Below are 114,438 nucleotides of genomic sequence, written 5' to 3' on the forward strand. Positions count from 1 at the left end.
GACCCACGCGCGCCCTGAGCCCGCGCGCGCTGGTTGGCTGGCGCGCCAACGGCCCGCGGAGGGGTGGGGTGGGGTGTCGGGTCAGCCGGGGCCCGCCGCGGGAGAGGCCGGGGGAGCAGGCAGACGCTGGCCTTGGCGAGTGGGCTGGGAGGTCGCGGGCGGGACGGGTCGCTCCACTCCGCGTCGGCGGGAGCAGGCGACGGTCCCTCCGCGGTACGCCCCGCTGGACCTGAGCGTCTGGGTGATGCTGGGGTGGGAGCACAAAACTGAGGTACCCACGTTGGCGATTGTTGTCTTAAAGCCCATGTGCTTGTTTGGCACCTTACACGCTGTCCCTCCAGTTTAATCGCAGAGCAAGGAAGGGGGACCCAGTACTTTTGATGGTCCTTGTGTCATAATTACAAGTTTCTGAAAGCTCTTTCAACTGAACACTGTCAGCTCCTTCACTTCTGAGGAGATGCAACCGGGTAGAAAATCTGAAAGGGCAAACTCACCCCATATCCTGGAACTTACACTTTGACCAAACAGTCTTTTCTTGAGAAATACACTCAATGGAGCAGGACAAAAGTACTGGGTCATGGGGCACTTTGGCTGCTGCATTGTCAACAGCTTATTTTATGCTCTTAAAAATTACTTAGGCATCATAATGCCATTGCGCTTCACGCCAAGACCCAGACAGTTTTCATAAACTGTTTCTTTATTTTTAAAACTAACTGGCAAGGTTCAGGTATTCAAAATAATTCTCTGCCAACAACCAGGGCGCATTTCTCTTTAGGGGTGTTTTGTCAGAGGCAGTGGTAACTACCATTGTCACAACGGGAACTGTGCAAACCTGACTTTTGCTTTGCTGAAGACCTCCAGGTAAAAGGAAAAACCCTACATACTCCTGGAAATTTCATCAGTGATTCAATAGGTGACATTCTTCTGAGTAAGTTTTAAGCTCATTCCTAGCGTAGAACTTGAAGGTCACTGTGGTTTAAGAAACACAATTACATTAATATATACCCAAGACCACAGGTCATGTGGTCTGTGATATTATCTGTAGCAATTTTGTTGTTAAGCCAATCTCCTGGCTAAATTACACTTCAGAGAAGTACATCCCAGCTATCTTTGCTTTTTCTTTTACACATTTTCCTTGAGAAGTTCATGTGCATGCATACATGCACAAATAAATGGAGGTTTGACAGAAGGAATACTCTAGCTTTGTGGTCAGAAAGTAATCCATATGTAAATCTTACAGTACATGATCTCATACAAAAATCCAGTTGTAACTTACATGCCCACACATCTTTGAATGTGACATTCTTCAGATGAAATGGTCTCCTGCTGTAAAGTAGATTCATGCCTGTTTTGTGTCCTCAGAAGATCAGAGATTTGCTCTGTGGCAAGGCAAGATTTTCTTCTGTTCTCAGAGCTTCAATCAGCAGATGATTACTTTGTAATTTATTATCGAAAGGAGCCATGCTAACGGAGTTGCAAGATGATGATGGCTAGGATGGTCCATAGTGTTCCTGAGGGAACATGGCCAGCCAGGCCTTTTTATACTGTTGTGCTCAGATTCCTGGAAGTTCTTGCAACAATAGAAACTTATAAATTGGATTTTACTATTGGAACCAAGTGAAGGGACCAACTTACCACCTCAGTGCAAGTCAGATCTTTGAAGTTCTGTTGTACTTCAAGATATGCCCTTTTCCCTCCAAGTTAGTGCAAGTCCACAAACCTAGCTTGGCCTTGAAGAAAAGTGAAAGTAATTTTCTTAAGCTGTTCTTTCATATCTACTTCAAGCTCATTTGCCATCTTTCCTGAGTCCATATTCCTGCTCTTTACAATGGACCAACTAGTGGAGCTCGTACAACCACATGGTGAGTTGCACACAAAAATTGATCAAGGCAAAAAACCCAACCTAACTAAAAATGATACATGTTCTGCCATGTAGTATCCACCCACTCATATTAGCTCAGCTGCTGCCACAACTAAACAATGGCAAGAGACCACACATTTTTCCAGTAGCTTTCACTTAGACCTATTTTACAGAGATCATTGTAAAATGACAGCCTGATTCTGAAAGCTTTTCGGTGTCTTAGTGCAATCATGAATAAGGTTCATTGGCGCTGACAGAGCATCTGCTAGGTGGCGGGGTCAGTAAACAACATTGGAAAGGCAAGCCAGATGATCTAGTATAGGAAGCAATTCCAGAAAAGGAGAAAAACTTGCTAACATAATTGGAAAGAAGGACAACAAAGGAAAAGCTATGAAGAGTCGCTGTACAAAAGGTCAATATATGTTGTGCAAACTAGGTAGTAATCAGAATCATTGGGTTTAACAAGTTGTTGTCAGTGAGGGCCTGCTTACAATTGAAAAAACGTCTTTCATTTGAGCTGTGATATGCCAAAGGTATGGCTATCCTATATGATCAGCTGATAGGAATAGCAGCCCTATTTAAGGCATCAGCTAACTGTGCTTCCCTGTTACAATTAAAGTTTGTAACTGTTAGAACAGTTTTTGTTGGTGTGAGTGGGAGAGAGTGCATCCTCAGCAAATTTGCTGACGATACAAAGCTGGGAAGAGAGGCAGGTACAGCAGAAGGCTGTGCTGCCATTCAGCAAGATCTGGACAGGCTGGAGAGCTGGGCGGAGAAGAACCAAATGAAGTTTAACAGGGGCAAGTGTAGGGTCATGCACCTGGGGAGGAATAACCCCATACAGCAGTACAGGTTGGAGGTTGACCTGCTGGAGAGCAGCTCTGCAGAGAAGGACCTGGGAGTTTTGGTGGATAACAGGATGATCATGAGCCAGCAATGTGTCCTTGTGGCCGAGAAGGCCAATGGCATCCTGGGTTGCATTAAGAAGAGTTTGGCCAGCAGGTCGAGGGAGGTCGTTCTCCCACTCTACTTTGCCCTGGTAAGGCCACACCTGGAGTACTGTGTCCAGTTCTGGGCCCCCCAATTCAAGAGAGACAGGGAGCTACTGGAGAAAGTCCAGCAGAGGGCTACGAAGATGATTAGGGGGCTGGAGCATCTCTCCTACAAGGAGAGGCTGAGAGACCTGAGGCTCTTTAGCCTGGAGAGGAGAAGACTGAGAGGGGACCTCATCAATGTTTATAAATATCTAAAGGGCGAGTGTCAAGAGGATGGGGCCAGGCTCTTTTCAGTGGTGCCCAGAGACAGGGCAAGGGGCAATGGGCACAAGCTGGAGCACAGGAAGTTCTGCTTGAACATGAGGAGGAACTTCTTTACTCTGAGAGTGGCAGAGCACTGGAACAGGCTGCCCAGGGAGGTCGTGGAGTCTCCTTCTCTGGAGATAGTCAAAACCCATCTGGACGTGTTCCTGTGTGACCTGCTCTAAGCTAACCTGCTTTGGCGGGGAAGTTGGATGAGATGATCTCCAGAGGTCCCTTCCAACTCCTACCATTCTGTGATTCTGTGAGTGTCAATTTCTGTTACAGCTAGTAGAGCATTTCTAGTGTCTTGTTCCAAGCCTGGGTCATAACTTTTGATCAGGGTGATCTAGGCTTTGTGTGCTTTCACTAATTTCTATTTTTAGAAACTTGTAGTGTTAGTGAAGTTTGAGTTATCAGACCATGGTAATTCTCTCACTATTTCACTCTTGACACGCCTTTGCCATAGTAGCCAGGGATGGAATGTTCCGCTTTCTGAAGCAACGTGACCTATAACAGTGCATGTTCTAGGGTGACTTTTTGGACAACTACAGCCTTTTAATGTCCAGCAGTCAGCCTTGAGCTGAACAAGGAGGAAAAGAAACAAGACTAGAATTCATGAAAGAGGAAAAGGAAAGCTTAGGAAAATTGTCAGAAATTAGAGTAGATCACGGAGTACCCAGGTCTCACTGGTTTGGGATTTTGCCAGAGCATTTCTTAGGTTATTTGCCAACCATGGGTTCTGATATTCCAGTGAACACTCAGGCTGATTATTACATCTACTGTGAGTCATTTCCTCAGTTCAAATGCCAGAGATCTATGGGATGGATTGAATGAGTCCAGTCCTAGTAATGATCCATGTAGGCATAAACATGCTGCCACTTGATGGAACATCTGTGGTTTTTAGTCTTGGAAATTATAGGCAAGACATAGTTTGTAGGTAAAGGCAGTATCTTTTCTCAGACCAACTAGCACAGTTAGAAAAAGACGTTTTGAGTAGACTTGAAAAGGGTTTCTGCAGAGAATCACACAATCAAAAAATGACTGACTTTGGAAGGACCTCAGGTCCAGCCTCCGTCTCAAAGCATTGCCAGCTGTGGGACTAGGCCTGGTTGCCTAGTCCCTGGCCTTTATCCAGTTGGATCTTGAGAGCCTCCAAATCTGAAGACTGCACAGCTTCTCTGAGCAACCTATTGCAATGTTTGGCTGCTCTCATGGTTAAAAAAAACCCAAAATGTCCTTATACTCAATGTCTTCTCTGTTTTCAGTTTGTTTGTTATCTCTCATACTCCTGCCATGCACTGCTGTGAAAAAACTGGCTCCTCAATAACCTTCTCAGAAGCACAGTCAGTCTGCTATTACATCCCCCCCCCCAAGGCCATCTCTCCTCCAGGCTGAAAAAGCCCACTTGCCTTAGCATCTCCTCACAGGGCAAGCATTCCAGCATCCAGCAATCTCAGTGGCCCCCTCGTGAACTCACTCCAGTTGGTCAATGTCCATCTTGTACTGGGGAGCCCAGAGCTGGACTCAGTCTAGAGTGCTGAGCAGAGGTTGTGTAATCGCTTCCCTCTATCAGCTGGCCCTGTGCCTGTGAATACAGCCCAGGGTGCTGTTGGCCACCTCTGCTGTCAGGGCACAATGCTGGCTCATGTGCTGCTTGCTGCCTGGCAAGACCTCCACCTCTTTTCCAGCAGTGCTGCTCCCCAGCTGGTCAGTCCCCAGCCTACACTGGTGCAAGGGTCTGTCCCTTCCCATGTGCAGGACTATGCATTTGTCCTTCCTGAATTTCACAGGAGTTCCTGACAGTCCATTCCTCCAGCCTGTCTAGGTCTCTCTGGATGGCAACCCTGCCCTCAAGTGTGCTGAATTGTCATCCCGATTTGATGCTGCCTGCAAACTTGAGCAGAGTGGACTGTGTTGCTTCCTCCAAACTGTTGATAACAGTGTTAAAATGGACGGGTCCCAGGATAGGCCCCTATGCTACTCCCTGCCAGCCTCCAGTTAGAGTACAACCCATACCCTCTGAGCCTAGCCATTCAAACAGCTTTTTACTAGATGGGTATCTGGTTGTACACCCGTCCACACCTCAATGTCCCAAACTGAATGCAAGAATATTGTAGGAAATGATGTTGGAAGCTTTACTAAACTTAAAACATAGCAACATCCGGAAATCTGTCTACTTTCTCCTGTATTATACTGTTGGTCTAATAAAAGGCAACCTTTAGATCTTGTGTTTACTGTCTCTTTAAGCCATAGCAGTTATGACAGTGTTACCATGCAGAGATGCCCCTTGAAGATTTTTATACTCCACAATTAGGAGATTCATGTCTCATTGTGTGTATGGATGTCAATATTGCCTTTAACTGGAAAACAAGATACAATTTGTTTCATAGCACCTCTGCTTCCATTCAGATCATAGTATGGATACATAGTAGGGACAAATAAAGAGGCGTACTGATGGGAGTTGTCATTTTCAACTGCTTTGGTTACAGAAGGTAGATGGCTTGTAGTCACTAGGGGAAGAAGACTGTAGAAGTAAAATGGTGGTCTGATGGCTGAGATAATTGAAAACTGCTTGTGCGTCTTCTGTGGGCTCTCCTAGAGTCCCTTGCCCTTCAATTAATGATGCTGAAAAGAGCTTTCTACATATCTATTGACTGTATCCCTCAGGTTTTGGATGCTGACTGGGCATTCTTTTACCTGCAGAAATTGCAGAAATCTGAGCATTCTTTAGTGCAAATTGAATAAAAACATGTACTTTGATCATGCAAAGAGTACTAAGTAATACTAATTAGTTTTTTGTAAAAATGGTCCTTGTCTCATTTTGAGTACCACAACACATTTTGAGTACTATAACTTCTGTGGCCTTTCTCTTGTGCGTATTGTCCCCGCTTTTACATGGGAAAAACAATCTCCTTGTACTTCAGAAGATGAGGGGTACAGTCTTTTCTTGACTTACAGCTGTGTTGGTGAGAATTTTGTCCAATTGTTTAGTAATACTTTGAAAATAATTGCATTTATGCTTTTGAAAGTGCTCATATGTTCCAGTGATGCACCATATACGTGAGTGCATGATTTTGCAATCCAAATGAGAGGTTTCACATTCAGTCCAGGAAATTTGACACTGGTAGATGGGTACATGCATCAGGCAGTGTATACAGTGCACCAGCACCTGAGTTTCATCGGTATCCTGATTGGGTTTCTGAGCAGAGATGAATCCCCCAAAAATGGCCAAATTCCTCTTCCCTTTTTCTTCTTTTCAGACAAATCTTACAAGATTAAGTGAGCCAGTCCAGGAAAATTTAGGTATTTTGTCATTTTTAATAACTTAATTTCTCATTCTGTTTTCACTCTGGACTCCCTAGAGGACTTAAAAGTCATTGAAGAGTCTAAAATTTGCTGTAAGATCTATGCCTAAGTTTATCATTAGTTGTTTGTACAGATGATTTGCAAGCTGCTGATTGACAACAGTCTTGCACTGTCAGCAATGTGTAATTGAAACTGTTAGATTTTTTTGTTGTTGTTTTTAATCTGGAAGACTTTAAGTAAGAGTAGACTAAAATTAATTGTTCCAGTAAAAAAAGCAATGAACATGTATCTTGATAATATATAAAAACATCAAGTCTGGTAAGTTAGAAAATGTTATTAGCCAGTGGCATTCTTCTGAGTAGAAGCATATTTTGATTTGTGTGGCTTTGAGGCTCAGTGCTACAAGTTATACTTCAGCCTCTCTGTTGATCAAAGATTTTGATGTTTTCCTATTTAGGAGAATGCTGAAATACAGTAAACACTGATCATCTACCTATAAGGATCATCTGCCTACCTTGCATTGATGTCCAGTTGTTTCAGAAGCAGGACACGAGGGGTATTATGATACTGCAATATGCAGTGAAAAATAGTGGTATTGCTAACTGAAATCTGTGTTCTGTACCACTAAAACCAAAATCACATTTGATTGTGGCATCAGGGAAAGATAAAAGCTCTTATTTACTGTAACTGAGTCCAAGAGCGTTGTCATCATAGCTTTTATTTCTCTCCAGTAGTCCATAGCAAAATATGGACTTTCCTTTACAGCCTTTCAGAATTAACATACTTGATCAGTTTTGATTCAGGTCATTAGGGTGCTTATGTATACATACAATTTACCAATTGATTTTGATAAGAATTGCACAAAATTCAATCCCCTTCCCTTCCTCATAGAATCATAGAATCATCAGGTTGGAATAGACCTCTGAGATCATCAAGTCCAACCGTTAACGTAATACCACCATGCCCACTAAACCATGTCCCGAAGTTCCTTGTCCCACTCCCACCAAAACCCCAACCATGCTGCAACACCTTCTTTCTTAAAATGCATGTGTATAAAGTATGGATAGGTAAGGTGAAAAACAGCCGGTGCCCTTGAAATGCTACAGTCCAGAAACAGCGAGACTCAAGATACAGAAAGGGAAAGCTTAATGATACTACCAAGAATGCTTCTTTTTTGTTCACCTTCTAATTTAGAACAAAACAGCTACTTAAATAGGATGTAGATAGCATCATCCCTTTGTCAACATTTTCCAAGGAGACAGTGATTAGCTACTTCCCTTACGGGTTATCTCTTGGTCAGCAGCAAGAGGCAAGACACCACTCACTGGAAATATATTAAGTGCATTGTTTTAAAGTTTTAAAAGTTGTTTCACAGATAAATTGTTGTGGATATAACAGTCCCTTTGAAAGTATCACAGCATGAAAGCTGGGCTCACATAAGTGTTGGGTTTTTTTTAATGTAATATTTACTTTAAGTTTTCTGTTTAGCAAATAGCAGCTAGAATTACAGTGCTCCTTCAAGTTGGAAAGAAATGTAGAAGTGATTTCCATGTGTTTTTTTTCTGGCAGAGCTGCTTCAAAATTTCCACACTGAGTGGGCAAAATTTAATTTTGCTGCTGCAGTGTTCAAGGCCAGTATTAGTGATTTTGCACTTGTTATTTGCAGTGACAAAGTCAGTGATAGGGATTGTGTGAAGAGGCCGGAGTAACAGTTGAGGTGAGGAGAAATGAGGAGCAATCACAGGGGTTTCACAGGATGTGGGTGTGTAGTAAGTGGTGTTTCTCTGCTCTCTCTGATCTCATCTGCAGGGCAGGAACCTTTTCCGAGGGCATTTCACCTTGAAGTACAAGGTTGTGCCGATTTGAACCGAACACTGGATTGAGTGCTGAAAAGGTAAGTGGACTTGGTATGCCACATAGACAAGGCCCATACTCCTCCGCAGCTGAGGGACTCTCCTTTTGCATCGCTTTAAGGGAAGTTCTCTTTTCCCTTCTCACCAGGTTTTGCTTGCCCCTCTCTCTGTTTCTCTCGGTATGCTCAGTATGTGAATCAGCTGGGGAAGAGAGGAAGTGAGAGGAGAGAGGAGGAAGAGCATCTTCCCTCAAACCCATTCCAGCAACTCACTAGAGCCCTTGGTGCTGGGGGTTCAGAAAGAAGCAGAACAGGCCTGAGAACCAAGGCAGTGTGGCTGCAGATAATAGAGGTGACTTCCAAGGGCTTTCTGTCTTCTGTTCTTATTGGTACAAGAATTAACAGTAAGTTCACTGTTGTTTTAAAGGAAAAAGATAGTCTTAGTTGTTGGCTGAAAATGGTAAATTTACCAGCTATACATATGCATGAAGAAAAAGATTAATCTTTCTAGGACTCCATTTGTCTCATGTGCTCTCCTGTTCTCAGTTAGTCTGTATACTTATGGCTTGAACTGGAAGCTATTTGCTCCACTTGTACTGCAGAAGAAAGGATGGTTGACAGAAGAATTTATTTGGTGCCTTTTCAGTTGGAAAGAACTGATATTTCATAACATATTCAGAGCTATTTAGAAAATTTTTTTCAAAGCTGTTTACAAAAACTGTTACACACAACAGTACCTTGTTGGATTTCTACTTTGTCCCTGAAGAATATCATCAGGATAGGTCATCGCACTGGTCAGTCTCTGTAGTTCTTAGAGTTACTAAGAACGAATGTAGAAGATACCTTGCAGAGGTGGGTAACCAGCAAAACTGTGCTCAGACTCTTTATGTTGATACCATTAAAGGGAATGTAAAACCTGTTCCTCAGTTTGCTGGATTTGATAGATACTTTGCAATACATTATGTTGGGAACAGCATCAGGCAGATGAATGCAATAAAGAAATTTTGAGTAAGCAGAGAGATAATGGACCACCTACATTTGTCATCCATTGTGGCTAGATGTAAAATGAATACGGGAAAATGTCAGTTACCTAGACTTAAAATGATGCAAGTTTTCCTGAACTCCTAAGATCTTTTCCTTCTCCCAGTTTGATACCTACTTACCTTCCCAACTCCAAAGGAATGTGTATTGTTTCCTGTTTTAAAGGACCACTCAGAATAGCAACATTGTCAAGCATTAACGTTGCTTTTCTGGATTAAAAGCATTACCTATTGGTGGCTTCAGTTTTAATCAGCTATAGCAATACTGAACTGAATGTAATTGCGAATGTATACCAAACCCCGTGTTCAGTACCATATCAGTAATCACATCATTTGAAGGTATTTGGGCACCAATTCAGCAAACACAATTAAACCCACTCTTATTTTAAAATGCCAAACAAGGACAGGCCGAAAATTCATATGCTGAAAATTAATCTGGTTTAAAAGGAATCCTTATTTGTTAGGAGCTCCTCGAGGGACAGTATTAAGGGGTTCTTGTAAAGCCCTAACGCACGTACATTGTCAAGTTCAGGAACTTAGTGTCTAAGGTGTTTCTGTGAACATCTAACTTAGAAAACAATGCACAAGATATGGTGAGCACCTTTAGTGCTAGGATTTCTCGTAGTCAGGCAACAAGAGGATTAGGTAAAGTATCCAAAACTTTTGTAGCAACTAGAAGTTTTTTTCAAAATTGTTAATTTGTATCTTTTTGTTTTACCCCTTCGATCCTCTGTAAAAAAAGAGTTAACAGTACCTTTCTTTAATACTTTTGAAAGCTTCTAAAATCCTGTGGTGTAAACATGAACAGTGAAGACTTGGGACAACCTGAAAACAATATGGTAGTGAAAGTTAGAGATTCTATTTCTGTCTGAACAGTGGTTGTTTGGGTGTGTTTTCTCTCTTCCTATCTACCTGTCCTATTTTATCACTTCTTTGGAATTTTGAAAGGAAGGGTTGTTAATGTTTGTTCAGGATGACTCACAGGTTAAAAAAAAAATACTGTTTTGTGCTATTTCTTTGTCAAGTACAAACATATTTTAAAATTTGAGTTTAAATTTAGTGGTATCTATCTTTAAAAGGTCATAAAACAAAGAGGAGGAGGGAAAAACATTGTCAATAAATTGTGTGACTAATGAGTCACAGTAACTGAACTAGTATTCTTAATGCAGATTTTTTACATCACTTTTAAGAACATGCCAAACGCTACTACTCTCAGCATCAGTTACAGAATATTATTTAAGAATGTGGACAAAAAAGTTTAAGGCATGTTTCCATGGTAGAGAGAAGTGACAATAAAGAAGGAAAATTGTGCTTAAATGGACATGTCAGATTCTATCAATATTCAAATCACTATTTTACAAGGTACAAACTGTTTGTATTCAGACAGTAAGGTTGCTGAAGTGCTTTTGTCTCAGTCTGTGGTTGTGGCAATGAAAAAGTAGTTCAAACTCTTAAAATAGGTCTGTAGATCCCTCAGCTATTTTGCAGGATAGGTGGCAAAAAATAGTAGCACCCTGTAGGCGTAATTGCTGATTGAGATTCAGAACCTTGTACCTCTTTTATGATTTCTCTGACACACTGTATTTATGCACTAGTTATGGAGGATTCAGTTTGACCCACCAGTGGGAAGCGTTTATGTGCCATGCTGACTTTACAACATTGTTCATCACCATTAGAAGCTGGGCAAGTAGGTAGATGTGCTAGATCATTTCATTTTCATACAAATTTCCAGGACTGTGCCATGCTAATGGTTGTGGTGATGATGCTCAGATAAACAGATACACAGTTTTAATGTTTGACATGCTTCCAGAGGAGGTTGTTCCCTTGGATCTGTGAAGATTGCAGAACATGCTTAGGTATACCACACAGGACTGAAAGAGTTATTGCATTGATTTTTTTTTTTTTCTTCTGTTTTCATGTTTTAAACTGCCTGTATTTACTTATATACAGTTCAAGTTAATATGCGGCCACCTTTTCCAGCATTGTTTGTATCACTCAACACTAGTTTCATCATTTACCTCATTCTCCTGTTCCTTGAACTCTAATCTCAGTGGTTTTGGAAACATCAGGGATAAGAGGAAGTTCAGGAGGTCACCCCAGCTCTTTAACAGGCTTATCTCAATCATGTGCCTTCTCTCTTTCATTTTTCTGCCATTTATGTGTGGACCAGAACATGTTAGTGTTTTCTTAAATGTTATTTTATCTATTGTGCAAATACCTCCTTTTCTTTTTTTATTTCTTTATATGTCATCTGCCTCTTTGGCTCTCACAAGGCAAGACAATTATTCAAAGTGCTTGGCAATTAGTTTATGGAACATGTTTTGAAAAACAACAAAAACTTCCCACTATACAAAGTCCTTGTGCTGTCTTTTGACTAATTAAATCCTGTGCTTTTTGCAAGGTTAATTCTTTTAATCTTTTTGATACTTTGAAAAATTGCTTAAAGGAATCTTTTAATTTGAAGCTGTTTAGCTTTGTTAAATATTTGTCAGTTGTATATTTATCTTCCATGGACATATGGTGGTAATTTCTGATTTTCCCACATTTTTAATGCAGTTAATCACACAGAACCTGGGGCAGGTGGGAAACTACCAACATTGTCATTTTGCTAATGGACAACTGTACAGCAAGATTTAGATCTCAGTCCGTAGAGTATTTTGTATTCAAAGTTCTTTAGATCCAAGTTAAAATCCTTAATACCGTGACATAGGTGCTTCCTCAGTCTGGTGGCATCTAAAGCTCTGCTTCTGGGCAGGCTAGTAACCCCCCAGCAATCAAGATCCATAGGCTATTTTCTCCTCTGGTGATGTTCCTTGGAAAGCTTGATCCAAGGACTACTTAATATTAAATATAACAGAAATGAAACCTAATTTTTTCCCTTCCCAAGAAAGTGTTCTGGTAGTTGGCTGCATTAGTGCTTGTTGCGTGCATTCCCTGTGCACACAAGGTTTGTTAATTATTGAATAGGAGAGAGTGAGAGCAGCTTTCCCTTTTAAATATCCTATAGCCTGGCATTTAAGACATTTTTCCACTGAGATGTGGGAGGTAAGATTTTAATTTCCACAGATAGCGTAAGGAGTTGAACCTAGGCATCTCATATAATGATATCATGAGTGCTAGAGCACTCTCTCTGAGTGAAAGCATCTCTGTGAGGGCTCCTAGCATCTGGGTCATTGAATGTAAATACATTATAGAAAGAGTGTTGACTTCCTTGCCCTTTGAAGGGAATCTGCCTTGAGGAGAGATTCCAGAATCTCAAGTAAAAGAAGTGCCTCCTTTCAGCAAAGACCACTTATGCACCTCAGATGGTGTAATTTAAGATGGTCTCTCAGAAGGAATTACTGTTAACTATGTTCAGCTTCTCCCAGCTCAGAATGCAGTCTGTTGTCAATCTTAACTTAAGGTTCTGGATTCTGCTCCATGGCCAAGCATCTAAAGTGGCTTGTTACTGCTCATAACTTTTAGTCAACACTGTGTTTCACTGGATCTGAACTGTATGACATGGTCAAGGTCACAAAAGAAAGCTGTGGAAGAGCAAAATACTGAATTTAGATGTCAAAAATCTGACGCTAACATTTTAACCAAGAGCCAGCCTTCCTCTCTCAAATATTTCATCATAATCCAATAAACACCTCATAAGCATGCTGTTGACTTATGCTTCCATCTTTCCTTGATTGCATCACTTTCTTGCATTGCAGTTGTATTGCTACCGTTTGAAAGTACCATCCTCTTTAAATGTGTAATTGCCGTAATTGCACAATCAGCTTTATCTGTATTTGTTACTATAGCAACCAGAATAAAAACATTCCCTAGCCCATCTCGTGTAAAAAGATCTTAGAGTTTCAGCTTCTCTTCTTCCTTTTTATGCTTATGCTGAGTGAATGTGGAAATTGCATGCTTTGGTTTGATTGAAGTCTGCTTACATTAGTGAGGGTGGAAAACTGAATTATACTGGAATTTTTGTTTTAAAAAGGGAAATAAAATTTCTGACCTGCTCAGCAGTACTCACATGAAACATATGTACCCTCTCCAGCTTCATTGGCACACTCTTGGCAGGATATCTCAGCAGCTAGGAAGAGGAGCAGTGCTTGTAAAGGAGCAAATAAGTTCCAACACAAGACAGATGCTCAAGCTGCATATTGTAAAGTTAGAATTTGAATCATTGCCTTCCCTGAGACTCAATGAGGCCTTGTCCACACTGATATTTTTTGAGCAGACCTTGCCTAATTATAATGTCTGAGATCACTAACGTAAATATTCTCAATCATGAACATAGCTTCACCCCAGTTTTCCTCTCTGTTTCCTCCTTCTTCCTTTAAATACAGCAGTGGGGCTTTCTGCTAGAACCGTCTGAGCACAGAGGAAATCCAAGTGGTCTTGTGGTTCTTCATAGACATGATACCCACAGGCTGAAAGGAGAGATCCACATGCCATCCATGCATGAGCAGTTATTCTAGTTCATTATTTTATTATGATTAAAACTGTATTTGGGTTTCTTCCTTTAAGCTCCAGTTCCTAATGTTGCATTGTTTCATGAGATTCCATTTTCTTGTTGTGTTTTTAATTAATAAATTTCTTAATACGGAGGAAAACTCTAAAACTTGACTGGAGAGGTCAGTGAGTTCAGTTAACATCAAAACTAAAGTAGTATGATTTCTATCACATGAATTTTCTCACTGTCAGGCTACAGTCTGGCATCTACCGTTGTCCCTCTATTTTCACAGCATTTCTATTACATTACCTTTGAGACCAATGCCTTTGAATTACATTAAGACAAATACTTTGTGTCCAATTTTGCTACGGTTTGCCAACAGGTTCAAAATTTGCCACTTGAACACATGTGCAGGCACCCATACACACCCACCATGACTGCACAAGTTTCATTTCCTTAGGAAACCAGAGTGAAAACAACAGGCAAAACCAGAGAACTCAAAATTGTGTCTCCTAATCCAATATGCTATCCACATTCTATCAAAAAATAGAGTATTTAGTTTCTCCTGAAAGTTATACAGGTAAAAAGCAGCCTGATCTGCTGCTTATCGGGCTTAAATGCAGGAAATCTTGATTCCTTTGTTTGCTGTTAGTTGTGTAATCTTGGTCAAATTCTCTCTGCCATTTCCCCTTTTGCCTGTTTAGACACAGTTAGGTAAGGCAGAAGCAAGCACTTTGTCTATATATTTACAGTGCTTAGCATGCTGATGCCCATGAAAGGCTCTAAAAATCAATTCAAATACATAGTGCAATGTTCCTCTAGTTGATTATTGTATAATTAACCAGAACAGAAACAACATCTGTCAACAATACACCAGAAAATAGAGCTGTTCACGGCTAATCTTCCTGCAGATTAGGGGGGATTTGTTTATCAGCTCTGTGGACAATTTTAAACTGGTACCTCTTTTTCTGGATCATTTAAAAGCAGGAAAAAAATTGCTCCTTGCGGAGAATTAATCGAAATTACTCATTTCTTCTACTCTTAAGCACTGTTCTTAAGGATTCTTCTTTTAAGCACTCATTTCTTTGGCTGTTTATAAAACACAAGGATCCTAAGAGTGAATTACAGTCTTACTTACTATTTCTCCTTTTTCTAAATTGAGAATGAAAACTACATTGAGAAATTCCGTCTAGTTTCGATGTTGCTGGTGGTGCAAGTGCTGATAAGAACCTTTTAAGGGAGTTCAAAAGAGCTATAAGAGCAGGCTTGCTCAGTACCTTACTGTAAACAGACCAAGGGATAGGTTCTATGATAAGATAGTAAGCGTACACCACACCCTAGATTCAGTTACATCAGAAAAAGTGACAGGTTTTCATTCAGACTGCCTCTCTGAGATGCCGTTTACCTCTGCTTTTCCTTCAGCATGGAGTAAAATAATGGATTTGTTCCTCAAGTTTAACGCCTATTAATAAGGGTTCTGAACTGTTAAAAAGCTATCCTTTGCTTAACCATAACTGACGTAGTCTCACTTTCATGAAGATGCATGCTGTGTTTTGGACTGATACAACAGCAATCCCACAAAGCCTGTGCAAATTACGAGGAATGGTCAGTGAAACTTCAGCTTGGTTTGGATTAGACGTCCATCATTCTCAGTTTGCATTAAATAAGTAACAAGTTTTATATTGACAAAGCCACCTCATTCCTCCAGTTACTTCAAGGTCTCCTTCTTCTTATGTACAGTGTGTTTACAAATGCCTATTTCTCTTTCATGCCCTATTCTAGGAATTTCCAATGTTCAGGAACTTCCAATTAATTTTCCTACCTGATTGATTACTAATCAGAATTTGTTTCTGATTCATAAAAGGAATTTAAAAAAAAAAAATCTTTGACAAGATATGCCTAGTATACGCAGCATCAGTTAATGTCCGAGTACTAAAAAAAAGCCTTTGAGCTGGCACTAACTGATGCTCTATGCAAATTAGCATGACAAGCAGTAGCAGTGAGTACAGTTAAGCTGATGACTAGAGAGGTTGGAATAGTAAGGAGTAGCAAATATGTTGTCTGTGCTAGGAATGTCAGAACTGTCATTCTAGAATGCATCAGTGCTCTTGCCTTTCAACATCGAACCTTGCATTTATATAATACATTGAGTACTTCAAGCAAAACTTAAAAAAAAAAGGTGCATTTTTACTTTTTTCTTAAACCTTTCCATCATGTGTTGTTGTAGACTTTATAATAGGCTATTTTGTACTTAGACTGCTGATAGGAAAGAATCCCAAGTAGTTGGGGTTCAACCTTGTAATGAATGCAACATACTGTCATGAAATAGGACCTTTTCAGATCCCCTAGGTGGAAAGAAATTTTACTTTGGGGCTTAATTCAATTATCGAAGATCAGAGCTGAAGCATCAGGAAGCTGGTGTCAGAGAAGGCATATGAAATGCACTAGATGGATGTTTTCTGTAATGGATATATGACACTTGTACCCACACAGCTGTACATAGAGTAGAGAAGACTCTTTTTCAGGTTTTGGGGAGGATAAGAGGGTTGTGATGTATGTTTTCAGAACAAATCCTTACAACTGGGATAAGTGAAGTTGCAGTGTAAAAAGCTTCAGATAATAAATAAGGGAAATAACTTGACAACATAGAAAATATTACTTAACATTGTTTTGAAAAACACCCAGTGCAGATACTTATCCTTTCTTATCAGCACGTTTATGAACAAAATTAATTTACCAGGATTTTTCACTTTTATAAAATCTCATAGCTTACTGATTCTACCATTCATTAAACATTCATTATTAGACTTGCTAAATCTCTTAAAATGACTCATGCACTTGTATGTAGACTTTCAATAACATCCTGATTGCTAGGGTACATGTGATCACTCTGACATAAATTTTATGTTAGAAATAGATTTTTTTAGGTGTATAATGAACAAATCTGTGGGTTTTTTAATTCAATAAGTGTTTCTGCCAGTATTTAATTATGCAAACCAGCATGAAATTTTATACCTTCAAATATATATTGAATTGTATTGTACACAAACCCTAACTGATATATATGACAATTTTTTTTTCCATTTCAGTAAACAGCTTTTTATTTCTGCCGTATGCGTGTGATAACAATAATTTTCTGGGTAATGTTCCTTGACTTGCTTTTTTCCCCATTGGCCCACTCTGTCAACATTGTTGCTTGCTTATAATCGGTTTTTATCTTTAAGCTTCTCCTAGCTTTTTCTGAGGACCGCTGCAAAAACTTTACCTCAAATGTGCATATGGCTTTTGATATATGCTTGTGTGTCTTCATCTTAGAATACAGGCTTGTCTATGCATTTGGCACTGTTTGTCCCTGCATGAAATGCTTCCTTGCAGAGACCGGGGAGATTTGCAGGCCCTATCACTCCTCCGTTAGTCCAGCCTTCTCTAGAATTTATGCTCATGGATAGTGTGACACAATCTGACCTTTAAGACCAAAGCTGCTGCCTCACTGCTATTTAATTTTAAATTGTGTTCTGAAAAACTTGTGTTAAAAGGACACTAACTCTGCAAATTGATGGGGTTGGCATATGAGGAGACAAGAATTCATGCTGCCTATAAAACTGGAGGTGGGTTAAAGAAATTTTTTTTGTTGGTTCTGTTGCAAAATCAAAACAATCAGAAAGTACATTCATTTTATGTTAATCCAAAATACTTTTTTTTTTTTTAAACTCAAAATATGTTTTTTTCTTAGTTTGGATTTACAAAAAATACTTCATCATAAGCCATTAAGAATTTTATTCATTTATTCCATATAACATTTGGGTCCTTCCAATTGTTTTTAATTTAGCTCCATAATGAAACAAGGCATTATTTTTCAAAATAAAACATCAAAAATATTTCATCATTTTTGAAATGAAAACTTTTGCCTTAATAATAGCAAAAAACTAGCGTTTAATACTGCATGCCTCTTAGTATTATGTATCAGATTCAACTAGTGTTTGCAAGTAGCGTTAGTACAGTAGAAAAAGACAATTTTGATTATTAAAAAAAAATCCTTAGATTTAGGTAAATACTTATTTTAGTCTCTAGATAAACATGCATCATTAGACAGTCTTTACCTAAATAAGAACATAGGACTCCTACTTAATGACTGTGCATTCAGTGCACATGATAATCAATGCTCACTAATTATTGAAAGCACTGTATTGCGAAGGAGTAAGATAACAAGTGGCATTGAAAGGGAAAGCACTGTTACGAGAGTATGATTGCTGGAGCTCTTCAAGGGTCCGTCTTTCAGCAGTTCTTGTTTAATAATTTCGTTAATAAACTTAGTATGGAGATATAAGAGCGTGATAATTGAGTCTGCCAATAGCAAAAAATATGTCTATCATTAACATAGAAGGTGGCTGCAATACCCAGGAAGACCTGGATGACTGTAAGGACTAGAATAATATACAAGGAATGAAATTTAATAGCATGAAGTACAAGTACTCTTTGGGACTAATACTGAGAGTTCCTGTTAATTTGTGAGCTCGCTGACTGGAAACAGCTGTGGTAGGGACAACTGTAATGGGTGGTTGATCACAGAATGATTTATGAGTAACTGGCGAGACATGGCTGTGGAAAAGGCAAGCGTACTAGATGACATTGGTTACAGAAGTGTTGGAAAGCAGTTGTGTTATTTGATATGCAGGAGCTATCTCATCTACAATAGTTTTTGGCATCCAAGCTCAAGAAAGATGAAGTCAAAATGAAACAAATGTTATGGAAGGAGGTGATCCATTTCTCTGCTATATTCCAGTCTCTCATAAAATCTTTATTTGTTTAGCTGAATACATGAAATTTCATTCTAAGGGAAAACAGAAGAATTCTGAGCAGAAGAGCAGATAGAAACTTCTCATGAATAAATTCAGATTGAGCATTAGAAGTTTATGGCAAAATGTCAGGAAAATCCAGAGATGGTTGGCTTATGGCTTCTCCTATTATGCCCTGTTATGGGCAAGCAATTCAATAATCCTTGAAACCAGTTTTGAACATTTAGGAAAAGGATTAGATTATGTGGTTGGCTGTAATTGCAGGAAATTAGATTTAATGACCCATAGCATAATTTAGGTCTGATAGTTGCATGGTCCTATGAACAATTTGCTGTTTTCTGCAGTATACTGCACCGTGAATTATTTACAGTTTATTGCAGTCTGCATTGAATACAGAATAGTTAGCTTCCATTTTAAAATTTCTGTTGTTATTACTTAATTAATTTTAGTAAGATTGAAAGAAAACCTGTTTATGTTGTATATATGGAATACCAAAGTACTGAATGTAAAACCCAAACAGTTAAATCAAGGAGTGTTGAGTGGCCCATCTAAGATATCTATAATCTGGTTTTCCAAGTATTTAGAAATTAATGTTCAAATCACACTTAGCACTAATTTCTGCTGCTGATACTCAGCTCTGCTGCGAGTCGGACCACAGGTGCCTTTTTTTTTTTTCTTGAATTGTAGTTGGCTTGAGGAACTGTATGGAAGAGGCAATTTAACATAAAATCCTTCATTATGTTCTATAATACTAGTTTAAACTGTAGCAAAAGACCATATTTCCTTTCACCTGATTTGTCCCTAACAAGCAGAGATACTTATCCAAGCAATGTTGTATCTCAAGGTAACTGTTAAGGGTTGAAACCGAAACGGTGCCTATGTGCAACTTACGCAAAAGACTTAACTAGAAAACATGTTTAAATTAGCATAATTTGTTAGCTGCTCTACCAGTCACTGTTATTATCCACCTGAGTTTTGGTTTACAGGATAGCCCTCACCGGCTCTAATTCTACTATAAAGGGCTTCAATGGTAATGCCAGTCTAAGGCATTGTTGTCTTTCCCATGCCTGGAAAGGGCATTTCATGTCCCCTGCCTCATACCTGTACAGCTGACTGTGGGACTATGTTGTGAACTAAGTCAGCTAACTAACTGATCTGTCTTACTTGTGCCCACTTTCATTCTTTCTAACATAAATCAGTTAAGTCCTCCAGTTCACAGAATGACTCACAAACTGTTGCTCTGGCTTAACCTAGAAGGGGGACATGCAGTACCACATGAGTCCAGGAACAATCAGCCTGAAGAGCTCCTCAAGCCACAGTGTCACAGAACAATATCTTCTGGATATGTCCATGTTGGACACTAGATGTGTGACTGTTCCTTGGGTAGATAAAAGAGTTCAACTGTGGCTTGCCATTTGGTAAAAGTGGCTGTAGTCATTACAAAATTGTCAGATGAAACAAGTTTTAATTGGGGCAGGCAAATCCACACCATCAGCCTGATGAATTTAACAAAGCATGAAAAGATTGATTGTATCCACTGGTACTGTGCATAGGTGATCCTATTATTCAATATTCTCAGTCAACAGAAATCTAGACTGTAATTTAACACAGACAATACAATTTATTTTCTCTTGGCTTTACTCTCAGAGATGGTTCCGTTGTGAAATTTACAGAAATACCCAGCTAGTGGCAAACAATGGCATGAAGAATTTCAGCCCAAATAGTTGCAGTTTGCTAGTGAGAAACAAGAAAAAGTCAGTTCTTATTACAGAAAATTATAAGCATCTTAACACTCACAAAATGCTAACCCCATAGGCATTGCACTGCGTGCCCTAAATAAAAAAAAGACGGGCAGGAATGTTTTTAAGCTGTGGTTTTACTCTGTCCTTACATGCTCTGCTTTGGTTTTGACACAGCCTGTATGAGCACTTCTAAAAACTGTGATACGATAGGTGTTTTTAAAGTGTGCTTCTGGGAAGTCTTTGTGCCTGTCAGGTAGTGATTTTGTAAAATCTGACAAAAAAGAGACCATTAATCTCGTTACAAATATCAGTTTCTTCTTTAACTTTCTTTCTCAGTCATGGGCAAGTAGTTTCTATTTAGTCAGAATTCCTGACAGTCAGACCTGAACTTTTCTCAAACTAAAAGGGGCTGCAGGTTGCATAGGTGCATTTGAGAAGTGTTTTCTCTCAGATGTTTCAAAGTATTTGGTTTAAGCCAGAATTTGTATGTTCATGAACTTCATGTTACACTATTCTATCAAGCTCTTCTGCCATATGCTTTAACCAAAGAGATCATTCTGCTTTTGATACCATTCCTTTCAAAGAGAAGGTACAAACTGGAAATTTTAGCAGATGAGTTAATTATAGTAAAACAATTGTCTTCCTTTTTGCATATGCTTCTCATAGGTATCGTGTAAGGCAAGTGCTCATGTTTTCATTTTACCTAGTGTTGAACAGTGAGTGGTAAGTTGAAGGATGGCCCTTCTAGTTACTTTAATTATGGAAACTGGAAATGACTGCTTAAAGGTGAATCCATGTTGCAATCTTTTTGTATTTTATCTATTCAAATTTTGCTCACCAACTTACTTGCTAACTCAACTGTGGTCTTATATTAAGTCTGAAAAAGGCACATATGACAGATGGATTTCAAATGAGTTAGTTAACTAAACTAACCTAACTTGAATATAAATGCTATGTGCTACAACATTGTGACATCTAGAAGTCTTTCACACATTTATAGCCTGGGCTTGTGCTTTAGAAAGCACTTGTTTGAAAATGGAAGAAACTTATAAATAAATAAAATAAAAGCAAATAAATATTGAAACATGAATTCTACATGAGTAACAGCTGAAGTCCCATTCTCAAGCCAGGGTTTTGTGTAAAGGAACACCACCTATATTTCGAATTGTAAATCCATGGGATGAAAACTTAACTTCTTTTCCTGTTGTTCTACCTAAAAGTGCAGACAAGGCTCCTTGAGAAGTAAACACTTAACCAGTAAGAAAAGTGTCATGGAAAATTTACATTTCTTTAACAGATAGGCTCTACCTTTCTTTTTTATGGCATGTAACACCTGACAAATAAGACTAGACATTTTTAAAGGAAATTCTACAATTGAGAATTGTATTTAACTCATTGAACAAATTAGTTGAGGGAGAGTAAAGTTCAGTGCTGCATGCATCACTGAATAGAGAAGACAAAACCACATTTCTTATTGAAAAAGTTCCCAGGCATTGATTCACCTAATGCAAAATTTATCCTATTAGAAATATTGCTTTGGTTTCACTTCTCTTCTTTCTCTTCCATGCTGTCCCTCTCCTCTCAGAGTAGTAATTTCTTTGCTGTCTTTTAAGAAGCCACAGATGTGTCCTCTGTTATATAAACGAATAAATTATACACTCTTTAAAGAACAAATGGAAACAACATCACAGTAGAGGAGAAGGAAGGAACTACATGGCCTTTCTGCTGAGGTGGTATGCCAGATGTGCTTAATGGGAGACTACAGCCTTCTTACCCTAAGTCTATGCCTAAACAATTCTGTACCTTGTAATCTCCATGATTCACTGATTACTTTAAACTTAGCCACTTAAGCATATAAGTAACACTTATAATTTAAAAATTCAATTCAAATATCAGCCTTAAACCCTACCTTACTGTCTAGAGTAATCATATGTATTCTGATTTCCACACCAATCTATACACAGGCATTCAGATGAGAGACCAGGGATGTGGACCTCTGCCTTGCTTTTGGATGAACACCAAAACCAATTAGGTGCATCTCTTGCTGAGTGCATGGGATAATGCACAGGCTTGAATATTGTTTTCCTGCAGGGTGTCAAAAACTAAGACAAGAACAGACTAGCTGATACATCCTCCTATTTTGATCTACTTTCACCCTCACAAGAAAAATGTGATTTATGTATTTGTTACAGAAAAAAAACCTTTTAGTGAGAGCCTAAGTTGCCTTGCATTTAATATTTAATTGTGTATTCAAAAGATAATCTCCACTATATACCTTTCAGCAGCAGTGTAAAGGAGTAATGATTTTGAAGAAGCAATTTTCAGAGTTTACTATCAATAAGTACATAAAGTTTCAGATGTTACCAGCAGTGTTTCTGAGCTTTGTAATGGTTGATGAAAGAAGAAGCTATGTCACTCAGCATTGACCCAAAGAATATGTATCCTTAGGCTTTGAAGAGATCTTAAATAGATGTTCCCTTTACAGCCTGAGTATGTGTTGGAACCAAATTGGAAGGAGAGGAAAAGAACAAAAAGTTCTGTAAGGAAACATCAAAGGCCATTAGAGAAAGAGCTTTTAAAAAGGAGACAGTAGCATATGGCAAAATGATCAGGCACTTCTGTATAGGGAAGAATAATAGTCAGCTATTAAATGGAACTGACTGACTATATTTTGAAAGCAATGGAACATTCGAAATGTATAAAACTTGCCTGTGAGGTGTTTTGTCTTTAGTTAAAAGCTATTTTTTAAAAAGTTTACCAAAGGATAAGCATTTATTACTTCTCTGAATTCATTTATTATTTTTAATGGAAGATAGTATTTATTGTTCATACATTTCATATAGGTAATGTCTGATTGTTCTAGGCTGAAAAAATATATAGATAAAAAGAGTTCAGCAGGTCTACCATTTTAATGAATTTGAACAAAAACACCAGAAACTCCATGTGGCTTAGTAAATAAGAGAACATTTTAATTAAATGGAAACATTGGTTGACAAAAGAATTACCACTTTTAGTCATATCAATTTAATGAGGTCATTTTACATTTAGTAACTCAGACCATTTAACACTGAGACTAATTGATAAAATTTTTCTTAAAGTTGTGCTAAACAGTATTCTTTTCCATTGAACCTAGTTACATGTTGTATCTCTATGCTAAAAACAGCCTCTCTGAGAATATCCTGACTATGTGGCAAATTTTTAAGTATTGAAAACATTAAAATGGCCTAAAATGCAAAATGTCATTCTGAATCTAGATCCAAACTCTTGCAAATTGTAATGTTATTGGAAATCTGGACTAATTTCATCCTTCATTAGAAATGCTTTCTCTAGTAAGCAAGCAAGAGCACAACTTTATCCAGTCATCCAGTATTGCAATACAGTAAGAGAATTTGGCATGCCAGTTCTTCTTAACTGAGAACTTAGCATGTTGCAAAGGGTAAAAAGCAGGGCACATGTCAAAAGGAAGTAAAGGGCTCCTTAGGCTCTTTATTCCTGTAGGCTCTTCAGAAATTCAGTTACAAAGAATATCTAATCAGGCACATGATGTTTTATATATAGCCTAGCATAATTTGTTGGGTTTTGATCTAGTTCTTAATCTCTTATACTATGAGCTTGATATGTCAAAAATAGGCTAATTTATAGCTACAATTAATTGCATTAGTAATTGAGGAATAAATTAAAATATTGTAATCTGGCAGTGTGTAATCCAGAGTAAGTCTGGTTGTAAATCAGGACATTAATAACAATTATTAGTAGATACACAATCAAATAACTTCTAGAAGAAAACCCCAGTGATTTAAATTGAGGCTGTTTCTTTGAGATTATTCCTAGATATTGCCACATTTTAATTTTGTATCTTTTTTTTAATTATCAATATTTCAGAATAATTGAGTCTGTATGTTAAAATCAATACACAGTGTCAAGGTGTAGAAATACAAATATAAAGAAGTAAGTTCCTACTTTATTTTTCTCAGTTCTGATTTTTATTTTGAATTGCTTTTCTAAGGCTGCTCGGTGTATTTACCAGGGGACCAACAACTCATATTTTGCTGAAAGAAACAAGTTATTTACAATAGTAACTTGAACGCATGTTATACTGGAAAACACATACACCTCATTAGATGGATTAGAATTGACATTTTGCACAGTACCTGGCCTGCAGAAAGAAAAAAAATCTCTGTTAATTTTTTCAAAATTTTAATGGTTTTGGTCCAGGTGACGTGTGACTGGTGAGGTGCAAGACTGCTTTGTTCTTTGCAAGACTCATCCAAGTCATTGGATAGAGTGACTGTCATGTCCTTTAGGAAGATCATGCCTTCACCTCACCTTCACCTTGATAAAAAAGCAAGGAACAAAGTCGGACAAGCAATGTGGAAACCCAGAGCCTCAATTGCACTGGCCATGCCACATTGACCAAAAATGGCAAAATCCTGTTTGACTTGGAAGAAAAGGCTAGGAATCAGAGAGAAAGGTATACCAGTACCAGTGTCCACGAGATCAAAAGGTTAGCGGTTAGGAGTGAGTTGAAAACCACCCAGGAGCCAGAGAGACTTGGTGCGTTTTGTTGTTTGTTTTGGGTTTTTGTTTTTTTTTTTTTTGTCTGAAAACAGTTTTTTTCTGGGAAACCACCTGTCTGAATCATAACAATTTTTCTTTTATATTTCAACAGAAATTTCTGGTTTTATTGCCTTATGCTAAGTTTATGGTACATGTCCCTGGAGCAATGTATCTTACGCCAATGTATGTTTTCAGACCTTGGCTGATTCGTGATATATGAAATAATTCACTTTAGCCTTCTTGTTTAAAACAAAAACAGCGACAGTGCTTGTTGTCATGGCCTGTATTAGCTATCTCAATGTGTGTTACATGTGTACAAAGACCTTGCTAGTCACCCTAGGATCTAATATATGTATATGCTGCTTTACTGAGAGCTTGTTCTGCAGCATATCTCTGCATGCTCTTTCATACAGTAATGTGATATCATCGGGGTGATTCTGGTGCCTGTTTTATGAGACATTACTGAAGAGAAATGAGGAGAATCTGCTAAGTTTATCTTCCCTTTTTAACTCCAGTTTTGAAAGTGAAGATTTGTGCAGGAAACCTGCAGTGACATTCTTAGGTTCCCTGCTGAAATATCCAGAAAGGTTATGTGCTGCTACATCCAAGACCAGTCCTATGGATTTCTCAGGAAATGTATGTGCATCTTTGCATCCCTTAAGAACATGCCAAGTAAAGGATTTGTAGAGAATTTCCAATACTGTAGGAGTCTGTCAGACAGTGAAGGCAATCAGAATGCCCATCATTCACTGCATGGTTCTCTGACACACAAAGTAACAGATGAAACCAGACAGCCAAAACATCTAAGGAATATTTTTTGGGAAATGACAAGGAAAATCAATTGGGAAAAAATCAGAAAAGATATCTTTACTAGCCTAGCTAACTAAAAAGTCCAAATATAGTTACACTAGTTAGGAAAGTACAATAATGCCAAAAACTGAAGCTCCGTAGAAGCAACCCACCCTTTATCCTTGGTGCAATGCGTGAGGGGTGAAGAAATGCTTGAAAACTTTCCAAGCTGTTGCATGTGAGGAATGACACACCCACAGCAGAATAATCCCTTGGCTGGAACTGGGGTTGCACTGTGTTGACACAGAATAATTAACTTTCAACTCAAAAAACAGGTGAGCTTTCTTCTTGGTTAGGAGTATGCACAAAAAAACCTCTCATACTGTAAATTTCTCAGATGTGACCTCAGAGTAGGCTCTTATATTCTGACAACACTGGGTAGCATTATGCAATATATAACATAAAGTAATAGAATATGTATCCAGGTTCTTAAAAAGTTTATCATCTTCTTCCCTTCCAGCCCTCAGATGGTGAAAATACTGGGAGGAACTCACAGCTAGCTTGGATACATATACTTGTGCAGCAGTGTTAGCTCCTGAGCACACACATGGCCATGATGTCTTTATTGCTGCCTCTCAAAGGAAAGAAGGCTTAGTTATCTTGTTAGACTTGCGGTTCAGCAGAGTGGAGGGATAGCGAGGTAGAAGAGAGGGTTTTGCACTTAGTCATAAGTAGTCCTGGAGGCAACTAAAATCATTAGTATAGACTGGCTGTGTGTGGGATTCCATTACCAGCAGAGGAGAGATTCAAAACCTGAGAGTGGTTTCGCAGAAATGCTGCAGGGTGGAAATTCCATTTCCTCCTGAGCTGTGGATCTAGGGGCTCATTTCCCATTAGGGATCAAGACAGAAGAAGTAAAATAAATTTATGTGCAGAGAAACACCACCTGTGCATCGGATAATACAACCAGATACAGATGTGAATGATATTCCTGATGATAAGAGTGAAATTTGTTTTCCTTTCAGTTATTTGGTATTTTATAGTATCTAACAAATAAACTTTGGCATGAAATGCTACCAATAAGGCACGTAAGTAAGTTCAGCATAAACACTTACCTGTATTTAAGGAAATCAATTGAGTTAGTATCTAAAGAATTTGGAAAACAAATTAGAAATAAATTTAGATGACTTACTTGTCTTTTACTTTTATCTCTGGTTTTATTTATGTAATTTTAATGTTTATTTCTCCTCTATGGTTGTATGAAGTACAACATAATTGGCAGGACCCCCTTGACTAAAGTATAACTGATAGGACACAATATATCTGATTTTTCAGCAAGTAGTACATATAAAACCAAAGAAAACCTTTTTCATCTTACTCTTTCAGTGGTAGTTAGCTAAAAATAAAGACAAGCATCTACTTAAGTTGCAAACTGTTTTCAATAGGATGCTATTTCTTAGGAAACAGGGCTTAAAATTCTTTAAATCCTCCTCTTAAAGAAGGAGGAAGGAATACTAATAAACTAGAGCTCTGGTGTTGTAACAGTAACATGCGTTAGTTGCTTTATTTGCATTAGTTGACTACTTACAAAACTGGTCATTGTAAGAGTATATAAAACTACGTCTCCACCTCAAAAATATACAAAACTAGATCTTCACTCCATCACAAGTACACATGTAATAATGTTGATACAAAGATACTTGCACAAAAATATATTATTTATTATAATACTGTACAGGTTTAATTGATTTGATAAACAGTAATTTGAGCCAAACTGGAAATGGCTAACTTCCCACTTAGTAGCAAAATGTTTGAAATGCTCTGCCTTCTCATCATAAGATCCCCAGGGCAGGGGCTTTCCTTATTCATGTCTGTATAGATTTTATTTAGGAAAATGAAGCAATATTATTTCCACTCTCAACTTTAGGCCCCCAATTTGGAAGACTACATTAGTGCGCTACAGCCAATGACAAAGGGAAGGCAATTCTATGGAGCTATTCAGACCACCTGTGTCAGAAGTCAAATTGCTGCTCCATTTTAGGTGGTCTGAACTGCCTTACAGAAGATTCCCAACTTTCCCTGTTAATACATATAATTTAGGGAGCCTGCTCACTTGTATAGAAACTTAATGTAGCCGCATATAAATAGGATAGTACTAATGAAATGCCTTTCTACAAGGCCAGTAAAATATAGGTATGCACTTCACAGGCATGAAATAATAAAAGCCACTGCATCATTTTTACTCTACTGGAGTTATTTGCAGTTGGACCTAGTCTTGTACATTCTCTTACTACTCTTATCCGTATTTATGTTTAAATGGCTAAGAATATAAACACATTACCTTATTTCTGCTTTTAAAATCTGACATGACCTCAATTATTCACTTTTCTTCATAAACCCTTCTCTGCCCCACCCCCCACCTAAACAAAGAAGTAGAAGTTGGAAACATAGGCTTAGAAATTACTCTTTGAGTCACACAGTCTAGTTCCCTTTTACAGGCAACCATGAAATCTCTTTTGTAAAGTAACAAGGTGCCATCCTAAAGCCAGTGAGGTTATTTACCCCATCACACCTATTGTAAGGCTATTTTGGAACCTTAGTTTCCTGACTGTTGGAAATTATTTTCTAATTTACAATCTAAATGTGTTTTACCACATATATCTACTTGTGTCTTGACTATCATTAGCCTTACTCTAAATAATATCTTACTTTATCTCTGAAGGGTTTCTCTAACTAATGCCTTACTAGACAATTTAATTTGTTCTTTTTTTCCACACAAGCCAATTTTTTTAGTCTCCCCTTGCAATACCTGCTCTTTATTCCTTTGATTATCCTAGGAGCTCTTTGGATTGTCCTGTCAGCACACTATAAATAATTGCCAACGGTGGCAAGATTCAAAGGATAAGAAGGGAAAACAGCTTCTTTAATCTGTCTAAAAAACCCCCAACAAAATGTTTACACCAGTCTTGCTGCCAGCCCTTAGTTTGTGGAAGGATGGATTTTCACAAGAGTGGTACATGTTATTTCTGTGACATTTTTAACTTTTAGAAGGAAAGCTGCTATACAAAAAGTATATAAGGAATTTACTTGTTATAGAGAAACCCCCATGATGAGAAAATATTTGCAATAGAACTGAATGAAGATCCTAATTTATCTCTGCTTATTGTACAATATGCAGATTTTAAATCACTTGACAGAGAACTTCATCTAGGAGTTATACTTTTCTAGGCCAATAAGGACTATACTGAAGTTTTGCTTTTACCTGGTTAATATAAACCAACTTACTTTACTGATAGCAGGTGTCTAATGATGCATGTGAACAACCGTATTAGTTCCATAGCAAAAGTTATATAGGTATCAAAAGTTGTGTTATAACTTATATAAAATCATGGTTGTACAATGTTAAAGTCTACAGTTATTTCATCAAGATTTTCTGAGTTCTGTTTAGCTTAAATTGAAATGCTTATATAAGTGTATGTATTTATTTTGTCTTAGACCACTTAGAACACTACAAAGCCAGAAGGATATTAATGAAGTTGCTGTTGATTTACAAGTGAATTATGCTCATAATCAGTAAGAACCAGGAAAAATGAGAGAGGATTGATAATAATGGATGAGAAGCGTTTTCACATCCTCACCCACAAGTTTTGAAAATGTTTAAATTGATGAAATCGGAGCATTTGAAACCTTAAACGTACATCTGGACTTTTTTTTCAAAAGAGCCAGTCACTCTGGATGTTTCAGTTTTCTCTGCACTTCATGGGCAAATCCAGGTCTCTGAGGGTGCCCATTAGTGACTACACCAGTTATTCTTAGTGCTGATTATTGCCGTGCATCTGGTCCCAGATGTTTTGAGATACTAGTAAAAATGGCATTTAAATTCTAGCAGCTCCTACAACCCTACTGCCCCTTTTTTTTTAATTATTAAGTACTATTCTGGCCAACTTTATGAAATCCGTTTAACTTAGGGGCCCGGGTCTTGGTGGCAGAAGCTAAACTGTAGCACTCTGATTGTGCTAACCATCGGTGAGATAATTTTCAGCACCTGAAGCCCTGTAACCCGTTTTTTTTTTCCTCCCCTGTGCACCTTGTCTTTGTAGCCTGTCCCTCGGCTGGCCATGTCATGCGGGTAGAGCTGCCGCTGCCTCGTGAAGCAGTCATGTCCCTCCATCATGGACTGTATTTCAGAGCAAGTGAAGTGCGGATGGATGGGAAGCCCAGACCAGCGAGCCATGGAGATACTGCTACTTGGCTTCCTGCGCTCAAGCCTGTCGTGCACAGGCAGGTTTCAAACATGTAGTGGGGAGGAGACAGGAGCATCTTGGCAGAGCCATACGACTGACTTCAGGCCCTGGCGTGAAGCAAAATTACTGGGGATTAGATTAAGAGAACTTTAATGTGGGCAGTTAGAAGGTCTGGCTTTGAGGGCATCCTATCGTATGTCAGAAATGTAACTCTCATCAACGTCACAAGGGCCTAGCAGCACTGAACACAGTATTGCCTAAATACTTCTGGAAGCTGAATACCTAAGATAATGAAGCTGTTTTCTGAAAATGTATTTTTTAAGGTGATAAAGTCTAAGCTATTTTCATTAATTAATTGTAATAATTTTAATTATGGAAAAACTTGAGTTTAAATTGTACATTGAATACACTGAACATTTGGCTTTGAAAAATGAGCAGAAAACTAGGAGTCATCATCACCAAACAATAAGTAAATAAAAATTATAAATTAATATATTTTATTTAAAAAAAAAAAGAAAAAACGACACAAAATCAACCTGCTAAGTACCACAAGTTGCCTGTTGCTCTCTTCATGTCGTTCTTTTAATTGTCAGTCATGTAACAGACGTTATCCTGGCACCATGGGTTTGAATCTTGGTAACTGACTGCAAGAGAGTGGGAAGGATTTTAATATTTCAAAAAAGCAGCAGGTGGAAAGTGACATGGTGAAGATGACAGTTGACTGAAAAAAAAAGCAGCTGCCTACCCAAATACATGCTCTTTGGAGCAGCTGAAACTGAAAAATTTGATACTAAAGGATGCAGCTTGCTTTGCTTCATGCTATATCTTCACATCCAGCAGTATTAACAGCATACATCAGCCAGAATATCTCCTTCACAGAAGATGCAAAACATTTACAAGCTGCTCTGCATCAGATATGCTTTAATGCAGTAACAGCTGAAAGTGGAGGACCTCTCAAAAGTGCCTTTTGTTCTGCAATTAGCTTATGGTTTCTCAAGCAGGAAATCAGCTTCAGGGGTGGTGGTTTTTCTGCAGCTAACATAACCAACGTAGGAATTGTTTGATCTTTGCAGGTTTTTAAAAAGATAGTTTTGTGCAGTTAATGGAGAGAGTTAAGTATCTCTGTAGCTGCCTGAAGATATAAAAGCAATAAATAAATGGATGTCAAAATTACTGAAATGAGAGTTTCTTCACATTCCAATATTTTTTTTTATTCTTCATTTAGCTGTCCTGAGAGCTTGTATATTTATGAAAGATTGAAACGAAATGGAAGAAATAATATGCTTATGCAATAATATGCTAATAACTTTGTCTTGTCTAAAACATGAACAAGGGAAGTTTTGCTTGTTTGAGGATTGCACAATGTAGGTTATTTAAAGTATCTGACATGTAAAGGGAAAACTGTCTAATTTGAAAAGGGGAAGAGCAGTCCTACAGCTGTGACACTGGAACTGGTGGATGCCAGTCTTCTATTCCTGGCAAAATTTTCTCCGAGAGCATGTGTAATTCATAGTCTGTTTCTGTTAGAGATGTCTCGTTTTCACTTTGACTTTCTGCTGAAAACAGTTACAAATACCACAGTCTGAAAAGTGCAGTATTTCTTTATTGTGCTGTATTCCTTTATTTTTGAAGGAAACATGATTATAAACATTTACTTGCTAGAATACAGTACTCATAAGATACTGTGGCAATTTAAGAGTAAATTAAAATTGGATGTAGCGTGGGAAGCTAGGATGACATGTAGCATTTTCACCTTGACAGCCTTTCACTGGAGGTGGCACAGCAAAAGATCTTGACACATCTTGACATCAGTGTGAATGCCTTCAAATGGAAGGCAGGTAATTTTTTTCAGATGTAGTAAGAATCTAAACTTAGCTGTAGTCATGAGACAAAAAAAAAAAAAAAACAACAGAAGAACTGCGTTTCCTAGATGAGTATTGATCTTCTGTGTAGTTTTAGGAGCAAAAGTAAGTAACTAAAAATAAAATTTAAAAAAAATGTGAAGTAACATATATGTAAAAATAGCTATATATACATAATGAGAACTAGTTTGCCTAGTAGAGTAAAGCTGTGGAAAAAGTCCAATATGGCAGTTTGGAAAATTGAGATATTTGGAAATGTCTTGTTAAAAACAGTGCAAAATTCCAGAGTTCACAAAGAATGGAGGAAATCTAAGTATACAGCAATAGGTTCTTATTGGCCTCTTTTGTTAGCTGTCTCAAGAAACTTTTCTGTTCTTTTTACTTCTGAATTGCTGCATTCTCTTAAGTTCTCATTCCTGATGTATTTAGTCTCTTTCAGTCGTCTTTTATATTTTCTTCTAAAATATTTGAAAATAATAGAAGAGCAGACACTTAATTCTAATCTTGTAAATTAAACAGTTTTACTAGATTAAATTTCAAGTTTATTTTAATAGGATTGCTGACTACGTTAACATTAATTACGGTCATTTTTTGTTTATCTCAGGTGATGAGGAATGAGATGACATGGTTACAACATACATAAGACAATACTTAGGTAATAAAGCTAGAAGAATATATGATGAGATGTGATAAAGAAAAGATTAACCATTGAACAGTGCTCAGCTGTGAAGGGCAGACAGTTTCAAAAGCCTGCAGGCTCACACAAGGAGGCATGCCACATACATGCGTATCAGTGAGGGAAGCTGCAGAGCCACAATCATGTGGTGCTGCGCCCAAGTGACAAACCCTGTCCCCCGAGGCTGGGTCACATATGACCGCACCAGACATACCTACACTGCAGAGATCCAGTTCCCACAGTCATACACAAGAAAGCTGACCTGAGCTTCTCTGCACTCACAACATGCTGAGTCTGTGAAATGGATTAAGATCCACCCACAAACAATAGAAAGGTATCTATATGTGTAAGAGGTTTCAGGATTGTGGCTTTGTAGGTAACAAGACTGTTTCTAACTACATTCACATATAACCTTTATGACAGTGAGATGTCAGTGCTATTTGTAAAAGTAACTATAATGAAAATAGGAGTAATAAATGCGACCTTACTACTGCCACCTACAATAATACTGCATGTTTGTGTCTGGTTTTCTCTAAAAGGTTGTCAGTAGACTATTCAGATCCAAAAATGGATGATAAAGAAGTTATACTGTGGTCTCTTAAAACAGTCACCATTCTCTAAATCAAGATCTGTTTGGGGTTTTTTCCATCATATTTACTAACAAGTCCCGACTTGTGAAAATGTACTCGGTGCATTGTTTGCATAAGCCTATTAGAAAGTATGCGCCCTTTACCGATTTGCTTTTCAATATGAGCTGGACTCATTAGCCGTCAGAAGTCTTTGTATTTATTACAAAGGTAACAACATCAGGCCGTGTAGGAGAAATGTATGTCTAAGTCACACAGTATCACTGTTTCTACCCAGTTAGAATTACTGATGCTTTATGAAAAAAGAGGATGTGTAGGTCAGTGGGTGGTTAGTGGGACTGAATTTCAAGAGATCTGGATTCTATATTTAGCTTAACCATTGACCTTCCTAGACAAGCCATATCATCAATCTGTGCCTCTTCTACATAATAATACATGCTCCCTAGTTTATTTGCATTCCAAGCTTTTCCTAATAGGTCCTGTCTCTTACTGGATTTGTGTATCCTCTAGCACAGGGAGGCTAAAATGCTAGCTAAGTCCAGCAGGCACATCTGTAATATAAATGTGTAAAAAGAAAGGGAAGGGGGGAAAAAAAGTAACAAAAATAACAGTGAATATTCTTGTTCACATACAATTATCTTTTCTACTGGAGGAAAAAAAAAAAAAAGTGAATTTGTATAAAGAAATTAGATTAAAGCAACTCCGAAGATTAAAAGAATGGAAAAAGAATTGTGAGAATATATTAAATAAACCCACAAAATAATTATCTACTGTCCTTTAAACATTCAGTAGACAGAGAGCCTTTTACAGATAGAGGTTTAAGAGAAGCCCAGGACCACGCAGCAGGAGAAAGTCAGAGTTAGAAACAAGGGCCAGATTTCCCATCCCCAGCACTGGGGTATCATAACAACCCCACAACGAACAACTACATAACTGATGAGTATAGGATGACCAGGGAGAAAACTGAGGACAGAAAGCCTGTGTATGCTCTTCAAAATAAGTTTGCTTAAAACCACACATCAGGGTGTTGCTCCTAGGCCAAAGAGTGCACTTAGATTACAGATAATGCACAGCAGAGCCCTCCAGTGACATGTACATCACTATGCAGTCTGTGAAACTAAATACCACCGTCATGAATATTATCTACAGATTTTATTTCTTTGAACGCTGTCACTGTTGGTATGTTAAAACAGCTTATTTCTGCCTCGCTGCACACAGGAAAAGCCCATTCCATAAGAGAAACAGAGAATGGGGTTAAAAAAGGGGATCTGTGGCTTCTGTTCTCTGCTGTATTCCAGTGAATTTCTCCTTTGAATTGGCAGATGAAATTTAGTTACTGCTTGTTTTTGTCCAACTCCAACTCTTGCCCTAGATACAGCAGTACAACCCTCATCATTGCACCTAGTGATACATTACATTCGCAGATTGTTTAAATGATAAGGCTACTGTGAAAGTAGTTTGAGACAACTGATCTGTAGTGAGGAAAGATACTTCTATAACATTGAAAATCTTTAGCACCCTTCAAACATTCCAAAAACCAAAGGACACAATTGTGTAGGCATAGCTTTAAGCTTAAAAACCTTTTTATGCAAGAAATTAAGTCTTCATCAAGAAAATAACTGTTGAAATCTTAATATCTTTCAATGACAGCCACATTTGAAGAGCAATTTTATAGCATAATGATCCTTGTTGCATAATTTGGACAGGCTTTTGTTCTCATTTTAATTTCCCATACACAGCTTGCTTTACCATCTCTCCTTCCTACACCAATTGAAAGGGAGAGATCAAAAGTCAGGAGTTAAACTTCTAAAAATTTACTATTTCAAACATGCTATGGTATATCTGAATAAACTCTATGATAATCTATGAAAACTAATGTGTTGCCATAAATAAAAAAATAAATAAGTAATTTTGCCTCTAAGTCACTACTTATCACTACATGATAACAATTTGCTAAGGCAACAATGAAAAACTAAAATCTTTTCCTGGAATATTTGTGACAAGTTCTGTGACACAAGACATGATGCTTAGTGTCCCATCCAACTTTTGTCTTACGGTTGTAATGGGTCTGCCTGCGATGCAGCCCTCACCATGCTGTGCAGTGGTAGCTAGATAACACACCAGTGTTTTGACTACTGCTGAACAGGGCTCACACAGCATCAAGGCTGCTTCCCCAACATTTCCCCAGTAGGCTGGGAGTGGGTAAAAATTTGGGAGGGGATATAGCCAGGACAGCTGACCCAAACTGACCAAAGGGATATTCCATACCACATGACGTCTGCTCAGCAATATAAGCTGGGAAAACAGGAAGAAGGGGGGGACATTCTTTTCGCATTTGTCGTCTGGAGCAACCGCTGCGCGTACCGGAGCCCTGTTTCCCAGCAAGTGGCTGGACATCGCCTGCTGATGGGAAGTAGAGAATTAGATCTTTTGTTTTGCCTTTGCTTCCATGCGTGGCTTTTGCTTCATTAAACTGTCTTTATCTGACCCACATGCCTGTTGTTATACTTTCTCTCCCCTGTCCAGCTGAGGGGGTGAGAGTGATAGAGTGGCTTTGGTGGGTACCTGGCATCTGGCCAGAGCCAAACCACCACAAGGGCCTGCCCAAGTCAATGCCTTTGTACTTTCAACTGACTGAAGATTTCTGCAGGTGAGCTGAGTCCTATGTATAGTTTGTGAAATGCTTCTGATCTCAAGTATCCTATAAATGTGGCGTAATGTAAGAGGAATCTTAATTTCCTTTCCATGTACAGAATTATACCAGTCTGAAGCTTTTATTTCCTCCCAAGGAAATTTTATTAACCCTTAAACTCTAGAAACATAGGTCTTCAGAATGAATGTGTTGTCTTGGTAATGCGTTCTCAGCACGATTACTCCAGTGGATCAAAACTATATCTCTCCAGAGAAGAAACCTGTATTGGGTTTGCGTGGTAAGGTTTTGGTAGTGGGGGGGCTACAGGGGTGGCTTCTGTGAGATGCTGCTAGAAACTTCCTGTATGTCCGATACAGCCAATGCCGGCCAGCTGCAGGACAGATCCATTGCTGTGCTGTCCAAGGCTGAGCCCATCAGCAATGATGATAAAATATTTAAGAAGAGAAAAAAGTTGCTGTGCAACAGAAACTGCAACCGGAGAGAGGAACAGAATATGTGAGAGAAACAACTCCACAGACACCAAGGTCAGCAAATGAGAAGAAAGAGGTGCTTCAGGCGCTGGAGCAGCAATTCCCCTGCAGCCCAGGGTGAAGGCCATGGTGAGGCAGGCTGTCTCCCTGCAGCTGATGGAGGACCCCACGCCGGAGAAGGTGGATGTGCCCAAAGGAGGCTGTGACCTTGTGGGAAGCCCGCACTGGAGCAGGCTCCTGGCACAACCTGTGGAGAGAGAGGAGCCCATGCTAGAGCAGATTCCTGGCAGGTCTTGTGACCCTATGGAAAGGACTCACGCTGGAGGATGTTCATGGAGGACTGTCTCTCATGGGAGGAACCCCACACTGGAGCAGAGGAATAGGGTGAGGAGTCCTCCCCCTGAGGAGGAAGGAGCAGCAGAGACAATGTGTGATGAAATGACCCCAACCCCTATTTCCCATACCCCTGCGCCACTTGTGGGGAGGAGGTGGAGAAAATTGGGAGTAAAGTTGAGCCCGGGAAGAAGGGAGGGGTGGGGGAAAGATGTTTTTAAGATTTGGTTTTATTTCTCATTACACTACTCTGATTTGATTGGTAATAAATTAAATTAATTTTCCTGAGTTGAGCCTGTTTGCTTATGACGGTAACTGGTGAATGATCTCTCCCTGTTCTTATCTCAACCCATGAGTCTTTCATTATATTTTCTCTCCCCTGTCCAGCTGAGGAGGGGAGCGATAGAGTGGCTTTGGTGGGCACCTGGTGTCCAGCCAGGGTCAACCCACCACAAAATCATACTGCCTTTGATTCAGTTTTCAACCTAACTAGACAATGCATCCATATCTTTCCAACTGAAGTGGGAACTGGGAAGATAACATCTCTTGAACTGTGGTACACATATAACAGACATAAGACCACTTGAAAATCTTACACAAAATCAGAAAAATACACAACCCATCACTCTTTCCTGAGAGTGGATGGGAAATCATTTCTCCACACAGCAAATACTGACAAAATTGTTCATTGACTTGACTCCATTAATAACCTCATAGACCCTAGCATCTGCTGCCCTTACAGCTCAAGTCAGGGTCCCACAATTGTATTCTAAAATAGCAGTTATCCAAATAAACTGAATTCTTGACACAGAGAGTTTTAAAAACCCGGATTTTGCCTTGCATATAACTTTTCCAGCCTGTCAATGAATTAGCTTATTATTATTTCAAAATTAAAGTATCCTACAAGAAACATGCCATAATCCTTTAAATGCAGTCCCTACTTACATCGACTTGAGAAAAGGAAATTAAAATTCTTATTACTAAGTGTTATCCCTAAGTTATAGGATTCACAAGATACTAGGGGGAGCCAGTTGATGAAAAAAATTAATTTCTCCTTTACCTACCAGGAGCTTTATGAAAGGGATGTGCTGAAAAAAGAGCTTGTATTAACTAGAATTTTAAAAGAAAATGGAGGGTGAGAAGTAAGAGGAAGAGATTTTTTTTTTCTTCTGAGTGCCACTATAGACCCTTGATTCAGACTTGGTTAAAGGAAACTATTATGGTTTGTCTGATAGCAGCATTAAATCTATGGTACTGCATCCTTCTTCCCATTTTTCTCCCTTTTTCTTTTTTTCCCTCTGAAAGGGAACTAATTACCATTTTGCTCTGCCCTGAAGACCTTGCTTGAGACTGAATAAGCTATTGTTGTCCCTGCGTTTAGAGAACAAGCAGACTTGCAATAGATGCCTTGAGAACTTGCTGGTGTGGGAAGAGGTGCAGCAGCAGCCAAGACCCAGATTTCCAAATAAGCTTCTGTCTCTGCAAGACGTAAGTAAACAAAAGCATTTCTGTACACTAGTGGCAGGGTAACTGTCATTTTCCTACTTATGTCCTTAGACCAGGTTTGCAGATAATAGTTCTTGTAAGACCAACAGGTACAGATGGGGAAAAAATGAGGTAAGTCTTTAGGGACTTAAGCTCTTTTTCAAGTCTAAAATAAAAATACTGGGTATAAAAGCTACCCCCAAAAATACCCCAAACAAAACAAACAACAACGCCCCCAAAAAACCCCATGCAAAACAAAAGGTATAAACTGTTTTTAATTATTATTATATAAATCTGTCACGCCAGGATTTGAAACTGGTTTTGCTTTGTGTATCTTGAAAGTAAAAACCTTAACACAGAATTGCTATCCTGAATAGAAACAAAAGACTGCTATTGGTATCTTCTCTGAGAAATGGGGCACTCTAGGAAAACTGAATGGGAGTAAAACATTATCCACCCTGAGGCTACTTACCCTGCATTATCAATATTTCCTAGGACATCAACGAAGCACTGGCTGGTTTTTTTCTACCTACTATAGGCTACTATTCATAGAACTACTAAAACTTTTAAGTTTTTTTTCTAGCATTGTTAAATAAAAGCATGCTTTCCAGGACAGTGGCTTGAATTCTGGGAAATCTTTCCTGGGCTTTTGGATGTATCTAGGTACTTGTGTCCTCCCCAGATCCCCAGTTGTCATATACATATGTTAAGGTGGAAATACGCATCATCAACTTCTATGTTAGCTTTAGCCTCCTTTTACCTTTCAGATTTCTGTTAAATAAACCTTATTTAAACTGGAGAATGCAACCCCTGCCTTTCCATTTTGACTCTTTTCTTTCTGAGTACCTCTGTTCTTTGTAAGGTTACTACTAAGGTAGGAAGCAAACCAATTGCTTCTTATATCTTTTAACTTCTAATGCAGTATTTGCCAGCTACTGGGGTGAATGTACTAGTCTTCATATATTATTTCCAACTTGAGCAGACCATCGTTTGGTCCACCTTGCTTACATGTTGCTTAAGCTGTCCCACAGTCTACAATGTCAATAAAATATAAATCTGTAACTATTCTAATTATGTTATGGTTGTATCAATCTATATTTTAACTCACAAAGTCAGCTGTGGTTTAAGCAGCAGATGTGAAAGTCTGTGTCTGTTAGACAGCTTGTTCAACTCTGCTTTTATTTTAAACGTACATCCTGCAGCCTGATGTACGGATCGATGTTTTGGTTTTATTGGAGAGTATTCTGCACTGAGGAACAGCTTAAAACATTGTCCTTGTTAGAGGTATCTTAACACCTTTTATTTTAATTTCTGTGCTTTAGGGTTGAAAACAATGGGTGAAGATTGCACATCTGGTTGTTAAATCATTCAGTCACAGGTAAATTGCCAGTTTCGGACCACTCAGTCACTTAAATGTAAGAACTGGAAGTGAGAGAAAACCAGAAAAAGAGAGAAGAGTCCTCCCACTAGTGTTGTTAAAGATAAAATGAAATGTATTACAAGGGCAAAATGTCATGCACAGTGTCAAGTAGCTCTTAGCTTCAGTCATGCTTGAAAACATCAAGCACTTACAACAGAAAGTGTCTACATTGTGTTGAATTGACCAACGTGGTATCATCAGTAGCTAAGGTGCTTTGAATCAGAAGCACTCTCTTAAATTTCACCGGCTGGTTTCCAGGACAGTATGTGGCTCCAAAAAACCTGTCCCTCTCCTTAGTGTGGTAATAGGAATTTTTCAGATCTCACAAATCTTGTTACTTTTGGTCATTTTCTGATTCTTTATTTTCTAGCAGAGTTCCAGATGATGTGGTGAACTTGAAACCTGCTCATAGTCAATTGATTTATTCTAATTAGCATTTGAAGATATCAGAAGTACTGTCTCCAGCCCCAGAAAAAAAACACATAAAATGCCTCCTCAGTGCAGTAAGCATGAAAGTTTGGTCACTGACTCAAGAAAAAAAAACCCATGTGCACCTACATTTAGTGTGGCGTTTTGTGAATTTTAGAAGCTACTCCAGAAATGAGAGTAAAAATCTCTTTATAATAGAAGTCAAATGTTTACCAATAGTCTTATTTGACAGTCAGTGGTCAAACCCACCAGAAACTCAGCCAGAGGAAGCATAAACTAGCTAGTTCAACAAGCAGAGCAACATCGTGAGGAGCACGGAAAATAGACCTTACTCTGAAGTACCTCTCCCTGAACGAACTCAGAACTTGGTGGGAGAGAGTGTAAGTACCCCTCATTCTGGTGATACAAGGGCTGGTTTTGCCTTACTTCTTCAACCAAACAAGCTGAGGGCAGAAAGATCACAAGGGCAGATCATGAAAAAGAAAGATTGTGAGCGCAGAAAGCCAGACCATGCCATCCAGGAGAAACTGAAAAGTGGCTTCACGAGGGATGTATACGCACTGATGTCCTCAGAGTCTGACTGCAAGGACAGTTTATTCTGAACATCCTTACTCATTCTTGTCTCCTCCTGGCTTTCTCTCTTAATGAGGAATTCTTCACTCCAGTTCCCAGCTGTCATCTCTCCATACTGTTCAGCCTGCGTTTATGTTAGTTATGCCCCTTTTCCACCTCCCACTCCCTCCGCTGCTTTGTCTTGGTTTCAGTAAACAATTTTACTCAGGACTGCAAGTGTTGGGGGGGGGATCAGTCTCATGCAATGCCTAGTTGCATGATGCCTAGTTCTTATTTGCAAAGTAATTTTTCTGCTCCAGTGGCTACCTGTAAATAAAGCAGAAATATGTTAAAATAGTCACTTAAAGGACATTAAAGTATTTGACAAACATTTTGGACAAAATTACTAGATAACACTGTTGCTTTAAATAAAATTAAAAATATTATCTCCATCATTTTGGGGGAAAAAACACAGCACATACTACCATCATGTGTTTTTTCTTATGTGAATACTGAACGGAAAATATTTAACATGAAAAGTTTTGATATATTTATCAGATCACAGCTCCCTCTTGTGTAATTCTTCATTACTACAGAAAGCTAAGTTGGATAGGGACTGAGGAATATTACTTTCGCTCAATGACATGGTTTTGACATCAAATCAAAGTCCTGTGGTTTTACTTAGGAGAATTCATATCTAATCTGCTATTTATTATTGCTACTAGGTCTTTAGTCCACATAACTTTTCTGTTTGTATTTTGAAGACTTTTGGAAAAACTCTAGCTATTTCTGGTTTTTTTAATTCTCTAGTTTTTGTGTCCATAGGTGTTCAGAGCACCATAAGGTGGTGGTTATCATTCTGTTGTCTGTGATAGTCTCTCTCAGTGAAGTACAACTCACTTTAGAACCAGTACCAGGATATATATAAAGGATAAGATGGAAAGCTTATTTTTGCTACAGCACTAATTTCTGACTCTACACGAAGATTGCATTTCATTAATTTGATTGTTGACACTTGAGGAGTTAACTTTGGCAAAGAAACATTAAAAAAAAATAAATTTAAAATGCTGTTCTTCCTGTAATAACACAGTGCAAAACCCTAAATGACCCTCCTGGAGAAGGTGCATGAGAACATAGTATGGACTAGGTAAGCAACCCCAAATTTACAAAGTACAAATAAAGCTGGTGCTGACAGTTTAACTGCCGCTTACATTGTGAATTGTGGTTTTGTCCACCAAAACCGATTAATCATCTTAGATGGACCTGCACTGACCAAAGCTAATGCAGGCTGAAAGCAACACCACTGACTAAAGGAGATGTGAAATCCCAAATGTTTTTTCTGTCCCAATGTACACCACTACCATCGAGTAAGGTTGACGTCATGTTTTCATTCCTCCTTGAATAATTCCGTTTATTCGCAAAACTGCGGTGGTTTACTATTTTTAAATTGAGATTTATTTTCAAAGGAACAAGCAAACGTTTATTTTCAAGTAAACAACCAACCCCAAACTTGGTGACATCGGCCTGAACCTCGCTGGGGGAGAGGGGAAGGAAACGCGATGCGTTTACCGTTTGAGGGCCCTCCCGCTTGCTACGCCTGTTGCTCTACCCTGCCTGCTGGCTCCCTCCGTCTCCCACTGCCCAGGGGCCGGGCAACCAGGGCAGCAGGCCCCAGGGGCCCCAGGAGCCTCCGTCACCACCGGGAACCGCCCCTCCCCGGCCGCCATAACGCCCCCACACCGCCGGCTCGGCGGGAGGACCTTTAGGTAGCCAGCGCGATCGCCCGACGGCGGCGCCCAAGTCTTCGGGAGCTTAGGGCGGCTGACAGGCGCCGCCAGAATCAGGCGCCGCCGTGGCAGCCCCGACCGGCCGTTGGGCGGCTGGGGCCTGATTTCGAACTGCAGGCGACCCAGTCAGCGGCGCGGGCGGGGCAGGGCGCTGGGTTTGATGCAGGCGGTAACCGGCGGCGGGCGGCAGCGATGACACCGAGCAGGGTCTGAGGGGTGGCGAGGGGCTGGGGAGCGAGAGGTCGGAGAGGTGGCGGGATGGCGGAGCAGAGAGGCCGGCTGGTGCGGCTGGCGGTGCTGGAGGAGCTCCGGGCCTCTTATGGGATTAAGGTGAAGAGCGGGAGCTGCCTGGCGGCGGCGGCGACCAAGCAGCCAGGAGCGGCGGCCACGGAGGTAAGGGGGGCACGGCGGTCGCTGCTGTGGGAGCAAAGTTTGCGCAGGTCCGAGAGCTGGTTTCCTGGCCCCAGTGAGGCTGGGTGGCCACCGATCCTGAGTCATTGGCGTTACCGCAGCGCCGATGCTCCTGCTGGCCCCTGACAGGGCACAGCCTCCCCTCGTGGGGAAACGTCCTAATCCCCGCAATGGCGAAAGTCGGGTTTTCCCCCTTTTTCTCTACGAGCAAGTGCTCCAGGCGTTCGTTAGGATGGCCCCGTTGTGATTCAGTAAGATAACGGTTTGGCGATGCTGAATTCCCCCCGCGCGTTTAGGGCCCGGGTGTCGCAAGGCAGACCAGGCGGTGAACGAGATACGTTCCTCTCTTTGTTAGCGTGGTTGATATTCTCAAACACGCGTGCGTGCCTCTGGGCTATGCAAGAGCTTTTTACACTTTACTTTGCTTAATGTCACTCACTGTGGAATTTAAATCCTAGTCGAATTATTTGTTGGTATACATAGCTACTGTGTAGTTTCTAAAAGCTTTATGTATTTTATTTTACTTGATTGCTTAGATTTTTTGTTTGTTTGTTTGTTTGAAAGGCTTCATTTGCATGGTTTCTTAGTATAAGACATGACTATGGGTATTTTGGTACAGACCGATCTGGCCTTGATTTGCCTGTTCTGTGAGGAATGAAATCTGTCCTATTACCTTAAATACCTGTTTAGAAATCGTTGAAGGAAAAAAAGTGTGTTTTCTGGCTCGGGACTGTTATTTAAAACTAAAGTATGGTAATGGGTGCTAGTTTCTACAGCATTGAAGTCCATTTTAGAGTACTGATTTTCTGATAGACTCTGGTTTAGAAAGCATGGACCACTATCAAGTCCTAAACAAGACCCCCGTGCAACTGATATGGCACAGAACTGAGCATTCTCAGAATGAGCTTTCTGTAAGGCTGAGAAGGTATTACAAAATGCTGCAGTAACCCTTGCTCAATGTAAGTCAAAGAAGTTATGAAAAACATGTGCTTGAATTGTTTGGAAAAGGAGAGAGCAAGAGTAAAGTTAGAATTAGTTTCTGCCCCCTTGTCAACATAAAGTATATAGTTGTAGATTTTTTTTTTCTATTTGAAGGGGAAGTAATAAGAACTGTGAATAATATATGCATGTCATAATAAAAGATGTATATATAGCTGTCTGTAGTGCTTAAATTTTACACTAAGAAGAAAATGCATATTTAAGCAACAACCGAGCAAGGTAGGAAAAGGTATAGAATAATATTTGTATTGCCAGGAGGCATTCTATTTCTGCTGTAAGGAGACAGGCATAACTTTAGTTTTAAGAACTTAATTCACAACTTCTGATATTTCAAACAAAAGCTAGTCAAGTGTTGATATCAGTTATGAATTTTAAATGTTGAATTACAAACCACTGGAATTCTCGATTAAATAATCTTGTAAATACAGAAAAACATCTTGGAGTTAATTTTCTTTTTGTACTTTTAGTAGCAACCTGGAATACAATGACAAATGTGTGTTGCTGCTTTCTTTATCATGTTCTGCTTGTTTTCTGTAGGACAGATAGGCCCAAGGTGGCCTAATGGGTTCGTTATTGATTAACTAATTTCCCAACAAGGTCAGCACTTTGAATTTCAGCTACAAATAACCAAGTGTTTGCATTTGTCTCTGAAAACAAGCTGGGCATGATCCCAGTCCTCCTCTGGTTGGGGGAGGGGCTAGCTTGCATGTAAATATAAATAGAAAAGAGGTGGGGCAAAGACATAAAAGTACAAGTTATGTTGAAATGTGAGGTTTTATAACAAACAACTGTGCAGGAACCTCAGAAACATTTTAAAAAACTGCTGTAGGTGAGCATTGGTACTAATGGCTGAAGAAATTACTTGCTTTCTAATACATAACAGATACTCCGATGTCTTGCTATAAGGCAACAGAGTTATAACAGCTTCTTGAATACAAATGCTAAATTATGAGAGTTCAGAACCGTTTTCTAGGCTATTCTGTTGAGGTTAATCCTCCCTGAAACAGCAATCTTGAGTACCTCGGATGAAGAAAAAAAAAATACATTTAAAAAAATTTATTTCAAATGTGTTGTGTTGATTTTTGAGAAAAATAGGATTTGGTCAATTTGAAAAGGTAAGGTGAGATTCCAGAACAGTCTGTTTAATGTCCTTACTGATTCGGGGACCTTAAGAAAACTGACTCCTTGTACAATAAAAAGTGCAAAACACACTGCAGAAAACCTTTATTCTTTCATAGTAATCTAGGGCGTTACCTGTAACTAGAAACAGCATAGGCTCGGTTACCTAGAGATGATAGTGCTTTTCCTGACAATACCTCTTTCTGTCTTATCTGAAAGTCTTTGGATTTTTGTCTTAAGCGTCCTTCTGTTTGTACCTTGCAGAATATTTGCTTTTCTGTAATGTGTAGTGATTTTTATCTACTACATAGATCCTATCTATAGTAATCCTATCAACTTTTGAATAACATTCAATTCATTTTTTTATTATAGGGTAAAATCTTTGGAATATCTTTTCATGCATTACCGCAATCACTTGTGCCAGAATACGGTTATATTCCAAGGTAAATTAACACTGTATATTTAAATTCATGCTTACTTTGCTTTCTTTATAGTATTGAACTCTTATCAGAAGAGAAAACGTAATATTTATTCCAGGCCTGCTAAAGCTTATGGGGGATGTAAGAATAGTTTCAGCTGGGAAAGGAGGGATGCAGAAGTTAAATGGGGAATTTGGAGCCACAGCTGTCATTCAGTTGTATTTCTTTATACTTCCTGTTGTTGGGGAAAACTATCCTATATATTAAGTTTTATCTATTTTATAGTGAAATAGTTTTTATGGAAAAAAACTTTATTCTGAGTGTCAGAAGTATGTTGCTGGTTTTTCCTCAGCTTTCTTGTTGATACTTGTGAATATTTGGAAGAACATCTTCATACCGAGGGACTCTTCAGAAAGTCTGGATCTCTTGTTCGTTTAAAAGCTTTGAAGGTACTCTCTAAAGCCTCTCTCTTTTTTCTTTTTGTTTTTAATAAGCTCTGTTTTACTTGATCATCTGCATGTTTTAGTTTTTGGACTCTTCAGTCATGTTTGAGTTTTAATATTGGAAGTAGACTGCTAATATTAGAAATGAGAGATCTAGTCCAAAACCTGGTGAACTTCACTTTTTTTTTTGCTCTGGGAAATTTTTCAGCTTTCCAGATGGTCAGAATATACTTGTGACTGAACAAACTTGTTAGCAGTTATGCGCGCTGGATACTGTGAGGTTATTTGTTTAGCGATGTTCTCCCAGAAGGACAACCTGTAAATTAACACACGTGGTCTTACAACATCATCTGTGTCTCTCTGTAGATACTGTAGTTCAGTAAAACCTGACAAGGCTGAAACTAAAATTTGGGAAGACGTGACTGTCTTCTGATATGGGCTAGAGAATTAATGCCTAAACTTAGAAATCCAATGGTATGTCAAAGACTTCAAATTGTGTTTCTTATGAACGATTTCAGAGTAAACTGGATCAAGGTGAAAACTGCCTCTCAGCTGCACTGCCGTGTGATGTTGCAGGGCTTCTTAAACAGTTCTTTAGAGAGCTGCCAGAACCCATCCTTCCACCTCACTTGCAGGAAGGCCTTTTCAAAGCTCAGCAGCTAGGAAATGAGAAGAAAACTGCAACTGTGTTGCTGTCGTGTTTGATGGCGGACAGAACAATTGAAGCTTTGAGATACTTTTTCAGCTTTCTGAGAACTGTGTCCCTCAGGTCAGTGTAAAGAGGGGGCTTGGAAACAGCTCCTAAACTTTAATGGTTTGTCTTTCCAAGCAACTGCTGTAACTTTCTGTGAGTAGTTTGTGACTTTAAACTTTTTTCAGGTATTCACTAGAACTCAGTCATGGTCTTCTCTTTCATAAATCCAAAGTATTTTCTTTATGAAACCTTATTTTGCTGGAGACGACTTTTGTTCTAGTCTTTCACAGCTTTGTTCCTCATTCTTCTTTGGAAAACAAAAGGAGTGACTGATAAAATCAACATAGTCTAATGGATACCTTGCATTCCCCAAAACTGACTGGGGTCTATAACCTCTTGATTTCAGTAGTGTAGTCATGCAGTTACCTAGCCTGGGATGCACAAGGGTACAGGTCAGTCTCAGTATGTGAGCACTCACGTGAATGACTCTGGATCTATTTTTTTAACTGCATTCGTCTTATTTAGTCTTTTCTCTCTCCACTACTGATGTCCTGATTTGTGCCAAAATACCTTTTCTTGTTAAGATCCAGTGAAAACAGAATGGATAGCAGTAATCTGGCAGTGATATTTGCTCCCAACCTCTTGCACTCAAATGAAAACGAAAAGATGTCAGCCAGTACAGAAAAAAAAATTCGCTTGCAAGCTGCTGTTGTGCAAACACTTATTGACCATGCAGCAGAAATCGGTAAGGTGATGTTTATCAAAATGTCTTGTTGCACATACTTGTGTGCAGCTTTTCTTTTTAACTTTTAAAATAACTCAAAAAAATTTCTCAACTAATTCAGGACAAGTTCCAGAATTTGTCTTGGAAAAGATCCCTGCAATGTTAGGTGTTGATGCCTTTCAATCTACTCCCTCACTGTGGGGCCACGAAGACAGTGAAAACGAATCTCCCAGTGAATATAAGAGGAGGCACCGAAGTGTTGGGGGTAGGTATGTTGTGTGAAAGTTTCAGCAGCTAAAATAGAATTATTTTGAGGCTTCAAGTATGCTGATCGTAAGCACTTGCTTCTTCCACAAGCAGAATAGATGCTGGCGAAATTTGTTGGGTTTGAAGCCTTATATAAATTTTGCAAATCAGTAATCATATCACTTTATTGTATATTTACTTTGCCTTTATTCTAGTGTCTGTTGTCTACCAGAGAAGCTATTTTGCTTGTGTTCAGATTTGTCAAGCCAGATTAACGTTTCTGCTTTTTGTTGAGTCAACTTCAGATCCTGTTGCAGAATACTGATAAAAGATATTTTTTTTGCTGGTTTTGAAATTATACTTGGATGCTCAAAGATATTGCATACTTTGCTAAGTCAGGTCATGAGAAGGCAAGGATATGAATGGCATGTGTGTTTTGAATTAGAATAACTAATTTGTGTTTTGAAATGTAACTCAATTGGATGTTACTGGATACTGTATGCTCTGATACTGTGGATCTGGGTTTTTTTGCAGTTTAGCTATTCAATAGGGGGGTTTTGCCATATATGGATAATCAAATGCTGTGCTCTCTTCTGCGTTTCTTTGAGGAAATGTTATGGAATACATCTGCTTGACTTGATTCAAATCTGCTATAACACTGGTCTTGTATGTATTGCTATAAAAATACGAGTATGTATTTAGCTCATGTACCTGGAATATTAAACTTGACAGCAATTGGAATTAGGGTTTTATTATTGTATATGTTTAGCCACGTCATGGTTTTTTGTGTAATATACTTTTCCACTCTGAAGAAAGGAGATCATTCTGGAATTGCAAAGTGATAAATGTTTGTGAAGCTTAAAATTTTGAGGAGAAGCAGTTAAGTTTATCAATTCTGTGGAACAGGTTCTGACAGGCAGCTTCTACTCTTTCTCCACATGTAGTAAAATACTGTATTACTACGCTTTACCTATTTCTGAAGATGAGTTTTTAAAAATGACATGATATCTACCAGGCGCCATAAAAGTACCACCACAGGCTTGTAGTTTTCTAAGCTTTGCTATGAACTCATGGAAATGCAACTGTAGGTTGCAACAGCACTTAATAGAAATATTTCTTTTTACACTTTAAAAGCAGGAAAACCAGTAAAACTACATGTATATACTCTACTGGGTTTAGTTTTGCCTTTAAAAAAACCCCAATGCCCCAAACCAACATATAGTTAACAAGTTATATGTTATTTCTTTGCAAGACCAAAATTTCATGCTCTTATTTGGGCCTAACTTCAAAGCTCTGAGAGCTTTTCTGTTTCAAGATGACTGTGCAGTAAACTGAGACAGTCTGTGAGACTCTGTGGGAGACTTAAATGGACCTTCTAGGTTTGCCAACAAGAAATCAGAAGGCATGTAATTTTATAACAACGAGTAGAATTTTTTACAAGAAACTTCTGTTGTCTTGTGCATGGATTTTTTTTTTAAGGAAAATAGGTTGATTTGGTGGTTCGTTTGTTGTGTGTGTGGTGTTTTAGCTATTGTGAAAGCAACAAAAACTGTGTTGATGAGAAGATCTGGACTGTAGTTTTCTTTACATAAAACAACTATTTAAACTAATTTGCTTTATTTGTCTCAAAGAATGCAGATTAAACTTGAGGTGAAATTACAGCAAGACAAACTTCATATTTAAATTTGATTACTCGGTGTGTCTTGCATTTCAGATATTGTTAGTGGAGCATTCAATAAATGTAAATCTAACAGAACACCCTCCACTACACCTCAACAAGACAGAAGTGGTAGGTATTGATGTATTTGTACTACATAAAGCCCATGCAGTACCTTCAGGATTTGTCAACTATATTCAGAAATTTTTAAACTGAAGAACTTGAATGTAGTTGGAGATAAGTGATTACATTTAAAGTGTTTAAAACTTTGAATATAGATACATATTTATTGAGGATACTGCATTTCCTGTAGCTCTTGGAGCAGCGACAATCACTGCAGCAGTGGGCTGTGTGGTTCTAGGATTATGCAACTGAACTTACGCTTTTTATCTAATGCACACTAAGGCTTCAGTGCAGTTGGGCAGCATTTTATCATCTTGGGAATGAATTTGGCAGGACTAAAATTCTTTCACTCTTACTCTGTCTCTTAAACTTGCAGAAGGTACTATACTCTTTTTCCTCCTAATACTTATGTTGTTTTATTAAGGTATGGTTTTGGATTTTCCTTTCTGGTACTCTAACTTGCAAAAAACCCCAGCAAAATAAAAAACCAAACCCTAAGGTATACTGATTGCTTTGCCTGTTCAAAATGCATGCACTTGGCTAAGCTTTTACAACAATTTTCTTTCAGAGTTTTTGAAAAAAAAAAAACAAACCAACTGTTTATATTTTAGTAAACTCTCAACCTTTTAAGCTGTTACTGCAAATTTGTCTTTCTTAATTTCAGTCCTTCCATCAGTGACTCCAGTGGTCTTTACTCCAAATACCAAGCGTAAACTTCCCACTGATTGCTCTCAGGGCTTGTCCAGCAAGAAGAGACGATCTTTTAAGCACAGTTTTGCATTTGAGTTGTTACCAAGTAGCATATTTAACAGTAGCTCAACACCAGCATCAGGTACAGTGCCTTCATTTTTTTCCTTGCTGCTTGAAGTTGTTGTTTATGGCTTCTAATTTAAATGTACAGTCTTTTGTTCTTGTTAGGCAGTCATTGATAATCTTTGCTTAACTGTGTTCCTTGCACTGCTTTCCCATCTTAGTAAATAGTCTGTGTTCATCAGTGACTGTCCTGTTACATGGATTTAGCAAGAGCAAAATTTTGTTACTTCTTTTGTTATATTAATCTCTCAAATCTGCAATCGTGATGTCCTTTCATCTCTTTCAGTCCCTCTGTATCACCTAGGCTATATTTACATTTCTGTCTTAACACACAAATCCGCGAAGACTGCTATGCTTCCAACCTTTTGAAAGTTGTAGCTGCCTTCTGTCTACTAAATACATAAATAGCTGGTCTTGGCTCTAAGTGAAATGTAATTGATGCTGTTGTAAAGGTTTTTTCCTGAATCAGATCAACTCTTGTTTTCTTCTAGATGCTAAATAATCTCAAAGTTATGTAGAAAAAGTTTTTCTTCTGTTTGACCGTGCTTTAATACCGCTTCATTCTACCAGAGTGCTTCCAACTGTCAGGGTCTTCTGCAAATCCTGTTTTATTTTTGGTTGGTTCCTTAATGTCCTGCCAACTGAAGTTAGAGTAAAAAGGAATTTCTAGCATGGCTGTTTTGCCTGAAGATCTCTTCGTTGATTGGGTTTGGGTTTTTTTTTTTCTCAATAGAGTGGTATAAAACTTCTTGCTTTTGTTTAGTAAATCATTTCATGCTCACTGTGAAATTCTTGTTTCTATGGATAAGCAAAAGAAAGCAATGACACTTTCTAAAGATAGTGGTAATGCGTCTGTTTCATAAAATGTTTAGTAGAATAGCAACTCTTCTGTTACTGTAACTGTTCTGGCTAGGTATGTAAAAGAAAAAGCACACTGCAAGTAATGTTAAGACCGAATCTAATTTTTCTGATTGAGCTCTTAAATTTGAGGAACTGAACTGATGATAGCAGTCTAGAAATTTAACTGAGGTAGTGATGCAGTAGCATGCAATTAATAGCAATCCAGCCATTTCTATGGATGCTACAAGCAACAGCTTAGTTTAATAGTAAATAAAACTGGAGGACAAAGTCATTTCAAGCTGGCATTCCACAAAATAAGCAAACAAATCTGTACTGTTTAAAAAACCGATTCTTTATTGTATTAGCTGTTAGTCACTTTTTTTTCAGATAAAGACTTATTTTATGATCATGTAAAAGTGATTTTGTTCCTATAGTTCAGTTTGAAGCAAGCCCTTGTGTGTCTCTGGAGTCATCACAAACCTCGTTGTCTCCTTCAACTGGTGGTGAAAATCATCTGACTAGTACAGGGAACAGAAGAAGTAAAAGACATGTGAGCAAAAAATTATACAGGTAATTTGCCTTAACTCTCAGAAACTAAAGATAAATTGAAAAGGTAAGTCTAGACCCCTTGACCAATGGTGTGTAAAATCTCAATCTGTCTTTAAAAATATCTTTTTGGTGTTCAAAACATAAGTTTTTTATAGTAATCTTAAAAACACCAGATCTTCCAATGTGGCAAAATAGAGCTCAAAACAAAGTAAGATCTGGTGTAGTAGCCTCCTGAGCCTATTAAAAAAGCTTGGCAAGAAGGCAATAGAAGAAGTAAAACTAGAGGAAACATCGTGACACTTATTTATGGTTGTTTTCACTGCCCTCTTGAAGAGTGTGTTGTTTTGGTGGTTTTTGTCACTTCTTCCCCTCTCTCCTCTCAGGGCTGAATCAGGAAAGACAGGTTGTTTTTCTCCAAAGATTAGCCGAAAAGAAATGGTTCGTAGGTCATTACGCCTGAAGTTTGGTTTGGGGAAAAGCAACAGAGAAATGGTGAGTATTCTGATTCTAACCCAGTCGTCTTGTTACTGTGCAAACTTTAATCCTAAATTTTGAGCACTGCTTTTCAGTAGCAGGAAGGACTTTGTTAATGGAGGGATCACAGCATAACTGGACCTGCTACCAAGTACAAGAAGCCTTATGTTTATTTTCATAGTAGTAACTGGTCAGCTTGTACTGGGTTCAGCTGGGATGGGGCAAGAGGCTGGGGCAGGGGCCAGCTGGGCCAGCTGACTTGGATTGACTGAGGAACTATTCCATGCCATGTAATGTTGTACTTGCCAATAAAACTGGGATGAGGGGAGTTCTGGCAAAGTAGCCACTGCTCAGAGGCTGGCTGGGCATCAGTCTACTTGTGAGTGATTTACTTTTGCATCACTTGTGAGTTTGGGGTTTTTCTTTGTCCCGTTCCTCCCCCCTGCCTCCACTTTGCCTTTCCAATTCTTTGCCTCATCCTGTTGGGGAGTAGCAGGGAGTGTGCAAGCAGCTAGATGGGAGCTTACCTGCCAGCTGGGGTCAATTTACCCGGCTTATGATCAGGAGGTCTCTCAATTCCTGAAATTCTGGTATTACGGAGTCACTAGGTTCTGAATGTGGTTAAGCATACCTTACTGCAGGTGGGTTGTTCCCTACCTAGGCTACAGAGAATCGAGGGAAGATGCTGCTATGGCAAATTTGCATAGCCTTTTCCTAGAGGTTCCCCTGTAAGTGTGATTCCAGATTACAAGTTTATATAAAAGTCATTAACACTTTTTTTTGTTCAAGAATATTATAGCAGGATGTGCGATTGGCAATAGATCTGAAAATATTGGAAGGCGTCTTGCAAGCCAACAAGGTTTGGAAAGCAGAATTGAATGTGGAAAAAGAAATGTATTCTTCAGCCCATGTGTCAATGAAAAATTCCCGAAGAAAGGTGAGTATCTACTGGAATATATCAGATGGGGAAAACTCTTTTGGTTTTGCAAACTTTGTAAAGTAAAAGTAAGTTTGTGGATAAAGGTATAAAAGCAGTTGGATTAAAAGTGCTTCTAGCTAGTAAGACAAAAGTTACTTGAAGGTTAGTGACTCATGTTAGCAGCTCCTGGGCCAAAAGAATCAGTTTAGGCCAGGCTTGTGGTTTTTAGTGTATTTTAGTAGTTCTCTTTTGTTAGTTAAGCAAGATGGGATATGTGATTTCTGTTCTTAATAGTACAACCTTTTTTCACATCTCTGAAACTTAAGGGAGTAATGGCATCTTTAAACTCAGTGCTGCTTTGATAAATTAGGGGGGTTTTAGCAAGATCTTTGCCTATAATGATCATTAAAATTGCACAATATTATTCTTAAACACTGTGATATTTATTTTAAGGTTCAAGGAATGTGAGCAAGTCAGAAGAAAACTTGTTAACTCCAAAATGTCATGATAAAGTAGTTCACCGAATGTCATGGTACAGTCCTACTGTTACAGATTCTCAGGTGATGAGTAGGAATGAGGGAGTTCTGCCAGGACACCCTGAAATGGAAATCAGTTCTTCAGAATCTGTTTTGATATTTGGAAAGCCACCAGTTGTTCCTGATGGATTCAAATCCACAGCTGTAAGCAAACAAGACAACAGCTTAGAGCTTTTGCTTTGTGAAGAGGAAAGTAATTCAACTGCAGAAACATTACTGAAAGTTAAGCAAGCCTTCTCTTCCTCCGGAAGTAATCTTCACAATTTGATAGGTGATACAAAATCTTCCTTCCGAGAGGTAGCAAGTGAAGCATTAAATGAAACTCTGTGTCTCGCAGGACCCAGTCTGGAGAAAGAATTAGCTGAAGAAGTTTCTGAAAATCTAGCGAATACAAAATCCAGAGAGCTGTCACACCAATTTAATCAGTCTTATGCTATTGATAAACAGCAATCAAAAAAAGATGAAATTAAAGTTTTGGAGAAAAGAAACTTCAAAACTTCTATTGAGATTGAACTTCAGGTCCCAAAACCAGATGTAAAAAATGTAACAGAACTTCCTGCGCCTCAAGTGCTGGCCAGGGGAGACAAGTTGACTGTTCAGAACAGTTCATCAAAAGATGACTTGAACAAATTAAATTCTTTTGGAAGAAAAGAGGAAGTGGAATTGGCACACTCGCCAACAGCTGAAAACTGTATGGTAAAATGCTGTAGTTTAGAAGATACCGCTAAACTTCCTGAAGGAGGCCAGCTTCCTACAGCACAGTTGGTTAAATCACAAAACAAAGTAGGCAACCACTGCTCACAAACTGAAAGTTCCGATAAAACTTTAACCAAAACGACAACTATTTCTGACCATGGAAAGGTTTCTGACCACGGAAAGGTTTCTGACCACATACAATGGTTCAACAAGCTTTCGTTAAATGATACAAGTTCTGCAAGCAAAACTAAACCACCTCTGAAGTTTCAGCGTACGCCTGTTAGACAGTCTGTGAGAAGAATGAATTCCTTGTTGGAGGCTAACAGACGATCTGTAAGCTCTCAGATGCTTAAAGCGAGCGAAGTTGGTTCACCACTTGTTAAGTCTTTGAGCTATGATTCTGCACTATTCTCCCGCACAGAAAAGCCCTCAAAGAATTCCATGGCTTTGCCACTCAGGAGTGAAAGTACAGATGACCAAGTTTCTATATCTCATGGGCAGCTAGACTTAACATCCAGATCACGTTGCAGGCTGTTAAATCCATCAGACAAGCCTGGTGTTTCTGTCAGAACTGCTGGAATCCATGAGCAGAAAGCAACTGTTCATCCATCAAAGTCTGTTCTAGAAGATCTAACCAATCATGAAACGGTGAAATCCAGTTTAAAAGTTAATGCAAATATAAATATTCCAGGTGCTGCCCCAGAAAAATCTATGATCACAAGAAGTATTCCAGGAAAAGAAAGAGTTCGTTATAGAGGCTCTCCAAAGAATCCAATATCTAAAGTGAAACTGCTACCAACTGCGAAGCCAGTAGACTTGTAAGATCAAATATGGTGGCTAAATGGGCTTGCTGTAACTTGGTTAACCTTTGGCAAGCTAAATGTATGATTATTTTTTTGGTCTGATTATTTGTAAGTTTTGATTTATTTTAACTGTACAAGTCATGGACTTGTACAAATGACAAGTTGTTTTATATTCAGGTTTTCTTTGTTTACCGAAACTTTTATCAATGCCAAGTCTGTTCATCCAAATGAATTTTACTTCTAAAACAAAAATAACCTGGTTTTGCAAATGTTTGTGTTAGATCTCATGTTTGATTACCTCAGCTTCTAAAAGCGTGCTGCATCTCCCCAAAAAATTTTTGCAGCTTTTAGACTAAATACCAAGTTTTTTCAAAAATTCTCAGACATTTGAAACAGAACTAAGACATGTGAGAGCAAATGTCTTGGTGCTAAGCATTGGTGGTTAAATTTACTTACTACTTAGTTTTAAGTGTACTGTAGCACTAATTTTGGTATTTAGAGCTAGTGTAAGGTGCAACTTACTATTTTTGAGACAATGTTTTTTATTTCTGTTGGAGTTAATTTGGAGCATATTTTCCTTGTTGAGTAGGTAAACAAATTGTATTTTGATGTGTTTACACACACACTGGAGAATTATTAGAACACATGGAAAATAAATGTTCAGTTTATTCAAGAAGTGAAAAGTCTTAAAACTTCATCCAGCAATGTGTTCTGCAGTAGGTACCAAGTAATTTCAGTTGTAAGCAGTTTTATCTTAATATGAAAGGATGGTTTTAACTTATTTTTAGAGCCATAGAGTAGCGTTCATTAGATAGTGCGGAAGCAGGTTTTAGATGCTGATAATGTTGCAAGAGATGAATGTAAGAAGCCATAGTGTGTTAAAAGTTGACTTGCACAAGCAAATGTTTACATCTCTCGGAATTAAAACTGTTTGTCATCAGCTGTAGAATTATTTAAGAGTAAACACTTGAAACTGTTCATTAGCTTTCAAACATGTGCAAATTGCTTGCTGGCAAAATGTAAGAGCTGAAAGCACTGGATACTTCTGGTTTTAATAAAACCATTGGTTTTGTCCCTTTGCTGAGCCTGTTCTTCTTTAATGACTTAAAAATTTAGATTATGTTTTCATATGCAGACTGTGGACATCAAAAATAAGCCTGAAAATATTGAAGTCAGCAATGATTCTGCTCTGGCTCACTTTTGTTCATCTTGGATACATGGGGATGATTCTCACAACGAGCGAAAGGCATGGTGCAACGTAATTTAGCAGGAGTAGGCCTCCGAACTTCTTGAGTGATATGTTAATGAAGGGAATAGTTCTGCTTGACTTCTGTTCCCTGCCACCTTCCTAGCTGAATCAGTGGAAGCCTCCTCCCCTGTCAGCCCACCTGAGCTGCCTCACGCTCTTGCTATGTTCCTGTTAAGCTTTAATACTAGGGAACGAGCCACGAGAGGGTCTTTACAGGATTGCTGGGTGTTGTGGCGAAGTACTGGAAGCTCCAGTTTCACGACATAAGGGAGCCAACATGCCAGTTTACCACCATCTAAAGAGGCAGCAGCTTTTCCCTGCTCTCGGTGACGTGCTCCTACCCTCTGCCTTTAGCTGGTGCTGGCAGATCCCTCAGCAGGCTCCATGTAGGCATGAGAGCACTGTGTTTTGTATCATGCCACTGAGGTAAATAAGCTCAGCGAAGCAACTGGCAGCTGTTGTAGCTGATGCAAGGGGCAGGAGATGGAAACAGGACAGAAGGAGATAAAGGCAATGTCATGTGGAAGAAAATGAGATCTGACTCCTTCCATAACAGTGAGCTGTTGCATCAATTCATGTTTGAAAGAGCAAGACTTGAGGGTTTTTTTTCTGTTAATATGTAACAAATATTTTGAATGCTAATGTAGCTTTAATAATGTATTATGGATGGAGCAGTAACCTATTTCTGATCATCAATACAAGCCTGTCTTGAACTGATAGACTTATGTGTCAGGGAGATTTTTGTAGGGGCCTGACAAGCGAAGCCTTGAACACCAGGAAAGATTGACAGAGTAAATTGTAGGCTCTATTTTTAGAGGTTTTACAGAAAAGTAGGCACACAGCTCTTTACGTACACTTAATCATGTTTTGGAGAAAGATTAGAAACACTAGATGCCTGATAGAGGTCCCTACTGCTTAATCCTGCAAGTTACAGGTATGTATAATGTTCTAGGGACAGACAAAAAGAGAGTAGTCTACATTTGAAAATGTAGTTCATGGATCGGCAGTGGTTTATGGGGTATAATCTCAGAGCTTTTCTGCAGATAGTTATCCTAAGGTGGAACATGTCACATTCCATTCATGTCAGTAGCAGTGAAAATGTGTTACATAAAACAGCCTTCAGAAATTGTTTTGCACAGTGCTGTTAAATGAGGTTCCATTCAGCAAGATCCTTTCGTAGTTGCCTTTTTGCTAACCTCCGCTGTGGGTGATGTATGCGGATTTGCTTAATGTGGCTGCCTTCACCTGCAAGTGCCTAGAGGTGGCTGCCATGTTGTTGCCTTGTAAGCCTGCAGTTAGGTAATGCTGTACTTCTGTAAGCGAACCACCCAATCGTGTTGTTGTGGGGATGGAAAGCACAGCGGGAAGACAGATGCCACCCTAGGAACATGTAATGTCTTAATTCTGTGACCGTTAATCCACCACCGGCCTTCAGTTTCGTGTTAGGCTACTGTGTTCGGCTGGAAAGGGAGATCTTGGGCACGCACACCCCCACCAGCTTTGTGTCATCTCCGTCGGCCAAACCTAGGCGGCCGCGGCAGGTCCCTGCCAGCAGCTGGCGGGCCCGGCTGCGGGGGAAGGGGGGCGAGGGGCCGGGGCTGCGCACGGAGGATGCGCGGCCGCGGAGCCGCCGCACCCGCAGAGCCGCGCCGGGAGCTGGAGGTGAGCGCGGCGCTGACGGGGCCCGGCCCGGGGGGGCTCCGTGCCGCTGCGGAGCTGCCCTGGGCGGGCGGGGTCCCGCGGGGCTAACGGGGCGTTGCGCGGGCGGGGGGGGGCCGCGGGGCTAACGGGGCGCTGCGCGGGCGGCGGGCGGGTTTCCCTCGGCGCGGGAAGGGGACGGCGGGGCCGTGGGGCTGGGCGGTGCGGGGGGGCCGCGCACCCGCGTAGCGGGGAATGGTTCCAGCGTTGGGGTTTTCAGCCATTTTCGCCTCGAAGGCGTTTTCAAGTGCCTTGTGTGGGGCGGCAGGAGCGGCGGGAGGTCTTCAAACGCCTGGAGAGATCAGGCAGCTGCGTGTGTTTTAAGGAAGACGAGGGGGGCTTGAAGGGGTTTTGCTCATTCAAGGGACTGGAAGTGATGCGTTTTAATTGTTCTCTGATGTGAGGGGAAAAGGAGCTTTAAGAGACAAGCGTTCTGATTAAAATTCACCCTCTCAAAGAGGACAGTAAGTGGTGCTTGTTTTGGTTTTGGGTTTTGTTTGTTTGGGTTTTTTTACCCTAATTAAACTACACTGTGCAGCCATTTAGTGAAAAAAAAAATCAAGGAAACGAACGAAGCCTATTTGCTTCAGGTGGGGAAGATGATGCATATGAAGTAGGAAGCCTCTTGGTTTAAGGTACCAATAAAATATAATCCAGGCTGTTCATCATTGTCTAGTGATTGATTTTTCAGGCAGTGCAAGAATAGAGCTTGGAAAACACAGTTCCTGGCTGAAGGGTTCTCTGTTTTTAGGCCGGAGCTTTATAAAATAGCATAATAAACATAGGGGGGGAAATGTATTCTCATTAAATGAAACAGTGGGTCCATTTTGTTTGCAGTGGCTGTTAATGAATGTTATGGGCAAATGCGAATCAGGAAATTGATTTTTACAGTTTGCTACTTAATAATTTTTTAGAAATTAAAAACCTATCCACCCTATTCCCCCTGCTTCCCACCCCCCGCACCCCTGTTTCCAGTTGGTTGGATTTTCAGCTGCCCATAGAAGCTGTGATGTGCAAAAGTAAGATCAGAAGTTATTTCCAGCATGTGTACCGGACATTTTTTCCACTATAATTTATAATCAAATTCTTTTCTTTTTCACAGGATAAAAGTGGCTACCAGAATGACAACTACCTTGCTTTGTAACATGATATTTCTGCTGGCATTTGGATTGGCTTCAGCTTTTAGTCACAGCCCTAGGACCCCTGACAGGGTTTCTGAAGCAGATATTCAGAGGCTCCTCCATGGGGTTATGGAGCAATTGGGCATTGCCAGACCCCGGGTAGAATATCCAGCGCACCAGGCTATGAATCTAGTTGGTCCACAGAGCATTGAAGGTAGCTAATGTCTACTTTGAGTTATGATGAATTTATTAGTATACTTTGGTAATAATTATTGTTTTGCATACAGGTGCAGAATATCCTGAGCTTAAAATCATGGGCCTATTCACCATGTTGTTGCCTTATCTTTGGTTTAAAATCATCATCCATCTTTTACCTTCCTTAATGTAATGATTCTGGCAGAAGTAGTAGTGGATTTTTTAATGTACAAGCTTTGTAGAAAAAGTCATGTTATCTTAGAAGCATCTCATCTCTAGCACCTCATAACAATGGGTTTGCTAAATTCTTCCCCAATAGTGTGTATAAATATATGACATGTATAATTCACATGAAATAAACGTGAGCTATAGAGCCCAAGTCTCATGGATGTTTAGAAATATTTATAGACCAGAAGACATCAAATGTTTGTGATGTCATGCAAGGTAAAGGACAAACCTTATACAGGGTGTCCTTCCTACATGCTGCAGAACCCTGTGCAGCCCTCTGTGGGACAGGATCAGTGCTGGAGTGGGCAGGGCTGTGGGGTGGGAAGGACACAGGGGCTTCTCCCTGTGGCCACAAGTAACACCTCAACATTGTGTTGCTGTGATGAATGCTCTGGGCTCAGGTTCATTTTTTTGGCCAGTACTTCTGGTCTCGCTCTGTGTGAGTAAATTTTCCTTGAAATTGGTCTTTTATAACTATGCAAACCATATGAAATATCTGGCTTAAATGTTAGTGTATTAGGATAATATTGCAATGTATTGCTATTTGAATTGTAATAGACTAGCTTTTATTTTGGGATTACAGCAAGAGGTTGAAGGTATGCAACTCCAAATATTATGGTTCATGCCTGAACATCAAAACGGAGCAGAAACTCTCAACCCTTCCCTCAGAATTAAGCAAATTTGATACAGTGTAGCAGGTCTGCACGGTTCATCAGTCTGTGCCCTTTATTTTGTCCCCGTTCGGATCTCCAGACTATTCTAGCCAAAGAGATACAATTGCCTCCTTGAAGGCTAGGGAGGGGATTAAAGCTCAAAAGGCATTTCTACCAAATAATTGCAGACCTAAATTTATATATTTTCTAAACAAACTATGATGGACGTATGCTTTTCTGCAAACTTAAATGACAGAAATTAGGTTTAAGGAGTAAAATTTGGTCTGGGCCCTTTTCTCCTCCTTTACAAGTGTTTGTACATAGAAAAATTGGGACAGACTGCTGAAAGTGAGTAATTTTACTTTCCATCTCCCTCTTTTCCACAGACTTTTTTTTTAAACTTCAGAAAAGATAAGCAAATCTGTGTCTCTGGCAAGTATTTCATCTCAGCTGTTTGCAATTACTTTCTAATTACAATATTAGTAAAACCAGATTAAGAATCTCTTAAGTATTGAAACTTTTCAGGTGCTTTTGAGACTCGATTAATACTAGTTTTCCAGTTATCTGTACAGTCTTCCACAAAACGGAGGCTGGACAAACCTTTATTTTATTTTTTTTTAAATAAAAATACCTTCTGTGTATATAACAGAGTAAGACTGAAAGGTGATAAATTTAGTTATTTTATGATATTTAACATTCCCCTCTTGATCAGATGAGGATGGCTCTCTTTTCAAGTCTACCCCGGATATGTAACAGCTTATTGAGAAATTTCTGCGAAAGCAAAAAAGCCTTGTGAGGCAATTGCTATCAATCAGTGTAGAAATAGACATGCAAATTAGAGCTTCATGTCAAATGTTGCTTTTCATAGAGTGTTTTGAGGTAAGTTTCTCAGATAGTAATTGCTTGCTTTTTTTTTGGTTTCTTGTGGTGATATGTGTCTACCTATAGATAGATAGATATTTCTTAAAGTATCTGATTAGAAACTTAAGAAAGTGTTTTGAAAGTGTTGGTTCCAGTTACAAGATTAACATGGTCTTATGTCATTCTACACAGCATTTTCCCATGCTTCTCTTTTTAAAAGTGCATATAATTCAGTAAATTTTCACCGTGAGTTTATCTTTAAGTATAGACCATGAATTACAGGATAGCTAATCCAACAAAACTTGCATTTAATTCTGTACCCGTGATTTTAACTATTACATTGTGAAGGCTTCACTACTAATCAGTAAACAATGCTCTATTTCATCCTCTTTGAATATTTGCTTTTGCGTAGTTCAGGGAAGAACCTGCACAATGGGTTTGACTTTCTATTAGGTGTCTGCTTTGGAAACAGAACGGCTGAAATGGCTTACTAAGACATTTATTCGAAACAGTCTAATTCTGTAAGAGATTCCCATACAGAATGCTTCTGCATATGTTATCTGACTGCACTTTTTAACCATTTTCCTCACAGTCTGCCCACTACCTGGTTATTGCCAGAGGACTGATATTCCTGACCTCCCAGCAGCTCCAGTCAGCCAATGTTTTCTGAACAAAACAGAACAGGAACTAAACTGGGGCAAGGACCTTGTCCTCTGGCGAGGACTGAGGAGTGGAGGCATTTGAATAAGGCCCCCAATGAGGCATTGACCTGTTATAGGCAGATGAAGTGTAATGCTCAATATCGTAAAAATACTGTGACCTTTCTGAACTGGGGGTGTTTTGGTTGGTTTGAAGGAGGGACTGGATCTTACAGACATATTTTGTGAAATTCCATCACATGATGTAGAAACAGAATTTCCTTGGAGAAGGAAGCTCCAATCTCTGCTCTGCTAAACAGTCCTGCAGGACTTTCTAGAAGAATGTTTCTGCTGGTGGTGAGCTCTTACAGCTTGCTTGTGTCTCAGATGCTTCTTGGCCAATGCACAAGGAGCTGAACTGAGCAGCGCAAGAAACAGTCCCACAGGTTGCAATGTTTAAGCAAAAACCCTGTGCCTGTAGCACAGGTGTCGGCTGACAGGAGTATTGAGGAAGATTGAGAGAGGACTTGTGCTTGATGTTCCCAGTGGTATCCATATGAACAATAAGTAATTTATGGTTGAGCTATAGAAAAAATAACTGCATGTATTTTAGAGTACATCAGTACAAGGTTTCAGGTTCTGAAGTAATCACTTATAGACATTCAACAACATACATACACTGTCATCACTGGCTAATAATTCTGTGTGCAAGTGCTTAAAAAAATCTAGAAGATAATAGAAGGGAAAACTAAGGGGGAAGGGCAGAAAGAGGTTTAACAATAAATAGAATATGTCACGGCAAAACAGGGTTTGCATTATAAATACCATTCTGGCAAAGTGATAATTTGCTAACTACTCTCCTGAGGTGTTGTCTTCATTGGGAATTTTTTGACTGAAAGTAGTGGGGAGTAGAATAGGGTATGAAAGTCATTATTTATGAGATGTTCTGAGCTGCCAGGAGTATTGACTTCCAGCCATTTTTCAGACTGTTTGTTGCAGTGACCAACGTAGAGAATTTAAAACTCTGTTCGTCCCATGCCAGCATCCTCATCATCAGCCCACTGACTGTTCTGGAGTGTGTCTGTTTCTCATTTTGACCATATATTGCATCTCAGCATAAAAACCCCTTTATCAGTCAGAGCGTAATAAATTTAGTATGTTCCTACAGAAAATTGTTTTAGTTAACAAAATGTTTTTGTCAGAGATTGCCCCAGCAGTGTAGACCTGCAGCAGTGTTGATAGCTGCGGATGCCATCAGCTTCAGCCAAGCCAGGATTCCAGAAGTGCCATGGATTTTCAAAAGGCCAAGATTTCATTTGTTACATTTGTACACTTGCAAACAAGGTGCTGCCAGGAAAAATTAATTTCTGTGGCTTTGGAATTTGGAAACAAATTTAGGCTGCCATAATACAGACAAGTTTATACTAGCAGCCTGATTATAATGAAATGTTTGCAAGTTTGAGTGATTATTATAATAATGTTTTCCATGTGAATAAGACCTTAATAATTTTATATGTAACAAAAATACTATTGCTGTTAGTTCATAAGCAGATTTCCTAATTATGCCCATTTTCCATCTCAGCTATCTACATTTTTTCTGGTGTTAATCATCATATTTTGACTTTAAATGCTAAAAAGCAGAGGGTGGATGTGTTGCAAGGAACTATACTTGGTCTTCCCACACACACACTATCCTCAAAAAAAAAGCTTAGGGCTGCCTTGGCTGTAGTAAGTGAAGTCACTAACTTGCTTTGTACTGAAGACGACTAAAAGATGGATGCTTTTCAGAAAAGACATTTAGCAGCATGTGTTCTCTTTCTTAAGTGGCTAGATAGTTTTCTTGTTGATGGATAGAAAAAAAAAGCGCACAGTTTGTTAATGAAAGAAGTTACTGCCTTTTCTTGTGGTGAAATCTATACATGGGTTTTTTTTTTCTTCTCCTTCCATTTGCATTTAACAATTTACCTGTTACTTCAGGTCAAGCTGCTAAAATAGGAGTAGAGGCTAGAAAATGCCTGATAGAGAGTTTAATCTACCAAGAAATTACTGCGAAGTTCAAGCTGTGTGTAATCCAGGGAGACCTCGGAGGTCCAGAGAGCTGTGAGCACTGTGGCTTTTCTCTCTCGGAGGCGGGGTGAGCCGCCCGGGAAGGACAGATGGCTTCTTTGCTCCAAGCCTGCAGGGAGGTGCGGAGGCTGCGTGAGCTCTCCTTTGCCAGGGCTCTGTTACCTGAGTGGAAGCAGTTCAAAGGATAAATGTGTCACAAAAATGGGAATTTGCTGGCTGATTCCCTGTACGTGTGTACCACAGACAGTGCGCGGCATTCCAGCACGGCAGAAGCCAAACAGGTCCTGCATGATGAGTGTCAAGCAAAGATGTTTTTAACACTCGAGGTGGTGTCCTAGGAGCAGCTGGTTTTTGCTGACCACTCAGTATTCTTTCTGAACACCCCCTGGTTCCTAAAAGTAATAGACCCATATTAACTACTTTAATTTCTCTAATAATATTTGCTCTCCTTGTTAATTTACGTTTTCAGAAAGCTATGTTGTAGTCACTTAGCAGTATCTATAAAAAGAGAGGAAAAAACAGAGACATGGAATTCATAATGAGTAGCTGTGTTTCTGTAATTATTATTTAGGTTTGTCACTAAAATACTTTACAAGCACCACTGGGCTATATTCAGGTTTTCCATAGACAAGAAAGGGGGATATTCTATGTATCTATGTTAATAGAAGACAAAAGAATAAAATAAATACCTCCAACATTTCAAAAACATAGCAGTTATTTTTGATGCCTGGCAAGGAGTTTATGAAGTAAGAGACTACATGTTTTTTTTCTTCCTTTGCATGCTTATACGTTTGTGCCAGTATTTAGGGTTTTTGTTGGGGGAGAGGGGAAGGGAATACACATGTAAGGCAAAATTCAGGTCTATTATACCATGCATAGGAGAACAGTAAAATCTCACTTAAACGCACGGGGGCACCAGTAGCTTAGCTCGGGCAGTTTATAGCACTTAAGTTCATAGTGGGAAACGTGGAGCTCTATTTTCATTTTGCGAGACTCATCTCTTTACGTTTTCATTGCCTTCTGTACAATTCAATGGAACAGAATGCCTCTTGGGTGGTTTGTTTGTTTGTGTTTGATTTGGTTGTTTTGTTTTATTTCTTAAAAACACTTCAAACCAGAGGATGGTTGGTAAAGGTGCTGACATGACAGCCCAGAGAGTGTGAAGTTTTCAGTCTGCAAAAGAGGTGTCAACCTCAGTGACAACATTAAACAATGTCTCTTAAATCCTGATCGTTTGTAGGAATAAGCAAATACGATACCTCTTTGGGAGGCTTTTGACTTTCCTGCAGAGGCTGCTTAGAGCTACTGAGAAAAGGCTGGGGTTTATTTGATTATTTTTAAAGGAAATAAATACTGTTTTAGAAAAAGGTAGTTACGGTTTGCCTGACTGAGATGATAAAACTCATGTCTGGAACATTATGATAATATTTCTACTAAAAACTGGTAGTTAATGACTTGTCAGCACAGCATCTGTACAAATAGCGCTTTGCATGAAATCCGCTGTCTGTAAAAATATGCAGATTATTCATACATGTTAATAATGTCTATTTTGTTTACATTTTCCTAGTAAGAAAACTAAGACAGACAGTGCTGGATTACCTTGCTGTCTGGCCTGTAACATACCTGCAAGACCACTACTCGTTCCCTACAAGGACAGTAACATCTCCTTATTAGAAAGTGCTAAAACTTTTGCTTATGAATGCACTCAGTGAAGCCAGTGCAGAAATGGCCTTTGCACTCATTTGTTTTTGGGCTACTGAGTGCTATGCTTACACCCGAGTATCTTTGAGCTTTCTTGGGTGACTAGAAACAATAACCATTGACACATGGGAGTTTATCATCTAGGGGTCAGCAAACACGGCAATGTGATGGCTGCGTCCACTTTGCTCTAGTTCACACCCTCTGTTCCAGCATCTGGGGTGAGCGGTGTAGGAGTCCCTGGGCTGGCAGCATGCCCCTGGGCTGGGGCAGACCTCCTGCAGCCAGTTCTGCTGCTTTGGGGCCACTTCACAGTGTCGATTTAGTGCAAAGAGACCACACAGTCATTTGGGATTTGGATTATTGTATCTGTTCTATAGAGAAAGTCCTGCTGCAGTTAAGACATAAAGTTACATTCACATTGGGACTGCTTTTGCTGAAGCACACATGACTTTAATCAAATGCTGCATTATGGGCCTGACATTTAACAAACAAATCAAGCCCCAACATCACTCTACTAATCCGTGCTTTCATGTCTGGGTTGTGGGTTTGGTTTTGGGTTTTTTTTGGTTTTTTGATTTTTTGTGGGTTTTTTTTGCAAATTACTGAAATAGCCCAGGAAATACAATTTCAAAATTTAGTATGGACATCTCAAATTTGTAAAATGAAAATGGAAAAACTATACTTTTTTTTTATACACTAATATGGTAGACAGCTGGATTTGTATAGATCTGACTAAAAATACCCATAATTTTCTTCGTATTTTATTGCCCAAATTGTAATGTCAAATGTAGCCAGAATTTGAGTATCATGCAGTGGTGCATGTTGTAAGAGAGGCGATTTAGAGTGCTAATTCCTGAATTTAGAAGCCAATGACAGTGCCAAATGAGACTGCCAGATGACAGTGGTGGTTTACAGTGGATTTTCTTTATCTGTATAAGGGATAGGGCACAGCTCTGCAAAGAAATTGCATGTAAAATGATTATACCTGTAACTCCACAAACAGGAAAATAGTGAGGCTTTGTGTTTTATTGAAGTGTTTGAAAATTTGACCCATAATATCCTTGCTTCAATATGAATTTATAAGCCATGACAAGCAGTAATAATAAAGCAAAGTTGGTGTTTGTATTGCTGTGTGGAGGTGGTATTGTGTTACCTCAGTCTGTTTGATAGCTTTCCCTCTTGAGGAGCAAGGGCAGGATCCAGTGAAGGCTGTGTCACCACTGTGGCCTTTGCTGCCCCTGAATTTGGGGAAGTGCGCTCTCTTGACGCCCCAGTGTTGCAGGAGGTGTGCAACCACTATGCCTGTCTCCTCAGGGTGTCTGGGGAGAGGCAGGGAAAATTCTCAAAACTAGTGTGCTCATCAGAGAGGTCAGTCAATGGGGAACGCAAGAAGAAAAATGTATTAATCCCCTCTTCTCTCTAGATCTTTGTTATTTGTGTGTGGGTCTGGCTAAGGGACCTATGTGGATTTGGGGCTTTGAACCGTTTCTTGAAATGATGTGTGTATCACAGTTCTCTTCTCGTGGCTGCAGGAGGGAATGCAGGTGCCACATCCCTCTTCTGAGGAACCAAGAAGATAAAGTGACTCCAGTACTTAAAACCTCCCACTAACCACTGTTATGTGGTATAGGCTACTGTTGCTATTCATAAAGTCATATTTAAAAGATACCACCAAAGGAGAAAGTGCTCTTTCAGGGAAGAAAGGTGACAAGTCTGTAGGGATTTAGAATTAAGTAGGTTCTCATGTACTTAAAGGTAATTAATCAATTAGAATGGGATTTGTAGCCACAATTAATTTTTCGTACATGTTAGCATGTACAGGGAAATAATCCAGTAAGAGAGGTAAGAAACCTGAGGAGGATAGCTTTTGTATTGTCTGATGCTTTATAGTACTTCTCTATTATATTCTATAGAAATTTAATATGGAACTGTAAAATTTTATCTAGCAATGGAATATGGTCCATAAGTATTTAAAAATCTGCCAGTGAAGACTGGTCAATTTATGATGAGCTCTTGTTTTCAAAGATTTTTTTTTCCCTGCTTGTCTTTCACATGCATAAAATAAATCCTTCTGCATATTAGGATTTATACCTTTTTGTAATTGTTCTCAAAATCATGTGCATTTCTCTTGCTCCCATCTGAATTTCAAATTAACTTTCAGTATGAAAAGCTTTTTTTTAATTTTTTTGGTCTATGAAAAGGTATTTTAGAAGTCTAGACAAAGAAGAGATTCTTGCTTTTCTTGATTGTGGTGTCATGTGCAGGAGATGGATCTCTGGCACAATCTGGAGGTTTCCAGAGCTATTCTCTCTGTGTTTCCTGTCTTATGTGCTTTAAGCAGTGCCCTCACAGCTGCTGCAGGGATGAATGAGAAGAGGAATGTTCTCAGCTGCTGAACAGGAGGGAGGAAGAAGCTTTTTTCTCCCTTTGGGATGCTTTAGTACGTCAGGTTAGCTGGCATGAGTCCCTCTTGCAGCACCAAAGAGGAGTGTTAGGCCTGGTATTACCTGGCAGCACTCTTCATCTCACTGATCTCTTGCATCTTCATCATGTGGCTACACTTTTATTCAAGTGCAAAAGAAAATTCATCTTGACTTGGGAAGTGTTGGCAAAGTTTTGAATAGGAAGGCCTCCGCTTTTGGAATTGTGAATTACACTGGCTCACCAATGCAGAGACTTGGGAACCTTGTAGTGCCGCACTGGTGTTGTTCACAATGAGATTATTTGAGGGAGTTAGAAAATCTGTCCTGGTGGCAGCTGTCAGACAGGCATGCAAAGCTTTTCAATACTTCTGTTGAAGAACCAGCTGGGACTTGGAACTATCCATATGGAAAATGGAATTGAATGAATACGAATGGGGAAATTAATATGAAAACTTTGTGAAGTTCAGTGGAGCAGTAGACAGAAAACATGGTCCTGTTCTGGACAATTCTGGTGTCTCCATGCTTCACGTTACAGAAGCAAAAGGAGTATTTTTCTATGAGTGTATTGACATTTGGCTTTGTATGTTAGGGAGTGTTTCGATTGTGTAGAGCTTAATGATTGTGATGACAAGGCCAATTTCTTATGGGTAAGGATGAGGGGGGAGACCAATGAGGCAGATATCCTGCTGGGAGTCTGTTATAGACCACCCAACCAGGATGAAGAGGCATTCTGCAAGCGGCTGGCAGAAGTGTCACAATCGTTAGCCCTTGTCCTCTTGGGGCACTTGAACTTACCAGATGACTGGTGGAAATACAACACAGCAGAGAGGAAACAGACCAGGAGGCTCCTGGGGGGTGTGTAAGATAACTACCTGAGGCAGCTGGTAAGGGAGCCTACCAGGGGAGGTGCCTTGCTTGACCTGCTCTTTACAAACAGAGAAGGACTGGTGGGAGATGTGGTGGTCAGAGGCCATCTTGGGCTTAGTGACCATGAAATGATAGAGTTCTCTATTCTTGGTCAAGTAAGGAGGGGGGTCAGCAAAACCACAACCATGGACTGCTGGAGGGCTGACTTTGGGCTATTCTGGACACTGGTTGAGAGAGTCCCTTGGGAGGCAGTCCTGAAGGGCAAAGGCATCCAGGAAGGCTGGACATCTTCAAGAAGGAAGTCTTAAAGGTGCAGGAGCAGGCCGTCCCTGTATGCTGTAAGACGAACTGGCAGGGAAGACAACTGGCCTGGCTGAACAGGGAGCTTTAGCTAGAACTCAGGGGAAAAAAGGAGGGTTTACCACTTTTGGAAGAAGGGCCAGGCAGCTCAAGAAGTGTACAGGAATCTCTTTAGGTCATGCAGAGGGAAAATTAGAGAGGCAAAAGCCCAACTAGGACTCAAGCTGGCCACTATCATGAGAGACAACAAAAAAAATCTTTCTACAAATACATTAACAACAAAAAGAGAGCTGAGGAGAATCTCCATCCTCTATTGGATGCAGAGTGGAACATTGCCACCAAGGATGAGGAAAAGGCTGAAGTGCTTAATGCCTTCTTTGCCTCAGTCTTTAATAGTCAGACAAGCTATCCTCAAGGTAATCAGCCTCCTGAGCTGGAAGACAGGGACGGAGAGTGGAATAAACTCCCCATAATTCAGGAGGAAGCAGTTAATGACCTGCTACGCCACGTGGACATCCACAAGTCTATAAGGCCAGATGGGATCCACCTGAAAGCACTGAGGGAGCTGGCGGAGGAGCTGGCCAAACCACTATCCATCATTTATCAGAAGTCCTGGTCAACAGGGGAGGTCCCAGATGACTGGAGGCTTGCCAGTGTGATGCCCATCTACAGGAAGGGCCGGAAGGAGGATCCGGGGAACTACAGGCCCATCAGCCTGACCTTGGCACCAGGGAAGGTTATGGAGCAGTTCGTCTTGAGGGCACTCACATGTGTAGGACAACCAGGGACTCAGACCCAGCCAGCATGGGTTCATGAAGGGCAGGTCCTGTTTAACCAACCTGATCTTCTTCTATGACCAGGTGACCTGCCTAGTCAATGAGGGGAAGACTGTGGATGTCATCTACCTGGACTTTAGTAAACCTTTTGACACTGTCTCCCACAGCATTCTCCTAAGAAAGCTGGCAGCTCATGGCCTAGACAGCTGCACACTAAGCTGGGTTAAAAACTGGCTGGATGGCCAAGCACAGAGACTTGTGGCAAACAGAGCTGAATCCAGCTGGTGGCCGGTCAAAAGCAGTGTTGCCCAGGGCTCAGTATTGGGACCGGTCTTGTTTAACATCTTCATCAATGATCTGGATGAGGGGATTGAGCGCTCCCTCAGTTAAGTTTGCAGATGACACTAAATTGGGTGGGACCGTTGATCTGTTTGAGGGTAGGAAGATTCTGCAGAGCAACCTGGACAGGCTGGATCGATGGGCCAGGGTCAATTGTATGAGGCTTAGCAAAGCCAAGTGCTGGGTCCTGCACTTTGGTCAAAACAACCCCGTGCAGCACTGCAGGCTTGGGGATGAGTGGCTGGAAAGCTGCCCAGCAGAAAAGGACCTGGGGGTGCTGGTCAACAGCTGGCTGAACATGAGCCGGCAGTGTGCCCAGGTGGCCAAGAAGTCCAAGAACATCCTGGCCTGTACCAGAAATAGTGTGGCCAGCAGGAGTAGGGAGGTGATCGTGCCCCTGTACTCGGCACTGGTGAGGCTGCATCTCAAATACTGTGTGCCGTTTTGGGCCCCTCACTACAAGAAAGACACTACCTGAAAGGAGGTTGTAGTGAAGTGGATGTCAGTCACTTCTTGCAAGTAACTAGTGATAGGGCTAGAAGAAACGGCCTCAAGTTGTGCCGGGGAGGTTTAGATTGGACATTAAGAATTTCTTTACTGAAAGGGTTGTCAAACATTGGAACAGGCTGCCCAAGGGAGTGGTGGAGCCACCATCCCCAGAGGTGTTCAAAAATGTGTTGATGTAGCACTTGTAGACATGGTTTAGTGGGCATGGTGGTGTTAGGTTGACGGTTGGATTTGATGATCTTAGAGGTCTCTTCCAACCTAATGATTCTATGACTGATGGAGCATCTGGGCTTCTCATGCAGCTGGTGTCAATGCCAGTAAATAAAGTTCTCCAGTCTTTCACTGGCACACTTAAAGGATTCAGGTAGCGTCCCATCCCTCATGGGATAAAGTAGGTCACCGGATTCCTTTTGTTGCCGTGTTTCATAGAGCCACGCGCCACACACATGGTCATTAGCAAGGTAATGTTATGGCAGCTGCAGGTGTGTGGTGTTTGCTGGCTGTGCCCTCCCCTGGCTCTGCTGATGTGTGGTAGCTGGAAGTCAGTGTAGCAGAGGGGGCTGCCTGCTGCGTACTGCAGGTTGCACTCTGTGAAAACAGTGAACTTGTCCATGTGGTGAAGTGCAAAAGCTTTCTGCTCAGACTGAAGGACAAATTAATATAGTCCATTAGAGGACTGTTCAACCAAGGGAGGCATATGAGATTGCTTTTGCGCTCTGTCAGCAAGTGAGCTGCTGGATTTTTTTTTTATTGTGTGTGCAATTTGAATAATGAATAATAATAGCATATAAGCTACTGTTGTAAATTTATTGAGAGAGACGTGGGTGTTACTTTGGTCCTAACCATTTCACAATAAAAGCATTTCATATCTTAAATATTTGTACTGTTTGCAATTAAAATATGGGATAAAATGGAATTATTCACTGAAACCAAGGTCAGTAATTGTGTGATGTGTGTGCTTAAGGCTTTCGAAAATGCATTGAAAAGAATTTGTCCCTTTGCAGAGAAAAAGAAAATTAATCTCTATAGTTTTAAGAAACTTTGTGTCATTAAGGAGAAAACAAGCTGACTCTGGAATCTGAGATGCTTGAGTATGTATAGCTGTAGTTTTCTTGGGTTTCCTGAGGCATGCTCTTGAATGGTTAAGGAAGTTGGCTAGCTTTGCATTTTTCCACTCTTGGTTCTCCTACACTTTTTCTCCTTTACTATTCTGTTATTTAACAGCTTCTGGGGAATAACGAAAATGTGATAATTTATATTTTTTTCAGTGCCTCTCATTTCCTGATCTTAATCAACCTCAGCAACCAGGATAGGACTGTCTACGACAAAGCTAGCTGAAGGTGCATGGGAGAAATGGCATTGGGACTGTAAAGCTTTTAGCGATGTTAGAAAGGGTAAGGAAAATGAAAAATGCATTTTTGCATTTAGGATTTTTTGTCAGTTTGAATTAATCAGATTACATAGCGGGGAGTCTTGCAGATAATAAAGGAAAGGAAAAAGGAAGTTAGGGGGTGGTGTCCCATTTGAAGGCACATTCTGCCTAACTTGCCTTTGATTAGGGATGAGATATCACTTTTGAATGTGACAGTGACATAGCAAAGGTAGATATGGCAAGATGTCTGGGGACAGAAGTGCAAGATAGTACGGAAAGCTGTCACAGTGAAAAGAAAAAGACCTGTCTGTATCAGAGAGGACACACTGGAAATAATTTTGAAGATTTTTCTGGTGATAAGAACTAATAGTCTAGATTAGCAAAAGATTTTGCAAAGTAGCAAAGATGGTATCGCATCTCTGATTAATATCTATCTACTCTCTCGGGAATCTTACAAATATGAGATAAGGTATACCAGGCTTCCTTTGCAGCTCATATTTGCTTGGAGTTTGTACAGCTCAAGATCATAAGAGGTGCAATTCTTACTCTGGGGAAGTATTCCTCTGTGCATCTGGGAAAGGCTTGGACACTTTAAGAATCTGCTTCATGATGTTTAAGAGCAAAAATATGAAAACTAAGGCATCTAGCGTGACTCTCTAAGTAAAGGGCTTTGATTTGGGATCTGGGATTTATTTAGTCACAACAGATACTCGTGATCCATTCTATTTTGTATCTCTCTGCTAAGATTGGCCAAACCACCTCTTTTCTGAATTTGGAAGTGGGGTAACCCGATCTACACTGCGACGTGGGAAACTGTTCCAATCAGACTGAAAGGCAAATTTGTGCCGTTCTTTGGCTTTAAACATTCTGCAATCATTTTACACTTTTGAAAATCCATTCTCACTGACTTTCTTAAAATGACTCTCCTGCGGGGCAGTGTTGCCCATTTGTATTTGATGTGGAGGGTTGCTTCTGAGAGCAGATTTGTTTCAGTTGTACGTTATGCTACCAACAGATGGATAGCAGCAGCTAGAACTTCAGTGGACTAAAAGCATTTCCATTCGATGTGTTTGGTCAGGGGAATATTCAGTAGTGGCAGGAAACTGGTTGCTCTTTGTGTTTTCCTTTTGTTTCTTTTTCTTTTTTTTTTCCCTCCAAGAACAGAGTGGTTGTGTTGTCCTCCCACCCATAGAGACGGTATTGCTCCTAAAAAGAAATGAGCTAAAATGTGTGCACTTTAAATTTTTAGTAATTCCAACTATCTCTAATTGAGATGATATGAGCGGTTGGTGAGATCATTAAAGACTTTTCTGGAATTATAGGAAAGGGGAGAGGCATTGTTCCATTTTTGTTTTCCACCTTGCAACAGTTCCAGACCAGTGCCAGGAGATGGTTACATATGTGCATGTATTTTAATTGAAATTCAAAGCTTTCTTATGACAATACTGACCTCAGTCCAAAAGACCTAAACTTGTAGTTTATCCTGTAGAGATGCAAAATAACTACATGCTTACGCAAATCCTCCAAGTGAAAGGGAGCGGATTGTTTTGTTGTTGGTTTTTTGTTTGTTGGCTGTTTTTTTGGTTTTGCTAGTATGTGGCAGACAAAAGCCAGCTCATACAAGGAGTAAGGAGAGATACAAAGAATATAGATTTATCTAGCCCATCTTTTCTCAGTACAAGGGTGTTCTTTGTACTATTCTTCTGCATTTTTGCTAGTCCAGTTTCCAATAATTTAACAATGGTGGATCTCATGCTTCTCTTGGATAAGATATTACAAAAAGTTCCTCGATACTTAGTAGTCTTGTCTTTTTCTTTCAGTCTGTGCCTTAAAGTTCAAGAGACCAATCTTGTGCTATTTTTGAAGGTGACTCTGTATGTTTGTATCACAATATTTTGACTTGGTAGCTGCAGTGTATTTAATCCTAATATGTTTATTTGAATCAGAAGCATTACAATACGAAAGCTAATGCAGTTTGTGAATTACTGTACGTAATACCCCTATTCGGTATATTCATAGCATTTCGTTTTTATTATTGCAGTCTTTACTGAGTGCACTGTTTGTCAGAGTTTATAAGGAATGGGCTTTGCTAACACTATTAAATCACTCAAGTGTGCTAAATTATGGCACCAGAGCAGGTGCTATTGTCTCCAGCTCTTTTGGAAAGAAAGGAAAAACCCTTAAATGCATATGGACATTTATACCTAAAGGAAACAATCCTGTCTATTAATATAAAAATATTGTTTTGTACTTGGTCAAGGGAATTCTTGGCAGTCAGTTTAAACTTACACGTATACATAGCACACTGGAGCCTGCTAAGTACCTCTGTTTTCTTTATGGATGGAGCTTTGGTGCCAAGAGGTCTGCACCACATGCAAGCGTAGATATGCTTCTATCTGATGGATTGTCCCGTAGTGAACCACATTGTATACAGGATGTTCAAACACGTATTGATTATGTAGTTCTGTAGTTTACAGCAGAATCATAACCTGATGCTTTTAAGTACATATATGCAATCAATCTTCATGTGAAGGAGTCAGTACAAAAGAAGTATTTTATGCTATACGTTAGACATTAGATTAAATATATGTTATATATATTTTTTAAGCTCATCACCATAGCGTTATTGTGAATCTATACAGTTCTTACAAGCATCATCTTTGTATTGACTATGGACTGTAAATGTATAATAAAGTTCATAGCGTATAACACTATTCTGGTTTTAGTACCAGGTCTCATGGTCAGCTACAAGGGAAAAACTCATATAACACAGATGCAAATTTTTTTATAGGGCTTCTTCTAGTTTTGTTACACATCTGTAAAACTTTCCTTGTAGAAAACTTGTACTCAAGGGGGAAAATTAGCATGTTGATTAGATTTTAGTCCATCATGCAAATAAAATTGAAGTATATATGCTTATAGACTAACTTGCTCCTGGTATTATAATGCCAGCTTCCAACTGATTATTTGCAAAATAGAGACAGTTTGACTCAACTACCACTTCTAAATGTAGAAATTAATACAAAATTTGTCAAGACTGCCTTACGTTAGCAATTTTCAAAAGTAATTATTTTAGCTTACAATGCCTAGCTGTATAAAAGATGATTTATGCTGGTAGTATTTATTTGTAAGTTGGGACAGAGGTACTTGAATGATTCTTCTGGAATAGCTTTCATGTTTAGAAGCTTTATTCCAATCTTTTGGATCTATGAAAATTATAGAAATTAAAAATAAGATTATTTGGTTATAATATGATGATCATGCTATTTACACAAATAGTTGTGTCTGTGTTCACTCTTTAACTCATGTTTTCCAATCATTCAAATTCCTTTCTCTCTCATTCATTATTAGTGGAATTTGTATGTTGACTGTATGTTGTTATCCCTCATTATAGGGTTTTAAAAAAATGTTACTCTGCTGTCACACAGACATCTCTCTACTTGATAACTACATCAGCTGTTACTGCAATGTGTGTGGTGGCCATCTTATGGCAGGGAAAAAGAGCAGGCTTGAAACTAAGTTTTTATTTGTCTGAAATTCAAAAGAACACTGTACAATAGTATTTAGAATACTCCGCACGCAGCTGGGTTTCAGCCTGTAGATGCGTTTGGCCAGTAATGCTCCAGAAAAGATCTGGAGCAGATAAGTATTTGTAGAGAGGCATAGAGAGAGAATGGCCTGAGCTTGGTTCCCAAACCTTCAGGGGAAGACCATACTTGTCAAAGGCAAGGGGCCCAGGCTGAGATGCGTGGAAGAAGGCTGTAGCACACCAGTTCTGTGTGCTTTTGCCCAAGAACAGGAAGGCCATCATGTCCTGCACCACTGAGTTATAAAACCTGCTGCATGCTGCTGCTGTAACCCTGCAGTGATTGTTCTGAGAGTCCTGCAGGGAAAATATAGAAGCCTGCATCTAGAACTGGTCTATTAAGTAAAGGTATAAGTCACTGAATGTGATGTTTCATACTGTAATGACTACTGTGTAGGTGTACATGAACAAGAATTCCTGTCAACAATATGGTCTCTTAATCACTTTTCACCATTACTGCAGGAAATTCTAATTTGCATTTAAGAAATGGTTTGATTTAAAAATAATTTTCCTAGCTCCATACAACCAAATTTGCTCTATCTTGTGTCCCCTCACATGACTTAATGAATTATGTATTTCTAGGCTTTGCAAATAGTATTATTTTTCTACAGTGTCATTAATTTTTTCTTCTTGCCATGATGCTGTCTTACTGTATTTTCTTCAAGTTGCTACAATGAACAGTGACTGAAGATGATTGTGCAGCAAATGTATTAAGTTCCATTACTGTCCGATGTTTCTTTTTCTTTGCATATTCTTACCTATAACTTACATAGTTAAGGAAAATAACAACCCTAAGATTAAAAATAACTGTCTGATTTTGTTTCCTGGTTTCGTTTTTCATTGCCGAAGTTATCTGATTTAGGTCACAGGGTTATGTTTTTGAGACATGTGAAGTCTAAACTTGGATTTGTCTCTATAACAATTATATATATGTATTTTCAGACTAAGTCAGGATTACTTGAAGCAACTAAAGCATTTACACTTTCAGTCTTCAAGAAAGACAATGTGTGTAAATTGTCTTTGCTAGGTGGTGCGCATGAGGGTCTCCAGCACTTGGGTCCTTATGGCAATATCCCAAACATCGTGGCTGAGCTGACAGGAGATAACGTACCAAAGGATTTCAGTGAAGATCAAGGATATCCTGACCCTCCAAATCCCTGTCCTATTGGAAAAACAGGTAATTCTGCTGTGGCCTTCGCACCTCTGTCTTCACTGTATGTCTTTCAGCCCTGTACTAGGCAGTACGACACCTGATCAGCAGTGGGTGTTTTCTTTCATTCTCTGCCCCAGAAGCATTCAGGTGTTTTAGATGAGACTTTTTTTTTTTTTTTTGTTAATGCATGTACCTTCTGTATTGCTACATGACTACTAGAGAAGGTCAGGTGGAAGAAACCATCTTGACCTCAGAGTAGAAGATAGTGAGATTTATGATAGTATCTTGTTCTTGAGGGAGTTCATTTTTAGGCTGGCCCCTGAAAAAGTTATCATTCTGTATAGATGAGATTTACCCCTATTTTAGAGACTTTCATTGTGCCAAGAGGAATGAAACTGTCTGCCCTGATCTCCAACCCAGACCATGAGTCAATATTTAAGATACCTTGGCTCCAAACCATCTGGCTTTATAGCTCACTGAGGGTGCATCTATGCCAAGAAATGGAGAACTATGTGGATGTACCCCAACGCGTTGCACGCAGGCTCGCTCTGGCAGAGGAGCAGTGCAGCCCTGGAGTGCCAGAGCAGTACGGTACCCAAGACACCCAATACGTCCCTCAGCTTGCAGCTGCACATATACCAAGCCATGTGGGTGGCTAGCACTGAAGGATATCTAAAGCACCACTGCATGCACATGATATAGACATACTCTAAGGGAATTGATCTTTTTCCTGTTATTTGAGCCAAGGAATGATTTCCAGTACTGAGAGTAGTAGTAAAACACCCATTGGCTGCCTTTGGAGCTGGAACTGGGAATGAGCACTCTATTTTTCTCTCATTTTTTATTTGTGAGCTAAAACATCCTTTCAAAATCTTTTCTGTTTAGTCTTCTTTTATGTTATTCAGATAATGCAAAACAGTTGTCTGTATTCTTATTAAAAAGTGTTCTAACTAGCTTAGAATTCATCAAAAATAAATATTTGTCATGAAAAGTTTTGCAAACAGTGTTTTTACATTTCATTCAAAAATACAACAAAATATCGCATAGTCCTTGCTTGCTGTTTTCTATTACAGCCCATTTGGTGATGATGCCTGCATCTTTTCTGAAATAATGTCTAATCTTCCATTTTGTTCAATATAGCTGTTGTCTGACAGGTTGCAAATGATGGGCTTAGGTTTTCTCACACACGCAAGCACACACACAGACTTTCTATCTTCTGTGCTTGCCCATAAGACTTCTGTTAGTGATTAAATAAATCAAAAACCTGGTATCCAAAGAAATGCCTTTGAAAATCCCTTCAATTTTTCTTTCTTAGGTGAAATAAAAGTTGTTAGCTAAGCTAATATAATCAGATCTCAACACAGGGGGAATTCTTAGGGAAGTGCTGCCTGCTCAGATAAATGGCTCTGTCGTAGGTACACTGTGAGTGAAGATATTATCTACTAGGATTAGAGTAAAATGTTTTTCAGAGCCTTAAATGGAAATTCAAGTGGTGACTGTATTATGCATACAAATTACCAGGGGCCTTTCTCAATCAGGTCTGTGGATTTGCTTAATGGAAAACAATTTTTCCAGTCACTGTCTACATATGCACGTTTCACAGCCAGAATACATAAGCCTGGAGCACTTGAGCTTGAAGACTTTTGGATTAGCAGTTGCAGAGGGTACACCTATGTCCAGCTGCCATTTGTGATTTCTACCAAAAGACACAGATGCTCTGAGAAGTCCTACAACATTTCTGTTGTCACCTGCCTCTCTCTTGAGATGACCCTGTCCCTGCTGAGACTGAAATAATTTTTAAGTGTTTGTGGTTAACTTAATGGTTTCTGAGTTACTTAACCAGTATGGTTAGTTTTCCCCCATTTCCTGTTAGCAACTTTATTTTTTTCCCATTTTACGGAGAAAAGAGAGAAAGCAAGATCTGTTGGACTTAAAATAACCTCCTCAGGTCATTGAATCAACTAATTTTTAAATCATTTCTTTACTGTTTCCCACATCTAAGGGAAAAAGATAACCCATCTGCAAATCTTTTTAGATGATAATCACACAAGGACAGAAGGGAAGGTCCACAGGTGTGTCCTCTGGAGTGCCTCTGTTCTGGCAGATGTAGCTGCTTGGATGCCCAGCATCATGCCCCAGGTGGTAGTATCTCCTTGCGTATGTCTGAGAGGAACTTGGACTGCAAATTCCCCACGCTGACAAAGCAGTGGGAGCTGCAGGAGCACTCTATCCGAAGAGCTACTCTGGCCTCAAGTCGCTGAATGTTTGTTTAATCTGAAGATGACTTATTTTGGTAAAAAGTCCATAAGCTGATTTTTAAAAGAGGCTCATCCTTGACGTGACACTGTCTGCAAAACCAGACATCTGGACCCATCAGATTAGTTACCAATCTGCAGAAATGTCTTCAGCATAAAACTTCTGCCACATTGCATTTTTGTGAGCTCTTATGATGTGTACATGATTTTCAGACATTTTGAACAAAGTAGCAAAGCAGAAATGGAGCTCCATGAAGAGCTACTCAGTGAAGTAAATACTGTCTTTGCTCACAGCGTTGTTTTACCATGAGCATCAAAAGTATTGCCTAAACAATTTCTACAACTTCCTGCAGGCATTTAAAAATGGAAAGAGGATCCCTTCTGAATCAGGATAACATGCAGTTCTATGAAAAATCAAGCTCGATCGCTAATTTAAAAGAAAACAACAAGCAGGGGGAGATCTTGGAAAATAATTTTGTTTCATTAAGTTGTTGGGGGGGGGGGTTAATTATTTAATTATATCCTAACAAACCCCTTTCAAAAGAAAAAAAACCCTGGTATTTTCCAGTCATCCAGTTCTTTAAATGTCTTTTTTTTTTTTTTTTTTTTAAATTGCATAAATGCATTTAAGAAGTTTGCTGATTAATGTGGTACATATTGTGTGTTTCAAAGCTAGTAAGTGCTCAGTGCTTTTCTAACTTTCATACTTTTGCAGTTGATGATGGGTGTCTAGAAAACACCCCAGACACTGCAGAGTTCAGCAGGGAATACCAGCTGCACCAACACCTTTTTGATCCAGAGCATGACTATCCCAACATGGGCAAGTGGGTGAGTACATGCTTCTTGCTTATTTTTGTTGCATGTGAAGCCAGGTATTGTCTGCTGCATGGGATACTATGAAACCACAAGGAGAATATTATGCTTACTGCTGGAAAAAGTATCACCCTAAGAGAAACGTCTCAAAAAGGGGATCTCGCCCTTAAAATACAGAATGTATTGATGAATGCCTGTGATTGATGAAAAGCCCATAAAAATAGAAAGTAGGAATCCTTGTCCTATTACCTGTCCCAATGCGTGAGAACTATGTATGTGCTTGATAATTGCAAAAAATGACATTTCAAACTACAGTGAACAAGGAACCAAAATTAGTGCAGATTTTAGCACAAGATTTCAAAACATAACAAGACCCTAATTTGAAAGACTATCCAGGTTCAGTGACTATTCACTGTTGAGCTACTTAGGTGCTAAAAAATTAAAAATAAATGGAGTGCAGCAGTGCCTAAACACCTTAAAAAATATAGGTCCAGACATCTTGCTCAAAGGAATCCTCTCTGGCCAAAGGACTTTAGAATACTTGATGCTGCTTCTTTCTCTAGTCAGGTTGTACACTATATTATATTGAAAACCTGTTTTACACATCGCACATAATAAATACAGCAAGCTATACTAAGGGCAAAAATCTTGCTCTGGGCGTACAAGGGCTTTAATAACTCCAGCTAGAATATTTCTGCAGGCTAGAGGCTCCAAAGAGAGCTTTGCCGCTTAATCTTAGATTACATCAGTTAAATGTCCAATCCTAAATCCATCTTCAGGCGCCAGGAAAACAATAACAATGACCATAATTTATGCTTCTAGAGCAAATCATGAAATCTCATTTTACATTGTTATAACACTTTACTTAAGATTGCCCTAAACCAATGCTCTGTAAGGATATGTCGATAAATGGACATGTTTGGCAGCCTCCTCTCCTGCTGTAATTGTGAGACAATGATTCATCATTCGTAATCAAACCAGTGTAAGATTTATTGCCTTAATTACTTATGTGAGTGCTAAATTTCTGGAGAGAATCATGCCAAAAATCCAAATTTTGGAAACTGTTGTTGCATTCTAAGTAATTACCATCAAAGGTTTTCATTTTAAAAACACCAGATGGTGAACTTTCTTATTTATGCCAGATAATACTGTTAGTTTTCTTACTATTCATAAGTAATTTACTTTCATAATACCATTTTGAAGACTATAAAAGCACTTCTGTAAATCTTTGGCCCATAGCAATATTTCAGAATCAAGCGTACATACTGCGTTGTCATCAGCAACATATATACTTACTAAATGGTGGGTAATCATTAGTGAATACTGGCCTTTTTTAATTTCTCCATCCATCACTACTAATTCAGGGGAAAAAACTCCTCATGCATGGATTAAAACAGACTATTAGGTACTAAACAGTAATCATATCTAGCTGCAGCATAGCCAACTCCAGATCTTATTAATTAGAGGTGAAACAGCTGGTAATGTGCATGAGCAAATGTTCTGCCGAGATACAGGAGAATCGCCCCGCTTGCCTCCTTGTTGTATATTACCACACATTAAAAATATAAATACAACGGTATCTGGTTTTATGGCTGGTTTTGTTATTTTTATCTCTCTGGAAAAACAAGAGCAGAAAAGCACTCTAAAAATTAGCCATTTGAGACTTTATAAAGGAGAGATAAAGTAGATCAGATCTTCTAGGTCACTTACTGTCATCTGGATTAGGTCGTAAATGACTGACACAGCTGACTGTGGGCTGCCCCGCAGGTAACTGTGTGCGTCCTTATCTTCCCACTGCCCCCAGCCACCAAAATCCCCTCTGCCCACCAGCAGGCTGTTCCTGCTTCTCCCGTGGAAGAGTCTAGGACCAAATGCCCTGGGGTGTAATGGCTGTGTATTTACACACTGCATCTCCACCAGCTCCTGCGTGCTGTGAAGGCGCTAGGCTGACACCACTGTCTGAAGCCCTCAGAGCCAGTGTGTCTCCTGGACTCGCACGAGCTGGCGTGTGCTCGCAGCTCTCAGGGGAGCTTCTCCCCTGCCTTTTCCTGCCACAGAGCAGTTGAGGCAGTGTTACAGTTCCTACTGACTTGTCCTTTCAAGAAGCCTGCGTGCATTGCTTAGCATAACCACAGTAAAACCCAAATTACATTAGCAGGTCAGAAATAAGACCTGTTTCTTCATGAATAATGGGAAAGGAACAGGTTGCATGGTTTGTTTTGGTGACAGACTGTCATGCTTGCAAAGCTGTTGAACCTCTGCAGTGCACCTCTGTGAATAGTGGCACATTTTATAAGGCTAAAATAAGTCTAGAAGCTGTCTCGTACAGCAAAGTGTATGATTCCATATAGATGCGAAATATTATGTGTAAATACTGCTATTACGTATGAAAATACAAATATATAAATCATGATAAATATATATGGGGCTAGGAGAGGGGAAAAAAGAGGAAGAATTTTCCTGTCTTTGGAACAACTCTCCATACATCAATATTCTGACCAGTGGGAAGTCTTTGGAACAGACTCTGTTTATATGGTGTGATACACAGCTTATACTTTCCTCCTCAGCCCTGAAGACACTTTATTTTTCTCCTTATATGTGGAAACGTAGAGAGGACAGTGGGAATAGTAAGATGAAGGACTTTTGGAGGTTTCTACCCTAGTGTGCAACTATAGTTTCTAAGATTTCTGGGGTTTTTTTCCCCTGAGTTCAGGGGGAACTTGCAGGAGATGCGTACTTTCCATTTGAGTTTGCCTTTTCCACATCTTGTGACTTGACTTCTGAAGAAGTGTTGTTGGTATCCGGAAAGAAGACAGTTGCACGAAGACAGTTTACAATATACAATTTACAATACAAATCTAAAAGCCACTTATATGTAAGTTGTTATTTATTGAAGCTCAAAGTGTTAACCACTACCACGTGTAAAAAGAGGGAGGAAGTTCAGCTGTGTTTTCTGACACTAGTATCAGTACAAATAGACAACTAAAAGCAACTCTGGTTTTCAGCAACACTTCTTTTTACCAAAGCAATGGGTAACATTTCACTCTAAGGGTAGAAATAATGCCAGTTTTGCTTATCAGCTACAGTGGAGGGATTCAAGATAGTACAAAGAAAGGCAAATGGGAAGTAGGGATAAAAGTATTTGACGAAGTTGATCTCCTTGTTAAAGAAGCCACCATGTCTGGCTTCCTAATTTTAATGGAAACCTGAAACTAGTCACTCAGATTTTATTTTATTCCAACTCCAGTTACATTGAGGAACGTTAAGTGCACCTTTCTTTACCAACTGATGTTAAATATGTGGATGCTAATGGTGATTAGGATGGGTTATGGTAGGTCTGGTCTCCCTCTTCAGTTTCAGACAGCATAGTGTTTAATTCAGTGTAGTACACTTGGTGTAACAGAAATTGTCACGTTTCATAGTCCTGATGAGACTGTAAATTGACTGGGGAAAAAAAAAAAGGCCTCCTGAAAGAGTGAAACCTTGCTAATGCAATTTTCCTTTTCAGTTTTGCTTAATAATTGTGTCCAGATTACAGAGCTGCTGATAATTACTGAATTAAAGAAGTGTCAGTGAAGTCTGAAAGATCTGAGGGTAAATCTCTCTCACATTAGTTAGTTGGTTGTAAGCATTTTAACTTCTGAGATTTTTTTCCCATCCAAATACTAACCTGTAGTACCCTAATCCAAGTAGCCAGGAGGGTGCAAAGGAAGCTCCAGGAGGGAGGGCAAAGTAGCAATTCACGTGCAGCGTGTCTCGATGTGAGGTGTATTTTTAACTGGAGAAACTCTTGCTTTCATTACTAACAAGTCCTAGGTGAGCAATGAGAATCATGAGCACTTCACAGCCAAATGGTGGTGGCTGATGAGCTCAAGCCCTTACGCAGTGGAACATATTTTCAGGATTGCTGTTACCATACAAGCACACTCCTAGCTCATGCTCCATAACCTCATTTGCTTTGCACTCCACGTAATGCTTAAGTAGTAGTTACCATCTTAAAACATTCTCAAATAGACTAAACAAAATACTATCTTCCTGAGCAGGAACAGTTCAATTGTGAGGAATTTTCCTGAGTGACAGAAACGTTAGCTCCAATAGCCATGATTTTTTTTTTTATTTCAGATACACTATTTTTCCTCTCATGAAAACTGTAAGGTCAAATAGTTCACAAAGAGAGGCTTCAGCAGTGCTTTGTTTCCTAAAAAGAATAATTTACACATCCATGGGTTTCTTTAAAATGTTAAATTTAAGTTTTCCCAAAGTGAGTTTGCATAATTAACTAGTCAAGAATGTCTCCCTTGGCCAACTTCATCTCTGTTCCCTTTTGGCACAGCTCAGACAAAATATCTGAGGTTGGGCAAGAGATAGGCCTTGTGAATTTGGGTTTTAATGAACATGAGAAGTACAAAACAGACAATTTTGGCAGATTTCATTGTAACACTTGAAAATGTTTGTTTTTTCTCATATCAAGGCTGCAGAGAGGGTAGAAGTGTTTGGTGAATTTGTCTCGCGCTAGAATTACACTTTCTATTTATATAATCAATGTTAGGTCAGTTGTTTATAGCAGAATTAATGGCCTTGTTTATACAGTGTTCTGCTTTTATACATGTAATTCTTTTCTCCTTCCATTTTCAGGTTAGGGTTTAGTTTTGTTTTTCTTCATAATACACAATTGAAACAAAATGTGTTGAGCATGTGTGTGTTATTCCAGTCTTTATTAGAATTCACTACTTGTAAGAAACACAACAATATGTGGATGCACTTATGTAAACTATGGTCAGAGAGGGTTTTTTTGTGGGGGTTTTTTTTGTTTTTTCTTTTCTCATCATAACTTTCTCTTCTGCCAAGATGTTTTTGGCAGTTTTTAAAAGGTTTGCCATTAAAAATGTTATAGACCAAATGGTTTTTAGAAACTTTATTGAGGGCACTACTTAAACAAAGGAAGAGTTGGCGCTGAACTCCTTTCAGCAGAACTTTGCACTGGAAAGTGTTGATATCTGGAAGGGAATAAGCAAAGACAACAAAACAGTAGGAATGACGCCGATTGCCATTTTTAAAAGGAATTAGAAAATCCCTTGTAAAGCAAATATTTTTTGCTCCTGTTCTTGTGTCACCTCAAATGTATAGAAAGATAGAACAGAGGCAGGATTCCTGCTTCCTCTCCCTTCATCTTATTTTTCTTTTTTTCCTTCTTTTTTTTAAATATATATGTGTTTATACTGTGTATCACATAATGGGGAACATCCAGTCTGTATCATTATACCAGCACGCACTTGAAGCACTTATTGCCTGAACACGGATGATAATATAGTGCAACATAGTGGAAAACTACTGGCTTTTTACTTCCTGATAAGAATGTGACTGCTCCTGAAGAACTGCAGAATGTTAGCAGGAATATCCAAATATTTTTTTGTGGTTTATCTTTCCCGTAAAACTACACATCCTTCTAAATGTGCTAATATTTAACAGCAAAAGTAGTATTTTAAAAAAGAGTATAATGAGCTTGATGACTGCATTTTTTCCCCCCTTTCAGAGCAAGAATTTACTCTTTGAGAAGATTAATGGTGGTCCAAAAAGAAGAAAGAGGGTAACTATCAGAATACTTTGTAGCACCTCTATCATCTAGAGAGCTAATAAGAATTAAAATCGTGCTGTTGAAATGAAGAGTTAGTCTAATGCATCTGCATTATACCTTAGATAATGCATGAAGTTGGGGAATCTCTGTGATAGCAGGCTTCAGGACAGTTCACGGAGTGAACTAAATAGCCTGTTGCTTTCAGAAGATGCACATTAATTTTAAAACTTTATATTATCTGTGTTTTAAATTGATCCTATTTGCATAAAACCATTTTAAAGTATTTAAATGTCTTTGAAACAGAATTGAAAAGTTTCCTACTACTATTGGTAAACTTAATTACCATTATCCATGCATGTGAATGTGGTTTTGGGTGTAAATGACAGTAGAACTGGTTCTTTAGCTGGTGTAATTTGATTCACTTACATATTTAGATTTACCTCAGATTAAACTCCTATCTCTGTGTTCCACTTGCTTGAAAGACAAAGAGGCAGGGCTTCTCATCTTTCTGCCTCTGAAACAAGGAGGGGAATCCACATATCACAGAGAACTCTGCACAGTCCACCTCACTATTGTGTCTCTTTTTTTTTTTTTTTTTTTTTTTTTTTTTGGTAGTGTCAGCCTTTTATCAAAGAATTACTTTCAGGCAGAGTGAAAGTCTTTAGCTTTGCTGCTGGTATTTTTTTTTTTTACAAGAAGAAAAAGTAGTTCTCTGCCAGAAAGTAGCTTTTTAAAATATGACAGCACAGTTTATATTGTAAATGAAGTAAATTTGGTTTAAAATAACTGAAGCATGAGTGAAGATGATTTATTTATTTAACTCTCAAACCTAAAGTCCCTGCTGGACAGGGAGAAGATGAGTTGATTTCTTACTGATTCACACATCACTGGTAACAAACACTGTTCAACCATAAGTTAATGATCTGTCTTGAGCTTAGTATCTGCCTCCCGCTTACATTTGATTTTTCGAATTTGTTAGCAGAAAAGGAAAAACTGTAGGCACCTGGTGTTAACTCTAAAGTAAGTAGAATTTACTCTGGAAATAGTTATGTCGAATATTATTAATAGTTAGAACACCATGTTACAGTAGGATTAGTGCAATATGTACATGAGACAAAAAAGGGAAAAAACCACATTTTCTGTCTGCGTGCTGACTAATGTAATTGGATACAAAAGGAATAATGGCTGGAGAAACACAACAGCCACATGGACAGGGGTATCCCAGAATTTTGGAGGTAAAACTTCAGTTTCTCGTTTTGCAGCAGATTTATTTTCTTAGCACAGGCATGTCACTTAATGATAAATTCATTATCATTTAAAGTATTTTATTGTTTTAAGAGTAATACTGTAATGATTACTAATGCTTTAATAATTCAGAATTTTCACTTTATCAGCAGAAGGGTAACCTAGAGCTGTCAGCAGCAGAGTGTATTTTTTCAGAAATCAAAAAGCTCACTGGATTTCCCCTCCTGCCTTCTCAGTGCCTGCCACTCCTTCATGCCCCTCTGCACAGACAGAGTTTAGGGAGGACAGCTTCTGGCAACAGATTGGTCTTTTGGGTCAGAACGTCCCGATTTTAGCTCAAAGCAAGTCCTATGCAACTGTGTATACATGATGCTATCGAGTAACAGTCACAGAGGCACTACTAGAGTCTACAAAACTACATATTCCAAGTATGTGTGTATGTTTATATAATTATAGGTATGTATATAAACAGACATACAAGCATACATACACATAATCAGTATATATAGCAAAGGCATGTATTTACAATTTGCTGCTATGCTATTTTTTTTTTTTTTGCAGCCTTTGCAGTGCAAGACAAGGAAGTCTCCAGTGACCTCTAATTTAACTAGCAATTCTCCCCTTTTTTAAATTTCTACACAAGCATAGCCCTGTCCAGAATCTACTATCCCGAGCACGACAGGAGTGCTTCTGTAATCACTGAGTCATGTTGTCATGGGCTCGGAGCTATGCACAAAGGTACTCAGGAACAGCATTACTTTGAAATCAGCACAGCTGTATAGGATTAAACATTTTTCAGTCAAATCTGCCAAAAATTTTGCATTATGTGTTTTCTTTTGTTGGTTGACAGGGATTCAAATTTTCTTGTATTCTCATTCTCTTCTACTTTATTTCAAAAAGTAGCAAGCAAGTACCATTCCAAAAAAAAGACCAATTAATCTCCCTAAGAATCTTCAAATAATTCCTAGAAGTTTATGTAACAGCCGAATTTCACTAAATTAACATTAAACAGAACTTCTTTAAACAAACACAAACAAATCATTTACATATGCCTTATTTTTAACAATTTAAAGCATTAAATTAGTGTTAGTTTTGTTTTCAGAGATTTTTTCCACATTCATTTCTGGTTCTTAATATTTTTATGTTTTCACTTGGAGCAGACAAAGCACTCAAAAAACAATAGAAGAAAACAAAAGGGCTGCTCTACGCTATTATTAAGCATTAATGGTAGTGTCTACAAATCTGGAGAAACCCAAGGACTTAAAGACAGACAAACCCCAAATCTTTTCCAGAGATTTTAAATACTTGGGAAATCTGAAAATAAATATTTCATGCCTATTTTTAAAACTTTTTTTTTCCTTGCGTAGTTTTGAACTCCTACATTTTGATGAAAGAAGCACAGAAACATCTCAAGGAAAGTAATTTCTATGATACAGTCTGCCTGACAAGAATCAGGAGATACTGGAAAATTTTCATTCCTCCAAATTTTGTCCTTAGGCAAACAATTTTTATTGGCATTAAAAACCAGCACACTAGAATTTTTGCTGTATCTGTGAAGGAGAAAGTATATACTTGGATTTTGTTTACACTGACACTGTAACAGGCCAGAAAGTGGGTGTAAAGATATTTAAGTTAATTCTGAAGCTCCACTAAACAGCTTGATACTTGCAAACACAGTAAATACATTTTATTCCATGGGTATAGATAAAATTTAAGCATAGGCTTTTTACGCTACTATGTTATCCAAACAGTTTTGAGACAGGATCTGTTCATCTTCAGTCTCACATTGTGCTGCTTGCATGGTGCAAAGTGAAGTTAAACCCTCTCCAGGGATGATCTTTCCAGCATTCCCTTGTTCTGGCAGTGGTAGGAGAGCCATTTCCTATGCCAAAACCTTGCTTGGCTCTGCTTCTGTGCCAGCAGTTTTTTATCTCAGCATCAAGAGAGGAAGCAAGGAGGGGTGTCCTGGAGAGGAGATGGGCTGAAGAAGAGGCTTTGGTCAAAAATGGTATCGCGGTATCGAACTTGTCTCCGAGCATAAGGTCCATCAGAGGCTAGGGATTTAAGCTAAAGCTTAACTGCACTTCTCTAACAAGTGTTGTCCTGCCTCAAGAATTAAGGAGTTAGATCCGCTGCTGCTTCTCTGCTGAGCTGAGGAAAGGAGTGGAGCAAAAAGACAGTGTTTAATTCAGACTGTCCTATATTCTCAAAAATCCTCTTTCTCTTGAATTCTTTTTAGTGAATTGGATTAAATTCTTGCACACGAAAATATTAGAAAGCAAAACACTGATTGATGTTTTAGATTTACTCCCTGGGAGCATTTTCTCTTTTTTTGTTCTTCAGTCTGCAAGTATTTGACAGATAAGGAATACATAAATGTAGCCACTAATCCTAGTTACCTTTTATGCGTTTCCCTGTTCCTAATAAGTATAAATAATTTTAAACTTTTTCAGAGTGTGAACCCTTACCTGCAAGGACAGCGACTGGATAATGTTGTAGCAAAGAAGTCTGTTCCGCGTTTTTCAGATGAAGACAAGGGTCCTGAATAAGTACAATAAAAATGAATGATGAAAACTCATGCCATCCTCTGCTAGATCGTAATATTGCTTATATATAATCATCTATTAAAATCCTTGTGAATGGCAGCATGTTTATTATTTATATAATTGTAGATGAAAAACAGCTGTATTTATAAAAGTATGTTCTCCTAGATAACAAAAATATGGTTCTGCTTTTTGTTAAGTTATGGTAAAAGGACATTTCTGTTGTTTTTGTTTTAGTCATGGAGCAAACTTTAAAAATGTTAGTCATTCTAATAGCTAATGTGAGGTAAATGGTCTTAATGAGGAGCTTGTAAATAGGAAGATGTAAAAAAATGCCCGGTCTGACTCAAACATTTAATCTTGAATGTTACTATGTTTGACACATGAAAATTATAGTTTTATGTTTTGTTCACAAATATTGTTACTTAGCAAAGACAAAGTATTTATCTTACCAAGAAGTTTTTGGCTTTTGGTCCATTTTAATAAACATTTAAGCAATCTACAAGGTTTGTAAAGTGACATTTTCCAAAATATTTCAGAGGCTCATTTGTCTCTGTTATTGCTGTGCAAATTTAAAAATTAAAGAACTGCTTTTTGACTCTATCCACTGGAATATTTTTCTGTTAGTTTTAATTGTTCAACATCCATAACTTTCCTGAACACTTGCACACCTTTCTTCCTTATCTATGGTACTGTTGTGTGGAAATTCATCTCCCCTGCTGTTCTTTGTAACAGCTGCATTTGTGCATTATAATGTGCTTGAATTATGTGTCCCTGGGATAACTGAAGATGGAGACATTTTTCTGTGTTAATAAGGTTGCGTCAACATCCTCTGAATCTAAATCCAGGATATGAAGGTCATTACAGTTGATGATCTTCTGAAAAACTATGATACTTTAGTAAGACTGGTAGCTATCACTGCTCTTGAACTTGCTGCAGGAAGCTTAAATTGCCTTTTTACCCCTAGGAGGGGCAAAAGAAGAACTTTATATTGCAGCAAACTGAGCTCTCCCTTTCTGAAAGATGAGAACATAAAATCACCTAACATTTTATTACTTTCAGGGTGCATCTAAAATATTTCAAGCCATGTCCATGGGGCATTGGAATTATGGAAAACAGCATTAGTTTACAGCTTTGAACTTCAAATCTAGGGAAAAAAATTGTAGTTTCCTTCCCTGTCCTACAGAACGGCACAGTAAAATAATGATGACATCTTAGAAAAAAACAGATAAACTAACAGAGACTAAATGTCCTATCTACATAATATTAAAGTTAACAGGATGGCACAAATATGACTGTGTATGGCATTTGCTTTTTTCTATCCCAGCACTTAGTAATTTGTAATAAATTACGCACGCAGACTGTCAGTCCTCTCGCGTCATTTATGAGTAGATTGCAAAACTCTGTAACGTTTTGGGCTGAACTATCACATCTTTCATCATATTTCCTCTTTAAAAAAATTCTGGAAAAGCAAACTAAATAGTATGTAACACAGTACGGTTTATGCTCACAGATGACACAAAACTGAGGAGTTTGTGCGAATCACGAAGCTCCTTCCACTTCCAGTGCCTGGAGTGGGATGGGAGTAATCTAGCTGTCCCCATGAGAGAACTTGAATTCTCTGCTTCTTAAGTTTCCTCTTTTTATCTGCACTCCTGCTTAGTCTTCACCCAGGTATTGAGAGTTGCAGAGTTGCAAAGGTTGTCTCCAAAAGTAGAAAAAGCTATATATAATGGCATGAATCTGAAATCAGAACCCACTGATGCCCAGTGGCCCAGAGGATGTGAAATGGTTATTCCTCCCACCTAGCCCCACAGCCACCTACTGGTGTTGCTACAGGGCTTCCAGTTGGTCAGAGGCTAGGTTTCCATTCCTAAGAAACTGGTGTTTCTTCAGGTACTTGGCTGTTTTATCAATACTTTTAACGTAATCTGAGCTACATGCTGTCCTTATTAGCTCCAGTAAAATCACAAAACCGAAGCAACCATGAAGACTGAATTTTTTAAACTCTTAGTAAGGACCAGCACATAATAAAAGGTAGTGTGTACAGTAAATGGGGGGCTTAAAAAGGGAGTGGCAAAGAAGTATTGGTTGCTTATATAGCAGCAGAAATCCCATGTCTGATTTCTTGAACCACTTTAGCTCACTACACCCCCTGCGTGGGGATGTGATAATCTGGCACTGCAAACTGACCAGAACAGAGGTCAGCACTTGCTGCCTGACCCTGGTGGGCCTGTCTATGATAGATCCAGATAGAGCAGGCGAAGAAAAATTACACAATTTAGAGATGGTTTTGTCTTTAAATTCAAGTAAAACAAACAAAAAAAAAAACAAACCACTTTACACTGCGCATTACAGTGATGCTTCTTACCGGAACTGTCTACTGAAAAAATCAAACGTGTGGTGTTGAGCAACCATCTGCTGAGTCCACCAGGCAGCTTGGATGTTTCACCAGGAAGACTCAACAGCACTGCTGTGAAATTTTAAGAAAATATAGCTATTACACCATGACATTATTGACATTCATTATTCTACTTTCTGTTTTGTAGTAGAGCTGCCTTTCTGTAGTGGGATTGGTAGTCCCATATTAATTAAAAACAAAACCAAAAACTAAAACAAAAACCAAGCAAAACAACTTGTCCCTCCTACTGCTCCAACAACAGTCCAAACATGTATATGCAGTTTTTTATAAAGAATCATGACAGTGTTGGTCTTTTGGAATCAATGAACAAAGATACCAACTATCCCCCTCACTAAGAGCTCACTCTACCAAACCAATACTTACAAGAATGTAAATAGCTGCTCAGCTCTTACAGGTGTAGTCACCCTTTTACATTTATGATGCATGGGAACTAAGAAGCATGTACATTGCTATTGTTGTTTAGAATTTTCATTAAACTAAAACCTCTTAAGATTATTTTAAAATCTGCAAGTGTGTTAATGTTAATTACCTCTAACGTATCTGAGACACAATGTGCTTGAAAGAAGCTACACAAAATAAAGTGTATTGCCATGCAATATTGGTTTTGTCTGGTAAAGAAATATTTATGACCCTAGTTTAAAAAAAAGCACTGTGCAACTGAGCAGATTATAGTATTTGATTTGTGACACAAAACTTTGGGGGTACATGTGTGTCTATATATATGTACACACACACATACCACACTAATGTACACTAATGTACACTTTTTAAAAGATAATACAGTCTTACAATAAACTCAGTAGTAAAGAATATAAAGATGTCAACCCACAGAATAAAGTAATATAAAAATACTTAGTGAATTATTTAGGAGGGGAAATAGCAATATGCTGCTTTTTACTGACACATTTGCATTCACCTAACGAAACCATGCTGCTAATCTATTTAGCAAGTCATGAGCAAACCAAAGAAACTTGGAACTAGTTCTGGGAATCTGATGTCAGAGTCCCAAGAGTCACTTACAGGACTGTAAGTAAAGCTGATCTGAAGCTTATTTTATCAAAATGTGATGAAGCATATCTTAATCTGTTAAACTGAGGAAAGACACGGGCAGAAAGATGACTACCAAGTCAATTAAGTTTTTGGCTTTGCTGTAGACAAGTAACGCTCAATCCCCTTTGTTTCCAAATGTCAGGAGCTGGGGATGAAGACAATGAAGAGGAGACTTGAGTCCATGCCCTCAAATCAGGCCTCTAACCAGTAGCTGGATGAAAGTGTTGAAAAGGCTTTGTTTTCATTTTCATGCTGTACAAAAACTAATTTTTGAACATTTAATTTTGTTGGGAAAAACCCATAACAACACCAACCCAAAACAAACTTGGAATCTTCTGGCCTTTTTGCTGATAAGCTCACTAAACCAACTCTTACCTCATTTGTAATGCTGTAACACTTCTCCTGTGATTTCATTTTTACGCAAGTACTTCTTTTTTTACATGCAAGGCTGGATCATTAGGACAAAGTTCAAAGATAACTTTTCAGTTGAAGTCACAGACTCAGATTTCTTGAAGGAGAAGGGGAAGGTAGGCAGATGCAGAAGATGCTACCATAACTACACAAAAATTTAAAATGTACGAGGAAAGTACAGTTTCGCTTGACCCATAGGGGAGATGAGTGTGTTCACTCTTTTATTAGCTAAGTGCACTATAGGTAAGATTTAGGGTACCTCTCCATCCAAGTCAGAAGCTATCAAGGCTACCAGGGAAGCAGAGCACATCATCTCCAATTTTGAGACACCTGAATCCCAGGTTTCAGGCTAGTGGAGCTGGCACTTAAGATTGAACGGTATTTCCATCATGCTTGATACGAATACAATGGCAATCCGATATGCCTTAAAGAAAAGATAGCGGCAACAAAAAACAAACAGAACATATCGAATCCATTGCCACATGTATACATATGCATACACTTAAAAATTCAGTTTTGTTTGAAGTCATGCAATTACATTCAATACTCTTAAATTATGTTCAGGAATTATCTCAAATAATAAGTCTTCTTTTTAAATACAGAACTACCGTGTCCCTTAAAAGGGCTGCCTGTATGTGGTGCCTAGAACCAAAGGCAGGTTCCAACCATGAGCAAAGACAACAAGTGTCCCTCAGCCACTGACTGCCACTGACCTGCTTACATGCAAACTAACTAAAAACTAAAAGGAAATGTAGAAGAAGAGAGTGGAATTGCCATCATGAACGCCCCCCTGAACCACAAATATAGCTGGCTGGCACAGGACTGGGTCCTAAGCCAAGATTTCCAAATGTGAGACAATTAGAGAGGCAAATGGATCATTTTCCAAGCACATGCATGGTCCAGGTCTACCACACTCAAGCCTTTTGCTGTTAGGTGAAGAACAGCATTGAACTCCAGTTCACCATCCTAATTCACCGTGAGAAGGAAGTACATAGTATCAGTTCATATTTGCTTTATTTATGATGCTAACTGCTTTGCTCTGATTACATAGACCCCGATGGTTGGAAGAGCTGCTAGCCATGTGTTCAACACATGGGAGCATAACAAACTTTAAATGATGTGAGTGCCATGGCAGCAGCATTACCAATTGGAACTAAAAAAGCTTAAAAAAGTTTCCTGTTTGACTACCAAGGTCTATTTTTTGGGGGGGGGGGGGGGGGGGCAGAGGTGGGGAAGGGATCAGAGATGGCAGGAATTGAGAATGACTTCAGGCTTTAAAGATTAGGTAGACCTGAGTCACCTCTTTTTTTTTCCCTATAGTTCCTATTACCAAAACACATGGAATCCAGCTCCTATTACAATGCATGGGTGTCTTTTACAGTTAATCTCTGTGTTTCTTCGTCCTACTCTGCTCTCCAAGAAAAACAGTGGTGGGAGTTGGTGGCTAAATTTCATTGTAAACTGAGTGAGGCAAAGGAGAAAGCACAAAGAAAAATAATAATACACTATCTGCTACTAGCCTCAAACTCTCCCTCATTCCCTAACTGGTGTCATTCATTTACAGACCATTAAGCCCTGATTTAAAATGTATAAACACTGACTACTTTTATTCCAGATCTTTGTTCTGAACCTAACCATCATATGACAATGCAACATTCTTGGGAGCCATCTCCCTTAGAGATGATTGGGGGTTTTTATGTCTGGGTATTTGAATATTCGTTAGATCATAGACAGTGCATATGGCTTTGATGCTGAATTCAGTCTTAGCATTCTTTTAATTAATTCTCTATTCTGAGAAACAAAAAAAATCCCCAGCAGTTCTTCAGTGCATTATCTACCCTCTAATGCACCAAAGTCCTCTAAAAGTGGCTGAAATTCAAGTCGGATAGCCCCTACTGGGAAATGTGGTCCTGATTCCTCACCCTAACATAGAACACCTTTCTATATTGGGAAATAAAAAACCCACACTGTCACATTTTATACTTCCAAATGAACAAAACAGACTCGTGAAAGAACAAGTCAGGTCATCCACAGAAGCACTCATAATTCACCATTGGTTAATTTTTCCTTTTTTTTTTTTTTTGACAACGCTGCAACCAGTGACTAACTCAATTGCAAAACTTTAAGTGACTCCAGTGGGTAGTGCAATGGCTGTAAGATTTATGGGCTTTAGAGCTCTGTTACTGCAACTGAAGTAAGAAACATTTTTAACGCTGCATAAACCACTCATCAATTTAAAAAAGTCATAACTGATTCAATAAAGTTCTTTAAAAGTCATTGTTATAACAGATAAGCATTGCTGTCAGTTTATGCATAGACCCTGGCTATTGGTTAAATTCCCAAACAACTGTATGACTCAGCTGCCATAGGGGTCTGTGTATGCACAGGTAACGTGTGTGCACAGTTAAAAAAAAAAAAACAAACAGAAAAGTTTGCCCTGCTTCTGATTCCTTAAAGCTTTCTCCTGCAATTCCCACAGTGTCTCCAGCTTTGCTGAAGTTATGAGGCCTCAGAAGACTTGTTTTCAGGGGCTCTCATGAGTGCAAGGTATCCAGCATGGGGGCAATATGTGTCAGAATGATATAAATTTCAGTTTAAAATACATTAATTATTGCCTGCTTTAGTAGTTGAGTCTATATTATAATTTCTAACCATACCGGCTATTTCCTATTTTTATGTTCTCAGCAGCAAAATATGAGCCATTAAAAGGATAAGAATTATCCACAAACTTGAAGATAAGACCTTCATAGACTGCCCCTAAAATATCAGTTGCTTGTTAAAAACACTTTGTGCCTATTTTGTTGTGTATCTGGAGGTTTACAAAACTGGGGATTATTTCCAATTAACAGACGGGTGAACAGTTGCAAAGAGGTTGAGGGCCAGCTCCACCAAAGGCTTAAAAGTGCCCATGTTGGACTTGTGTGCAATACAAATACCAAAGTCCAAGCGCATGATCCTCAAACCTTGCCTCCCCTGCCTGATTCCTTAGGCAGTCTATACACAACTACGTTTTCCTGTCAATGACGTACCTCAGGCACCTAAACTTCTACTTCTCTGCATGCCTAGGACTGTTCTAAACTTGGTGAACCTGCATAGCTCTACATCTGTCTCAGCCCTAAACCCAGCCTGAACCCACAAACTTGGCAATTCCTCCCCTATATTCCCTGGGGGAACCAGCCGGGTAAGGACCCACCTCACACGTGTCTACAGGACCAGGCATTGCACAAAATACCACAGCAGAAGTAGACAGTTTAATTAAAAAAAAAAAAAAAAAAAAGTGTGTGGAAAAGGTATGGCAAAAGAATCAAAGCTCTAATGGTGCCAGAGAAAGGGATCAGGAATGAACACAAACTTGTCATCTAGTGGTCAGTAGGACAGGGTGAACATGAGGAAGAATAGGGTTACACCTGGGGTCTAGCTAGTCCTCGAGCAGTGTTTGGGTAGCTAGCCAGGGACTGCATAAAACAACAAAAGTAGTCTCACAGCATGACAAAAAAACAAGCCAACCACCCTCCCTCACCCTCCCCAGTAGATGGCTTATTTTGGCTCCCTGTCTTGATTTAATTGTTTCCTGCATTGCTGAACAGCCTCGGCAGGGGAGGTGCGGAGTCCTCCTGTACAAATAGGCTCCTGCCTCATGGCTAAGAGGCTACACATCTGGAAGTGCAGGAGGTACAGGTTTGAATGCCTCCCATGAATAGACAGACACCACAAGCCTTTCTTTTCTGATTCCTGAAACAATATTAGCCTTCTTTCACTCACTTTTAATGTATTATTTTTTCAGGAAAATTAGATGTATTTAGCTGCTACCCAAGTAATTGGAAGAATGTTACATTTAGCAAGACTTGGAAATTAGCAGGAGTTCATGTACTTGACTTTATTCTAGTACCTTGAAAAATACCTTTAGATCATTTTGCACCTGTTGAAAACGAAGCATTTAAAAACCCCACTTCCTTACTCACTATTAGCATTCTAGAGACAAACTTGAGCTTGCAATCATTGTCATGTATAGAGTTTGCTGACCAAGAGCTCCAGTGATCCTAAGGGACCCTGTTAGTGTTGCTAACAGGGCATCTCCTTATAGCAAGACAAGTCTTGTTATAAGCATTTTAAGCATTGAAGCTAAGACACAATCTTTGTCTCCACACCAGCAGGAATCATTATTTTCAAGGTGATTTCAAGTGGAATTCTCCATACTAAAATATGCAGGGCCAAATACTGAAGGGGTTTTCAAAGTTTTCCAGAAGCTGGTGGTAGTATGCTCAAAGCAAGTGGGATCTGGACACCAGATAAAATAAACAATTTGATTTGAGATACTAAAACATAAAAGTACTTGTCTTACCAAGTGCTTCTCTAAATTAGAAACAATGAAGTCACATTTGTTTACAGTGGTTTTCCTCTATCTAGGAAGGCGGTTTCTTTACACCTAAGTGTAGCAGTCACCTCCCCCGAACGCACAGAGGCTTTCTGAACATTGGATATAAAAGTGCTTTCTGCCTCCAGACAGCCTGTGCCCTCACCTGGATATCTCTTAATTAATTACATCAAGATAAAAACCATTGTACCTTGTCTCCAGTACACGACAGCTGTCTCAATGTAAAAACTTCAGCCTACAGGAAAGGCATGGCCAAAAGAAGTCATAAACTTTGAATCCAAGAATTTTCTACATTAAAAAGGATGATTTCTTCTTTGTCTCACAATGCAGAAAAACACCCTGTTCATTTCTGATTTCTCTTTGCTCAGATCAGAAGAACAAGAAATAGCTACAAGGGTCTTTTCTTTTTTTTTTTTTTTAATGCGTCTGATGGTGACATCAGCTCCCAAGGATTCTTTCCACTAAATATTCTACTGTATTTTTCAAAAGGAAAAATATGTACTTTTACTGTGAATTCATATGCTCATTTTGAAACCCTGGCAACGAATAATACTACTTCCTTCACGGGGAGTCTAGTTCCATCTGGTTGACAACCAAAAAGCCCTACCACAGTCTGATCTGAAGAGTAATTGATTTGAGCACTCGCGATTTAACTTCTCCACTTACGTCTTTAGTGTATTAAGACTTCCTGGGGAGGGGAAAGAACTGTTTACATTTTTAGACTTTTTAAAAGTGCATCCAGAAGCTCGAAGTGTTTGGTGCCTGATTCATTACAAACACCTAGAGCATTGCTCCTGAGCCTATTTACAGAATCTCTCCCAACATCAAGTGATTTTACACTTTTCCAGGCACTTTGAATCGCATGTTATTTGGGGGGGAGGGGGGATTAATCAAATTGCCAATGAAAACAGCTAATGGAGAATTGCTGGGACATGTAGTTAGGCCCAGAATGTAAAATGACAGCTCTTCCATGGCTCTGAACACCTCCACAGAAAGAGAAGAGTGATGTCTGTTGTAGCTATGTTTGGAGACTAAAAAGGACTTGGAAAATGCTAATTAGAATTCAAGATACTGTAAGAAAAGGAAAGATCAATGAATAAATATCCAACTGCCCTTAGCCAAACAGGCTAAACAGGATGCTTTTGACAAGGAAACAGAAGAAGCAAAACAGAGCAGTTGGAAATATCAAGACAAGAGATTTGGCCCCAGGCTCGCCTGTGTAGTTTCCCAGAAGTGATTTTTTTTTTTGGCAATTTTTGAAAGAGTAAATTTTTGGTAACCATACAGATAAAAAAATAGGCTATTTTTGTATTTTATTATTATTGTATTGTACTTTTAATTCTTCATTTCATAAAGTTTAGCATTCTAATATACACATCAACTAGAATGCCCCTTAACAGGGGAAAGATATATAAATTATTTTTGCATCTTTTAGAAAGGCTCGCCTGACTCAAGCCTCTTGGATTGCTGTGTGTGCTTCATTTTATACACTCCGAATAGCCCCACTGAAAAGAGTCAAGCATCTGGCAAGTCCCTGCAGGATTCGGGTCTGAATCTAAGTTCAGCAAAACAATGAAGTATGCGCACAAGTCCACCTTTCTCACCAAAGCACTTAACTACCTGCGTGCATTTGTGTATATAATTAAAACGCTATTCAAATCACCAAAGACTGCTAAATTGGAGCCTTATCTTTAGCAGTTCATTTAGATAACCACAACTGGTTACACACTTGTTTGCCTGCCTTTAGATTTGGGGTTTTTTTGTCCACAACAGTGAAAACTTGGCTTATTCACTGGAAATAACAAATTTTTTTTGTTGTGAAGAATTACAGAAGTTAAAAGGCCTTCTTCTCCATTTAGAAATTTCAAAATGGATGCATTCAAGTATATAAACACAAAATAGGTGAAAGTTAAAAAAATATGATTTATCTTCCTAGATTAAGTCAAACTCTCAAATCCTCTTATTAACTGCTTATTTCATGGGAAGTTTGGTACCAAACCAGCTCTAAGGATTCAGACCAAAATTACTCTGACTCCTTTGAAAACTCCGTTCCCTATTGCAGTTTTATAGGCGGGGAAATGGAGTCAAGAGAAAATCAGTGTGAGTGAAACAGGGTAAAGGATGAAGGTGGTGGGTGGGGTGCACTTCTGCCTCTTACACCTCTTCTTCTTGACATAGAGACCATCTAAATAAAAAAATGGCAGTGAGGAAGAATTCTGTTTCTTCCCACCTGCATTAGTATTCACTCCAAGAAGTGGACTAACTGATGTTGGAGCAGTACAACTGTTTAACAGAGGTCCTTCCCTATAACACAACAGCCAGTTTTGTGACACTGGATTTCAAATATAAAATGCAGAAGTTCTACACTATCTAAATAAGTTGTTGTCTCAGACAAAAGAGGGCTTCAGCTCTTTCATTCCTGCAAAGCTACTTTTTAATCTGGTATCCCATTTCTACCCAGATATTGCCAGGAAAAACAAAAAGAACAGATAAGATTTCATTTTTTGAAAAGAGGGCAATGGGATAAAAAACAAACCAAAACAAAATCATTGCAAATCTTCTTACATAATAAAATGCTTCTCCTGCCTCTTACTCCTTTTTCTTTAGCTACAGGCAACAAGTGGCAGAGTCAGGAAAAAAGCCTAGACTTCTTAACTTCCAGCTATCCACTTCACCTGCCAGGCTGGCATTGTATCCTCTAGAGGTGTTGCACACAAGCACCTCCACTGCAAGGAGGAGAAAGCACTCCTCTTCCAGGTAACACAACAAACTACCTTTCCTACAGCAAGAAAGGAGTAAAGGGGCTGTTTTATATCATAACATAGCTATACATGTCTTAAAAGTGTACGTGATCTGTCTAAGATGTTGGGACTCAGTAAGGTGTGGGGAGCCTTAGTTTTTTGCAGCATAATGGGAAACTGTATTTCATAGCTGTCATATCCCTGGAGTGAAATATGTAAATGAGTAACACATCAAGCTCCTTAGATGCCTCTTTTCATAATTCCCTGTTATGACTTCAGTTTATAAGGGCTTCTTATGCTCATACAAACTCAGTTTGCTTAGTTGAGTCACTTCTTGTATCACATTGCTCCAGAGCTGCCCTGAAAGCAAAGCGTGTCGGCAAACACCTCCTACAGATTCATAAGACAGAAGAAAAAGAGAAGCAAATGCATGAGGGCAGAGGAATTCTTCAAGGGTACTTTATGGCTTTCATTTTCTTGGCAAATTCTTCTATAGCCATCAAATACATAAGATGCATCAAAAAAATTGTGAAAAGAGTTATAAAAAGGTTAGCTTGACAAATGATATTTCCTCATTTGGCATGAAAGTTTATATTTGTCCAGCAGTCAAACTTCATCCTAACAAAATAAGCTTTTCTAAATCATTTTTGAAAAATAGTCACATATGGATTGTATTATATATGAAGGTGTTTTGAGGCCAGAAAACATATTTTTTGTTCCATGTCTGCAGCACACAGCGGAGTGGAATGCTAGTGGGTGACCATGACTCTAGGTGCAGAGATCATTAGAAGCCCATAACCTGACTCTACGTGTAGTATATACTAAACAAGAAAGCTTTTCAGACATACCAGGCCACCATACTTTTCAGAGTGGGATCCCAGACTTTTAAAGTATTTAGGTGCTAAAAGCTAGGGATTTTATCTTGAACCCATTTATTCTTTTGATTTCCAATGTTCTGTTTCTGAACATTCACAAATGAAATGGGAGTATATTCCTAGATGAAGCAATATTTTCAAATGAAAAAAAAAAAAATCATTAAAAAAACCCCCCTCCACTAAAATAAACATTTTCCCTTGCTTAATTTTCTCTCATTCAGCTGATGGAAATCTATACACTAAAATGGTGACGTTCTGTCAACCTAAACCTAAAATGCTATTTTTTTCAGTAAGTACAATGTTATCCAAATATTTCTTCTCAGGCTCTGGGGTGGAGCTTCAGCCACATGGACATTAATTCTAAAACCCAAATAAGATAAAGATTTAAATTCTTTATTTAAATAGAACTTTGCTAGTCTCAAGTAATTTTTGCACAGTCTCAAGCTTGATTTTTCTAGTAAATTTTATGAGAAATTTAACTCCATTCTGACTAACCTCAGCCTTTTCTGGTATTATTTTATACGGCTTGGTATGAAGTACAAGAGTCAGATAAGGTTCAGCTACCCTATTTAAATGATGGTTTTTTCTTGCAATAATCTGTAACAGAATAAACAGTGGAGTACCTGAAAAAGAACCATAGGACTGGTATTTTAATAGAGTATTTTAAAACCAAAGCCCACAGTATCTCCTTCCTTATGCCATTTAATTATTATCTACCTACTTAGGCTTGAAATAAAAAGTGAAAAAGCTTTTTCCTTGTTGGTTTATCATAAGGCTTTTTGTCCATTACTTTTGGATATATCTAAATCCCACAGGGCTACTACTTCTTTTCTGTGACAAAACATGGGCCTTTTTTTCCCATGTAAAGCAAACAAGTGCCTATACCTGGGCAATAATGTCATGATGGAGCATTTCTATGCACAGCCCTTCCGACACACATTACATATAATCTCGCTTATGGTCTAAGTAATGAATCACACTGCTTATCCTGCCCATCAAGAAGATCAGTTCTGTGCACCACCAGAAGGCAAATGATCCCCATGACGTGACGATAACCCTCATCTCTCAGAGCACATCCCACAAAATTCAATGCCGAAACCAGACATTTCTGCAACGCACACATCTTTTGTCACATCAGATAACAACTGTGCCAAACGTCATCGCCTCACACCTCTGCTGGACAGCTTCAGCTCCTCCCCCAGGATGGCAGGTGGTGAGCAGCAGACCGCAGTGGAAGTCAGTGCTTTCTTCTAGCCTCATTACAAGCCCAATGAGAAAAGTTATGGCCATGTTGGTGAGACAATTTCTTCCTTAACACTTCACTCCCTTATGTTCACAAGATTCTCACAAGCACCACTGGAATTTCAAAGGGCAAAAAGCACAGCAAAACATCACTACCTCTGTATTAACAAGAAGTTGAGGCACGCTGGTAGGGAGGTGTATGGATGTGTACATTCATATTTTCTTCTTCAAAACACACAAAAAGAGTGGTTTGGCATTACTCTTCTTGAACGTTACCAACAGAAAGAAAATATCTCAAGTCACTGCCATACAAAAAGCACTGAAAACATTAGAGATTTTGTCATCAGTGGCTGAGTTTTATGCACCCTTTTAGTTTTTCCTCTGTAAATTGGTGCCAGATTCAAAGCCCTGTAAACCAAGCTCCTTTCTGTCCTTAGTAGAACAGTTCAAAATACCAAGTAAAGCAGTTCAGATGTGTCCTGTCTCTCCCAGACAGCTTGCCTTACTTCTGACCTGGAGGAATATGTCTAGGAGTGAGAGACGTTGGATTTCTAGGTATATGAGGGCCAGATTCTCAGCTGGCATAAATCAGTTACATCTCCCTGAAGTTATTATAAGCTATTCCAGTTTACCCAGGAAGAGGATCTGGCCCCTGTCAGTCTTTGGCTTCTCTGCAAAGGCTTTTAATACGGCGCCAACTGTCCTGGCAGTGAGGGTATATTGAGTAGTGCTCAAAGTTAGCAGTAGCAGACAGGAGCTCAGCCCAATAACTTTTTTCTCTGCAAGAATTAAGTACAGCACTTCTTTTAAGCTTAAAACAATTCTTACTGTTCCACTAAAACAAAGAACAACTCACACAGCGAATACCAGCAAGAAATGGGAGAGGAAATTAAAAAAAAAAAGCCAAAAACAAAAATAAAAAAGTCCAACAAAACAATAGCAAGCGGGTAGTTGAATCCAGCCAGGTTCATAGTACATGCTGTTACTGCCCCATGGCATTGAAGCTTTTCGTCTCAAACCTATGCCACAAGAATATGCATATTCCCATAGGCTTCTCTTATACTAAATAAGTATATAAATTTTCCCCATCAGTATTCCAGCTCCAATTAGCAGCACAACAGAATTTCAAATGTGGATAACGGGGGAGGAAAGGAAGTATTTTCTTTTAAGCAGCGGGAGCTTTTTAAGCCAGAAGGTAGCAGAAACTGGTCTTTGGTTGGGATCTGACCAGCACAGATGAACCTTTGGAGTAAGCTCAGAGAATGTTTTGTTAAAGAATCCAGCAGTAAAAGGAATACAAACTTCCAAGCTGGAAATAATCTGGATACCTGATGTTAAAAGAACAATGAGGAAAAAGATGTCTTTCCCCCACCTCCTTCAGCCACAAAGAAATAAAAATAGACATAAATGTTTCTTCTTTTTCACCAAGTCTTTTTTTTATTATTATTTTTAAATTTCTAACTTCATTCAGACCAAGGAAGCAGATACAGCTACAATTATTTACCTTGTTATTACCCAACTGCTTTATTTTTCCAAATGAGCAGGCAAATTCTTGCAGGAATAATTCTACTTTGCAACCATCAGAGAAATATGAAAAATTGTTGTGCTGGACCCAAGATGCTAGTGCCTACTTGAAACACTCTGGATTAAACTGAGTGAAAGAAAACGAATGGGGAAATACATTCAGCCACAAGAGATAGAGAGAGCTCTTCAGGAGGCAACACACTTTCCACATCTAGAGAAGCTTCCTACAGGGTTTCTTAGTTTGCTTTAAGTCAGACCGAGGTCTACCCCAGATCAGCCACTCTGGCTAGATGCTTGACTGCAGCGAGGCGTTAAGCAGAGATGCCTGCTCTGCAACAGATGCCCAGAAGTACCATCATCTAGGGAGGTCAATGCCAGAGTGGCACGCAAACTACATCCCAGAAAAATACAGCAGAGAAGCAGCTTGCCTGCTGGCCAAGCAGCAATGCCTGGAAGAACATGCAGTGCCAGTGCCATCATCAGGCACCAGCAGGAGCTCAGAGTGACCATAGAAAACACTTCTTCCAGCATCAAATACCCGGACGATGGTCCTGGGGAAGGGGCAGCCCCCAGTCCCCCAGCCTGGCTCTAGGGTGGGTAGTCCAAGTGAGAGACGAAGAGCAGAAGAGAGATGAATAAACCCTTTCCCTAGACATCAGTGCAACTATTTAACAGAATAAAAAGAAAAGGAGCATAAAGTCTGTCAACATACCGAGAGGTGGGAATTAGGACTTTTTCTTTGGATTCACAAAGGAAGGACCCCAGTTAATGAAAAACATCTATTAACTTTAATAGCAGTTTTTTGAGTAAAATAACAAAAAAATCCTAAAAATTCCCTAGGCCTCTCCTTCCATCCATCTAGATGTCATTTGCTGTGATTCTTTGCCAGTAATCCTTCCCCCTTCATTGTACTTGAATTTCAGTGGCTCCTGCGCACCAACACATTTTTCTCTCTCATGCTGCCACCTACCACCGCACTATGGTTGCTTGCCCTACTGCTTCTGCAGCATTTCTACATGCTGCTGGTCAAGTAATCGCAGCGATTATTTTTAAACAAATTATTGTGTGTGTGAATTACAGCAACAGGCCTAATTTACTACTTTGCTGAGCACTCACCTATGTAACTGGCAGTGGAGCCATGCTTTGGCCTTAGCAAAGAGCAAGCTGATGCTAAGTACTCTGGAAAGTCAGAAACCTGGCATCTTGCCTACAGCCCGCATCCCTAATGTAGCAGATCCTTTCAATTTGTCTTCCCCATCTGCAAAACTGAAAATCTCTATTTGCTAGGTGAGAGCCAGGCACCTCTGAGGCCCAAGGTGGGTGCTGATTCCCAGGGCTGGGTCACTACGGTGCAGGGCTGGTTTGGTTCACAGGCAGTGATTCGTGCTGGACAGCCAGGAGAAAACAATCCGGTGCCTGAAGCACCGTCTGCACGGCCCGGATCCGGCACAGGGCGCTTCGCTTTGCTTTGTACTGGGTGATGCCCACCCACCCCTGGAAACGGCAGCTGTCTCGGTTTAATGAGCAAGCCCGAAGGTCAACCCGGATTTCAGAGGCTGCTCCTGCTCGTCATGACTCCGTCCCTCGGGAGCGTTGCAGCCCTCCGTGCTAAAAAGCCCGTGGGAGACGAGTGCCGGTGATGAAGCGGCCGGAGACCCGGTGGCACCGAAGGAGGTGCGGGCTGCCGCTTAGAGGTCCCCTCGCCCCCAAGGCTCTGCCCCTCGCTGGCTGCAGGCTCGGGGTAAGCTTCGGTCAGCCGCAGCGCGGAGAGCCGTCAGCCGCAGCGCGGAGAGCCGCCCCCCGGTTCCGGCTGTGAAGGGCTCGGTCCGCAAAGGCGCTCAGCCCCGAACGGTTTTTGGCCAAATCCGAGCGACCTCGGGGATGCCGCGGGGGCTGGCGCGGGCAGGGAGGCCACCTTGCCTGGGGGCTCCGGAGCGGCAGCCTGCGGGGCGGCCGTGGGCGCGGAGCGAGGCGCCGGGCTGCCTCCGCGGGCGCCCCGACGGGCAGGCGGCTTCGGGTGCTCCGCGCTCAGGGTAGGCGGGATGCGCCGCTCCTTCGCCGTCCTTCGCGGTATGCCTGGGGAGCCCGCAGCCCTCTGAGAGACGCAGCGACGGGAGGGGAAAAAGCCACCCGAGGCGTCCCGCCTCTTGCGGGACAAAAAAACCAAACCAAACCAAAACAAATTTAAAAAGCCATACCTGATAAACAGCTATGAGGGCCGCTGCGGATCGGGAGCCACGCTTCAACACTCCCCACGCGCACACACATACACATAGGGTGTTTTGCCAAAACTGCGTAACTCCCTGCTTATTTGCCGAGGGCAAACCTCAGTGATGCCAATTTGTAACAAGGAGGGGCGGAAAGGTGGCTGTCTCCCCCCTGGCCGAGGTGAGGGGGTTCCCCGCGGCCGGTCCGCTGCGGGACTGCTGGCCCGGCCGGCTCCCGGGCAGGGAAGCGCCCCAGCAGCCCAGCCCGCGGCCCCAGGCAGCGTGCAGGGAAAGGCAGGGGAGGCGGGGGGCGGAGGGAGGGCATTTAACTCTTCTTAAATGTCATACTTTAATGGGGATGGAAAATGTGAATTTTCTGTGCATTCCAGGAACAATTCCTTGGGGTGGTGACCTTTAGCACCGATTCTCTTAAGAGAGGAAAGTAGTCGAGTGTTTATCTGGATGACTGAAAGCTTTCCCTGGTGGAAGTTTATGGAAGTGTTAAAGGGGGCGGATAACACGGGCTTTGGAGGCGCTTGTCCAATGATCTGGAGGGGCTTGGAGAGCAGATCTCAGCTGGCAGACATTTAAATGGGAGACAGCTCGGCGCTGCTGCAATTTGTAGGCAGGATCCGAGACTCTCTCTCTATGGACTCCCGGGCAGCTCCGGGCTCCCACGCCACCCGCTCCGCCGAGTGACCCGCCGGACAGAGCCCCGCAGAGCCCCAGGCCCCGCCGAGGAGCCGCCGACGCCGAGCCGGGCCCCGCCAAGGAGCCGCCGCCGCCGCGCAGGTGAGCCGGGACGCGCTGCTCCGCGCTGCGCTGCGCGCACTCACACCGGGAGCGCGAACACCTCCGGCAGCCGCAGAGTTCGGCCAGTCTCCGTGGGAGGCAAAATTTTAATCTCTCTATCCTACCTTCGGGGAGGGGGAAGGGGAGGAGTCGCTCATCGGTGTCTAGCAAAACTCCGGGGCGCCGCGGTTTTGCAGAGGGTGACACCCGTCCCTCCCGTCAGCGGGAGTGAGGCGGGCAGCGACAGTTCCGCTGCGGAGCTGGGGGTTAGGGCGCCGTTACATCTCTCTCCCCTGACAAGCACGGGGATTGCAAAAGCCCTGTTAGCTCTGCCTCTCATCTCCGCCTACAGCATCACTCCCGACAAATTGGATTCGGCGCCCACCCGACACACGGCAAAATCCCGGCCCGGCCTCTGCGCGGAGCGGGGCGGGGGCAGATCCCCAGGTGCCGGCCCCGTCCCGTCCCGCCGAGCGGTCCTCTGCGAGACCGCTCAGCCCCCGGCTCTGCCCCGGCCCGCCTCCGAAAACCTCTGCTCCGCCGCCGACCGTGCGCCTGGGCTTCCAGGAGCTCCCCGGGGCGGAGGGGCTGCACCGGCAGCGCGCCCGCGGCCAGCGCCGCTGCGCCCCGGCCCCGCCGCCTTCCCCGCCGCCCTGCCCTCCCACCTGACTCGGAGCCAGCGGCGTCTCACCGCCTCGACGGCTCCGTGCATCTGTCGGCCGCGGCTCCCCTTCCCCGCGCTGACGGGCCCCAGGCTCGTCCCGGCCTGGCCGGAGCCCTCCGCGCAGCGCGCCGGCCCGGTGCGGCCCCGTGGGCGCGGACTGACCGAGCTCCTCTCGGCCCCGGGCCCGCGGCGCGACCTGGCGCGGGGCTTTTTCCTCGGGAGGGCGCTTGTTTATTCGCCCCGTCCGTTTTAATGCGATCCCCCGGCGGTGGGGAGTCACTTCCAGGGAGCTCGTCCTCTGTAGACGGCGGCCGCCCCCCGGAGGGGTGGGAGACCCGGGCGGTGTCGCCAGCCGCCGCGAGGAGCGTCCGCGCCCGCGGGGCGCCGGGCCCAGCCGCACCCGGCCGAGCCAAACCAAGCTTCTCCGCCCCGACGGCCGCCGGCGATCCCTGCGGCGCACCCGGGCTGCGCCCAACGACAGCCTCCTCCTACCTCGGCGGCTGGGCGGTGCGGCGGCACCGTCCTGGCCCGGGCGGGGCCGTCCGGTCTGCGCGCGGCCCCGGCATCCCGGCGGGGTGGGAAGGTGCGCGGCCCCGGCATCCCGGCGAGCTGCTGTGCCCGGCCCGGCCGCTGTTCTGAGCCGTAACGTCCCTCCCTGGCCATCAGCTGCGGCCTCGCTCCTGGTGTCCTGCTCGTGGCTCCTCTCGGTGAAAGGATCGCCAGTGAACCCCGTTTCGCTCATCGGGGCTGAGATCCAGTGCTGGGGAAACCCCTTTTCGCATAGACAAGGGCTCTGAAACACCAACTGTGCTGGGCTCGCTCCGTCTGCTGAAAAGACGGGGATTTAGTTACCCGCGTTGTGAGGTGCGCGGAGATCTTTGGGTGTGGCGCCAGGCACCGCGAGGCACAGCCGCCTCTGAGCCCAGCCCGGTGACTCGGGAGCCGCAGAACGGCTGCTCTCCTGCCACCGCTCCTCCCCGCACCGACAGAGACTGGGAGTAACCAGCTAGCTGGCGGCGGAGACGGTGGAGACGTGATATAGGGCGCCAGTGCCCGTAGCTTTCTGCTCCTCTTTAGGGTCCAGTCCCAAGCTGTGCTGAAGCTTTTATTTTTCCTGTCGGGGATGGCACCCAGAAGCGCGTAGCTCCTCCTGAAGGCTCTCTCCTTTTGAGCACGCGTGGCTGTGCGCAGGAGCAAAACTGTTCGGGTGGGTTTAGGGCTCCGTGAGCACATCTGTGAGAAGTTTCGCTCTGAGGAGGGGAGCTGTCAGGCTGCATGGGCGTCTTCAGGCAAGTCTGGTTCGGGTTTGGTACCAACCATGTCCACCATGGTGTTCAACTTTCCTGCAGTCCCGTAGGATATCCTGCAGAGCAATGCTTTCTTGAAGGGGGAATTCTCAAAGTTTCAAAGATCTTTTTTGCTTTTTTCTTTTTTTGCAATGCTGCCTACACTCAGTACATGTCTCAAAAAAAGCCATCTCTGTGACTTGCAAGAAGAAATTATCTGAAATGTAAACGTATCCAAATTCTACCAGAGATGTTAGTTTTGCTGTCCTGACCTCAGGGAAAAGAAAAAAAAAAAAAAGGTTGTCTGGGAACGGCCATTGCCATGTCTTTTTGTATAGTTAAAATACAGATCTCTGAACTATGAAAACATTACATAAGACTATTTCTGTAATTCATATATAATGTCAGGCATGAAATTATTCTGATCCTTTGGGACATAAACCACTTCAATTTTCTCAGTAGTCAAAGGGTCGTGTTTTGCCTCTTTCTTTGGCTGATATTTGAAGCCCACCAAATACATTTATTTTTGTTAGGTCTTCGTCAGATTATTTTTCGTGTTTTCTGTGAAGCACATGAGTCCATGGCTCATCATAATATTTTCCTAGTAAATATGGCTCACAGATGAAATCATGGGCCTGCTGAGGTCTGTGAGAATTTTGCTGTCTATTTCAACAGAACCAGGATTCCCTCCAGTTCGTTTAAACAAGTTGCTTTGAGTTAAAAATTTCAGTAATAACTTTCTGACTCTGCCTGGGAACTCAGGGAAATTCTGTTTATGAACTTACATGTGGAGATCCTTGATTTATAGCAGAAATTGTACAAACACAAAAATTACAGCTTAATTGTATGAAATAATAAACCTGAAAGTTTTTATACTTCCCTATGAACGGTTGCTAGTATTAATCCACAGAATTCCTAATCTGTTTTAGATGATGAGATCCCAAGCTGTAGATAAACCACATATGAGGTGATATGAACGCTAGGGCCCAATTCTGCTCCTGTTTGAAGTCAGCAATAAAACTTCTCTTGGCTTTAGGACTAAGAGCTTACAGATGATGAAAAGTAGAACTCAGCTTAGCAGTGAAATATGGAAAGAGTAGCTTTTTGAAGTATTTTGTTACTTTTAAAAAATAAATATCAATTCTATTGGACCTCTCTGGATGTGAGCAGTATAAGTGGTAATTGACCACTTTGGTTGTAGTTATCTGTGTGTTCAAAGGATTCTCAAATGGATTCTCAAAAGGATTTCTGGTTGTGCCAGTGTAACAGCCAGTATCAAGTACTGAATATGTTGCAGAATTTTGGAATATAAGCTTTTACAGACTGATTCCTCACAGGTCCTACCCAAGCTCCAGAGTTATTCTGCAGAGTTATGGCTGTGACAAGGAAAAAACCCACATTTACTTCAGGAGACATTTCTTTTTTGTAAAACTTTGGGTATGGTAACACTGGTTCTATTTTTTGCGGCAATAAAAAAAACCTGTTAAGGAAACATTCACAAACACTAATTCATCAATGGATGAACCACTCTGGTTCCTAACGTAAGCAAACAGAGGTGTCGTCTTCTCTCATAAGCAAATGCGTTGCCTTGGGACCAAAGGGGATGCACAGTGCCCATACTGCATTTTGCCTGCTTTCCTTACTGAGGCATACCACCTCATTTTCCTTTGTATTTTGCATTTAAAAAAAAAAAATCTTATTTTTTAAATCAATGTTTGATAAGTTACAATTAAAAGAAGGTCCTGCTTGAGCTGCTGTGTGGGTCGTGAAGTACACATAGCCTTTTCCGTGGGTCTGTGTTTAAACTGTATTTATCCCTAAGTGTTTGGATTCCTTTTACTGTTAGATGTGTGTTTTGGAAGTAACCTTAACAAATGTTTTTGCTGAGTTGCTGAGTTTCATTTGAATCACAGTTTCTTTTATGAACATATAATATAGCTTCCTCCTTTAAGGCTGGAAACCAACTCAGTGAAAAACTACCTTTCCTCCCCCAGTTTAGGACTGTATTGAAACACGTGCTTGTATTTCCTTAGGGTTAAGCACATGCTTAATAAAGATACATGAAGCTGGGATACAGATCTCACAATAGTAAACATTACCATCAAATTTCCCCCAAATTCCCATCCCAAAGTACAGCTCATTTTCACATCACTAGACCTTACCATGTCATCAATTTATGGGGAGAAAAAAAAAAAAAAAAAAAAAAAAAAGGTGAAGCAATGTGGAGGTCATCAGTTTTAGAAATAAAAGTAGTCCAGGAATACGCACATTGGTGGAACTTCAACTCAGTTATGGGACACTAAAAAACCACCTGAAGTTTCCTGGCACCTCTTATAAACTAGCAATTTATTTTCAATTGCATGCAATGAATTCTTTTCTTTTCTTTTGAGGCTCTGGCACCATGTTGAATAAATAAAGTGCATATTAAAATATTGTCTAAATACAGCATGGGTATACAGTTGCCAGAGAAGTATGAATAGTTTTGGAAGAAGTCATTCTGGTCTTTTGAGGAAATAAGCAGTGGTTTATAACTCTTTTTAAAAAAATTATTTTAAAAACAAAATTAAATTTAAAAAGAATCATGTTTAAATAGCATTCAGGTTGTAACAGAAATGAGGAAAAACCAGCAAATGTGAAGTCCAAGCTGACACTTGAAATTATGCTGCATTAGTCTTCAATTAGAATTCCCAGCTTTTTTTTTGTTCTATGTCAGAGCCTTGAGCTTATTAAAATTACATGTTCTGTACCATATTTTGTTTAGATATTAAAAGCAGCCCTTCTAAGTTGTCTGTAGAATAGGTAATGCTGTCATTCTTACATCACTCACTTTAAGCCTGATGCTTCTGGCAAACATAGGACATACTGGTACATAAACAGAAATGAATACAACAAATGCGTGTATTTATCACGTGTATTATAAACTCTAAGTGCTCTACCCATCTGTAAAGAAACACTTAAAATACTAGATCCACAAGCAAATCCCTGAATACAATAGAACCCCGCCATGATATTTTTCCACTCCAGCAATTCTTTTCCCAGTCCATTTGGTGAAAAACACTTTTTTGAACAGCATAATATAATTTTTATTTTCTTCAAGTGACTGGAAAGACCTTGTAACTGAGAAATTAACAGTTATATTTTATAGCAAATGGTACTTAACCTGAGCCTCTGCTGAGTCTCTAGGTGGCCCTTACAGCATTGGCATTTGGCTGCTTTCAGCCTAGTTGGGGTCTCAGGCAGAGCGGATAAAGCTGTCCAGGACAGTGCCCTTGGTTTCACGTGTTTCTTGGGCAGTAACATAAGCAGGATTATTCAGTTCAAACACTAATTTGTCCCTACTGACCCAACAAGTCAAATAAGGGATAAAACCACAGCACTTCAAGCAGGTAGAAGACACTGACTTCCTCAGGTTTTTTTTTTTTTCACAATTCTTCCCTTTTTTAATGCATGTGCTTTTTGCAGTTCTCCTGTTTTACTTCCTGTTTTGGAAGCAGTCGCTCATTTCTCATGGCTTCTTCCAAGCTCCCACGGGGAGGGTCCCCTGAAAGGCTCATTCCCCAATCTGTCTGTCTTGCTGCCACATCCCTGGCTTTCCGGAACAACATGGAGACCATGGTACTTCTGGAAGGGCTAGAAGTGTGACAGCTGATGAATTTCTTCCTGGCTGGTTGGTGTCTTGAGCTGACTGAGCCGCCAAAAGAACTCAGAGCTTTGGGAAGCAGCAGAAAAGGTGGAATAAGGAAGGCAAGAAAGGCTGTTCCTGCACTGTTAATTAGGTTTGGAGCAGGGGTGCAGTTTTGAAGAACCTGATAGTTTCCACATATTGCACTTCTTGAAGTGTTATTTTTTGTGTGCACAAACTACATGATATTTAATGTTGTATATGAAACTCTGCTGTCCTTATATGTCCTTTTAGTATCAAGCTGTATATAATGAACAAAATTCAGAGATGTGAAGAATTCTTAACACTCTGACTGCATCTGTATAACTTCTGCCAAGGATTCTCTGACTGCATCTGTATAACTTCTGCCAAGGATTCAGAGTAATGTGCGAGAAGGTGTAATTTGAAATTACAGTACATCTCTTTTAACCTGTTCTTAAATATTCTTTTACGTTAGTTGCCTGTCTTGTTGCATGTTTCTTACCCTAATCACCATTACACTCGGACACATTGGACCACTTCAGAGGTGCAGTGTTGACAGAGCTTTGGAAGCTGTAATTCAGACAACAGGTGGATGGACATAGCATGCACATGATATTCTGCATGTATGTTATGCACGAAGCTGTATAAAGCTTCTGAGCCTGAATAAGGAACACATAGCTAGACTAGATCTCCTGAGCCAAAGAGTTTAGTCCTCTGGTATTGTAGATAGCTATGTCATATAAATCCTTGTGCAGCATAAAATCTGTTCTTCCACCAGTGTAAGTCAGGAGCAACCTTCCTAATGTCAGTGAACTCTAGGAAGGGGATGAGAACTCTTAGCTAGGGTAATATACATTGGGGAAAGAGCTGGGAAAAAATGCATGCTACACAAAATGAAACTATGTTTGGACTTACTTTAGCTTCTGACTTTCAATCACTGTGTATAAAAGCTATTGTCAGTTAGTAATTTGGAAAGAGCTTTCCAGCTAGCAAAGGCTAAATGCTTGTCTTTTATAAGTGTGTGCGCACACATTCACATTTCTTTTATGGAACTGAAAATTTACTGCATACCTGGCTTCTGTTGTTATCTGAAATCCACAACTGTGCTTTATTTCCTCAACTTCCTCCATACAGGATGGTCCGCACACTGTATGCCATCGGCGCTGTATTTCTTCTGATGGGATTTCTGCTACCGACAGCAGAAGGGAGAAAGAGGAATCGTGGATCTCAAGGTGCTATCCCTCCTCCTGACAAAGATCAGCCCAATGATTCTGAGCAAATACAGACCCAGCAGCAGTCGGGCTCTAGGCATCGAGAGCGAGGAAAAGGCACTTCGATGCCTGCTGAAGAGGTGCTGGAGTCTAGTCAGGAGGCATTGCACATCACCGAGCGCAAATACCTAAAGCGGGATTGGTGTAAAACTCAACCCCTCAAACAAACTATCCATGAAGAAGGCTGCAACAGTCGTACCATTATCAACAGGTTCTGCTACGGCCAGTGCAATTCCTTCTACATCCCCAGGCATGTCCGTAAAGAAGAAGGCTCCTTCCAGTCGTGTTCTTTCTGCAAGCCCAAGAAATTCACCTCCATGACTGTTACACTCAATTGCCCTGAGCTTCAGCCCCCAAGAAAGAAGAAAAGAATTACCCGAGTTAAGGAATGCCGGTGTATATCTATTGACTTGGACTAAGCTGAAACAAATGTAGCGATTGCACTCTGACTGTATGCAATCATTGCTAGCGTGAGAGTGAACTAGCATACCTTCGGGGCTGGACAAAACTGAAAGGAGCCTAGTGAATTACCTGAAACAAGCAAAAAAAAAAACCAACCCAAAACAAAGGAAAAAATCAATGTAAGGGAAGGACACGCATGTGTGTGTTTGTATGTAAGGGAGAAAATGGATGTGTACAAGCAAATATATGAATGCTCACTATGACAAAACAATTTAACAGGAGTATCAAATGCTAAAAAAATCTGCCTGCAGTCATGAATTAGGTTTCCTAGTGTATATTCACGTTTGCTGCTTGCTGGGAGAGTCGAGCTGTGGCTTTTGCTAATGTTCACTTGCCGTGCTATTTGCTTTTACTGTATTAAGAGAAACATCAAAGTGAGAGGGCAATATATTTGAAAGCACGACTCTACTCTTAAGTACGAAGTAGGCAAAAAGCAGTTTAAAGCGTAGAAAAACCATCACTGAAAATAGCAGCTGTATCAAGAGTTTGTAACATGCTTCTTCAAAAAAAAAATAACTTTAATCCAAAAGCCATGTCTGGAAAACAATGAGGGCATGTGGGAGTGTTGAAAAGTCACTATAGGTGGATGGAAAACAGAGCTACAGCAAGTTAGAAAGCAAAAGGCCAAAGTAAGTAGATGGGGAGAGTATAACAGGGAGTAGAAAAAGGAAA

At 40.0% G+C, this 114,438-nt stretch overlaps 3 protein-coding genes across 6 annotated transcripts; all 3 read left to right on the plus strand.

Moving 5' to 3' along the window:
• The first annotated feature begins 42,429 nt into the window (after window positions 1-42,429).
• On the plus strand, window positions 42,430-54,755 carry ARHGAP11A (Rho GTPase activating protein 11A). Its single transcript, XM_086462020.1, has 12 exons — window positions 42,430-42,564; window positions 45,073-45,143; window positions 45,472-45,568; window positions 46,081-46,331; window positions 46,841-47,001; window positions 47,102-47,245; window positions 48,941-49,015; window positions 49,671-49,838; window positions 51,094-51,229; window positions 51,592-51,700; window positions 52,472-52,619; window positions 53,055-54,755. Exons 1-12 carry the CDS (start codon window positions 42,430-42,432, stop codon window positions 54,653-54,655), a joined length of 3,096 nt encoding a protein of 1,031 aa, XP_086318146.1. The 3' UTR covers window positions 54,656-54,755.
• Window positions 54,756-58,698: 3,943 nt separating this feature from the next.
• SCG5 (secretogranin V) lies at window positions 58,699-88,807 on the plus strand. 2 transcript variants are annotated; one of them, XM_009957178.2, is made up of 5 exons: window positions 58,705-58,918; window positions 76,245-76,394; window positions 79,341-79,453; window positions 84,972-85,025; window positions 88,712-88,807. In XM_009957178.2, exons 1-5 carry the CDS (start codon window positions 58,705-58,707, stop codon window positions 88,805-88,807), a joined length of 627 nt encoding a protein of 208 aa, XP_009955480.2. The 2 variants fall into 2 exon arrangements, with proteins under 2 accessions (XP_086318147.1, XP_009955480.2); XM_086462021.1 differs by lacking the exon at window positions 84,972-85,025 and having other exon boundaries at window positions 58,699-58,918.
• A 17,432-nt stretch (window positions 88,808-106,239) lies between these two features.
• GREM1 (gremlin 1, DAN family BMP antagonist) lies at window positions 106,240-113,723 on the plus strand. 3 transcript variants are annotated; one of them, XM_086463112.1, is made up of 2 exons: window positions 106,240-106,440; window positions 113,168-113,723. In XM_086463112.1, exon 2 carries the CDS (start codon window positions 113,169-113,171, stop codon window positions 113,721-113,723), a length of 555 nt encoding a protein of 184 aa, XP_086319238.1. In that variant the 5' UTR covers window positions 106,240-106,440; window position 113,168. The 3 variants fall into 3 exon arrangements, with proteins under 3 accessions (XP_086319238.1, XP_086319239.1, XP_086319240.1); XM_086463113.1 differs by lacking the exon at window positions 106,240-106,440 and having other exon boundaries at window positions 113,169-113,293; window positions 113,399-113,723; XM_086463114.1 differs by lacking the exon at window positions 106,240-106,440 and having other exon boundaries at window positions 113,169-113,195; window positions 113,406-113,723.
• Window positions 113,724-114,438: the final 715 nt, after the last annotated feature.

This window comes from Leptosomus discolor, chromosome 3, assembly GCF_034619465.1.
Source record: "Leptosomus discolor isolate bLepDis1 chromosome 3, bLepDis1.hap2, whole genome shotgun sequence".
Taxonomy (NCBI): domain Eukaryota; kingdom Metazoa; phylum Chordata; class Aves; order Leptosomiformes; family Leptosomidae; genus Leptosomus; species Leptosomus discolor.

Excerpts from the sequence above, each read along its gene's own strand:
- GREM1 (XM_086463112.1), top strand. The coding sequence starts at position 113,169 with ATGGTCCGCACACTGTATGCCATCGGCGCTGTATTTCTTCTGATGGGA.
- ARHGAP11A (XM_086462020.1), top strand. The coding sequence starts at position 42,430 with ATGGCGGAGCAGAGAGGCCGGCTGGTGCGGCTGGCGGTGCTGGAGGAG. Across the intron at positions 49,839-51,093 it reads TAGCTCAACACCAGCATCAG|TTCAGTTTGAAGCAAGCCCT; the intron begins GTACAGTGCCTT and ends TTGTTCCTATAG. Across the intron at positions 51,230-51,591 it reads GTGAGCAAAAAATTATACAG|GGCTGAATCAGGAAAGACAG; the intron begins GTAATTTGCCTT and ends CTCTCCTCTCAG.
- SCG5 (XM_009957178.2), top strand. The coding sequence starts at position 58,705 with ATGACAACTACCTTGCTTTGTAACATGATATTTCTGCTGGCATTTGGA. Across the intron at positions 76,395-79,340 it reads CTGTCCTATTGGAAAAACAG|TTGATGATGGGTGTCTAGAA; the intron begins GTAATTCTGCTG and ends ATACTTTTGCAG. Across the intron at positions 79,454-84,971 it reads ATCCCAACATGGGCAAGTGG|AGCAAGAATTTACTCTTTGA; the intron begins GTGAGTACATGC and ends CCCCCCTTTCAG.